Source organism: Homarus americanus, unplaced genomic scaffold (assembly GCF_018991925.1).
Source record: "Homarus americanus isolate GMGI-L3 unplaced genomic scaffold, GMGI_Hamer_2.0 scaffold27202, whole genome shotgun sequence".
NCBI lineage: Eukaryota > Metazoa > Arthropoda > Malacostraca > Decapoda > Nephropidae > Homarus > Homarus americanus.
In genome coordinates, this window is record NW_024716512.1 from 4,207 (window position 1) to 127,987 (window position 123,781).

The following is a 123,781-nucleotide window of genomic DNA, read 5'->3' on the forward strand; positions in this document are numbered from 1 at the left end:
CAAACACACACACACACACACACACTCATATCCTACTTACACATATGCATCAGTTGGTACACAGAGAGTCACGCCATCACACGTCCTGTAGCGCCACTGATACTGACTGGACGCTATAAATCCCCAACAATCCCTGGCCAAGCGTGTAACACCATCATCGTTGTTATCTCCACCCAGAGGTGATGGACCGTGGAGTATTGGCTGTATGTATGTATATCTGCGTTGAATCTCCACACCAGACCAGAGGAGATAGGCACCGAGAGTATTTTGTGTATGTTTCCTAGCTTATCTCTCTGTTTTTGTCTCTGTCTCTCTTGTTCTCTTTCTTTCAACGTGGAGATAATGGGCTTTTTTTATCTCCATATATGAGTGATAGGGTGTGGAATATTCTCTCTCTCTTTCTCTCTCTCTCTCCCTAAGTCCACGCCAGGGTGATGGGGCGTGAAATATTTGTCTGGTGTGTATCATCTTAAACGTGAAATAGTCAGTGTGTGTGTGTGTGTGTGTGTGTGTGTGTGTGTGTGTGTGTGTGTGTGTGTGTGTGTGTGTGTGTGTGTGTGTGTGTGTGTGTGTGTGTGTGTGTGTGTGTGTGTGTGTGTGTGTGTGCGTGGAGTATCTGTACATTAGCGGTGTATCTAACCAGGGTAATGGACCTTGACATATTTGGTTTGTTTGTATACATCAACATTCTATCTCCACGCTAGGGTATTGAGCTGCTGTTGTCTACACGCAAGGGTAATGGGGTCGTGTTATATACGGCGTAGGTTCAGTCCCTTTACTAGTGCTTTTACAGGGGCTCGTCATATAAACATTCGATAAATAATTACATTGAGATATTTGTTCTAATAGTGTTTTATTTTGATTCCATAGTATTTAATATACTATAGGACTAGGCGTGTCTCTGTCTGTCTGTCTGTCTGTATGGCTGTTCTGGGCAGCCGAAATGGCACAATCGTTTTTCATCAAACTTGGTGGAAAAATCGCAAAAAATTCGTAGAGTGGAACAAACCTGGTCCCATGTCGATGGTTTCTTTAGGAAAGCATTAATTAACCATTTTATTTACGCTGGAAAACGATGTCACTGTACGCTGTCAACCGTCCAGCGGCTGCGCGCTAGTCAAGCACGAGCGTTCGAACTTTCACGCTTTGGTAAATTGTACCACCGGACTCGCCACCGGGCATGAAGGGCCCACGATCACTTGTTAGGTTCTATAAGAACTTGGCTTATGAGGACTGAAACTTATAGGATTGAAGCTAATGATTATTAAGATCTATTACTGTAGGACTAGGACTTATAGGGACCAAGGTCTGATCTTATTAGAACTGAAGTGAGGTGCACTATACATCTGTGTCCTAGATAGAAAAACTTCTCTATCATACTGTTAATCACTGTCTTGAGTGGAGGGTGCACGTGCCGGGGTAAATTAATATAATATATCAACGATTATACTAAAAACATTGATATAATACGTTACTGTATAGAGTTTAATTCGTCTAATAAGGATTGAGGGCATTAAAAAGTACGTGTGTATGTTTGGGGGAGGGGGGGTGGGGCATTGAAATTCCCTGCCAGGGCTTCATGAAGGCTTAATCTGGCCCGGACTGGGGTCTATTAGGACTGAAGAGTTCATTTTAGCCTTAAAATATGTGTATGTGTGTGTGTGTGTGTGTGTGTGTGTGTGTGTGTGTGTGTGTGTGTGTGTGTTAGATTTTATTTATTTTTGTTAGATCGGTTATTTTGCAAAATGACCGGCCAAGCCTAATACCCGGTCGTTTTGCAAAATGACCTTACATGTTCGGTTGTGTAAGTTTATATGTCATGGAGGAATGGTCGGAGACGTGCGAGACCAATAAGGAAATATGTCAACACAGCCCCGGTGACTCCTGCTCCTCGTATACAGGTCAATATATATAAAGGAAACATAAATACAACAATTTATTCATTACTCGTGGCCCTCGTGTGGCTAGATGGGACTGCTATCCTGTCTCCCTCAGAGGTGCCCAGTTCAGGTCTGTATGTTTCTATGTACGTTTCTGTGTATAATAATAATCTGTTTCAGGAACCTTAACTGTGGCACCTCTGAAGGATAGCAGTCCCGCATGTTTCTCTGTGTATGTTAATGTCTGATATGTTTCAGGAAGAAGGGGACGACGACGAGGAGACGACGAAGACGAGACGACAACGACGACGAGGAGGAGGAGGAGACGACTACGAGACGACGACGAGAGGAAGAAGGTAAGGTTTCTCTGTGTATGTTAATGTCTGATATGTTTCAGGAAGAAGAGGACGACGACGAGGAGGAGGAGGAGACGACGACGAGACGACGACGAGAGGAAGAAGGTAAGGTTTCTCTGTGTATGTTAATGTCTGATATGTTTCAGGAAGAAGAGGTCGACGACGAGGAGGAGGAGGAGACGACGACGACAACGGCGACGAGAGGAAGAAGGTAAGGTTTCTCTGTGTATGTTAATGTCTAATATGTTTCAGGAAGAAGAGGACGACGACGAGACGACGAGGAGAAGACGACGAGGAAGAAGAAGGTAAGGTTTCTTTGTGCATGTTTTTGTGTATTACAATTTCAATTACATTTACTCAACTAAAATTTCAATTTCAATTTTAATAATTTTCGCTAACTCATTATAAAGAGTTATTACGAATTGACAAATGTTCGTGAAACACACAAATTCATAGCTTATCTAAAACAGGAGTCACAACAATACAAGATTTAGTATTATTTTTACGTAAGCATTAATCCTTTTAGGGGCGTAGATACTAGATTTCCGTAAGCTAAATAAAATTGTGTGGTGTTAGCCACAGCAAAACACTAACTTACTACATCACTTCTGAATGGGTTACACAGCTAAGGCAAATAATAAAAACAAGTAAGATGGCAGACCAAAACTTACTTTGTTTCCAATTAGCTCAACCTTTGCCAGTAGTCCCAGTACACCAGTCATCCTCGACGTGGCTAAGTCGATACTGAGCGCCGAGCGTCATAGAGGGACTCCAAGCTGGGCCTCCGCTGGGCGTACGAGACTACGAGTATTGGACGAGTATTTGACGTGACTAACTCTAGTCCAGACTCCCGAACGTGTGTATTGTCAAGTATAAGGACGGTATATTTGTACCTATTATACTTTTATCAATATTTAAGTTATCCTTCATATTTCATAATGTCCCAGTTTCATGGCGTAATTGTAATGGGATTAAACTTGAACAGCAAATTGCAATTATACTTACAATTACTTTTTATTCGCAAAGTTAAATTACAAATACAATTACAATTACTCAAAATTGTGTAATTACAACCAGTTTCAATTACAATTATTAACTGATCCAAGCTTGGGAGCTCCCTACTCAATGGCCGACCGCGGAACTCAGAGGACGATTGACGGATTAGGAGACGAGCAGTGACCTTACCCAGTATGATGCCTGTCTAATATACTATAGGACTAGCTGTCTGTCTGTCTGTCTGTCTGTCTGTTCTGGGCAGCCGAAACGGCACAATCGTTTTTCATCAAACTTGGTGGAAAAATCGCAAAAAATTCGTAGAGTGGAACAAACCTGTCCCATGTCGATGGTTTCTTTAGGAAGGCATTAATTAACCATTTTATTTACGCTGTCAAAAGATGTCGCTGTACAGTGTACACTGTTTGCTGGCCAGAGATTGCAGTTATCGTTCGGCTCCCTCCTCCTCCCACCACTTTTTCTCTTCGCCTACTTTTTTTTAATGTTTGGATTAGTAAAGGAAGGAAGATGAGTAAATAGAAGAAAAAAGAAGGGGGAACAGAAAATAGTTAGAGATAACGGGTGGGGGGGAGCTGAGTTTCATTATGCGTCTGGATGCGCAGTTTCAACGTTACCAGACGACCTTACAGCTTCAGTGTATACTTATTCCTGTGGCTGAGTTGTACATGAAAAAGGAGAAGTGATAAAAGGATAATAACAGGAATGCATGGAGAAGATAGAAAGGGAGAAGAGAAGGAGAAAAAACATTATTATCCTTAAGAGGCGAGCGAGGAAAGAAGATGGGAGAGAGGGATAGTGAGAGGTGGAGGTATGAATGGAGGGATGAGTTTTTTTAAGTTCCCAGAATTCCATATTAAAATCATCTATTTAATAAGGAAGAAAAGTGTTAAATATGATGGGTAGTGTAATGGAGAGAGAGATATATAAATAAAGATAGAGAGAGTATGGATAAAAATGGAGAGAGAGAGAAGTGGACAAAAAAAAAAGACATAATATAGACAGATTTAAGGACACACAGAAAGACAGACAGATAGACAGACTTATGAAAGACAAAGATATCAGACACATACATACAGACAGACAGACATGACTACACAGGGTGAAACTAGACAGTGAAACAGACAGGAGGTTGACAAAAATTGACAGATTCATACATGCACATTGCACAAATAGACAATATGGCAACTAACATGACAGACAGACATACAGACAGCTGACTGACTGGTTCACATTAGACAAACAGGCAGACACACGCCAACAACGGATAAGACAGACAGATTTGACGACACAAAGAGTACAGACGGGCTTACAGTCAAACACCACGCAGACGAACAGACAGTTGGGATGGCAATAGACAGGACGGATAGACTTGAGACAGATTAGAAGGCATTTATAAACAAGAATAACACCAAATTGACCATAGCTGCGTCAGTGAGGGTAGCTGGTCTTACACCCACCAGCGTAAATAATAAGACGAATTGAAAACTAACACCCTCGCACGGAAAGAACATCGATGGTCGGTCAGTCATGTGAGATGGGCCTAAAACTGACTAACGTAGATGATGACTATGATGACTTAACACAGGTGATGACTTAAGCAGATGGTGACTAATCTAACCAGAATCAAGGTCACTTTCTCTTCATAATATAATTTATCTTGGAATGATCATCGGTGATTCATAATAATTTTTTTCTATGATTTTAACCTCTCTCCTTATGGCGAATATTTCTTTAACTAATTATTCTAACCTTTATTCTATTCCTTCCTATAGTATACTAGATACTTACAGTATCCGTAAGACATTGGCTATTGAAAATGTGATTAAATGTTTTGTTATTAATCCAGTGTGAAACGTATCGGTATTGATGGTACAATCCTAATGGTCTCTAATCCTGTTGATTAGGTGAGGTTAATCTGGGTTTATTGAGAGTAAGGATTAGGTGTGGGGTTTATTCTACCTGTGTTAGTCTCAGGTACGACCCTTATTGTAACAATCACACGACCATGATTATAACAACCACACGACCATGATTATAACAACCACAACCATGATTATAACAACGACCATGATTATATCACCCACGACTATGATTATAACAAACACGACCATGATTATAACATGATTATAACAACCACGACCATGATTATAACAACCACGACCCATGATTATACGACTATGATTATATCACCCACGACCATGATTATAACAACCAGGAATATGATTATAACAACCACGACCATGATTATACCACGACCATGATCTACCACGACCATGATCATAATAACCACGACCATGATTATAACAACCACGACTATGATTATAACAACCACGACCATGATTATAACAACCACGACCATGATTATAACAACCACGACCATGATTATAACAACCACGACCATGATTATAACCCAGGCCATGATTATAACAACCACGACCATGATTATAACAACCACGACCATGATTATAACAACCACGACCATGATTATAACAAACCACGACCATGATTATAACAACCACGACCATGATTATAACCCACGACCATGATTATAACAACCAACCATGATTATAACACGACCATCTGGAAAACGATGTCGCTGTACGCTCAGCCGGACAACGGTTGTGCTCTAGCCAAGCACGAGCGTTGGAATTTTCACGTCTCGGTAAACTGTACCACAGGACTCGCCACCGGGCACGAAGGGCCCACGATCACTTGTGTTTACTATTGCGAGTTGACTTCTGTCGATTGTAAACAAACACAATAGTGCCACGCTGCACAAAACCTAACGAGACCCTGTAAACGCGCTAGTGAAGGGGACTGTATATCAACGCTATATCCCCGACAGCAACGGGTGAAGAGGCGTTACAATGTTTTGTTTATGTAGATCACGACAAACTGGGCATGTTCGCTCGCTACTCCTACTACCGACAGTGTAGCTACAGACAATACAAGAGGGAGACTTTGTTGCTATAGCTCTTGTCCTTTTCTGCCGTGACGCTGATAACTTGTTAAATATCTTGCCTTTTCTGTTGCGTTTTGGAGAACAAAGGGATTTTTTTTTATTCTTTGTCCTGTAGTGAGAATGAGTTTGTGTTATATTTTATTTTGTTCTTTTGCGACTTGGAGAACAGGAAGACTATTTAAGTTGTCATTTGTTTTGTTCTATAGTGACCCTGAGAACTTGTTATACCTCCTGTATTTTTCTGGTGCTCGATTTTATTACGCAATGAAGAACAAGAGGATGACACGTTATATACATACTATATTCACTCTCTACTGAGACGATGAGAAATTGTTGTGTTTTACTCAAAATCAAAGGAAAACGCAATACCCACTCTATCCTCAACATTGGAGTGAGTTCATTATACCTTGTCATGTTCTCTGTGGCATGGAAAACAAGCGTCAAACGTTATACAGGCGTTGTTGTTAATTTCCAAAGTTAATTGAACAAGAAAAAAATATGTAAAGAGATCCCTTGGTGGAGAACAAATGTAGAACGTTATTCAAGTGTCAGTATTCATTTCTGCAACTCAGTGAACAGGAATAAGCGAAGGCATTTTGATGACATCTGCTTGGTGAAGGATTCATTAACGAGTGATGAAAACACTTGGAAAAAAAGTCCAGTGGAAGAATTAAAGAAAGTAATTTTTTTTTTCATTGTCGTTTACTTCTACACTTAGCTGAACAAAAGGGGGGTTACATAAACCTTTTTCTTTGTCATTAATCACTAGACTTTCTTTTTATTTTGGCTAATTGAATGTATATTGGACGAAGGCGTTACAACTGCAGTATGTTTTTTTAGATTATCATACAGATCCGAGGCGCTGTTACTTATACTTCAAGCTCTGTAGGTGCATGTGACATCATAATCTGCCAATTGTTTCTTTCCAATGGTGGACAAAAATAAAAACAACTCTCACCATAACCTAACCCAGGACACGAGCAGAGAGACCAGACTTAGTTACATGAGACACTTAGTATAATTTCGATGTCCTTCATGGCTTTTCTCTGTTACGATGACAACTTAAGCGAGTCAGTTAAATTTATTCTCGCATCTACAGTTAGAGAAAAAAATGTAAGGCACGAAACTTTGAGAATTCATAACTCTGTCCCTTAAGTTACGTAAGGTAGTAAGGAGCTCTCTAGCCTCTCCATTTAAGGGGAAAAGTTTACGTACGAACCTTTCAGAATTGAGTATAACGTAGCTTATTCAGTCCACTTCGGCGCGTTCTTACATCACTAACTAAGGAAAGAAATTAACGTAGGAAAACTTTAAGTACCCACCATTGTATCGTCGCTTATGGTAGCCAGTCTTTGAAGGTTCTATCTTTGTGTAGTCGCTTTAGGTGGGCATTTAACTGCGTCTCCACATCACTATTTAAGTGTCTCAGAGGATATCCGGCCACAGTATGGTAGAGACTACAGTAGAGGCGCCGTGAAGCAAGCGGTGGGAATATGGCACTAGTCGCAGCAGTAAATCAGACGACTGTCGATAAAAGCAATTGTTTGATTATGTCCTCGCTTGGCGTAGAGGTCCAGCTGTTTGTACGCGCCCAAACTGTTTGTCGTGTCTCCGTATTCTAAAACGATTTTGCTTTTTATTTTCCTGAGTTGTAAGAGATGAGGAATCGAAATAATAATATTGTTGGTAATATTTTTTGAACACCTGATAGACACTGCATATATTCGTTCTACACTTTGTTTTTGCACCTACTCTCGATGTTTATAAACGATTGACACATCCAGGGAACGAAAATAATATCGACTATAAGCGTCCCTAACAGTGGAGGGTCATTAAGCTAGTAATCTATGGCGTTTATAACCGGGGAATAATGTACCCCGCGCGGCAGTGGTGTCTTGGCCGCGGTGGTGAGCGGACGCACGCACCTCTGGCTCTGGGATCCCTCCCTGGCCTCTCCCTACCTCCCTCACCTCCGAGCCTCTCACAACACTACGACAATACCGACTGCTGTTGCTTCTTGTGGACTCAGGATGGCATTCACGGGTATCGTGCACGCGTCGTATGACCATATGTCCCAGTGGCGTCATGTATTTACTGTGTGAATTCGAATAGAGCTCGGTGGATTATGATGAGTGCATGACACGAGAGTGTGGCAGTGACGCGGATAAACAGTTCTCGACTTTACAACATGTAGAAAATATCGAAAGGAACTTTAAATCCCGTGAATGGTTATGACTTTTATGGATATTCTGACCTTCACGTTGACTTGCAGTGAGGGGAAAAATAAGTGAACAGAAACTAAAAGTTTAAAACATATTTGAAAAACTGTGGATGGAAATTGCACTTACTCAGCCGCATATTTATAGTAATATGAATTACAGTAAAGTGTATATGTTTGAAGTTAACATTTTGTCGATCAAATCGTTTCGCTAGTTAAAGAAAGGACATAAATAAAACATCAAGTTTGGCGATAAGTTCATTGATGCTCTGTTGAAGTTATTCCTTTCTCTCTCTTCTCGTCTTTTTCTTTTCTTATCTCTATCTCTCCCTCACTCTTTCTCTCTTCGGTCTTCGAGTCGAGTGTTTGTATTTTTTTCTCCCAGGAAGGATCCTGGAAGGAATCATTCCGTCAGACAATCGTCTTGGGAACTCATTCCCTCACAGAATGAGCGCTTGTGTGAAGTTTAAATTGCAGCTCCAGCTCGACCTTAAGCTCTTAAAGAGCCTTTAATGACTGCTACAAGCGACGCAGTATGGCTAAGGAAACGGACAATGCAGTTCTTGACACAAACGAAAACAAAATCATTCTGTTTGTAGTTTAGTGGATACGTTGTGCATGCCTGTGTTTGGTTCTTTAATATTGTTCTTTAAGTATCGAATGGGAGGAAGAGTTACGGAATAATATCAGTCTTATCTTACCACAGATGGGAGGGAGTGCTTTCTATTTTGCTTTCCAAATATTGAATTGTTCTGGAAAGTTTATATATTTTATCACACTGGAAAAAAGATAGTAAATTATGTCTCTCTGCTCTCCTCCAGTACTGAAAGTCATAACAAAATCAATATTCATTTGACCTCAGAGTGAAAGGTTATTCATGTTTACATCTTTTACTCACCAAGACTTGAATAGTATAAGAAAGTCTGTCTAAAAACCACAGACGTAAAGAAAGTAACTCTGGTATATAATTATTTCTTATTTCGCTTTCCAAGTTTTATCGAATCACTACATAAACCCCGTGGGGATTAACCTCAGGGGGAAACTCAAGTCTGGTGTGGTGAATTTCGTAAGACTTTGGTTGTGTGAGTCTCAAATAACACCTTTGTATTTGAGAGAGAGAGATATAGAGAGAGACAGAGAGAGAGAGGCTAATGACGGATAAACTCGTTCTGTTGTTTTACCTGTGTGTTCGATGTTTTGAATTTTAATTAGCGTCCATTGCAAAATTGGGTTGAACTTATATTCACCAGCATTACATACGGAGTTAGTCACTAGTACAAAGTTTCCATTGCAAAAACCCCCCAAAAAACAAGGCATGGAAAAAAAAAGAGAACAAAAATATTATGTGAATCTCATTTGTTTATCGAAGTGTTTGGTTAGTTGTTAGTGATCAGATAATGTAAACTAGAGATGTGTAATTTTGTTTGGTTATATTTTGTTTAGCGTGTTGGGAAGTTGTTTTCGTGGTTTGTGTGAGTAATGGGTTAATTTACGGTGATAATTTTGTTATTCTTATATTTATTCATTTTTTTTCCTTTCGTTATCTGACTAACAATAGTCTCATTAACCTTCCTCACCTGATATGTTTGTTTCTAAAATTACCTGAATTAGTAATACTGTTAATGACATTCAATTAACGCTAATGATTACCCTGATGTGTATTGTTACTAGCTGAATTGGCCAGTTATGTGAATGGCAATCCTGACTCACACTCATTCACTCACTCACTTACCGAGCAATAGAATTTATCCACTCACTCACTCACTCACTCACTCACCGAGCAAAAGAACTTATCCTAATCCATCGACGGCGCAACTTGGTTCACCTAGTTGTGTCTGCAGCTCTATGAATGTTAATCCTAATTGATTGAATGACTAGAAATGCTTGACCGACTGACTGACTGACTGACTGATCGATCAAGATAACTAATCCTGACCAACCCGTAATGATGTAGTTTTGGTTTCTCTCTGTATATGAGTGATTGCATGGGTTCGAATCCTGTTCAGCCTTGACTCCCCTTGTGGGTAGTTTTATTACAAGTTTGGAATCATTTAATAATAAAGATTAAACTAAGATTCTTTTAATAATTTTTCTTAGGATTCTGAATCTTGTTATGGAATTCTGTTTGGTGTTTGTCATTTTTTATTACATCTGTTTGTCCTTTGAAGGTAATTTGAGTTTTCATTATATTGTTTCACTCTTTGGAATTGATCGACTTTTTTTTTTCTTTATTCGAGGTGAAATGGATTATTTTTCAATTAGCCTTGGAGTTTAATCAGTTTATTATTGGACTAGAAATAAAATCGAATTTCAATTACCTGTTTTTTTTAAATAATATAATCGCATATTTGCATTATTTTTATATTTGTAAGTATTTCGAATCTGGATTTGTTTTGGGGCATGTAATCACTTCTTTAATGGTGTTATTGGCTTGTAATCGATAACCAGTATTTTTCACATAAATGTAATCGATTCTCTCCCCCCAAAAAATTAGAATGTAATTGATTTTCTTGATAGTAACAATTTTTTCTTTGAATTGACTCGATTCATCATTCATTCGCTCTTGGAAAAAACCCGGAAGAAGGTCGATATTGCATGTTACGTTCCGGGAATGTAATGAGAATTGTATTAGTCCTTGAAAGGTGTTCGATCTTCTTAACTGTTTACACTTGTATTATGAACTCCCTATTGTCAAGATGTGTTTCTGTGTCTGGGAATGTAATCGATTATATAAACAACTTGAATATCTTTCAGCCAAATCAATAGACATTAGATCAAGAAGTCTTCAGTGTGGGCGGCGCAGGGAAACTTGTGCTACTCCGATAGTATAATTAATTCTGTTGAAATTGAGCCGTGACTGAAACTATCCCGAGGAGAACTTTTTTGGGGAGGGGGTTACTCCTACCTCCTACCTACTTCTGGCTCCTCTATCTTTTACTACTACAACGACACGACTTCAAGAAAAAATATTCCAAGTGGAGGAATATCCGGCGGTATACAGTATTTCTAAAAGGTAGTGTGATAGTTCTGTTCGGTGATCGTCCTCCTGGTAAGAAATGGAGAGACGCTCACAGTGATTGAAAATTAAAACCTGGTAAAGAGTGAGAGAGCTAAGAAAGAAAGAAAAAAGAGAAAAGAAAATAAGGAAAGAATAAAAGTGGGAGGAAAAATTTACTTCACATGCTCGATAAAGGACATAGTGTGGCCTCCGGGAACTCGAGTGGTCCAGTAAATGCAGAAGAAAATACGACTTGACGGGCACAAGCCAAAGACACACATTTCAGTGACTTAAAGATACGTTTAAAGAATTTCCCAAAGAAAGGTGGAGTTAATCTCGAGGACGATAACGCTGGGGAAAATCCGCGGCGAGTGTACGAGAGCCGGGATTGACAACAACAAAAACTAAACAAGCGAAAAGAAAATATTACCCAAATCTTCAGCTTGTAATTAAGATAGAGAAGGAAAGAAAGGTTATAATCTGTGGACGATATCACAGTCGGGAAAACCAAGCGGAGGAAGAAGCTGTTGAGAATAAAAGGAACTAAGTAAAGTAAGCGAAATTTGGAATTAAAGAAATAAAAAAACGCTTACGCCTCTGTACTCTCGACTAAGAGTAATAAAAGACACGTTTCTGTGATAGAGAAGAAGAAAAAAAGAGTTTAATCTGTGGACGATTTTACTGTAGAAAAATCCCAGCGAGCGGAAGGAAAGAGTGTAGCTTATCGTTGGCCTCAAGATGTGGGTCTCCGGCGAGAGTTCATGGAGCGTCCGTTTCTTCCTCCTGCTGGTTCTTCTGCATCTGAGCGGCACCCTCGCCTACTCCTACTGGGGTCAGCACAGAGGTGAGTGTTACCTTACAACGCCTTCCTATTTTACGATTTTTTCTTTTTTTCTCAACTTCTAATGCTCGCGTCCTGTTCCTAGGATCAGTGGCCGGGCACTCTCAGTTCACCTAGGTTTATAATTTGGGGAAATGAATGCGATCGAGTGTAGTACCGTCCATGCTGCCTCCTTATGTATCGAAGGTTTAGTTACAGTGTGCTGCATCCACACTGTCCCTAACGGGCAGTCGTGCAATAGCCTCTATCTTCCAGTAATGTTATTTTCTTAATAATGATTACGCTGTGTGTGTGTGTGTGTGTGTGTGTGTGTGTGTGTGTGTGTGTCTGTGTGTCTGTGTGTGTGTGTGTGTGTCTGTCGGTGGGTTTAGGTTAGCTTCAGGTGAGAAGAGTTTAGTTTCAGGCCAGGTTAACCTTTCGATGTCTCAAATAACATATCATTTGGAACAAGTAACGTCAAGAATGGAGGAGTTTGGTTGTGGAACCTCACACACATCAAACATTTCGACTCTTGAAGTTTGATCAATTAATTTCTTAGCCTGGAAAGTTTTACCTCAATTTGTTTCCATCTATTTTGATTGGAGTAATATTCGCCTTTGGAAATTCACTCTTGGGATAATTTCAATTTTATCTATTCACCCTCCGTCGTTTCTAGCGTTCAGTTCTCTAAAGTTTCGAGCCGTCCATCGACACACCTCTTGGTATTTAAACCAAAGAGCGTTTCTATCGCAAATATCTTAGCTAATTACTCTAAGGCCATAAACGTTTTAGTTTAAATATAATTTCAACTTGGAACGTTTTCATGAAGATGTTTCAGATACAAGCGTTTCCGTCTCTTACCACCTTAATGGAGGGCGTCTCCCAGCCCAGGCGTTCATCTCTCTGTGGACTTCGGCTTCGGACAATATAGCCTAAAAGGTTTCGATCCCTTCTATGTAAGCTTAACATTATTTTGCCCCGGATACTTTAAAGAGCTATTTTGTTTTTTTCTAAATAATTTGATATTTTCACCTTTTTTTCTATAATTAGTTCAGTTAAAATTAGAGAAGGATTTTGTCTTCCTTACAAACGTACGATAACACTTTCTTGAATACTGTAAAAGGAAACTTGAACACAGTCTTCCACTTTACGATCTGCCAAACCACTGTGTGTGTGTGTGTGTGTGTGTGTGTGTGTGTGTGTAAATTCACATCCTTATTCATCTATCCGTCTTTTTTTCAATTAATCATTCCCTGTTTACACAATTAATTTTCCATTTTAATTTCAAAAACAGATTTATTTATTTTTCATCTCAAACAACATTGATGAGAAACATAGAGTATTTTCTTTATATAAAAATACCAAAGTGCATTAATAAACAACTTAAATATTTCCTTTACTCTTAACTCAATATTATATTCGATATTTGTACTGGAAATATTTTGTTTTTAACTGTAATGGTAGACTTCAAAGGTTTATTTTTTATTTTTTTTTTTACATATATTCAAATAGGTTGCATTACTTCTTTATTGAGATTATAATATAACAATAATAACAATAACAACAATAATAATAATAATAATAATACAAATAATAATATTAAAATCCTTCTTTCACTGCAAAACCATAATACCAATTTATACTATACATATAAAATTTAAAATGCAGAAACATACAAGACGGCTCGTAGTATAGAGCAACACAACACCTGGTAAATTTACATACAGACACACACACACACACACACACACAGACTCACACATACACACACACACAGACTCACACACACACACACACACACACACACACACACACACACACACACACACATACAGACTCACACACACACACACACACACACACATACAGACTCACACACACCCACACATACAGACTCACACACACACACACACACACACACCACACATACAGACTCACACACACCCCACACATACAGACTCACACACACATACACACACACACACACACACACACACACACACACACATACAGACTCACACACACACACACACACACACACACACACACACACGTTGCAATTAATGAGAAAAACACTGACAATGTATCTCTAGGGAAGCATAAAATAATCTCTCTTATGTTATTACCTGAAGAAATGGAGCAATTACCTTTATTACTGTACATATTATCACATCTGTTATCTCTGATGCTTCGAGAGATAGACGAGAGAAGAGACTGTCTCGTGTTGTCTCCTGTCAAGGGGAAGATAATATATACTTTCCGTAAATGTTAAGTAAATGGATGTACTGTATATCGAGATTATTATTCACTATTTTTGTTCATTTATTGGGCACCCTCCTACATCCTTGTGTATGGTGAAGCGCAGAAGCGTTTACAGCGCCCAACAGGGAAACATGCTAAGTTCATGCTTGCCTATGTCTCATGAGTTAAGGGCGTAGAAGCCTGAAGAGTCAATGGTTTATGTCTAAGCAAGTTATTAGAAGCTCCAACAACTTGTCCCTGAATACGAATTCGCAACTTTCGACTTACAGCAGCTATGGCGGAGTGTTTGTAGGTGGAGGTTAAGTGGTGGTGTGAGGTTAAGTGGTGGTGGTGTGAGGATAAGTTGTAGTTGTGGAGGTTGAAGGGGAATAGAATGAGGGGAGGGGCAGTAGATGGGGAGGAACAGTAGATGGAGAGAGGGGCAGTAGATGGAGAGAGGGGCAGTAGATGGGGAGGAACAGTAGATGGAGAGAGGGGCAGTAGATGGAGAGGGGCAGTAGATGGGGAGGAACAGTAGATGGAGAGAGGGGCAGTAGATGGGGGAGAGGGCAGTAAATGGGGCTGGGCAGTAGATGAGTTAAGGGGCAGTAGATGAGAGAGGGGCGATGATGGAGAGGAACAGTAGATGAGAGAGAGGGGCAGTAGATGGGGGAGAGGGCAGTAAATGGGGATGGGCAGTAGATGAGTTAAGGGGCAGTAGATGAGAGGGGAGATGATGGGGAGGGGCAGTAGATGGGGAGGAACAGTAGATGGAGAGAGGGGCAGTAGATGGAGAGAGGGGCATGAAGAAATAGAGAAGTATGTCAAGATTATAGGATAGGTTGGGTTAGGTTAGGTTAGGTTTATGTTGTGATTATGTTGTGATTCTTCATGTTTCAGTAATGTTCACCCGTATTAAGATGTATATTTACAGTTGGTTTGTGTTGGTGTTCGTGGGTTTGTGTTTGTTTATCTGTGAGTGTGTGTGTGGGTGTGGGTGTGTGTGGGTGTGGGTGTGTGGGTGGGTGTGGGTGTGAGTGTGTGTGGGTGGGTGTGTGTGTGTGTGTGGTGTGTGTGGGTGTGTGTGGGTGTGGGTGTCGGTGTGTGTGTGTGGGTGTGTTGTGTGTGTGTGGGTGTGGGTGTGTGTGTGTGTGAGTGTGTGTGTGTGTGTGAGTGTGTGTGGGTGTGGGTGTGGGTGTCAGTGTGTTGCCATAAAATCGTGAGCATGACTCCATTCTTTATCCACAAACCAGAAAAAAAAACGACAACTATGACTCCATTAGCCAACCCAAAACTTCCGCTGTAGAAAATAGAAATGTGGTCATGATGGATTCCACGCTGCACGCCACCACCTTGCCTTACCTGTCTCTGTTGAATTATTTGCCTAAATTATACACCTGAATTATTAAACTGCTAACCTATATTCTATTTTAAACGAGATGCTTATTTTAAGAATCACAAACTGATTGGATGTTACTTTGAAAGTTATAAAACGTCAATCACACACACGCACACACGCATATATGGTTGAGTTTTGATTTGATAGCCCACGTAGTTTTAGAGGTAAGATTTATTTTCACAGCAACAGGCCGATTGTGTGTGGGTGTAATCCCCCCTCACCCCCCTCCCTTGCATGGTTGAACGTATATGTTGTAAAGTTTTAACTTCTGGCAAAGGTTAGACACAGAGATACAAGTACTGTAGACATGTTGAGAGATGTACCGTGTATAAAATTTGGTAGGGGCCAGAACGTAAATATTTTAGCCAGTGAGAGATATGAGAAGGGGGCTTGGGTTACCTACATCATGTTTTAAGACCTCCGCTACTTCATACTAGAGAGAGAGAGAGAGAGAGAGAGAGAGAGAGAGAGAGAGAGATTATTATTTTTTATTTAGTTGTGTGTCTATTGAAGAAAGTAAGAGTTAGTGAATGGTGTAAATGAAAGACTTTACCTGATGAAAAGTACCACAGTATATTATCAACAGTAGCATGCCTGTGTTTACCTTGTCTTTGCACTGAGAAAACACGTAGATAAAAAGTCAAATTATAAAGCATTTCTGAGCTTAATCACGATTTTTTTTTACCATTCTGATCTACACTATCATGCGCTAACTTGAAACTTATTCTAATCTAACTTCAAACTACCTTAAGCTAAGCTCAAACTAACTTAATCTTATCTCAAAATATCTTAATCTAACCTCAAACTAACCTAATCCAACTGTATTAACTATATAATGACGCTGTTTGTTTTTTACTACAATCACCTACAATTAACCTGGTGACTGGATTCTCACAATTTTATCAACAAGAGAATTTCCAAAGTTTGAAGCCTGTGTCGAATTATATATTTTCTATAAACTTTCATTTCGACAGGCTTACATGCAGTCGACTATCCAAGGATTTTTTTTTCCTGTGTAAAACCTATTCGCGGAAATTGATAAATGACTGAGATTAGATATTTTATTTTGACTGCTATGTAATGAATGTTTGTTTGTGGATTTATACTCGCAGCTATCATAGTTTCCAATTCTTCCTACGCAGTACATTAGCTATCTGTGGTTTTGCTAAATACCAATATGACAGGGATTACTTTCTTGCCAACCAGCAATACCACAGTACAACACTCTACCACACTAGCCACTACCACTGTCAGCACAACTACTACCCACTACACCACCACACACCACTACCCCACCACCACCACAACCCACCACCACCACCACAACAACCCACTGCCCCACCACTAACCCACTACCACCCACCACCCATTTACCACAACTACCACCCAGTAAACCACTACCAACACAAACATGGTAGATCCAGACTCATTCCAAAAACAAGCTTCCACGTTATCATGATACACTTAACATCGCCAATGACCTGAACACAATACCCATTAAGTGAAGCTTACTCTCATTATAGCAAGTCATTATACACTACGAATCAGGACCAGAATTAGAGAGTTTATTTAGCAACATCAATACAACAACAACTACAGGTTCAGGTATAAATTACAGGTATATATTAATTTACACCTGGCGACTGTATCATAAAAGGTAGTGATTTAATTTAGATATGATAAATAAGGTATCTGTATAGTATGTCATTAAGGTATATACACTTGAACATTTATTAGGTATATACACATTATATACACATTAACATTGATAAGACAAAATATTCTCCCCTCCCCTTGGTGTAGTCTTTATGGGAAGACTCAATTACCAAATCGTGTAGTCTTGAGACAGTCCAGAAGGCAAGACGAAAATATAAAACGACTTCTTTTAAAATTCTGGGTTGAAACTTCCTCGAGTTGTCTTATATATAATGTATTAAAGTCGAAAAGTCGGGAGTTCAGACGAAACAGAGAGATTTAACCAATGACAGACAGATTAATTGACAGATGGAATTATTGAGACAGTAACAAGCAGAGAAGATGAGAAAGAGATAGTGACAGCCAGAGGAGAAGAAAGAGAAAAAGTACAGTTAGACAGACTGACTGATTGGGAGATAATGAGACAATGAGACACACAGACACAAGAGAGAAGGAAGTGAAAAGAGTAAGGAAAATAAACAAAATATTGAGAAAGAAGCTTCCAGTCGCATCAGGGAGAAATTTTATGGGTTTCGTCGGAAGTAAAAATAAGAGGCTCATTTAAAAAGATTATAGGAGGAGGTTAGAGGAGGGCTCGTGTGATGGAGGAGGAGATGCAGGAGTTATTGTTCCGGTAATTCACGCCCACTTATAAATTTACTACCACTTGGCTGTTCTTCATTTCGGTTAGTTTCCCTTAAAAGCGTTAATGGCGTGGTTTGTAGTAAAGGGGGTGAGGGACAAAGGGAAGGAGGGAGGGAGGGAGGGGAAACTTTGCCAGTGTGACTTAGACAATGAGTTATGGTGAATTGGACAATGTGTTGGTGATTAATTTGAGTTATGTATACTTTTGTTGGCCTTAAGTGGTTGAATTACTCTCTCTTTCTCTCTCTCTCTCTCTCTCTCTCTCTCTCTCTCTCTCTCTCTCTCTCTCTCTCTCTCTCTCTCTCTCTCTCTCTCTCTCTCTCTCTCTCTCTCTCTCAGTATACATACACAACAGTTCCAAACCCTCAGGTCTCATTACATCGCTACTCACAGTAAATAAAGGTGAATAAAGATCAAAGGTGTCAAAATACTCACTCATTTACCTCCTCTTAAGAAAATAAATTAAACTTGACTTTTGATATTTTTAAACTAGGAAATAGAAGTTCTAGTCGTTGCATTGGTGAATATATAAATAGGAGGTTAAAGATGTTTATTAAATGAAAAGAAGTAGACTGCATGTGAGTAAGGTGCTAATTGTTAAAGTACCTGTCGCCTTTTTTTCATTGTTTATCCTTTCGACCTTAAAAATCACAACAGTGAACATCGTATCTCTTGTCATTCATTAGTTACGCTGAGGATTTACATAATTTAATAGAGACAGCGCTACCACTCACTAATCCCAGAGACACACACTGACTCAGGACCGGATCTTCAACGCTAAAACCCAGACTATGAGTTGTCGAAAAATGATAAATCCCCTTTGTTTGCCAACTTCGGAACTGGATAATTCGAATCCCAATCCTTTTGAATCCTGGTTTAAGTTTGAGTTTAGTTTTGAAATCCGGGTCTGCTTCCGGGATTAACTAGCTCCGAGACTGACCGATCACCTCACATGGCAACATCAAGGTGGCTTAGTCTCTCCCCAACAAAAAAAAATGACACTTGAATTGATTATATACGATACAATTTAATTACTACTTCCAGGTTTTATTATAAAGACGTAAGATTTTTCACACGATAACCGGACTTACTTCCACGATAACCAGCCTTACTTACACGATAACCTGGCTTAAGTACACGATAACTGGACTTACTTTCACGATAACCTGGCTTAAGTACACGATAACTGGACTTACTTTCACGATAGCTAGACATACACGATAACCAGATCAACTTACATGTTAGATTTAATCAGACTTAAATGTACCAGTTTAGTAAGAATTATACGAGGTAAATAGTGAAAATAAAACTGATGAGGAATATGGATTTAAGACTTTGTATTTAACATTGCCTACATTCCAGGGTCAGGAGTAAATGTTTTTCATGCATGGCTTAAACAATAACTGATACCTTATTTTTAGCTGAGTTTGGCCCAGTCTAGTCCATCACATTCCCGGGTGATTTATAGATAATTGTTATTTATTTATTTATATATTATTATTTTTTTATATACCTCATTATATACTGTACACATCTTGGGGCAAACGATTCATTAATGATTCTTTTATATATAAATTCTTTGTTATATTATTTTCTTATTATCTTATTTAGGTAAACTTTCTCCTGTCACCTTTTAACCATCATTGTCAGCAAGGTTGTATATATTTTTCCAAATTACCGATGATAATAATATCTCACTAATATAAACCTATTTTTCTGTATTTGGTTATAATTTCCAAATACCAGAGTTAATTTTACGACGAAGCACTTTTCTTTTTCGACGAATAATGGAAATATCATTGAATATTGAATACCTCTGAGGTCCTGTGAACACTCCCACAGAATGCATGAACCGCAGTAATATAAGTCGAGTTTAGAGCTTTTTTTTTCATACGTGCACATGAATTTTATGGAGAATTCAGTGAATGTTTGGTAGGAAAAGGTGTGAAGGTGTGTGTGTGTGTGTGTGTGTGATCTAACATAGGAAACATTGAGGTGTTGTCTTGCGCCAAACTCTTAGATTACTTTCTTATGGATTCATCATTGGAATGGCTATTGTCTTAGGTCAGGATGAGGTCAAATGTTCAAGTCACGGGGAATCATCAGGTCACGGGGATTCAATAGGTCACTGGGTATCATCAGGTCACAGGGGTTTATCAGGTCACGGGGATTCATCGGGTCACAGGGGTTCATCAGGTCACTGGGGTTCATCAGGTCACGGGGATTCACCAGGTCATGGGTGTATGTAAATAGATATGCAACTGAATAGGTGTCTCTATATGTTACTGAATATGTGACTTTGTGTGACTGTATATGTGAACAACAATCGACTTGTGGAAATCCTAGCAATCTATTGTTTGTTTTGCTGGCTGAGATATAAATTGAAGGTCACTTGTCACCGTAAAGGTCATATAACTGAATAACATTCTCTAACCTTTAAATTTTGTTTGTCTATTGTTCAGCGTTTGTAGTATCGAAAGTTACATTAGTGATGTCTTCGGTTCTTAGCTCTGGGTGATAAAGGTTTCTGGATTTCGTCGTTGGAAAGCATATTGAATTTGGGTCTAGCTTAGAAATCCTGTGTTCGTGTCTATACTAATGGGACCAGTGTAACACCTTGGAGAATTACCCCCCACCCCCACTACCTGCTGAATGCGTTGACGTATTATCTTCAAACTTCCAGAATATATCTATCTAAGTATTAACCAGGAAGAATTTTAGTCCTAAATTGAAGTAAGACGAAGATTAAGGTCACGAGTGATGGTTCAGGGTAAATGGTCTTTGAATATATGAACTAATACCATTTTTCTTTTACATTCAAGTATTCATGTACAAGTTATATGCTTGGAGAAATACATAATTAAGTCAATGTTAAATGTAGATGTTAATCCTCCATCAATAAACATGAATTAGTATAAAACACAATAAAATGTAAATTCCAACTAATTTGCATACTTTATTACACACACCTCCTCCTCCTCCTCGTTCCTTTTTCTCCTTCTTCCCTCCTTCTCTTCATTCTCCTCATCCTCCTCATCCTCCTCCTTGTCCTTAGTTATATCAACAACACTCAGTTATTTCCATTCATATTCATTACAAGTCTTTCAGCGCCTCAGTAAACTATCACTTACCTGTGTATATATTTAAGGTCTTGGTTAATGAGGTCTAATTAACCTTGTACTGCGATAACTAAAGAATATTCTTGATTGTGTCAGGTGTATACGTTCTGTCTGTCTGTCTCTCTGTTTTTCATCTTCTTTCCTCTCTCTATCCTCCTTTAAACCACAATACGTAAAATCTATCTCGGAATAAGCATCTCAGTAACGACCTTACATTACACAATAACATCGTAATTGGGAGGCTCTAACAAACGACAATACTGCGTTGCTGTACGAAAGTTTGTAAACAAAACAAGTGACTTGATTTAAGGATAGTGCCACGCTTTGAGAGGATCCCTGCTGTGGTCTGTTTCCATCGTGTGTAGGATGTTGTAGAGATTCAAGTCGTATGTGGGAGGTAGCTCGTGTTGCTTTGATCCAAGTTTTATATCCTTCTTACATAGCACTTAATCCAGATCAGTTAGAGTGTGTGAGAGAGAGAGAAGCAGATAGAAAGAAAGATCGATGGACAGATAATTTGAGAGAGAGAGAGAAAGAACATAGGATAAAAGAAAAATTAAGTGCAAAAGAAAGGAAGAAAGAGAAAGAAAACTAGAAATAATGCAGAAGCGCTAGGAGAACGACATCTACAATATCATTATCGAGTCTCAGGACTGAAGCTAGGAGGACAGTGAGTGAATCAAACACCGCCTCACTCCAGTCAGTTGGATAACCAGGCGGGAGGACCTTTAGGGAGTAGGGTGAAAGGTAATTAGACTTCACGTACAAGCAAGCAATATAATGGCAAGAAGACCCCAGTCATTTCCGTCCTCCCGAACATCTGCTCATTAGGAGAAATCGTTAAGGGCTTTAGAAGGATACTCCCCGGCAGCCTTTGGGATCTTGAATTGCAGGAAGGATAACAGTAGGATAATAAGACCTCTCCAGCATTGTCTTTATCCCAGGCCCAGGCTCTCCTATCCTGGGGTCCTTTGGGGGAACTTGTAGGATAGGTTTCGACGCAGTGGTATTCATCGTATTGAGCAGCACACTGTCTTGGATTGCTGATTCCAACTGGGTACGTTTCTGTTCTACCGAGAATGAGGAATGTTGAAATTGATATTCCTGTATCCTTTTGTTACTGAAAGATATATTTGGTAGGTAGGAATATTTCATTATATATCAGGTTTGAGGACGAAACGTGTATCAGTATTAATCTGTGCTATTAATCAGTGATATTTACACTAATTGGTGATTAATATATATATCTGTGATTTATACTTAAAATTATATTTGTTTAATAAGTTAGAGGGACATTTTTTGGGGGGTATTTAAATAACGATATGACATTTGTGATATTGTTTTAAGGCTTTTTTTTTCTATATATATACTATATGATGATCTTTCTGAGTAGGATGTCATAATCTAAACTAAGATTTATTATTATCTAAATACCGAAATTGTTATAGAGAAATTTATACTCCAGTTTAAAGAACACGAAGCCATTCAAACTAACGAGACTTACAGAGAATTAGTTTTAGCTGTGTTATTGTGTGTGTGTGTGTGGGGGCTGATCGTACAGTTGACAATATACATTTATAAGCCTCTCTCATGTGGGAAAACAATGTCGGTCAGTTAGATGAGAAAGACGAGTATTAGGTTGATTACCACAACTGAAACGAAGAAGAGAATGGAAAAAAAATTAACTTGGTTGCGTGGGAATGGCTCAGGAGATGACTGCTAGAATTATATACGTATTTATTTATTTATTCATTTATCTACCTTTATGTATTATTTGTCTATACATTGTGCTATACTAATTAACTTATTTGCATATATTTGCATACTGGGAACGGTTGGGGTAAGGTAAATACGAATTAATTTGATGTTTTTTTTCATTATTTCGTTGTTAGAGTTCATGGTTTGTGGACTGGTTCTGCAGACGATATCGTAATACATAAAGGAAGTAATCTATTAGTGTTTTTGTTAGTGTTAAAAACGTTAGCTCTTGTTTCTTAGTGCTAAAAACGTTAGCTCTTGATATTTGAGTTTACAGAGTCCCTTGAAGTCCGTGTTTATCGAGTCCCTTGATGTTTGAGTTTACAGAGTGCCTTGATGTTTGTGTTTACAGAGTGGCTTGATGTTTGTGTTTATAGAGTCCTTTAAAGTTTGTGTTTACAGAGTCCCTTGATGTTTGAATTTACAGAGTCCCTTGATGTCTTTGTTATAGAGTCCCTTGATGTTTGAGTTTACAGAGTCCCTTCGTGTTTATGTTTACAGAATCCCTTGAGTAAATTACACTCTCAGAATATCAGTATAAACTCCATTCTATTATTTTCTCCACATATCTGTATTCTTCACCATGTCCATCGTGAATACTTAGACTCACTGGAAAAATCACCAAGAACGTAAAATATCACGATCAAAAAACACATAAAAATCACAATGAATACCACAGCCAAATGTTGATAATTTAAATATTTCGAATGTGTGACTCGTATGGAACCTTATAAACACAAATAATCATTCTTGTGTCGCTTTATTTCTTCCTGGATTAAAATAAGACAAATTTATGTCATGTCAAGTCAGTGGATATCTTATTAATGGTAAATAAATCCAGTTGTAATTAGATTTTTGTTTGTTTTTAAGTTACATCAAAAATTTATATCTGATATAGTATTCAATTTCTGGTTAAGTTGAATTTTGATTTTGTTTTTCTCTAATATTTACTTGTCTTTATTTCATCTATATTTCATTTCGGTCTTTTATACAGTGTAAATGACTGTGTTAATAGCTAATTTTCCGGTGTAATTTTGGTGTACCGGTGTTGAAGTCGACCGGCGTATGATTAAGTTACCGGCAATAAAGTATATTCGAATTCTGACATGTATTTAATTTGTTTGTGTATGTGTGAATAAAGTAAATGAATGGAATGAGATGAGTTAGATAAGAGAGAAGCAGGTAAATGTAAAATAATAAAATGAATAAGATATATATGTAAAAGATCGAATGTTATATGTAAATGAGCTGGTTTTATCGTCATCATCATCATCATCATCATCATCATCATCATCATCATCATCATCATCATCATCATCATCATCATCATCATCATCATCATCATTACTTTACCAGATACGATAATTATCTCTCAAACTACACCTGTCACTATAGTAACCAAAGCCATCAACCACCACTACCATCATCACTAACCACAACTACCACTTAGCCATCCTTACCAACCACAACCACCATTACAACCATCACCACGCACCACCATTACTACCATCACTCACCATCTACCACCACTACCATCATTACCAAACACAACTACCATCATCAACTATCACCACCAGCAACCACTGTCAACCAACAGCCACCATCATCACTAACCACCATTACCATTCTTCACTATGTATACGTCTTTATTATTCATTTACACATTACAAAGGCTTTTACGTCAACTAATGTGAATAATATACAGATCTATGTTGGGTTATCGAGACTCGAGACAGCTAGGTAAGGCCTGGTGGGTGGGGGAGTGTTACGGTGGGGGAGTGCTGAGGTGGGGGAGTGTTGGTGGTGTTGAGGTGAGTGTTGCAGGAGTGTTGAGGTGGGGGAGTTGGGGAGGTAAAGATGGGTGAATTATAACTGTATTGCACGAACTTGTCTCCCCCTCTCACACACACACACACACACAAACAAACAGGAACTTTATTCACACGATCAATAAGCATGAACCCTATTCACTCCTCTTCAATAGGCTGCCGACCCTTGTATCATATTCAATGTCATCAACAGAGAGCCTGTGTGTTTTTACCGGACAAGACTGATGCCTCTCTCAATATCGAAACACAATAGCCAAAAATTAACGCCACTCCCACGGCTAATGAGCATCGCGATTACAATGCCAATAAATTACAGGCTGGCGCTATCAGAGGTGTGTATACTCGCTCTGTAATTGGTCAAATTCCACTCTTGCTCTGTTTTAGGTTGAGTAGTTATTACCTGCGCCAATCACCTCAAAATATGTGGATCATTTTCCGACTCACTCTCTCACTGACGGAAAAAAAAATATTGGTGTTTAACTTACTGACAGAAAAAAAGTTTATATATTTTTTGTGAATATGTCACTTCACGTCTACGGCCTCTTTATTAACAGAATAACTGAACAAGGAGTAAAGTAAATCTGTAAAGAAATGTACATATAGTTATGGTGAATCTATTTCAAGCTGTACCTCTTTCAATGCAAAAACTGAAAAAAGCATTGTTTATCTTTTTATTTTCTCTGCCACTGTATCTGTATCACACACTGTACTGATTGGTGTCCTTAGCTAAAGTTATATGCAATAATAGACACTCGACTAGTATTATTTTCTATATGAGATACTGAGATAACACAGTATAATATGAGGAACAATAAATTTCTGTCTGTAATGTGTGAGAGAGAGTGCAAAGCTCAGGAGTCCGCAATATGACATCACCGGAGCATCACCCACCTGCGCCTTGTGGCCTCTTCTATAGACCTTTGCTCCTGAGAATCACAAGTGCATATTAGACAACTTGAGGTGTTTAAAACATAAAACACCCACAGCGCCGAGAGTCTCACAATCAATACAGCCACTGAATGACGCATCCTCTCCCTGTCACGTCGCGTCGTATGTAAATGGGTTTTTAAGCGAGCTTTTGGGCAACTTGCGTGATAGTGTTTGTACTCAAGGACTGTCTTCTCAGCTTCTTTTAAAGACTCAAGGCCAACACCAACACCACGACCATCACCTGCTCCTGGCCACCACGCGAGGAGTCTCTCTCTCTCTCTCTCTCTCTCTCTCTCTCTCTCTGTTGCGAAGTCACGCGATGTCTTGCTTTTAAAATAGGCGTCTGCATTAGCTCACGTGAGGGGGAAGGTTTATGTTTAAAGTAGATGGGTGACTGAAATGGTTCCTCGGTGATGCAGTTTGCATGTGACCGCTGGAAGATTTATCAGTCTTCCTCTTTATCCTATTCCTCTTACTCCTTCTCCTTCTCCTCCTCCTCCTCCTCCTCCTCTTCCTTCTGCTCCTCCTTCTTCTTTTTCTCCTCTTGCCCATCCTTCTCTCGTTCTTCTTCTTTTCCTCCTCTTCGTCCTCCTCCTCCTTCTCCTCCTCCTCCCCTCCTCCTCCTCCTCCTCCTTCTCCTCCTCCTCCTACCCATCCTCTTGGCCTTTGACTTTGTTCGTAGGGTCTAGCTTCGTCCAAATATTTACGGAAATAAGCCTTTGATGTTCAGTTCAGCATTATGTGGATATAATATAAACTTAAGGCACAGGACCTTCACATTCGACATGGAGGAAAACGTTCAAGCAGGTCGATGTTGTGATGTTATGATCGATGTTTATAACGTTTGTCAGTAAAGATAAACGTTTAACTATACTATACGAGAAATTATAAGGAAGATTATTTAATATTTATATAGAAAGTACTAACCTTATATGTACAAAAGACGATGTTTAAGTAATAATGTACATAGACTTTGAATAGTGTTCTTGTGTTAAACATTATGAAGAAATCTACTTACCTGAACATGTACCTGGACTTTTTACCTGTATTTTTAATTCCAAATTAATTAGATGAAGCGTTCAAACACAAAAAGAAGATCTAAAAGTCAGATATTTCACCTTGACTTATTAAGACTGAAATGATTCCGTGGTGAAATGCTTTGTATAATGTCAGGAGACGAATTGTGCATTCTGCGCTAGTGTTCTGTCTGAGAGGTGAATGCTGACGTGACCTACCGTGGAACATTACTGATGAATAATATCTATATAGTGTTAATGGGTTGAAGGTGTGTGTGTGTGTACCTGTATTCTTACCTGTACTTTACCTGTATTACTATTAATTGTTTCTTCTTTATGTACAAAAATAAGGTGATTCCTTCAAAATGTGTGAATGTAATGCTTCCATGTTGAAATTTATGTACCTGTACCTGCACCTGTACCTGTCATATTGCACCTGTACTTTTCTTATAATAACTGTATCTATCTCTTAAAATAACTGTATCTATCTATATATATACCTGTCAAATTATTTCCTCACCTGTATCTTTCTCACCTGCTTCTGTACCTATACTATTTTACCTGTACCTACCTCAGTGTTTCTAAAATGACATACTGAAATGAAGTAATTATTGTATCTACATGGCTTAAAAATACTCCACTCGTTATCGAATCTATATCAATAACAATAAAAAAATCTACCAACCAAACTAGACCAACTGATCCTTGTATGATAAAGTGAATTCAATTGCATCAAAATAAAACCTGACGTAATAAAGATAAGATTTAAGAACCGACATTAAGCATCGACTTGATATCATGAAATCAACTGCATCAAATTACAACTTAACACAAACAAAACCTACTCACCCACATCATACTTCGAGCTGACATTAACAAAAGAACATTAACTAGACTAGATTCCTGCTTCGTTTCACTGCATCACTACAACTTTCGAATCTACTAAAACAATAACAATATGTAGTGTCCATAATTGCCACAGGCTAGAGGTTATTTAACGTGATTGCTAACAGCTGTGGTAAAAGTTTTGATTGCTTTTGTAATTGACTATTAAACCAAGTTAATGGCTTCATAGTTAATATCTCTTTTTTTCACCCCTGTGGTAAGGTATTGTGTTATAATATCCGCTATTGTATCTTCTGTAATCAGTTTCAGGTAGAATATAATTAAGTCATTCTTACCTGTTGATGATCGTGCGTATATATTTCAGTTTGTCTTGTACAGGTATATTGATAAGTCATATAGAGGAAGGAATTAATTAAAAGTTCCTACAAAAGTCTTCATTATTAGATTAATTTATGTGGAATTTGTGTAGAATTTTCGTATTAATCAATTACGTGTTAGAAATATGAATTAATTGTTTATTGAGCTAAAATGCCGATGAAAAATAAAATCTATAATGATTTACTATTTTTTGGTGTGTGTGTGTGTGTGTGTGTGTGTGTGTGTGTGTGTGTGTGTGTGTGTGTGTGTGTATGAATAATGTGGTCGTATTCATGTATAATATTTGAAAACACCATCTATGATTGCATTTACACACATATTAATGCTAATACGATTATGCATGTAAAGTTATGTGCATCAGGGGAATATGTATTTTGCACTTAACCTAGAGTGTTGTGTGAATTTGCAATTACCTTTATGTAAATACGTATTAATGGCTCTTATTGTTGCATTAATTTCAATTGTTCGTATTAATTCAGAAATGTATACCGTAAATAGGCACAGATACAAGTACAGATACAAGCATAAGTACAGAAGTATAGATAGATAAATATATACCGTATATGCCGTATGTGTTATGTTATATAGGTATATTTATTCTTTATATTTCATAGTTATTTCTTCTTGTTCACTTATTATTGTTAATCATTTATTTTTATTTAAATTTCATAAATGTTATATATTGTATAGTATTAAAGGAAGGATAACGCTGTATTGCTTTTAACATTGGAATTATTTTAGTTTAATTTTCGTAATATTTTCCTCTGTGTTTCATAATTTTTATCTTTCTATTCAATTTAACTTTTTTTTTGTATAATTCAACTCCATCTCTTAATCCTCTTTTCATCTGTGTTCCTTAATTCCATATTTTCTGTTCTATTTTGGCTATATTTTTTAATTTGGTTCGTTTTAATTGAGGAATTTGGATCTGTGATCAGTAATTTGTAGCTTTTTACTTTAATTTATTTCATTTCCTTTCTTTTTTTTAAATCCGACTTCTTATGTTCTATTATCTTTGAGTTTTCTACTATTCTTCGTTTTTTTCGCTTTATTTTACTTTAGATTTTTTTTTATACTTCAGTTGCTTTTTTTATAAATACAATAAATTTTTTTCCACATTTCTTAAAGCATTCTTCCTTGTCCCATATTTCTATCTTGTTTTATTTGTTATTTCCGTTAATTAATTTTGTCTCAGTCTCTCCTCCAATTATATATAGGTTGGTCAATAACAATTCTTCTCCTCATATGTTCTGTTTTACTTCGTTCACTCATTCTCAAAGCATATTTTCCCTCTTGTATATTGTAAGTCAAACACTATTATCTTCCTCCCTGTGCATCCCACCAGGCCTTCCACCTCACTATTGGAAGCCAATTTCCGCGTTCGTGAGCTTTTGTACGTCAGTTTTTAACCTCTCGTCTCGTGATATTCCTTTGATGCTGTGAAAATTGAATGGAAGGAGTCTTTGGGGGGTGAAGAGTTCTTGATGTTATGTGTTTCCGAGATGTTAAGAGAGACATAGATACTGACAGGTAGACAGAAAGATTGAGATATGTGGAGAAATAGAGAGAGAACATAGACTAACATACTAGCAGAGAGAGAGAGAGAGAGAGAGAGAGAGAAAGAGAGCGAGCTATTGAATATAAATAGCGGAACTGCACTGACATCTGAAATGAATGGGACGACGAAGGCAAAATGAGATAATAAATTACAAGGGAATATAAAACCGAGCAAATAGTAATCTTCAGAACCGAGATAAAGAGAATATAATGGTTGAAGACGAGACACGACACACAGGTGGCAACAGTTAAGGACATGAGAAGTCCTGCTCAGACGGAGGTGCATCTGGTCGGGTAATTAACAATTGAAATTTTACTTTTATTCACTCGCAAGACACAGACAGTGGTGACCAACATTGGGGTAAATGTCAAAAGCTTTTTCGTGGGCTTCAGGTGGGAGAGAGGAGGCAGCAGGTAGTAAAGGTTAAAACGTTATCACAAGAGAAAAAAACCTTCTCTCTTGTTGTTTTAGGATTGTTGTCAGTTGAAACAATGCCTGCAGGTCAACATTAGCGTCATTGTTACTTCACTCAGTCCTGTCGCCTCTTGTGTCAGTGTAGGTCCAAGAAAAACAAGGTTTCGGATTTCGAAAATTTGTGGGTAGGATTTGGTCTGTTGTTAACCAGAGAAAATAGGAAGACATATCCAGTTACAGGAAGCTCAGAGTGTTGTTTTGATGGCGTTATAGCACCCAGGTTAGTTGGGCTGTTTATGTGAGATAAATACGTCTTTGTTTCTATAATCAAGGTAATCTTTCATCGTATGAATTTTTGTATAAAATTCTGGCCTGGAGAGCTGATCACTGCTAGGAAATCCTCGGAAATATATTACAGTCAAGCTCGACATACTGCAAAGAACATAAATATTCTCATGTCGGCAGTGCCAACCGAATGGTGTGTTCAAATGTTTAAATAAATAAATAGATAAATACACCTGCTTCTTGGACCCAATATTGCATATAGATGATGTATCTCCTAAGCATTGTTTTGTTGCTATCAGTTACTATATGTATATATATATATATATATATATATATATATATATATATATATATATATATATATATATATATATATATATATATATATATATATATATATATATATATATATATATATATATATATATATATATATATATATATATATATATATATATATATATATATATATATATATATATATATATATATATATATATATATATATATATATATATATATATATATATATATATATATATATATATATGTCACCTTTCGTAACTCTGATAGCAACAAGACAATGCTCAGGTGGCCTGGCCTAAATCTTTCCGGATTAGATTGAAGCGTAAATTCATGAAGACTTGCAGTATGTGAAGCCCACGACGCTAATGCATGGGATCAATAGCACGAGGGCTCGACTGTTGCACGAGCGTCTCTTTATGCAACACAAACAGGGAGTTTTTAGCGTGATTGGTGAAGTGAGGGAGGGAGGGGGGGAGTCTGGTGCTGGTGTCGCTTCGATCATCCCAACCTTTTGGGCAGGAGGGCTGTGGGACGACCTCCTCCTCCAAGCCGGGCGTCAGGTCTGTCCGTCACCAGTGTTGTAAATGGCCTCTCGCTCGTGTGAAGCCTTTTGTTGTCTGTCCTACCCCCCTTACCTCCTCCCCTCCCCCATTTTCCCCGCTCTCCTCATTTCCCCTCTCCCGCTTCTCTCTTCCTTCCACCCTCCTACCTAGCCTCCCTCCCTTCCACCCTCCTCCCCTGCCTCCCCCCTTCGTAGTCGTGTGTTACTCTATACAGGCCTTTGGTGCTCATATCTGCGGCTGAGTTAATGTATTCCCTCAGCCCCGTTCAAGGCCGTCTGTTTGGTAGGGAGGTTTCACGCTTGTCCATCCATATATGCACAACCACAGAGCGGGAGCATGTTAGGCCATGGGAGTTATCCGTCACTCTGTCTATCCTACGGTTTATCGACGCCATTGCTTTTAACTCTCCCTCCTATACACCATCAGGCCATTCTTGATATTATTTTGATGGATTTTAATTTAGAAGGTTCGTGTATTAGTACTGATGGTCGGAAAATGCTTTAGTTCTTTTGGACGAGACATTGAGATGATGCTTGTGTTTTATGTGTTAATAATTTAGTGGTGCAGTGTACAGTTGTCTCTCTCGCTATTACGACACCCGGGACAGTCTCTTTGGTTCATAGTGGTGTTTGCTATGGCTGGCTCTCTGGTTGACGGGTTTTCAGTTATAGTAGAGAGAGAGAGAGAGAGAAATAATATATAACAAAACAGAGAGAGAGAGACAAGAAAGATATATTAAGAATTCATTCAAACAAAAGACCAAATTATTTTTCTTCTTAAGAGTTTGAAGATTTTAATCCTGACCACTTCTTAACCTAAAGTTATCTCGTACACACACACACACACACACACACACACACACACACACACACACACACACACACACAAAGTTCCCTTCATTATTTATTTACGCTCTAAATTCCTCCGTTGAACTCAATTAATCTTCACAGCTTAAGGGATCATCTTCCTTCTTGACAGAATATCAACATTTATCATACTTATGTGATGCAGTTTTACACTCTAAGAATTTTTCTAAGATTAAGGGAACGTATATATTCTAAAGCTCTTGGTCTTAAAGTAGCAGAAGTTATCGGATTTGCCTGTGAGAGCCTGGGGTCGCTTGCCTGCTTTCTTATATTTATTTGTATTATTTTTTGTGTTTTTTTCGATTTTTTTTCTCTCTATTTTTGGAGTTTCCTGTACTGACTCTTCTTTGTCGTGGTGTTATTTAATGTAAGATTTTAGTGTTGATATGATAAGGCTACTACTACTACTACTACTAAAATGGCCTCCAACCTCCCCCAATAGCCACACCTTCGTCACCATTTAATTACCTTAATATTAAATATCCTAATACATAAGTAGCTATCTACTACTACTACTACTACTACTACTACAAATAATAATAATAATAAATGCAACGTGTCTAAACCAAACAATAATAAAAGCAACACCAATAATAATAATAACAACAAGAATAACATCACCAATCACATCAATAACAATACAAACTAACAACGAATTGCCAACGAATATAAGAAAAACAGACCAATAATTACCCCACAATCCCACCTACCACAGCATAACAGTACAGTAATAACACCGGCCCTTCATAAAATATTCTCACTAGTAAACATTCACTCGTCACAGTATCAACAAACGAAGACAATTACTAGAAATATCTCAATAATACTCCCACTCGTTCGTGACCACGTTAATAAAGGTGTGAATAATTAAACCACTGGATATCTGGTTCAGTAATATCTTAGTGAGCTATTGGATATTGATAGATTGTGGATAGTGGCTAGTTATAGGTATATTTGTTTAGGATTGGTTGTTATTTTGGACTGTGGATAGTTGTGGATGCTATATGTGGATAGTGGGTGGTTAGAGATAGATAGTTGTAGATAAATATTTGGATATAGGGTTTATTTACTCCCTTGCAGTGGATAATTATAGATATTTATTGCGTAGTACTAGTTATCTACTTCTGGATAGTGGATGTTCGTGGATATCTGTTTGGGAAGAGAAAGATATTTGTTTAAACTAATGATGGATTAGATAATTGATGATATGTTTATGAGTATTGTTTTTTACGGATATTTTTGTTAAACATAGATACAGCAAATAGTAAAAATTAATGAGTGGTTGTGAAGAATGGATATTTTTGGATAGTAATCTCCATATCACTGACACATGTGGATAACTTAATGAATAGTGAATGTCCATAGGTATTTGCGTGTTTGTGGATATTTGTGTACAGTTTAATAGTGAATGCTCCAGGTTTATTGTGTGCATGAGGTGGTCAAGCGTCAGCAGTCCTCACCGCTATACTGTACAACAAACTATTTATTTAAAGCATATCGCCTACGGTAATATTTTCGCGTTTCTCTCTCTCTCTCCCTGTACTTCTTACACTGTTAAAATGTATTTGCTCCTGTCTCATGGCAATACCAATTATATAAATTTGGGTTAATACATTTAGTTTATATAATACAATCACCCTACTGTAATTTTCCATAAGCTGTGAGATGCCATGTGCTGTTCACGTTAGGGGAAATTCCTCTATCAGTAAGCCGACCTTGAGAATGTAGGGTTAGCCCAGCCTCTCCTTCAGAGCTCCCCTCACAGGCACCAGTCCTCCCAAAGTCCAGTCCTCACTTGAAGCTCACGAGAATCGGACGGGTGACCTAACTCAGCCCCCGTCCTTAACTAACACTCACAGAGTAGTGTTAATTACGGTGCATCTGCTAATAGATTGTGACCAATATAGTTTTATCAATAAATGGAGAAAAGACCATTTGGGTTTGTAACTTAACCCCACAACTTATTTATATATAAGCCGAATTAAGGGAACTTTACCCAAAGCTTTTATATAAAATGATTCAGAGGAATATCTATCCTTGCTTTTTGCCAATTCTGTCTCTTTTTATCTATTTGTCTATTTATCGCTTTCTCTCTCTTATCTATCTCTCCATATAGAAAAGGGTAATTATATCTTCTAATACCGATATCTTTTGTGATTCTATTGTGCGATGTGAGTCTAGAAGTTGCTGTTTTTATGGTTTTCAATAATAAACAGTTCTTAAAACTTAACCTCGTGATTCTGTTCAACCTATTCCACATAAATGTTTATTCAAAGGTACAAAATGCGTACTGCATATGTTGTTTACCTACACACACTTTGCGCATGCATACATATGCAAACATTCCTTCGTACAAGCATGAATATATATATATATATATATATATATATATATATATATATATATATATATATATACTGTAGATATATTTACGCTTAATAGTGGTGCGGGTGGGTGTGCATGATCGCGTGTGAGCGTATCAGTCAGAGTGTCCGAGGTGCGTGACGCGCCGGCCAGTTTTAACTAGCGATTATTCTTACCACCGTAGTTGGCCACCGTTAGCCACCTGCGCTTATATTTATTCCTTCATGATTGTTACTCTTGTCCACAGTATTGAGCGTCAGTCCGTCAACTTCCCTCTGTTAGTGGAACCATTGTTGGAGATACAATATTCACACTGTATGTATCTGTATAATGCAGAAGACGTCAGGGAGTCCTTCCAGGCGACAACGAAGAAATGTTTGGCTTTTGTTTAGCGTTCCAGGAAGTGACGCTCAATGAGTCAATAAGCAAACGCTAGAGCAAGAATTGAGTAAACCCACTAAAAGCTAACCGTCCAGAACGCCGGGATATCACGTGTGGATTGCAGATAATCCATCAGCTCCTATGATTTTCTACATAGCTGAGAGTTGTATTCCGTAAAGGCTCCTCGATGTTCTTTACCTAAGAGTTATGTATGCATGACACGATCTGTCAATACAAAAAAAGAGAGGCCAGCTGCTGACGTTGTTCGTGATTTTACATATTGTCAGTACAGATCTGGAGGAGATATTTGTCAGTGGTCGAGGTATTGGAGACCATCAATAACAAGAGTGGGAAGCAGTGAAAAGTGCCCCGCCCTCCACACAACTGAAAGTCGACTAGAATAAAAATCAGCGTCATATTGTTTCTTCAGGGATAAAAACGAAAAGAAAAATACTTTACATAATCAAAGATGAAATAAGTTGCTGATTGGAGTATCACCTGGGTCTTAGTACCAATATATGTAAAAGACACTTAACTTCTAACTATATCTAAAATTAGTCTTTACATCTCGACACGATACTAATATATTTTCAGTGAGAGGAATAACAAACTGCAAGCGAAGAAATTTGACTCCTGTGGCCAAGTCAAACGACAGACTATTCCCCAACTCCGAAATTTCTTTGGCATTGTGACTTGGATCGAAAACTTCCCTTAAAAAAGTTTGCGTGTTAGATTTTAACTCCCGTAGAGCGTGAAACTCAGCCGAGTACTTGACACTCACAGTTCCACAATGATCCTCAGCCTGCGACATGAGAGCCATATGTATATTGAAGGTCTGAATAACATGCTCTGAGGGGGCGAGTTTGATGTATGCACCCCAGAGGTCCTTCTTGGTGTGGTATATGCACCAATGTGGAAATCTCGTCACGTTCACAATTCTTGGTAAATATTTTCTCCCTTGACTTGTGGAACTACTTGTAATATTTGTTTTTCTCTCAGATGTTGTACGAACCGAATTCTCTACCTCCTTCACCCCCACCCCGTACCCTCACCACTAACCCCACCCCTAGCAACCCCGTACCCTCACCACTAACCCCACCCCGTACCCTCACCACTAACCCCACCCCGTACCCTCACCACTAACCCCACCCCACGTAAAAAAAAAAACTTACGATGATTTTTTTTTCTTCTCGTATTCGGGGATGTGAAAAGGGTATTAAGTTACGGGAGAGTGTCAGTGTAATTTCGATCTCAATTGGTCCTGCTCATCTTTTTATCGTCAGAGTGTCAGTGACCCGTTAGATACTTTTCACACTTTTCCCTTAAGTGAATGATTTAATGGAGGAGTTTTTGAAAGCTATATTATTTTCACGTTAAGGAAACCATTTAATATACATTTATTAGAGATTTCATTCCTAGTATAAGAATAAATTAGATATTTTTCTATATTATAAAATTTACGACGAGTATTCATTAACTCACTTTATACCACACTTACACAACTCTTTGTTCACCGAAGGACATTTCATAATGAGGATCAGGATTAGAAAACATCGTACTTGAACCTGATTTTCATCTTCACAGAGTAGTAGGTCACACCGGATCAGGTACTATTGATCACAGGTGGATGACAGGTAGAGACGAAGCGGACACTCACTGCTTCACAAACACGAACAGATGCGGTGAAGCGAGAGAGAGATAGAGAGAAGCCTCAGAGGGTAGGGTTACTTTATATGCAGATTAATTCTACGTGTTTGGTAGGGGAGGTGAGGTGAGCAATTTATTCAGCACCTATGGAAAGGGTTGTGACGAATTTATTCAGTATGTATGGAGAGTGAGAGAGAGACGTGAGGATTTATTTTCTATTTCACATACTGTGTGTGTGTGGGGGATGGGAGAGGAATTTATTCAATCTCCGGATATTGAAATATTATTTATGATATGATGTATACAATGTATCAGCTGACCTGGATGTTATCATCATCATCATCATCATCATCATCATCATCATCATCATCATCATCATTATTATTACATACTACGGGAAGAGTTAAGTTACCATCATCTCCTTAGTATATGTCAAAGTTAAGTACCTGAACGCCGTCTCTATCAAAGTATGTCATTCTGTTCTCGGATAAATGTGTTTTTAAGCGTTGTTTTATCATGCTCTGAGTAGAGGACCACTTTTATGAGGCAATCACGATGTACTTGTAGTTTAGGTGTTTGATTACTATGTACCTTTAGCTGTACCTAGCGCTAAATACGGTGTACCTGTAAGTGTACCTGTAATTGTGGTATTTGATCTATTTTGTGTTTAGCTCTGTGTAAAATAGACACCTGGAGGTCATTATAATTTAGTGGTCTAATCAACAGCCTAATTAAGGTAAAATTAACTTCTACGGACTCGTGATTAAAGGTAATATGATCCCGTGAGTTATTTGTGACAAACTCTATAAATAAAATTCAGTGGAATTTAAAACCGGTGATTCTATTCCGTATGTGAACTGTATGGTAAAAATGTAGCATTGTACGCACACACACACGCACACACACACACACACACACACACACACACACACACACACACACACACACACACACACACACACACACACACACACACACACACACACACACACACACACACACACACACACACACACACACACACACACACACACACACACACACACACACACACACACACACACACACACACACCACAAAAAACATAAACTTTGTTTGTTCGTTGTGGAAAAAAAATTACTCTGAAACGTTCGACGGGAGGAGAGAGAGAGACGATAATTGTAGAAATAAATATATAGGCATTCATAAACACACATATGTGGATGATTATTATGGCGTAGGAAGAGTAGGAGGAGGAGGAGGAGGAGGAGGAGGAGGAGGAGGAGGAGGAGGAGGAGGAGGAGGAGGAGAGTGAGGTTCTGGTGAGTGGATGGAAGCAGGGAGCAAGGAGAGGTAGATAAAAGGCTAGTGGAGAGACGGGAAATAGATGGAGAGGCTGATACGGATTGAGTGGAGGGAGAAGGGAGGGAGAGAGGGAGGAAGGAGGGAGAGAGGGAGGGAGAAACTTAGAGAGAGAGTAGGAACTAGATGGAGGGAAGGAAGAATTACTAAACATCGTAAAGAATATTTATTTTTTCCATTTATTATTTATCACTCCAATTCTTTCTCTTTCTTTATCTATTTTCTCTTTCTTTTCTTTATCTTTTCTTTCTCTCATTTTTTTTTACATACAATTAGCTATTGTTGATAAGATTGCAAATAACTGGGAGGATTTTTCATCTCTCTCTCTCTCTCTCTCTCTCTCTCTCTCTCTCTCTCTCTCTCTCTCTCTCTTTCTCTAAGCTACGATATATTTCAAAAGCAAAAGGCATTCACTGTTGAGGGTGATGGATGACCTGAGAGATGGATGGATGGATGTCCTACCTTCACACTCTAACTTTTACCGCCAGCCAGTCGAGAGACCATCAGGAAACTCTCTATCTGTCTCTTTTTTTTCCCTGTATGTCTGTCTGTCTGTCTCTATCTCTCTTTTTCTTCTCTCTGCCTCTGTCTTTTTCCCTTTGTATCTGTCTGTCTCTTTCTCTCTTTTTTCCCATCTCTGTCTTTGTCTCTCTTTCTTTTTCTTTTCCTCAGTATCTCTCTGTCTGTCTTTCTCTGTCTGTCTCTCTCTGCCACTCTCTTTTTATCATCCGTATCTCCCATTTTACCTGTCTGTTGCTCACTCTCTATTTCTTTATCTTTTTTATATAGTTTCATCTGTCTTTTTTCCTTCAATCTTTCATTTTCTGTCTATCAATGTGTATATTTACCTGTCGTTTGTATATCCGTCTATTTTTTTATTAATTTTCTGTCTCTTTCCCTTACCGTCTGTCTCTCTCTCTCTCTGTCTATCTGTACTTTTGTGTCACTCCCTTTCTCTATTCTTTTACTTTCTATCTCTCTCTTTCTCTCTCTCTCTCTCTCTCTCTCTCTCACGTTTCACTTACAATTTTCGTTGAATCAAAAAAAAATAAAATAACTGTCTCGCTGATGTATGGAAGGAGGAGGTACCTCCTAGAATATATTGTATTTGTTCAGCAAGAAAAATGTTAAAAAACATTTAATTCTCCCAATCTTATATCTGACGACGTATGGTCCCGGTAAAGAAAAGAAAGAAAGAGAAGAAAAGCCGAGATAACAATAGAGATAGAAAAGTACAGAGATACAGAAGAAAGTGTGTGTTTGTGAGAGAGAGAGAGAGAGAGAGAGAGAGAGAGAGAGAGAGAGAGAGCCAGGCAGCAGTATCGGGCCAGGTAACGGGAGTGGAGTGGGGGAACCGAGGAAGATTTACGTAGTCTCTGATCCAACACGGGCTGATAAAAATATATATATAGAGAGGGTGTGGACGATAACACCCTGAGTTAAGAGAAGACTTCATTGACCTGAGGAGGTAATCACTGTAAAGGGATGAGATATAGCTGGTTGGTGAGAACTGAGACTGTGTGTTATAAAAATAATAATAATAATAATAATAATAATAATAATAATAATAATAATAATAATAATAATAATAATAATAATAATACCCGGTAATAAGAATAAGAAAAATAATCAAAACTATATAACAGCTTCACTCCACCCCAAGCTGAGAGAATGTACCCTGTATCTCCCCCTTACCAACCCAAGCTGAGAGAATGTACCCTGTATCTCCCCCTCACCAACCCAAGCTGAGAGAATGTACCCTGTATCTCCCCCTCACCAACCCAAGCTGAGAGAATGTACCCTGTATCTCCCCCTCACCAACCCAAGCTGAGAGAATGTACCCCGTATCTCCCCCTCACCACCCCAAGCTGAGAGAATGAACCCTGTATCTCCCCCACACCACCCACCCCAGATGAGATAATTTACTCTCATGTGTTACCCCTGCCCCCTATCCCCTACCCCCCTCCCCCCTACCCTCCATCCAGAGCTAAGAGAATTTTACCACCTTTAAGAGTTCCTCCTACTAATGGTTTTTACCTTCTTTGGCCGCCACCAGAGAACCTGTCTCATTGGGTTAGGTATCCGGTACATAGTTTTCCTTGGGTCGGTGTTGATTGCGTGGATGGCTTGTGTGGTATTCTCTCTCTCTCTCTCTCTCTCTCTCTCTCGATTTTTACTTTTATTTTGTGGTGGTTGTGTTCTGCTTTTTACTGTTTTTTCTGTGTTTTTTTATATTCTGTTTTTTTTTTTTTTTGGTCTGTCTATTTATGTTTTTGTTTACGAGTAGTTTCTATGTATATTTGTTTTTTTACCTTTCGCTGTCTTTGCTATTTTATCTGTCTGTCTGTCTGTTTCTCTCTCTCTCTCCGTCTCTGTCTAGCTTTGTCTCTCCCTTCCTCTCCCTCTCCCCCTTCTCTCTCTCTCTCTCTCTCTCTCTTCCTTCTCTCTCATCTACTTACCCATTATTTTATCCCAGTTATCTTGTTATCTTTCACTTCTCTTTTTTTTTTAATTTACGTCATTCTGTTATCGACTTCGGGACACAAGGATAAAAAAAAATAAAAAATTACAAACACAATCACAAAACTCTCACAAAATATCAAATAAATCGGACGATGACACTTGCTTGAAAGACGAAGAAAGACGAAGGGTGGAAAAGAAGAATAAAAGGGAGAAGTAATCCAAGGCGAGGAAAGGTAGAAGAACTAAGGGGGAAATATGCGAGTAAAAGAGAATGTATAGGAGAAGAGGAGGGAAGATGGATGGAATGAGAAATAACACCCAGAAAAAAAAATAAAATGTCTGAAAGCAAGAAAGAATATATGCGAATGGTGGAGGGTGTACAGGGAAGAATGATAAAGAAAGAGGTAATATGAGAAGAGGAGAGAAGATGAATGGAACGAGAAATACGTCTGTGGAATAAAAAGAAAGTCAGAAGACATGAGAGTGAGAGAAAGTGTAATAACGAAAGTGATATATGAAGAACACACAAAACATACATACATACACACACACACATATACACTGATACACACACACACACACACACACACACAGGAAGGAAGGAAAAAAAAGGTGTTTTAATGTGGGACAAGAAAAATGCGTTAAGAAAAATATAGGAGGAAAGGAAAAGGAAATATGTTAAGGGAAAAAGAATTCAGGAGGAGAGAAAAAATGTGATAGTAAATGGAGGTGAATAAAAGGAAGAAGGAAGAATGATGTTGTCTGAGAGGAAGTAACAATGAGCATTAGTCAGGTTTACCCCAGACCTTTCTAGTGATAATTCAGTCTTATCCAGCCTTCCCCAGTCTTACTCCTAGTGTTTGCCTATTCTTTCCCTAGTCTTACCCTCTCTTACCCTAGTTTTACGATAGTTTTCCCCTGGTCTTTCCCTAGTCTTACCCTAGTCTTTCCATAGCATTACCCCCCCCCCCAGTTTTTCCCTAGTTTTTCCCTAGATGCCCCTATTCTTTCCCTCAGTGCAGAAACAATATCTTAGGAATACCGACTCGTCACCTCAGCAGTAGGGGATAACACCGTGACAGGGTCCAAACACTGAGGCAAATTATGAAACTCATAACCTCAGCTATGGAGACCTTTATGACCCGCTGTCTTGACCCAGGGGAGGCTAGGTCACGGGTGAGATGGTGCAGAGAAAAAGGAAGAAAATAGCTGTCTTTTTCTCTCTTTCTATCTCTTTTTTTCCTTTCTATGTATTTTTTTTTGGGGGGGTGTATATGTGTGTGTGCCTTTATGTTTCTTTCTCTCTTTATTGATTGTCTCTCTCTCTCTCTTTCTTTCTTTGTGTCTCATGCCTTTGCTCCTCTCTCTCTTTCTCTCTCTCTAGATCCCTTATGCGGAGTCACGTCGGAATTGCCGGGAGAGAATGTCAACAGAGATTCTTATGGTTTCTTCTTCCCTGTCTCAACTGTCTTCTCAGTATATTTGCTTTTATCTCTCTTTCTCCTTCCCTGTCTCAAAGCTGTCTCTTCGCAGTGTACACCTGTCTCTTTATTTCCCTGTCAAGATATTTTACGTCTCTTTGTTATTTTTGTTACTTTCTCTCTGTCTTTCTCTTCCTCCATTTTTATATCCTTTTTATATCTCACATTCTCTCTATCTCTCTCTCTCTCTCTCTCTCTCGTTTTATTTGTTTATCCATTTATATCTTTCTTATTCCATCTATATCTGTTTCTCTGTTTATTTGTAAAGTTCTCTCCGTTTTCTCATTTTATCTCCCTCTTTCTCTCCCTCCCTCCATCCAAGTTTCTCCTTGTACATTATCTCATTCTCTTTCTCCCCGTACCATTCTTGTCTCTCTCTCTTTCTCTTCATTGTATTCCTCTTTCCATTTCTATAGCGAGGACGATCGGGGACGAGATATGAATGACTTCTAGCATAGAGATCGAGACATAAAAAGACTCTGCTTGTAGCGAGAACGAGATCGAACGATTTTAGAGGACACAGTTCGAGCGAGACATATTAACTATTCTGACGAGGACGAGACGAAAGGTTTACATTTCATCGAGGACACAGATCGAGAACAAATAACTAAAACAAGACAGTGGTTTTTTTTTTTTTGGTATTTGTCCTTAATGTCTGGACGAGTTAGAACGAGACAGTGATAGAACGAGTATTTTTTTTTCCTTTTTAACGAGGACAGAGAGTGAACGATACTACTTCCTGGCAGAATCTTCACTTTGATATATGGAAGAGTAACTGTATGATTGTATTTCTGTATCATTGTATTATATGACTGCATTACTATATCACTGTAGTATTGTATCACTGTATTCCGTCTCTCAACATCACTCACCATAACGCTTCTACATGTGAGGGGTAAAATAGATATTATATATATATAGGTAAAGTTTCCACAGATCACTGGGGGGAAAAGTGTAAGTGTATGTGTGAGAGGGGGCTGTACTTTTTCTCCCGCTCTCTTTCCCTCTCTCTCTCTCTCACCCTCTCCTTCCCAGCCTGTCGTATGTAACCAACCTCAGGGAGTGTAGTTGGATTAAAAACGACAGAGGGGAAACTATCAAGCTTTTTTTTAACCAGACACACACACACACACACACACACACACACACACACACACACACACACACACACACACACACACACACACACACACACACACACACACACACACACACACACACACACACACACACACCTATCATAATAATATGATTTTCCCTCAAGTGAACCAAAACCTGACTTGTGAGAACCCTGATCACTGTTTGTTGTATTACCGATGTATAACATTATTGTAGTTGTGTTATGGGAGATACTGGTGGTGAAGATGACGGTGTTGCCTCAAGGTTGTAATTAATAACATTTCCTGCACAAGAGTCGCCACAGTTCGTTGTAATGGCTGATTCTTTTTATTTTCCGGAGAATTAAGTTTAACTGTCTATATTGTGTTATCCCTTCTCTCTATATCACCTATAATCTCGTCTATACTTGTATATACATAATTGATGTCCATTATACACACAGGACTAAACAACAGGTGAATTAACCATAAATATGTTACATGGAACATAAATACAACTTCCAAAATTACCCTCATGTGCTGACTCACCGCGGCCTGACGAGCTCCAACTACTGTATAGTTGTGTGGGGGCACACCAGAGCTGCCTGGCCTCGGAGTGGTCCACCTTGCTTGGCCACTCGCTCATGCCTGGTTCACAGCGGGGCCCACTTGCTTCCTAGCCAGTCTTGGCGGACCCGTACTTGGGAGGCCTCAGGATGGCCCACTCCTTGGCCAGCCGCTTCTTGTGATACCTAATGGCAAACTTAGGAATTTGTCATTAGTCATCCCAAGAACTTGTCCTAATAACAATAATGATAATAATTGTTTTAACTAACCTACCTCTCTGTCACCTACCTCGTTATCTCTCTGTCCGCCTGCCAATCCATCTCTCTATCTCTGTTGTCTCTCCTAAACACAGCTTATCTGACCATCTTAATGATTCAACTACATATGAAAGACGAGGACCTCGACTTGTATGCCATAGGTAAATCTTAATTCACTGGCCTTTTAAGCTTGGGCGATTCATCTCCCCCTGAACAAACTCTTCTTCACGTCAACGTTTCGATTTCCTAAATGAGATGGCTGGAAGGCAGAGTCAATAACCAGTCTTTTGATGTAAGATTAGCTCTCAGGGCTAATATTTGTGAGTAAAAAGATCTTATCTAATATGCATATCATATCTACCAGTTCTATACCGTCTTCACAGAGGTTTGTCTATTATCAATTAAACCAGACCGTGTACAAATACGTAATGAAAGATAAACGTTTAGTGTAGTCAAGTGTGTGTGGCGTCACTGGCTTTAATCTGTGTGTAAGGATGTGTCTGTGAAAGTGGAATAAATATTTACACATGCGACTCCGAATTATATATATATATATATATATATATATTATATATTATATATATATAATTTGTAAATTTGTGTGTGTATGTGTGTGTGTGATATGAGTACTAGTGAACCTATTAATGACGATAAACCAAGTTCTTTAAAAAATAATTTGACATCTACATATTAGAAATTCAACCAACAAAATAAATTATAATTTTACCAATCAAAAAATCTTGACAATCCCCCTAGACACTGAAAAAAAAATTATTTAGCCATTTAATTCAGACGAGGGACTGAGTATTGTGCAGCGTCAGGCTCCGGAGCCCGGCTGACACTACTTAGCTTCAGAAGCCGTAGGAGGAAAGCCATCAACACCTTGAACTCAGACGGATCAGTTAGTGACACGCTGCCTCAAGACTTAAGTTACAAGTCTGCCGTTATTGTTCTATGGTAATCCGTGTTGAAATAATTACCGGAGGATCTACTCTCTATATATATATATATATATATATATATATATATATATATATATATATAGTGTGTGTGTGTGTGTGTCACAAAAGAGCTGGGCGATAAAGAAGAATAGAATATTACCGGGCGGTCTGCCAATAGATCAAAGAAAAAGGTTAATGACTTAATAAGCCTTATAATGCTGAGGGAGAGTGGAGCTGGCAGTCACACAGCTCTCTCTCTCTCTCTTTCTTTCTCTCTTTTCTCTTTGACACTTAGAGTAAACTAGTTTTTGTGGACTTTCTCTCCTCTCTTTCCCTCGTTCCTTTCTAGCAAATAGTTGTCGGTAAACTTCGCTTTCTTTGTCTCTCTATCAATTACCCTCTCGTTGAAATAACTTTTAGTCGACATTTCTACCTCTCGCTTTGTCTCTCTCTCTCTCTACTTCTATCTATCTGTCTCTGTTCGTCTGTGTCCCTCCGTATGCCTGCCTCTTTCTTTCTCTCTCTCTTTCCTTCGAAGGAATAAAATTTGGGAGGCAGCTCTCTCTCTCACTTCTTCCAGGAAATAGTTTTTGGTGAACGTTTCCAGGTGAACCTTTGATGTCTTAATTGCTTTAATTGGAAGGTTGTGTGAGGGATATTGCTCAGAGTAAAAAATAAGTGTCTTTCATCTCTCTGATTTCCTATTTGTAGACCTATCTTTCTATCTATATTTATATCTATATCTATCTATATCTATAAGGAAATTGAAGTCAGATATTTAATAAATCCACGTCATAAGCGTCTTTATTATTCACCTTTAAAGTTTTCCAAAATGTTACATTCTTTAAGGGTTCATATAAATTAAGTCTTATATTCAGTACCGCGTTATGGGTGTGTTTATCACATTCTTTTCTTCAGCCTACCATTTCTACAGTACTTCCTGTGTCTTCATTTACATATTTCTATTGAGGTTACTGAAGGGAAAAAAATAAATAGAGAATACTATAGACCTCAGTGAACAATTAAATACCCAACTTTGATCTCAGTTTTTTTTGTTACACATCAATCGTGTTTCTGAAGCCCTGCTGTTCACGTTGACGTTTTTATTTAATACTTATGTTATATTGTCGGGGAAAAATAAGGAAATAGGATTAAAAGGAAAAGGGAAATATATTGTTGGGATGTGAAGATGATTTTTGTTTTGTTTATTTTCATGTTTTATTAAATTGCTGTTGTTTTATTTAATATATTTACTGTAGGTATTTTGTGAACACGTAATCACACCACCACCGTCACCACAACTACCACCGTCATCATCATCATCATCATCATTATCACTACCATTACCACAACCACCACTATCACAACTACCCCTCTCACCAAAATAACTACCACTGTCACAACCACCACTACCACCACCACAGCTACCACTGTCATCATTACCACCACCACCACTGGCACCACCAAGACCATCATCACAACTACCACTACCACCACCACAACTACCACTGTCACAACCACCACTACCACCACCACAACTACCACTGTCACAACCACCACTACCACCACCACAACTACCACTGTTCATCATTACCACCACCACCACCACTGCCACAGCCACCACTATCACAGCCACCACCACCACAACCACAACCACTTCTCTCATCATTATGACCACTACCATTACCTTTCATCAAATCCATTATCAGTACCACCACGACTACCACTGTCACAACCACCACTACCACCACCACAACTACCACTGTCACAACCACCACTACCACCACCACGACTACCACTGTCACAACCACCACTAACACCTTTTGCACCATTACACCCTCATTCCAGGTTCCTGTCAGTGTCTCAATAATTTCTGTCTGGCTTCAACCTCTTACTTCTGCGCCACTAAACACATACACACTACTAATGGATATCATTAATTTTCCACAGATAGATCATTAGTGTTTGATTTGTGTATGAGATTGACGTCTGTATTGTTACTTACTTTCGTTCTTTCTTTCGCGATGGAGTGAAATTTATATAGCCTATATATATATTTTTTTTAATCCCAGACACTTCAAAACAAAAATATACATAGATGTTTATTGAGGGCAGAAATAGGTTAGTAAATACCAAGGTGCTATGTTAACAGGTATCAAGTTTCGAATACCACTAAACACCATCTCCTTAACCTTACATACCAAGATTTCTATTACCAATGCCCTCAGCTGCCTGTTGTCTGGTACCATTAAACTACCTTGTCTCTTAACCTGAACTTATCTCTAATAAACAGAATATTTGTGTGGATAAGTTTTTTTATTTTTACGTTTATTTACCCGACTCAGCTGTGTGGCCTTGTTCAGAAGGAAATATTTACATTAGTGTTGACAGGTGTGTTGAGTGGACTTATCCTACCGCATTCACACCCTAAAAAAATATAATAAAAAAAATAAATAAAAAACGGAATGGTGAACAGATAAAAAAGAATAAATTTATAAATGAATAAATATATTAGGAAAATAGACTCGGTTTGGTAACTTTTTTTTAACTTTCGAATTCCTGTCACTTTATTTTAATTTTTTTTCCATTCCTTCTCTTCTACATTCGTGTGGGGATAGATAGAAGGGTGCAAATACCTCAATGGATGATGGGGAAGAAGAGGGCAGGGGAGATAATAATTCATAAGACAGTGATACAAATAAACAACTTGTATAGAACGCGACAAGGACCACAAACTACCCACACATGCTTGTTCATATCCTCAATTTACATGGGCAATATGTAAAGTGAATCTGAGCATATACAGGGATTCAGAGAGTCTCGTAACCTCTCTCTCTCTCTGTAAATTCTTAAAATATACAGAGAAAAATCATGGTTGTTTGGTCTTCAAATTCTTAGGGTTCGTTTGTACGTATCTCAATATTCGTTCGTAGTTTAGGACGAGAAATCTGGTGTGTGTGTGTGTATGTGTGTGTGTGTGTGTGTGTGTGTGTGTGTGTGTGTGTGATTGAGTGTATGTTACTAGGAATTGGGTATAAGTTGAGTTTGATTTCATTCATTATTCTCATTTGATATTAGTAGTATTCCCTTAAACACACACACACACACACACACACACACACACACACACACACACACACACACACACACACACACACACACACACACACACACACACAACACACACACACACACACACACACACACACACACACACACACACACACACACACACACACACACAAGTTGACGCATTTCCACTGTAATTTCCTTTGGGCAATAAAATTTTCCGTAAGTGTTAATAAAAACGGTTTCCAATATTTATTGATATCCTAAAGAGCACAAAGACGACCTATAGAGCTTAGAGCGAGTATAAAAAACGAGAAATAAAATACGAACATTAAAAAAATACATAAAATACAGAATAAGTGAAATTATCGTTGGAACAAAAAACAGACAGACAGACAGAAAGACAAACAGAAAGACAAACAGACACATATAAGACAAAAAAAAATCACAGCCTTAGGAAGTCGTACAAATACAACCCTCACCTTTTCTCTACCTCCCTCACCCCCCTCCCTTCCTTCCTCTCCCCCTACCAACCCTCCCACCAACCCACCCACCCACCCTCCCACCCACTCAGGCTCATACTCAGTGTTTCTCGTTCTCATATCCAAAAGGAATCAGTGTGTCAGGCTGTCTTATGGTTTCTTTCTTTACACAGTGCCTTATGTGTGTGTGTGTGTGTGTGTGTGTGTGTGTGTGTGTGTGTGTGTGTGTGTGTGTATGTGTGTGTGTGTGTGTGTGTGTGTGTGTGTGTGTAATAATAATAAATAATAATAATAATTAGCGGTTTATTGAAAAAGTTCGGCAGCCCGAAGGCTGAAAATATACATTGGGCAAAAATGATTTATTATATACAAAGACATGGGGTGGGTGGGTCGTTTAACAAAAGCTTTCATTACTGAAAAAAGAAGGAACATGAATTGAACATACAAATTATTATAGTTTACAGTTGATGGTCCGGGCCTGGACTGGTCATGGAGACACCATGTGGTGTGGTGTTCACGTGGTGTAGTAACTCGTCCTCGGGTGTTGATATGAAGGACCTCACGTAGTCATGGGGTCACCGGGTGGTGTGGGGTTGTGTCACATTACCTCACCCTGTTGGGTGGTGTTGTGTTATTTCGTAGTCAGGTGTGAAGCCGACCCACTGCTGTTCCCAGGGTGGACTAATTAGCACCTCCTTGTCAGAAGATGGCGGTCAGTTCCCAGGTGGATCACGGCTCTCACTGGTACTGTCTAGTGCTGAATTCACTGGCTTAAACACTGTTCATCACTGTTCAACACTGGTCCCACTTCTTTCCGAAACGAAATTGTCACTTTTGATTATGTTGATATCCCGGTGGTGAGGATGGGTCGGGTAGAGGGACTTGGGGAATGGGCCGACCATTGGCCAAAGGAGGCAATTGCTCAGCAGAAGCAGCGCCTGAATAGGTCTTGACCCTAACGGTGGTCAGGGATGTATGTGTGTGTGTGTGTGTGTGTGTGTGTGTGTGTGTGTGTGTGTGTGTGTTACAGGAGTCGTCACATAAAGATTCTCCTTCTTGTATCGTGATATGTATTTCCACGCATGTTTGTTTCTCTGTCTCTCTGTAATTCTATTTCCCCGTTTATCCCCCTTTCCTTCTCTCTATCGTCTATTTGTCTGTCTGTCTGTCTGTCTGTCTATCTCCTGCTGTCACCTAATAACACAAACTCTGCAACTGAGAGAGAGAGAGAGAGAGAGAGAGAGAGAGAGAGAGAGAGAGAGAGAGAGATTTATTGTCGAGAAATTGAAGTCCTTTCTGTGGCTAGTTGAGTTACAACCTATTGACCAAAATTACTCGGAAAAAAGGGAGAAAATATATACCTGTATATATTTCCCAGAAAGAAAGACAAAATGGTGGTTGGAGTGTACGAATTTGTCAAGTAGGAATCCTGAGAATTTAGTTCAAAGAAGAGTACGTGATTTATTTTTTTGGAGGGGGTGGGTGGGTGTGATTTCTTCGACAACTTGAGAGCCGATAAAGAATGATTGGTATTAATGTCGAAATTTGACGAATGTTGAGAATTTTGTCAATAATATGATTGATCGTACACTTAAAATACCCATGCGTGTGTTCTCTCTCTCACTCATGTGTACATATATTAACACACACACATAGACTCACCTACACGTACACGAACTGACATATAAATGAATATACATAAAGATGAACACATAAAAAAGGTCACACAAAAATATGTACATTAGACAAACACACACACACACACACACACACACACACACACACACACACACACACACACACACACACACACACACACACACACACACAGCACATCATTTTAAGCAGACAAATGTTCTCTGCGTGACACCTTCACACGTATCAGTCTCTCGCTCCATATTAACTTAGATTTAAAAAAACAAATTTATATAAATGGAAATATCGTATTATGGATTTATAGATCAGGACAGAGACTTAAGAGTGAAATATAAATAAGTTCAATATCAGATTGCTCAATTATTGTCTATAACTTTGCTTCCTATAATTATTACACAACTTGATATAATTACATTGTTGTTTACACGTATTTTGTATTATAATATTAGTTGGTGTTTCGTTAATTTTTAATTTTTTGATGTTGAAAGGAAATTATATAGATTATTTTATATTATATATCTATAATATATATCAATGTATTTTATTATATTCGTGATCATTGTTATTTACTGTGTTGCAACTCGGGTTTTTTTTTGCGTTAAACTTTTGGTCATTATTACAACAATTCTCTATTTGTTTTGTGTTGTCAGCCAATTAAAACTCTCATGCCGGATTATTTATTCAAAAACAACATAGATAATATTACAGAAATTTATACTAGTTTCTATATATGTAATACAGATACATTTATATGATAACAGTACATTTTTAATCTTCTGTAATATGAAATATGTCGTATGTCTTCTATACTTTCAAATAGAGAATACATCATTGAATATCGAAACTTTATTGTTATATTGTAAATTTTAGTCGTTTTTTACGGATTCGATTTCTAGAATTTACAATAGATTTTTTTTTTTTTAATGTAGCTGTAATTTGTGAAGTTAACAATGAGAATTTATATACCAGGTTGGGATCTTTTAGTAAATTGTTGATATGTGTGTGCAAGTCTTCTGCCGATTCTGATTTCTGGAATTGACAGTCAAATTATTGTAAATTATCTCAATTTTTTTTTTCAAGAGAGTATAGATCTTTAGGTTTACTCCTCTTGTATACAGAGAAAATAAAGGTTTATATTTTGTTAAACTGACTTAGAAATGTTACTGCCACCATATTAGAGTTACTTATTGTACCTGTTCTTTATAATGAAATGTGTGTCTTTATGCTGATATTCTTAACAACTTTTCTGATCTTAATTCTGAAAATCACACGTGGTTTAAAGATCACACGTGCCTTAAAAATCACACGTGGTTTAAAAATCACACTTCACACTCTCTATATCAAACAAAAGAGAGTTGCTCATTTTATGCTTTATATTTACACTAGTTTCCTCCGTTTATATTTAGTGGGTCATATTGTGTCGGTCCATCAGTACGTCTGTCCGTATTACAATAGGTTTCCGTGTCTCATGTGATTTATATTAAACGTCAATTAGATAATCAGTTTTATACTCAAACATTTATCACAATTATGTCTCCTCTGTTGAACTTGGAAACATGATAAATGAAGACGCCAATTTCAGGCAATCTTTTTTTTCTTCCGGCCTTATCACGTAACGCGTTTTATATTTTCCCACACCGTAACTGTCAAACAAAGTCTCTTATTACCCTGAACAAGAGTGTTACAGCGACTAATAACCTACGTAATAATTCACTCTAAAAATGACACAGAGGTGAGGAAATAAAATAAAGCTTATTACACAGACACATGCTTGGGGGAGGGGGGGAGTCAATTATCTCCTAGGTACACGATAAAGACATTGTGGCATATTTATGAAGGTATAACACGTAATTAACCTGCGAAGCTCATTAGTGTTAAAAATACCTTGACATGACTCGGGTAAAGTCTTTGGTCTCAACCCCCTCAGTAAAAATTAATTGGCGTCACGAGACATGTCATTGAGGTCAATTATTATTACAGGTAATGATTGATGGTAATGTGTGGCGAGGCTCTGATGTGTTTACTGTTTACTTACGTGTGTGTGAATATCTTTATCCCTCTATCAGCCGATCTATTTCTTCTATACGTTTGACTATATTAAACTATCATATATAAACACTATAGTAATTTGAGAAGTTCTACGTACGGGTAAACAAAGGGTGTTAAATTTTTCAATGTAACTGAGAACACTGAAGCTGTTTTGGCAATACGATTTTATGTAATAATGAAAATAATACAAGAGTCATAAATATATATAGATCGTGACAAACATTATTTTGTCTTTAAGTCTTACAATGCTTTTTAAGTCTTATATTTCGGAAATTCAACACCTACCCTCTATGAACTTCTCGGAATGGTAAGTCTCAAGTAAGCTTCTTCATTCGACTCTTCTTGAAAATTGACTCGAGATCTTTTAACCTCGAGGGGAGCTTCCAATGGCTTCATGAGAGAGAGAGAGAGAGAGAGAGAGAGAGAGAGAGAGAGAGAGAGAGAGAGAGAGAGAGAGAGAGAGAGAGAGGATCATATGTCCTCCAAGCTACAAGATAAGGAGGATTAGCACATATAATGATGACTGAAGATCTTCTTTCACTAGGGTGGGCGTCAACCTACGTGTTCAGGTAACTTTATAATCTCTCCTGGAGGATCTTATGTTCCGTATAGAAAACCAATTAAGGCACGAGGCAGGCGATCGTCCGTCTGGCGTAATGACTATAAGGCTTAAGAGAATAGAAATGGAAGACAATATCTATTCATAAATAAAAAGCCAGAATTAGAAATCGTTCTTATTGATATAATCGTGATGTTAAAAGCGAGAATTACATTTTTGATATCGGCATATTCGGTCATATTAAATGCTGTTCCTCACTCCCCAGAATTTACTAATACACGATATAATACTGTAATATACTGGCATAAATTCCCAATTAACCTGTCATAATTTTGGCTTAGTTAATCAGTCTAATACCGGTGTTTTCTGACCTGGCTGAAATTGATTTCTGAACGTGAGTAACTCGTTTGTTTATCAAGTGCAGCTTACCCGAGCGAATGAGCACTTCTGGGTCATTATTTATCATAACTATATCCAAGGGAGATAATTTTTTGGGGGGTACTTTAGTTATTTTTTTTTGTTATTCTAAAAAACACAAATACTCAGCGTATAACATTCTTTCTAAACCTTATTTTCTATTTTGACTAGATTCAATTTTTACCCATATGAATTATCAAAATATACAAAGTCTTATAAGTAATCATTCTCCACTATAGAACCCTGATATATACAAAAATGATATAAGTAAAAATTCTCCACTATATAACCCTGATATATATACAAAACCCCGTTATTATCACAGTACTGGTTAAGGACTTAATGGGAATACAGTGAATAATCTAGTATGTACAAACACTGAATTAATAGATTTATCGTCGCCATAACTTATTCAGATATTTAGGTTAAACAAACAGATGAATAAGTTACATAAATTAAAATGTCTCTTTAGTGTTTTGAAACGCCAGTAAGTGATTTTATATTATTAGTTGTTTGTTTCATTGTTTGTTTGTTTGTTTGTTTGTTTGTGTTTATCTCATTAACATTTTATGCATATTGTGATTATTGTTATTTTCTTTCCATGGTCTTATAATTACACTGAGACTCAAAGGTATCCTGATGTGTTCTTTGACCTACGATTTAGGGAAGAAATTTAATACGTGAAATTTTGACAATACACTGCAGTTAGGGTGACGAAAATAACTTACAGAACCAATGGTAAAAGGTAATTTGGTCTTCTAAGAGAGCGCTCAGTTCAGGTAAAGACTTTCTCAACCGTGATGCTCCTCTTAGGTTTCATCTTTGTGCTTCTAAGTTAATCCGTCTTGTGCATTTTTACGTCTTTACTTACGAGGAATATTAATCACACGAGCCAGACCTTTGAGAATCCAAGCCTTCATTAAAATCTTTCTTATTTATTTACGACACAAATTCATAACACAAACCAAATATCTGAAATTTCAATCTTTCCTTAAATTCCTTCTTCTTTAAATACGAGATAAAAAGATCAATGTAAATAACTGAGAATCCAGGTATTAAATAGATTATTACCTCTTCATTCACGGGAATTATCCATCGAACGAATTATCCCTTGAGAATATCGGGTGTTGGTATAAATAGAGAGAGAACTGACTGGATGTATCGGGTGTTGGTTTAAATAGAGAGAGAACTGACTAGAGGTATCGGATCTTGGTTTAAATAGAGAAAGAACTGACTGGATGTATCGGATCTTGGTTTTAATACAGATAATTGACTGGAGGTAGAGAACCCAGGCTGGCAACACTGAGAATCATAACATCATCATGTGGTGTGGTAAAGATACCTTATGGGTGACACGCTGTTTATTGTTCCTATCGCCACAAGTGACACCTGTGGCAAGTTAGGTTTTCCCTCACTTCTCCTCATGACGTTTAGGAACAAATGTATTGAGTTGACGTATTTGGTGTTTATTATTATTATTATTATTATTATTATTATTATTATTATTATTATTATTATTATTATTATTATTATTATTATTATTATTATTATTATTATTATTGTTGTTGTTGTTGTTGTTGATGTTTGTCGGGTTTTGTCCAGTGGGATATTGTCCGAACGTATTTTGTCCTTATTCCCTACTTCTGTCCAGCCGTAAGAAGAAGAGGAGAAGCAGGGAGAAGGGGGGGAGAGAGGGGGAATGGGAAAGATGAGGAGAAAATGAAAGAAATTGGAGGGAGAGAGAGAGAAAAAAAGGGGAGAAATTAGAAGAAAAAAAATGGACAGTGAGAAAAGAGCAAGGTAGAAGACGGAAAGAGAAGGAGAGGTGTGAGAAGTGAAAGAGGGAGGCAGAGAAAGAGAGAGAGAGAGGGAGAGAGAAAGAGAGAGAGAGAGAGAGAGAGAGAGAGAGAGAGAGAGAGAGAGAGAGAGAGAGAGAGAGAGAGAGAGAGATTGACAGCCGGGAGGAACGTTCTACACAGTAATGGCATCTGTCAGCCACAGAGACCCCGCTGTCAGCTACGTTGGGCCTCAACCGTGACAGGTTTGACAGGGTATATGCATAATACAAGGGAGAGAAGGAGGGAGAGAGATTGAATGATATAGAGAGATGGAGATAGAGACAGAACAGAGAGAGGGAGGGAGAGAGAGAGAGAGAGAGAGAGAGAGAGAGAGAGAGAGAGAGAGAGAGAGAGAGAGATAGTTCACTCTCTCCTCTCACACATTCTATTTCCTTTCTATGTCTATTGTTCAAGTTTACTGGCTATTATTCTTGACCTGATCTCTCTCTCTCTCTCTCTTCTTCCTTATACCAGCCACTTACTCTCTCTTCTCTTTCTTTCTCTTAATAATTTTTTTGTGTTCTCCTTCTCAGACTTTTCGTACCCTCTTTTCTCTTCCCTCTCCTCCTCTTTTTTTACTCTTCCCTTCTCCTATTCCTCTTCTTTACTCTTCTTTCCTCCTCCTCTTCTGTACTCTCCCTCTGTCCTCATCGCCCCCCTTTTTTCTGTTCTCCCTCTCACACATTTCGTACCCTCCTTTCTCTCTCTCATTTACTCTCCCCTCCTCTTTCTCCTCTTTACGGTTGCTCCTCTTGTCACCACGGACACTTACCCCTGTCCAGGTGTCTCCCTCTCACGCCATTAATTACCACACCTGGGCACTAACACCTGCTGGACACACAACACACACACACACGCACACACACACACACACACACACACATACACACACACACACACACACACACGACACGAAAAGGCAGTCATCGAATACACTCACAGCGACCATGAATATTTCAGGTAGTATTGACTCAGTCGTTCAGTATATGAATATTTTATCTCTATTAACCGGATCTTATTCCCTCGTCAGGTGTAACCATTCAGAGGTATAAGTGCTTCGAAGTGACTTATTGCCCATTTACTTAAGAGTGCAATAAGTAGAGTCCAAGCTTTACTTAAGAGGGCAATAAGTAGAGTCCATGCTTTACCTAAGAGAGCAATAAGTAGAGTCCAAGCTTTACCTAAGAAGGCAATAAGTAGAGTCCAAGCTTTACTTAAGAGGGCAATAAGCAGAGTACAACCTTCACTTAATTAGGTTTGTGAATTAATTAACCTGGGCATAATTATCATGGCAGTTACTATAGTTTGTTTATTTTAACTGACGGTATAAGCCCCTCCCCCCTAACAGCTCATTGGCTTATACATAATGTTCGATTAATATTTATATATCATAAGCAATTTCATATATAACTGTTAAGGGTCATTAGTTCTGGCTCATATAATGCCCAATTTAATGTATATAAGAATATAACTGCTAAGAGATATTAGCTTTAAAGAAATAAGTGGGAAAAATAGTTGAAATTAAGGATATTTATCGTCGAAGTCACAGGCAAATTCATGCTTTCGGACAATACATTCGCCATTACAGAATATTCAGACACGTAAAGACACACGGACACAAACACACACAGACACGCACACAAATAGGTACACACAGACACAGATACAAACAGACACACAGAAACAGACATACACACTGACACGCACACAGACACAGACAGAACACAAAACAGGGGGGGGGATGGTAGGCAGGTGTTAGACAGGTGGTAGACAGATGTTAGGAACTCAATCCTACGCAGTTATCAATATAATCCATTATTAATCTATCATCCTGACCAGCGATCGTGAAATGAAGTGAAGATTTTTGCTTGGATATGAGATCCTAATCCTGTTATATGGCTTCACCTCTTAATAGGGACAAGGGATTACTCGTTTAGATTACGTCTCCCTCCGAATAAAAAATAATAGAACCAGCTAATTAAATTTATTATAAAATGTATTATTAACCGGACTTATTATAAAATGTATTATTAACCGGACTTATTATAAAATGTATTATTAACCGGACTTATTATAAAATGTATTATTAACCGGACTTATTATAAAATGTATTATTAACCGGACTTATTATAAAATGTATTATTAACCGGACTTATTATAACAACTAAATATATATTGGAGTTTGGTTTGATAAATTGGACTTGATACAGATTGGACTTGGTGTGAATTTCATATAGTATTATTAATTGGTCTTATTATAGGTTTTGGTTCTTAATACGGAATGAATTTGTTATAAAATATATTAATCCTGAATCAGACTTAATATTAGGCTGGACTTGCTAAGTATATGTAAGACTTATCTATAATACATAGGACTTATTTTTCTTATTTTTTCGCAAAGAAGATAGAACGATTCTCTCTCTCTCTCTCCCTCCCCAATTGAACTTATTAGAGTTTGGTCTCATTATAACCTGTATTTATTATGCATTGGCCTTATTGTAAACGGGATTTATTATAAATTGGATCTAGTATACTATATATTACTTATTTGCATATATAGAACTTGTTATAAATGGACTTTCGTATAAATTGGACTTGCTTATACACAGGACTTACTTCCCTCTTACTTCCCTTCTCCTCTCCTTCTCTCTCTCTCTCTGCTCCCTCCTTCTTCAGTTTCTTTTTTTCTCTTCTTTCCTCAATTCTTCCCACTTTTTCCCTATTCTTGGCCTAATTCCTTCCATCTTACCGTACCTCTCCCTTCCTTCCTACCTTTTACCTCTCCCCCACCCCTACTCTCTCCTCTCTCCCATGTTCCCCTGTCTCCTTCCCACGCCCCCTTCTTCAATCTGTCTTCTTAACAATGGCACAGGGTATAAGAGGGAGGGGGAGAGGTGGAAGGGGAGGGAGGGAGGGGTCGGGTAGGGGTAGGAGGGATGAGGGGGAGGAGTGGACCTACTACTCAAGGGAATAAACAACGAGTACTACTTAGCTGAGTACCTTCCCATCAAGACATACCTACAGTAGACCCTCGAACTCTTAGAGATACGGAGTTTTTCTTTTTTTTTCCTTTTTTTTCATCTTTTTTTCTTGACGGGGGAACTATAGAAAACACTCATTGATGTAGAGTCTCAGTGGCTGTTTAGATGCCATTTTAGTCGCCATTGTCGTGTCGTGTCTAAAAATCATCTCACCACAAACAATTCCAGTCTACTCCCAATCTCTCTAGTCTCTTTTCATATCCCTCTATCATTATCTCTCTACCTCCTCTCTACCCATCTTCTTTCCTTCCTCTATTCCTTCCTCACTCCGTATCTATGTCTCACTCTTTCTAATTTTCTCACTCCTTCCCTTCCTACCTCCCTCTTTATCCCCTTACCTCCTGTAATAACCTCCTTCCCTCCCCTTCCTACTTCCTTCCCATCCTATTTTCTATTATATTTTCCTCCCCTCCTCTCTCTCCTTCCCTCCCTCATCCTCTTCCTACTTCCTATCCTTTCCTCCTTCCCCCTACATCCCTCCTTCCCTCCCTCTTCCCCTTCCTATCCCTTCCACCTTCCCTCCCTCCTTCCCTCCCCTTCACTTAATAAATATATATTCACAGGATCCCAATTTGGTCGGTGTTCCCGCCTCCCACGGGATCAACACTAATAACCAAACACAACTCCCCAAAAAATGAGAAAAAAAGGCGAACAGTTTAATTAAATTCGACCGAGAGGGAAATTTATGGAATAATTTCTCAATTCGAAAATTTTCTCTGAGTTTCGTGAGATACGGAGGTTTATTAACGCTGGGTCGCTGGATGTAGGTTGTTCACAGTATATGCGTGTATACCTGCTAAACAGACAGACAGACAGACAGACAGGTACATAAAAATACTTTAATTCTGTATGGTAGCAGAGGTAAAAGTGTTATTGTAAGTAAAAATACAAAGAATATTGGATAAATTCTCAAAAATAAACAGTATACCTAAAAACAAAACAAATAAATTTATACAATAAAATAAATCTTGAAAATAAATCTAGTGTGTACCTAACAGTAAGTATTTATTTATAGTATATACAACACCATCCTGTACGTGTGGAAAATAGAATCGTTCATTCATTTATCTTCAAGGTATACTATTTATTATGCAGGGGCAGTGTGTATTATCAAATCATCATAATACACACACACACACACACACACACACACACACACACACACACACACACACACACACACTAAAGGAGTCAATCAATATTCAAGACACGACTGAATAAACATTGAGCAGGTCAAGATGCCATTTACGATAACAAACTCTCAACTGCATTTAAGTAATATATATAAGTAAGAATAAATGATGGTTAAGTATTTTCTCTTAAGTATTTGTTAAGTTACTACATTCCTTATCTCATCCCAGATTATATTTTCTACGTCACTTATCTTACTACAGATGATTCCTGCCTTGTAATATATTAAGTGAAGTGTCTTATCTCTGCAGGTAAGAGTGTGGAGCAGCAGTCAGGACTGGAGGTATATAGCAAGTAATGTTGAGTTGTATAGATTTATTATTAGTATCTTTTCTTCATTCTATTATTATTATTATTATTATTATTATTATTATTATTATTAGTAGTAGTAGTAGTAGTAGTAGTAGTAGTAGTAGTAGAAGTAGTAGTAGTATTCCTGGTGATAGTTGTAGGAGAAAAAACAACAATTTCATTATTATCGTGTACATTTAATTGTCGTTTCCGTCAGAACTTCAAATAATTGGTAAAATAGGAGTTTTTTTGTGTAGAGTTAAATTGAGCGTTATAGTGCAGCCCTTGACTCGAACACCAGACACGTTCAGAACGGTTCAGTGGGGGTTTTTGTGACGAAGGAAAAATAACGTGTTTTTAACGTTTGTGTCTTGGTGTGACCTGTATTTTTATTTATTTGAGGTCGTGTGTGTGTGTGTGTGTGTGTGTGTGTGTGTGTGTGGTCGTTTACATCAAAGTATTTCTCATTAGACTAAAATGTATATCATATGTTATATGGAATCGGTGCTTAAATTATTCTGCTTGCCCTGTTACACAATATTTACACAACACACCTTAGGTCACCTACACATACGACTCACTCTCCTGAACTCTCTATCCTTCTCTTGATGTTTCAGTTACTTCAGAGGATAAACACCCTTACAGCCACTCATTATAAGCATCACATTCCTCTCATATGAATATTACATCACCATCACGCGAAACTGACCCTCACGATCACCCAGCATAAAGGTGTCCATACCACCTACATTCTAACACTCGACCTGAGGCTATAATCACGTTCAAGTTAACAGGAATTTTCTCTTGATCCTCTGGTAAATGAGTTGCTGGGTTAGCTAATGCATCATTATATAACCTAACTAACTAACGGGATGCCCGACAGTGCTTGCAACAAATTCTATGCGTCGAATTTTCTGGGTAAAGCCTTTTTTTTCTGGGGGAGGAGGAGTAATTACCGCGTAAATATTACCTGTTTACAACATGTTGCGTGGGTAAATTTAAATGTATTAGCATAGTAAAGTCGAGGGAATCAGTTTACAGGGACCCAGTGATGTAAACTGATGTATACCGTGCCTAAGGTTTACTTAAAGGGCCAATAACTTTCGTTTCAGCGAGAGAAAATTCATTGAAGAACTTGACTGAATTCCTAGATTACAAAAAATAAAAAATACACCACTGAATACATGGATATTTTTTGTAATGTGAGATAAGACCTTTAGTACAGGATCTTTATATAATAACCTTAACCCTTTGAGGAGGATAAAGTTAATCCATCATCCTTAAAGAATTAAATTGTAGTCCTTAAAGGGTTAAATCTTCTTCCTCAAGCAGAGATTATTTAAAAAAGAAACAATATCGTGTGTGTGTGTGTGTGTGTGTGTGTGTGTGTGTGTGTGTGTGTGTGTGTGTGTGTGTGTGTGTGTGTGTGTGTGTGTGTGTGTGTGTGTGCGCGCGCGTGTATAACTGTATATACATAGTGAAAATATCCCTTTGTCTATGCCTGCAACTTTACATACATATGAGTATATATGTAGAAATTTTCATATAAAGTACTGTATGAATTTTTTTTTTACTATTTGCACAGGTGTGTAGAGGCATGTATATAAATAATGCGCCACATAACACATTAGAGGCGGTAATGGTAGGTGCTATGACAGGTGTGTTGGCTAGGCAGGTGTGACAGTCTCTGGTAGGTGCTATGACAGGTGTGTTGGCTAGGCAGGTGTGTTGGCTGGGCAGGTGTGTTGGCTGGGCAGGTGTGACAGTCTCTGTATGACAGGTGTGTGTTGGCTGGGCAGGTGTGACAGTCCTGGTAGGTGCTATGACAGGTTGGCTGGGCAGGTGACAGTCTCTGGTAGGTGCTATGACAGGTGTGTTGGCTGGGCAGGTGTGACAGTCTCTGGTAGGTGCTATGACAGGTGTGTTGGCTGGGCAGGTGTGACAGTCTCTGGTAGGTGCTATGACAGGTGTGTTGGCTGGGCAGGTGTGACAGTCTCTGGTAGGTGCTATGACAGGTGTGTTGGCTGGGCAGGTGTGACCCAGTCTCTGGTAGGTGCTATGACAGGTGTGTTGGCTGGGCAGGTGTGACAGTCTCAGGTGCTGACAGGTGTTGTTGGCTGGGCAGGTGTGACAGTCTCCTCAATTTATAGTGAACGACGAAAAACATTGAGTCATCTCTTCTATTTTTCTGTATTATTTTTTTATTGGTTTTATTTTATTTTATGTTCATCACCTCTCTCTCTCTCTCTCTCTCTCTCTCTCTCTCTCTCTCTCTCTCTCTCTCTCTCTCTCTCTCTCTCTCTCTCTCTCTCTCTCTCTCTCTCTCTCTCTCTCTCTCTCTCTTCCAGTCTTCCTTACCCCTCCTCCCGTCTCTACTACCCCTTATTCTTTCTGCCCTCTCTCCTCCTCTTGTTTGGTATGGGAAATTGGACGGTATGTTGACTATGGCTGGGTATCACTTAATTAATGGTGTGTCTTGAATACAGCTGTCTTGTTCCCCCTACTGGTCACCCCATCATGTGTGTGTGTGTGTGTGTGTGTGTGTGTGTGTGTGTGTGTGTGTGCGAATCCCCTTTCTTTCCTCCTCTTCACTTCCTCACTTCTCAAAATCCTATTCTTCTTCTACTGAAAAAAATAAATAAATAAAAAATCACCAGCAGCAAGAAATGTATAAAGCTTTGCCAGAGCGATATTGAGGTTTTAAAATTGCAGTGAAAAATTGTTGACAATAACACCTGTAAAAGTCGCTTTTCACTGCTCGCAAACGTGTGGGTTGTGAGCGGTTGTTAAGATATACTGAATGAGAGACAGAGAGAGAGAGAGAGAGAGAGAGAGAGAGAGAGGATGAAAATAATATACAATTATCCTCACACTCTATTAAAGTGTTCTGTTTGTTTTGTCTGTCAGGAAACTAATTATATTTAGCTTCAAAAAATCCTTCTCTCCCTCTTGCTTCCCTGACAAAAAACAGCGCACTTACTAGCCACAGATGCGATAGTAATATTGAAATCTGAATCAAAAACTAATTATTGCAGTTAAAAGTCGCAAATAAACGCTTTATAAACAAGAAAGTGTATATTTGGCTGCGTTAGTTACCATTAATACTCGTATTTCCTGAAGGACTTTTCACATACGCCTGATTTTATAGGCGTTAACGCAGGCATGATCAACTTCGTTTATTGATCGTCTCCACGAGTACACGAAGAGGGAGAGTAAAATATTGTATTGATAAGAGAGAAAATTCTAAAACATGGTTGCTTAATGACCCTCACCATTATGGCAAGCAGGTTACGGTGGGAGGCGCAGTTTTTTGAGAAGTCGAACTTTAGTTTACCGTCTTATTAGCTGTCATGAGAAAAGAGCTGGGGTTATTTTCTTATTTTTGTTTTTCTTTTTGTAATTTTATCGAAGAACAAGTCTTTGAGCCGCCCATCTGATCCTTGAGCTATGACGTCACTATCTGGGACGCTGGTGAGTAGTGGACAGCTCCCTCGTGACGTCTTCAACACCAGTGGAGGCCACTGAATGGAGGAAAACATCTCCATGATGTCATCAAAACGCAATAATAACACAGTTGCGTCATGGTGACATATGGAAGGCTCTGATTGGTTGAAAGTGGCAGAAAACATCATATACTGTATAGTTCATACTAACTCTCACTGATATTTGAGTGGTGGAAAAACCTCCCAGTGACGACACCAACATGAAGTGAAGATCTCTGAGTGGTGGAAGACATCCCATTTATGTCACTGTGACATTATGAAGCATCCGATTGGTGGAGAGCTTCTAGTGACGACACCCTGGGAGGCTCTGAGTGGTAGACACTATCGGTGTAACTAATGCATTCGTACGGGATATTGGGGAGCGAGGGACCGGGTGTCACGGGAGATTTAGAACGGCTCCGTACCTCGCCCAACACATTTTTACCAAACGACCCCATGTGTGTGTGTGTATACACCAGGTAGACATTTATACATGGACCGGCGTGTTTACATTCACACACACACACAGACACACACATACACACGTACTCAAACACAGCAGCATATGCAAACAACATGAATATACCCGCACATATACAGTACACAAACACAAATATTATATAGTACTGTATGTATATTATGTTTACTCTTCTAAAGCTTTTCTTACATTAGTTGAAGCGATGCTAACCACTCAGTGAGATTAAGTACTGCTGGGTGTGGCTCTCAACTCATGTGGGTGGCAGATGCATATGTAGGGTGTTCCAGAAAAATACCCTTGCCTCCTTTCCTCCTTGCCTCCCTGGCTGCTCCCTGCTTCCCTCCCTGCCTGCTCCCTGCCTCCTTCCCTCCCTGCCTGCTCACTGCTTCCCTCCCTGCCTGCTCCCTGCCTCCTTCCCTCCCTGCCTGCTCCCTGCTTCCCTCCCTGCCTGCTCCCTGCCTCCTTCCCTCCCTGCCTGCTCTCTGCTTCCCTCCCTGCCTGCTCCCTGCCCCCCTCCCTACCTCCAACTTATAGTGTCCAGGGAGGGAAGGGAGGCAGGGACATTCTTCTAAGACACCCAAGAGTGCTCAGCAACTTGAACCATTCCTACTCAGTATATAATGAACCAAGACATCCTCCTCCTCCTCCTCCTCCATATTTTTTTTGTAATGTTGTTGGTCTAGTGAATTACTAACCTAGTTACGCGTTTAAAGACCTTAGTTGTTGAGGCGCAGTAATAACATTATAACAACAACTCCATCCCAGCCACCCCGAGCACTGAGGGAAGCTTCATAATAAACAGACGGTATATTAATTAATCAATGAAATTACATCTATGTTTACTTATTAAAACCATGGACTCAAACCAAGTGAATAAAACAAATAAAAAAACTAAAAAAAAATAAAATAAAAGAGTCAGTGGTTAAAAAAACAAACAGAAAAAACAAGAAATAGGAAAATGTGACAGTCATATACTAGGAAAAAAAAACACCGGCTCACTGGTCACCGCTTCTCCCGGATTCAGATGTGTGAGTCCATTGGTATACAAGAGACGGACAACGAGTAGATCCTGAGAGGGTAAAAAAACCTCTTTGGGAGCGTCGGAACAATTGTGACTGTGAGGGGCAAAAAAAAAGAGAGAAAATGAGGAGCGTGGAGGATATAGATGGTGTGGAGGAGGGGGGATGTGGGAGGGGTAGGAGGTGGGGGAGGAGAAGAATAGGGTGGGGGTAAGGGATGGTAGTGGGGTGTGGGATGAGATGGATGGGTGGTGGAAGGGTAGTAAGGGGTTGTGGGTGGGTGGTGGAGAAGTAGTAAGTGGGTGTGTATAGGGAAGGGGGAATGTGGGAGAGGGTATGGAAGGTAAGGAGAACGTAGGAGGACACAAGAGAACGTAGGAGAACACAAGAGAACGTGGGAGGAAACAAGAGAACGTACAAGAACACAAGAGAACGTGGGAGAACAGGTGAATGCTTTTAAAGGCATAGGTGGGTGTGCGTGGGAGGAAGTATTGATAGCGAGAGGGTGTGTGTGTGAACGTCCCTAACACACACACACACACACACACACACACTCACTCACTTCCCTTACACACGCACAAACTCACTCACACACACTTATAAGTCGAATAGAGGCAGGGGAGAGAAAGTGTGTGTGTGTGTGTGTGTGTGTGTGTGTGTGTGTGTGTGTGTGTAAGGGAAGTGGAGTGAGTGTGTGTGTGAAAGTGGAGAGAGTGTGTGCGTGTATGTATGGGTGGATGTGGAGGGTTATTAAAGACTGTATTCGGCGTCTCAAGGAATGTAACGAGAGAGAGAGAGAGAGAGAGAGAGAGAGAGAGAGAGAGAGAGCGTCACTTTGATACAGTTCCATAAACACAAGTCCTTCCTATCTATCTATCTATCTATCTATCTATTGCTTTTACCCTTCTCCCTTCCTTTCTCCCTACTTTCCCCTTCCCCTCCCTTCACACCCAAACACGCCACAAGTGTTATTTTTCCTCACCGCACCTGCTCTCATCTTCTCCCCTCACTCTTTCTCCCTCTTTCGTTCTCTCTCTCCCCCTCACTCCTCACCCCTCCCTACCTGTACTTAGCCTCCACCCCAGTATAATCTCATTACAACTTCACTAAGGGCGGTGTATTCTCCTGCTCTCTCTCTCCTTTTCTCTCTCCTCTCTCCTTCCTCCCTCCTTCCTATTCCTCCCTCTCTCCTTCCTGTCCCTCCCTCTACTTCTGTTTCCCCTCCCTGGCTTCCCTGTTTCATGATTACAAGTGTCTGATCAGCTAATCTGGAGAGCAAACACAAGCAAAACCCCATGTACAAACACACAGGGACTCGGGAACAAACATACGTGGGCAAATATTCACACAGGCGTGTTAGATGTACTGGTTCGTCAACACACACACACACACACACACACACACACACACACACACACACACACACACACACACACACACACACACACACACACACACACACACACACACACACACACACACACACACACACACACACACACACACTTACATACATAAAGGTTCTATTTACTCACATTAACATGAAGATCGTAAAAGTACACTCAAGGTTCTTCAGACTGGCAGCATTAGACTTTCCCACATTAAATCGGAACAGGGAGGAGACGGTAGTAATTATGAGGCCATATTTTATAACTTCTTCACCCACTCAATGCTCACGCTTCTGATTCCCGATTTTTATTAGATTGAGTTCCACCTCTTGTACACTACCCTTGTACACTCCCCTTGTATGCCCCCTTGTATGCTCCCCTTGTACACCCCCCTGTACACTCCCCTTGTATGCTCCCCTTGTATGCCCTTGTACACTCCCCCTTGTACACTCCCCCTTGTACACCACCCCCTTGTACACTCCCCCTTGTACACTACCCCTTGTACACTACCCCTTGTATGCTCCCCTTGTATGCTCCCCTTGTACACTCCCCCTTGTACATTACCCCTTGAACACTTAGTAATAATTGAGTATACTATTGGATGAACTTACCAATGGCGAAATAAACCTTGGAGTGAATTATAACTTACCTAAAGGGCGGAATAACTGGTGTATGCTAAAGAATCAGAGACACGGACATACCGAAGGACAAACTGACAGACATAAATAGTCAGACGAACAATAAATGATTAAAAAGATAGACAGGGAGAAAGAGAGACAAAAAAATTCGATTACTGATACCAATAAAACCATGATTGTATAATATGTACAAAAAACACCCACGTACCCTTTGAGCGTGTATCCTATAACTAGTGACATCTCGGTATATACACAAAAAAAATAGTTTAATACCTGGAGAAATATACTTATCATGGTTATTACGTTTATTAATAAGTATATATCAAGCTTCTTAATATTTTATATGAGAGAAGGGATTATGAAAACTGTCAAGTGTAATGTCAGTTAATGAATAAATTGATTACGAGTGTTAATTGACTCTTCCAGCTAGCATTCGACGTCACTCAGTTCAGTATTGAATCGACATGGGAATTACAGTCGGATTTTGTTGCAAGGTTGATTCACACTGGTAATGATATCGAGTGTTCCTTTGGGATCCTCTATTGACAAGTGATAAAATATTATCTGGATTAAAAGAACGAGGCTCCCATCTAGACACTTCTAAACAAGCATTCACCTCTCTCTCTCTCTACACACACACACGTTCGAACACACATACACACACACCTACATACTCATACATAAATACCCGTAGCCTAAGGAACATCGCTCTACACACACACACACATTCATATATCAACACACCTTCCCACACACATACATACATACATTCATACATCAACATACCCTCCCACACATACACTCGCATACCTCTCCTCTTCCACCCTCCTCCAATGTACACACCTCACACCACACATACACTCAAATGCACTCATCCTCCCCACTCCTTCCCTAAACACACACTTACCCTCTTCCCTCCTCTCTGTACATACACCTGCCACACACATACACACTTATCTCCCCTTCATCATTCCAACAGCACACACACACACACACACACACACACACACACACACACACACACACACACACACACACACACACACACACAAATAACACACACACACACACACACACACACACACACACACACACACACACAATCCATGTAAACAAATGCGTTGTCTCACATCAACCAGATAAATAACAATAAAATAAAATACCTTTTTATTTCCGTTTTCTTCCTTCCGCTATGACCATAAAGATGCCACTCGGGGAAGAGAGAATTGGACCTGATGTTGTTACTGGCAAATGAAAACATCCACTTCATCTCCTGCTTCTGGGGAGGGGGCTTCCTCTTCCCTTATCCTCCTCCTCCCCGAATTTTAGCCATGACATGAAAAGATATTCTTCTTTTATTCTTCTTCTTCTCTCGTCCGTCGAAGGTATAAATCCGGTCTGTGGAAACGAGAAGAGAAAATTTAGAGATTTCTATTATTATTTTTTGTTTGTTTTTTATCGTATCGTCAGTCCTTCTCTTCTCCAGCGGGTGGGTGGGAAGAGGTGGCTTTGCTATACTCCTCTTTCTTCTTCCTTTCCCCCCTTCCTTCCTCCTCCTCCCCTCCCCCTCCTCCCCTACCCCCTCCTCTTTCTTCCTTTCCCCTTCCTTCCTCCCTCCTCCCTCCCTCCTGTCCACTCCCTCCTCCTCCCTCCCCTTCCTTCCTCCCTCCTCCTCCCTCCTCCTGTCCACTCCTCCTCCTCCCTCCCTTCCTTTCCCCTTCCTTCCTCCTCCTCCCCCTCCTCCTGTCCAGTCCTCCTCCTCCCCCCACCCTCCTCCTTCTCTTCAAACAGCGATTGAGATTGAGAGTTTAGGGAGGCGAGACAATAGGGTTCATCTCCTCGGGAAAAGACTACGGGATTTACGACGTTCTGCTCCCGTGCGCTAAATGCTCATTAGTAGCGATCACTCTCTCTCAGCGCGACCTATGACACTGTCTTCGTCCCAAACGAGATTGTGTCTCGAGTTCCTTTCGCTTTGTCTTCTGATTTTCCTATCGCATCAAAAGGTAACATCTTTTATGCTATTGTCATAATATGGAAATTCTTTTAACTTGACTCGTTTGGGTAGAATTTTTAAGTCCGTTTCTAAATATACCTGAGTAAAGGGATTGAATTTATGTACAAAGTCTAGTCTACCTGTACTTTAAACCTAAGCTTTTCAATAGATATTAGCTACTCTACCTAAATATTACAGGTATACATACATATACTAATTAGGTATATTAAGTTTATTTCAAGTCTTAGCTATGTTAATTAAGACACTAACATTATAGCACCATCAACATGTGAGAATTACTAAAATTTTACTCTATACGTATACCTGTACCTGTGTTATTGTTACTATACCTGATATATATATATATATATATATATATATATATATATATATATATATATATATATATATATATATATATATATATATATATATATATATATATATTATATCACATTAATACCATCACCATTATAATACCTTCACTAGATTATAAATTTCTTTACCTGTATTTTATGTTCACTTGTGTTCACCTTGTGTTTACCTGAGGCACCTGGAGAAACAGTTTATTCCAGGTGAGGTTTCGAGGTTTCTTGAGTGTAAAATAATATTAGAATAAACGTAAATCTCCTGACAATGTTATTTCTCTGCTGTCTCGCCTGTCACAAACTCGGAGGAATATATATATCGCCTGAGAGTGAAGATTTGTAGAATTGAGATGGATATATTTCACACCAATGTAAAGGCGACATAGTAGTGTTGAATATAATCCACGCGAAAATCAGTGTGAGGAAGAGAGTTGTATATGTTGTAAGCGTTGATGATGATGATGATAAAAGAGAATTCTATTTCAAGCGACAAAGATGATGACGAGACCGAGTTCAATATATTCCACATAACCATAAGACTTCATAGCGTGTAAAGGTGTTTACAGTGTTTAGTTTCTGACTGTATACATCACGTAAGACTGGGGACGGGCAGTATGTGCGGGATATACTTCACGTGTGCACGATGGCTGTGGAACGGTGCTGAATATTTTTCACGTAAAAGTGAGAAAAAATTTCGATTTGATGTCCTTATTAACTTGAAAATGAGATCCGCTCATCAAAACGCATTAACCGTGACTCTAACACAAAAAGTTATGATAAAAATAACGTAAAATAAATAAAAATTTAATCCACTAATGTTTTTTTTTTATGGAAAGCTAAAATACATTTAACGTTGTTATGGCTTTTAATTTAGCGTTCCCAGAAAGATTAATTCATAAAGCGAGGCGCTTTTATCAACCCACAATATATATATATATATATATATATATATATATATATATATATATATATATATATATATATATATATATATATATATATATATATATATATATATAATGTATGTGTGTGTGTGTATGTGTGTTTGCTACCTGTCTACTGATTAATTTGTCATTTTACTTGCTAACTTAAATACATTTGGAGAACCATACCAAGACTATAATCCCATAGAATTCAGTAAGGTGATCGTGCCAACACCTCTGTGACAGAATTAACGTCACCACAGTATGTACAGTACAAGACGAGGTTATACAAGAGGAAAAACACTTGTGTTCCTACTGTATTCAGACTCTGCCTGTTATATAAACTAATAATTTGTTTATGCTCTATGCTTCTCCACCAGAGAACTGTGTATGTCCTCGGTGACTTGGCAAGAGTTGCAGCTCTCAAAAGGCTCAGTCGTGTGTATCTTACTTGCTGGTGTACAATTTCAATTTTTAATTATCAAGCTAAATAAACGCTTTCAATTTCAAGGTCTTAAATGTTTGGGTGTGTCCCACTAGCACTGACCTTCCCAGGACGACGTGTCGCTAAAATACGTGTCGCTGAGATACATTTATTTCGATAAACAAAGTACAAGTGTTACGTAAAACAAGTGTTGCGTCACACTACACCTGCTGGGCCATTAACCGGAGGCCACTAGTTCACACTTCAGTACAGATCTCTGGAATAACACTAATATTAACAGAAGCTCACGACACCATTATTACCTCACCACACAATAATGACGCAGCACTATGGTGTTAACACCACTAATCTATAAAACCAAGCCTATAAAACCGGCAATTTAAAATTACTTTACTCCATCGATAAAATATCTTCATGGCGCCACTATTACCAAACAGCAGCCATCACTTCATGACATCAAAGCCCTGAAGATGCCACTTAAAATCACTCCATTAGCAAAACTTCCCCATGACAACGCCATTGCCTCACACCATTACCAACCGGGGACCATTAATTTAAAACTAAAAAAAAAAGCCAAGGTATGACACACGACATTACCCCAGGCCATTAAGGACGCCCCCGCCACATTGTTTATTTCACAAAGGCATCACGACAAGACGACACCCGTGGAGGTATCCCTGTTAGTGCGAATATTAATACCATAGTCACCCTTAGTCCTTCACATAACACCGTGCTAAGTAATAATAATAATAATAATAATAATAATAATAATAATAATAATAATAATAATAATAATACATGGTTGGTTAGGTTAGGTTTGGTTAGATTCAGAGCTGTGGAAAAAAGTATGAATTACCTTCGTCTGGTCGTAAGTAAACAAAGAACGCATGTTATAGTTATTACACCTTACTCAATTAGGGTCAGTCGACTGGTCAAAACTAAAGCTTAAAAGCCTAATGACATCCGTACAAGGCAGTCTTTTACTCTCTCTCTCTCTCTCTCTCTCTCTCTCTCTCTCTCTCTCTCTCTCTCTCTCTCTCCTTATTTCTAAATTTCTATCTTTCTCTTCCCCTTCTGTGCCTTTCTTATCTCATTTAATCTATCTCTACATCTGTTTCTCTCTCAGTCTCTTTCTTCCCCAACACAGGTGTGCGGGGAGACAGACCCCACATTAATAATACACAGGTAACGTCTTTTGCTTTCACCCGTGTGTCCTAGCCCCACCTGGGTTCTATTGACCAAAGTAGAGAGAGAGAGAGAGAGACAGAGAGAGAGTGTGTGTGCGTGTGAGAAAGATAAAAAATAAACGAATGGAAAGAGAGATTGTGTGAGAGAGTGAGAGAATAGAAGAGAGTATGAAAGAGATAAAGAATTAAACAGGTGGAAAGAGAAAGTTAAAAATTGTCTTGTTCTCTTTCCTTTCTTTCTGGCTGTTGTTTATATCTCTACTTAATTTTACCTGCTTTCTTTCTTTTTCTTTACCTCCCTTTGTTCTTTGTTTCTATCTCCATCTCTCTCTCTCTCTCTCTGGTTCTTTGTACAGGGAAAGGTTAACGTATACATTATTCCTAGCGTGTGTGTGTGTGTGTGTGTGTGTGTGTGTGTGTGTGTGTGTGTGTGTGTGTGTGTGTGTGTGTGTGTGTGTGTGTGTGCGCATAAAAAACTTTGTTACAAGTTACTCAAGATATAAGTGAAGATATAAGAGAAGTGAAGGGGCATTATACAGCAGAGAGGGAGAGAGAGGGGAGGGGGGGCACTGTGCAGGAGAGAAGTGAAGGGGCACTGTGCAACAGAGAGGGGTGAAGGAGCATTGCACAATAGAGAGAGAGAGAGAGAGAGAGAGAGAGAGAGAGAGAGAGAGAGAGAGAGAGAGAGATAGGGTCTAAAAACAACATATAAATCTTTCACAGCAGAGACCCCCAAAGCCCCACCTGTAGTCTACTGCGTCGCCTCGCTGACCACCTCCTATATATTACATCACGTGTTGGGTAATGGAAGGACGGGCGGAGGTGGGACGGAACGAGGGAAAGGGAAGGGAAGGAAAGGAGGGAGGGAGGGAAAGGTGAATGGCCGGACGAGATGGAGGGAAGAAAGTGAAAGATGAAGATGGAAAGGGGAGCTAGAGAGAAGGGTAGAGGGTGGGATGAGTGAGGAAGAAGGAAGGAAAGGAAGGGGGAATGTGGAATGGATGGAATAGATGGATGAAGGAACGAAAGGGAAAGAGGGAAAATGGATGAAGAGTAGAAAGAGGAATAGATGCAAAAGAAGGAAAGAAAAAAAAGAAGGAAGAAATTGGGATAGCAGGATGAAAATGAGTAAGGAGTGAGAGAGAAAGAAGGAGGAGAAGGAGGAGTAGAAGGAAGGAGTACAGAGGGTGGGGGGGAGGAGTACTAGACACACAGAGAGGAGAGAAAAGACGATTAGTCGAAGCCTCTCAACAAAGCAGCTTCACTCAGCTTAACACAACTGTTTCTGCCTGATCGTCCCATCTTCTCTCTACGGAAGGTTGCCAGAAGATTCACCGCTTCACCTCCACTGATGAATAGCGACTCAAAAGGTTTCTGCTTACGTTTGTGTCTCTTTGTTACTATTAGGTATTGTGTGCTGGTTAATGCTGGTTGGTGGTAGTGGTGGTAGTGGTGGGTGGTGGTGGTAGTGGTGGTAGTGGTGGGTGGTGGTGGTAGTGGTGGTAGTGGTGGGTGGTGGTGGTAGTGGTGGTTGAGTCGTGATAATTGTTAGTTTGTAGTGGTAGTGGTGGTGGTTGGTGGTTGGTGGTAGTGGTGGTGGTTTTGAGTCGTGATAATTGTTAGTTTGTGGTATATAACTCGTATATAAAATAAACCAATTCACTAGAATATACTCTGTTATGACGAGACTTGAGCGATATATAATGTCTAGTTATAAAAGGTCACTCTGATATATAATCCATTATTAAAAAGCTTGTGATATCTTCCCCGTGTAGAGGCACAGCGACAAGACTCTCCCTGAAGTAAATTTTAATTCACTTAACTCCAAAACACCATCAAGAATAATGATTTAAGTGCATCGGTAATGACTCCAAATTATTCTATAAATTACTTAAAATAAAATTGAAATTGAATGACACTCGGCAAAAGTGTACTATGATGTATGTTGAATAATTAATATAAGCTTCATTTGCATACATTTCCTAATCTTCATATTCGTTTTCACTGGATGTAAAATGATCTCGCTCATAATAATTTTCTTTTTACAGGCATTAACTCAATTCATGACAAATATAAATTATAATCCGCCTTGGGAAAGGATTTGGGTGTAATTTTAGGTTAGGTTAGGTTAGGTTAGGTTAGGTTAGGTTAGGTTAGGTTAGGTTAGGTTAGGTTAGGTTAGGTTAGGTTAGGTTAGGTTAGGTTTTTCTTTCCCTGCACTATGGAAGTATAACATCATTTCTATTATAAACTTTATAGAAAAAAATGTCGCTAAATAATAAGTAAACATCGACCGTCATAATGTCTTCGATAATTACCATTTTCTTTTACCATTCTCAGTCTTATTCATCAAATTTCTAATCAAAACTCAAAGAAAAAATCATCAGATATCATATTCAAAGTCAAGAAACATGACACATATTTTTATTTCCTATTTTCTATCTTTATACACGTATCTATAGTGTTAATAATAGAGTGTGTCTGTTTGTTTTGTCTTTCTGTCTGTTTTACCCATAGCTCCAGAACGGAAGGAGTTAAGTGACCTCAAACAACAGGGGCGTCATTAATGCTCATATCTACGACACACAGACAGGCAAACAGACAGACAGACAGACAGACAGAATCACGACTAAATGGCCAATTACGAGTTAAATGAGAGCTGTCTTTACCTGGGTGGAAAATTCATTACCAGAGTATGTCTCATGAGATAATTGAATTTAGGAGACCACTATCCCCTCACCTCACCACCATCCCTTCCTTCCCCTCATCACCATTTCCTTCCTCCCCTCACCACCACCCTCTCCCCTCACCACCATCCCCTCCCCTCACCACCATCCCTCCCTCACCACCATCCCTCCCTCCCCTCACCACCATCCCTTCCCCTCACCACCACCCTCTCCCCTCACCACCACCCTCTCCCCTCACCACCATCCCCTCCCCTCACCACCATCTGTAGGTTGCTTCAAGAGATGTGTGGCCACGACCTGAAGAAGACGACATATAATTAGTTATCATTGTAAGGTGAGGTTCCCCAAGGCACTTCTTGTCACCTACATTAAGTCGTCATGGGGCTTCTATCCCTATCATCTTTATCTTTTACTCCTTTATAATTCTCTGTCTATTTTATTATTCTTCCTTTATATTTATTTTCTAATTTCTTTATCCTTTTACTGTTCATCTTGTATATCTTACTTGATCTCATTTTCTATCTATCATTCTATCTAATTCTCTCTCATTCTCATTTCGTCACTATTTCTCATTTTGCCTTTCCACAGTTGCTCTCTCTCTCTCTCTCTCTCTCTCCTTCAAGATTTACGTTCACTCACAGCAGATCCCTCACAACGCCCCCATTCATAAAGGAGATTTACTTGTCAATTACCCTAGACTAGATAATAGTATCTCCCCCTTAACAGCATGTAAGGCAGAGCTAGTTATTACCTCCTGTATAATTGCTGTATCCTTTGGCCTAGAATAAGGGACCTGGTAATTAGTGTGTGTGTGTGTGTGTGTGTGTGTGTGTGTGTGTGTGTGTGTGTGTGTGTGTGTGTGTGTGTGTGTGTGTCTCAAGCACCTGAGCCGTACCTGTTATATAATCCGCAGGAGGGCGACTTACCTGGTGCCCGTCTTTCCTATACCTCGCGTTATCGTCTGCTTGGGGAATGAATTTCGTGGGTTATCGGGTGATGGAAGAGGGTGTGGGAGGGGCGGGAGGAGGGGTGGGAGGGGAGGGGACGGAAGGGAGGGGTGTAAGGGGAGGTGGGGGTGTGAGGGTGAGGAGGGGAGGGGAGAGAAGGGGGATTTGTAGGTAAGGGAGGGAGGGTTTGAAGGTGATAGAGGATATGGAGGAGGGGTGTGAGGGTAGTGGAGGGGAGGAAGGAGGGGGTAAGGAAAGGAGAGGAGAAATTACTAAAAATAAATTTTTCCGAAACTTCTACAAAATAATCCTTTTTTTTTCTCGTGTAAAAAATAAAATGGCGATAATTAGATTTTTTATTAACCAATAGTTCAATATAGATCCTAGATTTTTTTTTTAAGTCCCAAAATATTTCCAAATACTTTTTTCTTTTAGGATTTTTAGTGACTGAAAGAAAAAAATACATCAATCTCAAAATTTTATTACCCAGTTTTATAATAAATACAAACTATTAATGAACAGAAAAATGACAAATTACTGAATATAGTTTTATATAATTTTTCTCCAAGGATTTTTTTTTTAGTTTCTTTGTTTCGTAGTCAAAATGCGCATAAAAAAACCAACACTAAAACGAAAAAAAAAATATGCGCAATTTGGAATGGGAGTCAACAAAGCGGTTAGGGTGGAATTTACATGAGGTGGCAGTAAATGGAGCGTGCCGGGGGGAGGGGGGGGGAGCACATCGCCGTTTGTTCCACAGTTTAACATAATGTCTCCCTGGGCCTAGCAAAAAAATAGGAGATGTATGTATGTATGTATGTATGTATGTATGTATGTACAGTATGTATTTATGTATGTATGTATGTATGTATGTATGTATGTATTACACACACACATACGTACACGTACAAAAAATGTCATGACAGCAGCAAGTATACAGACACTGCGTACTTAAGCGACAAGAGAGAGAGAGAGAGAGAGAGAGAGAGAGAGAGAGAGAGAGAGAGAGAGAGAGAGAGAGCACAAATAAAGCCAGGTCAAGATAAATATTTTAGCGTTATGACAACCATTACATGAGTCAGGCCAATTAACGAGTCAGGCACGGGAACCGACTGCTAAACTCCACTCCAGGAAATGTCGTGCCAATAAAAGTTCCAATTAAAAACACATTCACTGACTTGTGTTCTCTACCCACATTCCCCCATCCCCCTCCCAACCCTCTCCACCCTCCCATCCCCCTCCCAACCCTCTCCACCCTCTCCTAACCCCTCTCAACCCTCCCCTCCCCTCGCTTTGAGCCTCTAGTCATTTATTCAATAAGGTAAATATGCCTTGTTCTCATAGCACACTCAGGCTTCACAGCACAAAGCCAGACAAGGTAGCAACTCTTAGAAGGAAATAAATAATATTATATCATAAGTTCAGATAAATATTCGGTGATAAATTTGAAAACAACTGAAATATATATGTCATAAAATGGATGTATATATCTTAGGTATCTTGAGAAACAATGATACTATCTTGGATATATTTCTCACAATGCACCTAATACCTTGAAATATATTCTCCCCCACCCCCCCACTGAAAAAAAAGTTTGTTTATCTCATATCATATTTAGTCACAACTTAACAGGTTGTGTGAGAGATTATATGACTCGTGGTAAGGGAGTAATGCGGTAAGGTAAAGCACGATACGCTAAGAGTTAAAGCCAGTGTCTTACTAATGGACCAGGACGTTAGTGGGCCTTTAAACGGTGTGGGCACAGGTACTAGCCCTAATGGACAACACTCCTGCCAGAATGGATAATAGCACACCGTGAACCACACTTTATGAATGCATAACTTTAAAGCGATTTCAACTCTTGGTTTTTTTTTACGTGGAGTTTTCTTTACTGTGTGTGTGTGTGTGTGTGTGTGTGTGTGTGTGTGTGTGTACATAGTCTACATTAATACATACTGCACATATAAAGGTATGTATATGTATGTATGTATTCTCTATGAGGGTTTGAAAGATGACCTGAATATCACATACCAAACATGATCAATAAATGACGTTAGGCCGCTCCTGTAAATAAAACAAAAACCCTCATCCCTCACGCGAGAAAATAATCCATCAGTCAAAACAGCAAAACTCAGTTCTCGTCTGACTAACCTCGGGCCAAAAAAATATAATAAATTACTCAATTAGTTATTTTGATAGGCAAGGGATAGATAGATAGATTAAAGTGTAAGAGATGAATTGTGAATTATTAATTATCTGACACCATTTCATAATTGTTCGCCAGTTTACTTCATTTAATATAATAATGAGCTGTGAGCGTTAGTTGTGGTCGAGAGAGGGAGAAATTGTGGGTCTCGTGTTTATGACAATACTGGCACCAACAGTTTATGTGTGTGTGTGTGTGTGTGTGTGTGTGTGTGTGTGTGTGTGTGTGTGTGTGTGTGTGTGTGTGTGTGTGTGTGTGTGCATGGACCTTATGAGTGTTGACGAGATAGATGATTAATATAGCAGCACATAGAATGAATAATAGACTAATTGATGGGGAACATAGAGAGAGAGAGAGAGAGAGAGAGAGAGAGAGAGAGAGAGAGAGAGAGAGAGAGAGAGAGAGAGAGAGAGAGAGAGAGAGAGAGATTCATCCATGCTCCTTTGATGCCCGTCTATTCAGCTTCCCTTCCTCATCCCTCCTAGTCTCACACCTTGATATCTCTCTCTCTCTCTCTCTCTCTGTATCTCCCTTCAGAGAGCTTGTTAGCAAGTTGTTGGCCGGGAGCATCGGGTGTTGCAACTAGCGTGTAAACTAACGTGATTATCAAGGCGTAGTTTGAGTGTGTAGTTGCAGGTGATAGTGACCCTTCGTTGGCATGTGTTTCCCTGCGACCTTCCTCACCTGTGTAATGAATTGGTTTATTTGACTGAGATACTGACTGGTTGATTGAATGGTCGACTGAGTGATTGACTGACTGACTGACTGACTGACTGACTAATTGACTGAGAAACTGACTGGTTGATTGAGTGGTAAACTGACGGAGTGATTGACTGACTGGTTGAATGATTGACTTATTAACTGGTTGATTGACTGAGTGACTAACTTGCTGATTGACTGACCTTACAAACTGTCTGCTTTATCCCCTCACCTAACGCGCACCAAATACATGTACGGCATTTATATCTTTAGGAATACAACATAGAAAGCGTGTGTGTACCCAACCGGTTCAACACAAAGCAGTAAGTTTCTTCTTCTTCTTACTATGTTTCTCATGCCGGTTTGTTATTTCTCTCCGTGTCTCTTTCGTTCTTTCGTTTTTATCAATCTACATATTTTTTTTTTACTTTTTTCTTCTATCTATCAATCTGTCTGTCATTCTGTCTATCTATCGGCGTGTCTATCTTTCTTTCTATCTATCTATCTCTCCATTTGTCTTTCACACCAAACATATTTAAAGTTCTATAAAACTACGACATTTGTACACATTTTCCAACACTGCGTCACTTAAAGCCATCCAGCCCATTAACCTGTTGAAGAAATCGTCTAAATAATACTTTAAGTGTCTCATAAAATTCTATTACATTATAGTGTGGACGCCAGAGGGAGCAATTAATACTGTGAGATGAGAATTAGAGAGAGAGAGAGAGGGGGGGAGAGAGAGGGAGAGAGAGAGAGAGAGAGGGGGGGAGAGAGGGGGAGAGAGAGAGAGAGAGAGAGGGAGAGAGAGGTAGGAGAGGAGAGAGAGAGAGAGAGAGAGAGAGAGAGAGAGAGAGAGAGAGAGAGAGAGAGAGAGAGAGAGTAAAGTAGAAATTAGTTAAAGGAAGGAGAAAATTTAATAAGAGGAGAGTAGTAATTAGCGAGAGGAGGAAGAAGAAGAGAATTAATAAATTATTTCATTGGGAGGAAAATTAAATAACGAGAGAAGGAAGAGAAATGAAAAGTGAGAGGAAGGAAATAATTGATAAATGGTGGACGAGAGAGTTTAGTGAAAGAAAGGAAAGGAAAATATAGGAGAGGAAGGAGGGAATTGATGAAGTAGGAGGAGGGAAATAATAAAAGAGTGGGTGGAAGTAATTAGTGAGAGAAAGAGAGAGAGAAGAGAGAGAGAGAGAGAGAGAGAGAGAGAGAGAGAGAGAGAGAGAGAGAGAGAGAGAGAGAGAGAGAGAGATAAGCTGAAAGGTGAAAGGGGAAATTTAGTGAAAGCAGGGATGAAATTAAGATGTGGGGAGAGAGAGAGAGAATTAGTGAGATGAGGGAGAGAATGGCTGAGGAAAGTGAGACAATTACCAAATAAAGGAAGACAATTAGTGAGAGGAAAGAGTGAGAATGGAGAGAAATAGAGAGGGAGGAAGGGAGGGGGGGAAAAGGGAGGGATGGGAGAGGGAGGGATTTAGTAAGAGAAGGATAGGAAGTAATGAACGCGGAGAGAAAGTGGGACCTGATAAGAGAAAGGAATGACTAAGTGAGAGTAGGTAAGGGAATGAGTGAGAGTTGAGAGAGAGATAAAATCTGATATGTTGAGAGAGAGAGAGAGAGAGAGAGAGAGAGAGAGAGAGAGAGAGAGAGAGAGAGAGAGAGAGAGAGAGAGAGAGAGAGAGAGAGAGAGAGGAAATAGCAGAGAAAGAGTGGCCGAATCACTAACTCACGGGATGATGGTATAACTTGCCTGACATTGTATATTTCACAAGTTGCTTCAAGAATGAGTATTTTTGTCCTCAAAGGCTTTTAGAGGTGTTGAATGTTGGAGGTACCGGAAAGAATGTGGGAGAAGGGAGGTTGGAGTGAGGGAGGAAGGGAGGGAGGGAGAGTGAGAGAGGAAGGGAGGGAGAGAGGGTTAGTGAATAATAGGGAGGGTAGAGAGAGGATGGGACGAAGGGAAGGAGAGAGAATAAAAGAGGGGAAGGTGAGGAGAGAATGAAAGGAGGGAGAATGGGAAGGAGAGAGGGAGAGTGAAGAAGAGAGAAGAGGGGGAGAAAGAAAGGTGGTAATGACCAGCAGGAAGAAGGAAGGAAAACGAGAAAGGACAGAAAGAGGAAAAGAGGAGAAAGGGAGAAAAGGAGGAAGAAATATAGAAAAAACAAGAGTAAAGAGGGTGACTTGGAGGGAAGGGGAGTGGGAGCCCCCAAAAAAGATAAAGGAGTAGAATAGTGGAGAGAAAAAAGACGAATGAGAGGAAAGGGAAAGAAAAGGATTAAGAAGGATGAATTGGGAAGGGAGGCGATGAGAGTGAAGACTAAATCAAAGGACACAGAGAGAGAGAGAGAGAGAGAGAGAGAGAGAGAGAGAGAGAGAGAGAGAGAGAGAGAGAGAGAGAGAGACTAGGCTCCTGCAGCCGTCGTGTGGAGATGTGTGTAAATGATAATGGATAGGTCACACGGGAACCACCCAAGGCAGGTTCCACTACCCTCAATGGGGACTTAATGCACCATATCCATTATCCCTTAAAGACCGTCACTCGCTTCTCTTACTTCATTTTAGACACACGGGAGTCTTTTAAATTATCAAAACACTGCTAATTGGGAAGAGTTCTTATGTAATTTATTGTAATTCTCCTTCTATATATACTGTACGTTTGTTATTTTTGACTGGAGGAGTTTTTTCTTTCGGGTGAATTTCTGGTGAGTGAGATAATTGGAGACAGGCGGGTAATTGTGTGTGTGTGTGTGTGTGTGTATCCTCTCTCTCTCTCTCTCTCTCTCTCTCTCTGGTCGGTGTCAACATGTGTGGCGGGAGTTTATAAGCAAATTTTTTTTCCCGTATTATCTGTGAAGAGGATCAGTCACAGTCACGCTCATGTGGTCGTCTTTCCTCCCTTAGTGCCCTTCCTGCTTACCCTCCTTCCGTTTCCTCCTTCCTTATCTTTCCTTCTCCGTCCTTCAATTCTCGTCTCTCCTTCCCACACCCTTTATACCCTCTGATTCTTTCTCCTTCTCTCGTCGTTACTCCTTCTCTCATCCCCTCCTTCTTCCTTCACTCCTCCTCCCTCTCTTGACCCTCCTTATATCCTCCTTCCCTCCATCTCTCTCCCTCATCCAACTTCTCATCCACTTCCTCTCCTTCCCTCCCTCACCCCTTCTCATCCTCCTTAATCCATCCCCTGCCTTCGTCTATTTCATTGACGACCCTGACACTCTCCACCACACACATGCTGCTGGGGAGGGAATTTAATGTCAATTTGTTTTTATTACTCTGTGGGTGTCTTCCTTACGTGCTTATTTTCTATGTCTTCTTCTTCTTCTCTGATGCTTTCTACTTTCTTTTTCTGTCTCTGTCTGTCTGTCTTTTTATCTGTCTCTCTCTCCCCCTCTCTCGTAGTCTCTGTATCTATCTCTCTCTCTCTCTCTCTCTCTCTCTCTCTCTCTCTCTCTCTCTCTCTCTCTTTCCTGGGTCTAACACCAGATGTCTTATGTTGTGGTCTTGCTCGGATAGCATCATAATAATCCCAGCAGCGGCGACCAGCTTATAGCTCAGTGGCAGGGGAGGGTAGGCAGAGTGGCAGGGGAGGGTAGGCAGGGTGGCAGGGGAGGGTAGGCAGGGTGGCAGGGGAGGGTAGGCAGGGTGAAAGGGTCAAGGTGAGGGGAGGTAGGGGTTGGGAGGAGTGGCAGGGTGGGGATGGGTGGCAGGGTGTAGGTGAGAAGAGGTAGGTGGAGGGGGAGAGGTGACAGAGGTGACTAAAATAAAACTTTCAGAGGAAAGTTATAGTCGACAGCTGCTGAGGCGGTCGGCGTGTGTGACTGTGTGACTGTGGGGAAGGAGCCTCCCTCATCCGCCTTCATCCACATTCATCCACCTAGAGACAACTTCATCAACTCATCTTCACCCTTCACCAAACATCGCTCACTTCCCCCACTCACTTCCACTCTCACCTCCACTCACCCCCCTCACCCACCCTCACCCACCCTCACCCACCCGACCCACCCTCACCCACCTCAAATCACCCCATAAACTCGATGTTATGAGGCTCGTGTATATATGTTTGTCCAAGTTTTAAGTGGAGTTGATGGGCAGAGAGGCGGTAATGGTCGTGTTTCTTATTTTAATGTAAATATTTTCCTTTCCTTTACTAGGGACGAAGAACTTGTTTTTTATCAAAGGGAAAAGAACCTTAAATGGATGGGGCCTTAAAGGTGTTAATGGCGTCCGTTATTTAATGGTGTGGATATTTTTAATGGTAGTTGTTGGTTGTGTTAAGGGTTAATTAATTTTCTATTGAGGTAAATAAATAGGTAATGGTGCCTATTTTTGGTTAGTATTTGAGTGATTCGAATTATATTAGGTAAAATTATATTGCTATAACCTATTTTATTGCTATTTGAAATTTATTAACGTATATTGTTTATTATCATACCTAAGGACCATTAAGTTATCTTATATGATGATAATATCTAAAAGTGTTATCTATGTTATCGAGTACTGAGGAGTTACTGAGTACATATGCTACTGTTACTTACTGTTGGTGTTTCTCGTTGTGTTACAGGTGTTACTGTTCCTTCTATTGATTTTTTTATACTGTTACTTGATTCTATTGGTGTTACTGGTTCTGGTGTTAATGGCGCTACTTTTTCTCTTACATGCACCGTGTTTGTGTTCCTGTTACTTGATCTTTGGGAATGTTACGTATTATGAGAAAGTAATACTGTGATGAATTTTATCAATTACAAACACACACACACACATACACACACACACACACACACACACACACACACACACACACACACACACACACACACACACACACACACACACACACACACACACACACACATTCAAAACATAAAATAAAGTAAGTTTCAACTATGTACACATCTTCCTGTGCAGTAGATGGAGGCTTTAGGAGGAGGGAGTTTCATGGTGCCATAAACTGTGAATATAAATTGTTTCTCTTATTTAAACCCTTTAAGAGAGAGGGGTAAACTATATCGCCTCGTCTCTTTGGTGTTGTGTTTACTAAAGAGACGAAGAAGAAGAGAGATACAGGAGAATGTTTAGTGTTTGAGGTGTTATTTTATTGTTGCTGTTTGTTTTTGTTTTTTGTTTTTGTTTCCTTGTTTATTCTATTTTTTGTGTGTGTTTATATGTTGTATTTTAGTTGTTTTTTTTTCCTTTGTTTTCTTCTATATTCTTTTTTTTTATCTTCATCTTCGTCTCTTTTATGTTATTGTTGTTGTTACTGTTGCTTTTTTATTATTATTATTATTATTATTATTATTATTATTATTATTATTGTTATTATTATTATTATTATTATTATTATTATTATTATTATTATTATTATTCATCTTCCATACCTTCTCTTTCCCTTCTTCTTCATCACCTTGTATAATCCACATACTTTTATTTTTTACATAATTATTTTACTTACTCCTATGTCCTAATTATAGATAAGGTACAGTACTATAAGAGACTGATAGATCATACTTACCTAAATTATATACTCACTGGTTTTTGTTACCAATGACATCCCTATAACTGATACAATTACACGTAGTTATAGGGGTGTGGGAGACATTATGAGAAATCAAGGGAGGTCAAAATTGCCTGTAGTTTTTATTGATATGAGGTATAATTACATATAATCAGGGTTAATTCTGTGGGAGTTATATATCTTGTGTGTTCTTTCTCGTGTCTATGTAAGATAATCCGCGAATGCTATAATCTGAGAATCCATAATTACTTTCGATAATTTGGGGGAATTTCTTCAAGTTGTTGTGGTCGTCTGAAGTTTTTGATGATACGTGTTCGTTGATGGTATAATATTTAGGCTCCGTGTAATGTTATAGTGTGTTTGTGTGTGTGTGTGTGTGTGTGTGTGTGTGTGTGTGTGTGTTTGTGTGTGTTTAGAGGGTATGTTTAGTGTGTATTTGCAGTGATATATAGTGTATGTTTCAGGTTTACAGTATGTGTGAGGAGTGAATGTGAGTGTATGTGTGCGTATAAGCAGTCAAACCCACGTATAAACAAGTATAGAAGATAGATAGATTATACAAATATACAGATAGACAGAACAGATAGGTAGATATTGAGCCAGACTCCCTAAACTCCTATGCAGTAAAAGGTTTTAGTGGAGGAGGAAGAGGGTGAGTATATACCTTGTCTTTGTTAGCTTTTAGGTTATTGTGTTAAGCCAAGGGACAAGACAACATTGGAGGTGGCTGTTAGCATTCTACCAGGTTAGGAAATTATCCGCTTGTGTGTGTGTGTGTGTGTGTGTGATGAGGTAATATTGTGCATGTGTGGTGTCGCGTATGGTGTGTGTGTGTATGTTTAGAGGGGATTTATAGTGTGAATTTGCAAGGTATTTAGTGTGTGTTTTAGGTTTACAGTATGTGTGTGGTGTGCAAAGTGTGTGTGTTTGTATCCTGAATTGCAGACACTATAAACACACACACACACACACACACACACACACACACACACACACACACACACACGCTACACTGCTGGACTTTACTCTACTTACTTTATACAGGATTTGAATGCAATCAAATATTTACATACCTGTATACACACCTGCTTCCCACAAGAACTCAAGCCTACACACCTGTCTCGCGTACAGAATTCGCTCGCACTTACATATCTTCCTCTCTCACAATAATTACACCTGCTTTCCTCACACTCACACATACACACCCGCCTCTCTAAAACACCTGTCTCACATACCCACACCTACATATCTGCCTTCCTCACAAACTAACATCTTTTCCCTCACACTCACAGATACACAGCTGCCTCCTGACACACCTGTCTCTCTCAAAACTGGCCTATTTCGCTACAGAAAACACGTCACAAAAATCGCACACCTGTCCTTCCCGGAGACATATTTGTCGTGCATAAGTAAACATGTTCAGGTTGTGACACCTGTCCGGACGCTATGAATATATTTAAGCGTTCACGAGTCTTGCCGCTCTGTCAAGGTAAACACTTCTCACTTCACACGTTGCTCATATCTGGTAGAAGGCTGACGTACGTCCGTCTGGCGTTCACGAGTCTTGCCGCTCTGTCAAGGTAAACACTTCTCACCTCACACGTTGCTCATATCTGGTAGAAGGCTGACGTACGTTCGTCTGGCGTTCACGAGTCTTGCAGCTCTGTCAAGGTAAACACTTCTCACCTCACACGTTGCTCATATCTGGTAGAAGACTGCCGTTACGATCGTCTGGCGCTGAGATGTATTACAGCTCTGTCTGGCGGTAACAAGCATAACGTTCACTTTCATGTAGGTGAGGGAGGAGTCATTACCTGGCTGGTCCTGATGTGTGTCTTGTCTACATATATACACGGGGCTTTCATGTCACTGTCAGCTGAGTACTATTAAGCATAATCTTCCGGTCGTTAATCCCCAGGTAGACAAGAATTAGCGGCATAGTTTATATCATATACTCGATATGTGGGATTATATATGCAAATAGGTGACATTTGAGTGATATATACGAATAGATACATGTACGGTATATAACTTTACAGAATGATTTACTCTCTCGATTTCTATTTTTCTTCCGTTCTCTCCTCTTGCCTTCTGTCTGTCTGTCTCTCTCTCTCTCTCCCCATCCCTCACTACCCTCCCTCCCACCTTCCACTCCCTCTCTCCCTCATCCCCAACAGTCTACAGTAGTTTAGTCTCTAACACTCACTGTCACTTCTACGTCACCAAAGATAACTAGTACATTGGATGAAGCATTTAACTCCTTTAATAAAATACCACTACTCGGGGCTTAACCTAGTGCAGGTGACCTATCCACCATTATAATGTCAGGGAAAAGGGATTAGTGTTTTGTAAGGAAAGGGCACTTTATTGAGCTCAATATTGTGTCTCTAAAAGGAAAAATGTCAAGTTGGAATTTTTTTAACTGATTATACACGGTAAAGCTATACTCTGTCATAGAGTATAGCTTTACCGGTCTCATAGAGTCTATGAGACCGGTATGAGAGCTGAGGTTCTATATAATTGTCTAGTGAGGTGAATGTTTCTCTTAAGGTGGAAATATTAAGTTAGGTGTGTTTATAATGTTGAGTGAAATTGTGTACAGAGCTTTGATAATTATCGACTTGCATACCAGAGATTCAGTTAGCATGTCTTGTCTGTTAGTTGTGTTGAGGAAAAGTGTGTGTGTGTGTGTGTTTTTTTAAACGGTTTATTAATAGAGTTGCAGCCGGTGGCTGAAAATATACAGACTTACATTTGATTTAGACATAATGATGTAATATGCATTGAATACATTTACAGGGCTGTACAGTACATAAATCAGGAGTTGTTTATTATTTTAACAATAGATGGGATGGTGCTGTTCTTATATCTATCGGTGCGGGCTCTTATGGGCTGAATTTTGTTGTAGTGGCGGACTGCGCGAGTTGGGTGGGGGCTGCAGGTGGCAGGAGGTGGCGATGGCGAGGGTGGTGCAGTAGTCCACGGCCAAACCTTTCCAGTGCTTGGTGGTGGAGGTCACTGAGGGATGGCATTTCCAGGGTGGAGAGAGCGTTGGTGTAGCCGGAGTATTCTGCGCCGAGCATGATTCTGCAGGCCCTTTTCTGTACCTTCTCTAGCTGACGTTGTTGGGTGGAGTTGAGAGAAGACGACCAGGCTGGTGTGTGTGTGTGTGTGTGTGTGTGTGTATAATCTCTTTCCTGTCATTTACCTTATTTTTGAGGTTTTTCGTAAAGAGAGAGAGAGATAGAGAGAGAGAGAGAGAGAGAGAGAGAGAGAGATGGTAGGATGGGAGAGATTTCACTATTTTCACAGCTCTCAAGAAACGATCATCTGCTTTAACCTCGATGTTTTGGGAGTCTATTTCACTGTGTCACTGTATCACTGTAAAAACTCTAACAGAATAAAACTATATCACTGTATCACTGCACCTCACATCAGTCCGGGATATTTGCAGTGTCGAATACCCTTCACTGGCTCCATCACCCAACCTCTTCATAGATTCAAAACCAGAAAAGATTACACAAATAAACCACTTCAAATACCCACTTATGTGTAAAGTGACAGCAACAGCAAGAGCAGAGGAGATGCTCGAAGAGTTAAGGTCGCTCGTCTTATGCTACAGTTGCTGGGATGTCGCCCATAATTGTCTCATAAAGAGGGAAATTCACAAGCGTGCAGAAAGTGCTAAGTGACACTACATCGTGGTTATTGCTTGAGTTGTGGCGGGGTTCACAGAGGGTGTCTCATATGGCCCGTGGGAGGTGATGTGGTATCGTGTATGGATGAATGTAAGTCTCTGGTGCAAACATTATTATTATTATTATTATTATTGGACCTAACAGTAGTAGTAGTAGTAGTAGTGGTAGTAGTAGTAATGGTTAGTAGTGGTATTTAATTATTATTATTATTACTAGAGGTATTTTATTATTATTATTATTATTATTATTATTATTATTATTATTATTATTATTATTATTATTATACACACACACACACACACACACACACACACACACACACACACACACACACACACACACACACACACACACACACACACACGAACATAAAGATACTCGTACTTCTTACTAATTCATCTCATTCTTGGAGATCTTCCAAGATATTTACACTCGACCGAAGATGTTATGTTTTGTTCCTCACCTCGGTCATTTCCTGCCCCAAACACGAGACTAAATTAATCTTCAGGTGAATCCGAACACGAAACATATTAGTGAATCATCTATAACTTTCAACCCTAGTTTATCTACTGACCACTATTCCGTGCCCTAAACTTATGGCAGGGAGTGGTAGAGGAAGTGGTGGGTTGGGTGGCAGGGGTGTGGCAGGGGTGGCGAGGGTTGAGGGGGAGGGGGGTGAAGGCCATCAGGTCGGCCTCCCTGCCATTGGGAAAATTCCCTATCGGATAATTAGCTAAACTGGCAACTGTCCAAAAGAGAGATGCCAATGGGTCAATTTCGTACCTGACGGCCAATTTTCCCTATTCCCCTGATTTCCCCAGCGAACAATTTTGCCATTTACATATTTTCTCTTTTTCTCTCTCTCTCTTTCTCTATTTTTCTCTTTCTTTTATCTGAAAAAAAATCCCAACCGATCATTTTCTATGGCTTAAAAATTCTCGTTTGTCTCTGTTTTCTATTTTTTTTAAATTTTCAACGTTTAAAATTGTCCAATCTCTCTCTCTCTCTCTCTCTCTCTCTCTCTCTCTCTCTCTCTCTCTCTCTCTCTCTCTCTCTCTCTCTCTCTCTCTCTCTCTCTCTAAAAATTCCCAGCCAAATCACTCGTCAATTCTACACTTGAAAATTCTACTTAAGCAGAATTAATACAGTTTGATCAATTTCCCTTTGGAATAAATTCTCTAAATGGTTCCTGGCTGATTAATTCTTACATGTAATTCTCATATCGATTAAATTAGAATTATTGAAGAGGTGTAGACTAGATAGATCAGTAAAAAGATAGATAGATGTAATGAATGAGAGAGATGGATAAAGATAAACAGATAGATACAAAGTCAAGAGAAGAATAAAACATAGAGAGAACGAGAGAAATAATGACGGAGAAATTGAACAGAAGAAAAGATATAAATAAGGAGAGAGAGAGAAAACAAATAAGAGAAACGTGAGAAAGAGAGAAACAAATAGAAAACGAGTAGGTGGGAGGGTAGGTGGGAGGGGAGACACAAACAAATCACTCGTCACGCCCTTCCACTCACACCTACATCCTCACTCCCCTCACCCTCCCCCTGTCTTCATCCTCCCTGATTTACTACCTCCATTTATCACACTACTTCTCTTCCGTAAACATCTGTGTCTGTCCGTGCGTGTGTCTGGGTACCTCGTGATAACACTTGAAGGCTTTATCTTGAGTAAATGTTACTGTTAGATGTATATGTATTTATGTAAGGCTTAGGAATTGATGTTTGTGTACATGTCGGCATTACTGTCGCTTGGTGCCTGATGTTGGGACTTTAGGATAATAATATAAAGATATGCGCCATTGTGCGTTGGTTCATAGGACAATATCATAACATAAAATAATGACAGTGCGAGCAGTTAGCAGTGCCTGGCGTTGGTTCATGGGATAATACCTTAGAAAATTACATAAGCTTTGCCATTTAGAAGTGCAAGGTGTTGGCTGTAAGAAACCTAAGCTAAGTGGAAAACATTGCTAATATAAGTATTCCGCTGCACCTGTAAGGAAGCTAAACCAGACGAACGTTCGCTTGCCAACCCTCTGCCTCGTTTCTCATTTCTCCTTTCTTTTGTTTCTCCCTTCTCCTTTACTTTTTTCGTTCCTTCCTCCGACCCTCCACTCCTCGTTCACCATTTCCTCCCTCCCCCCCCTTCCCCCCAGGCGGCGTCGTCAGCCACTAAACAGGTATCATCTGTCAGCTGGGTCACAGGTGGCTCCTCGTACCAGATGGGGCACTTATTACCTGTGTGTTTACATCGCGAGTTTGTTGAACCGAAAGCCATCTGTCAGGTGTCTACAAGCCGTACCTGCCCACCATCTGTCCTACCTGCCTGCGTGAAGCCTCTTAATACCATCTGCCGTACCTGCCCCCGTACGCCTTCACCATTTCTCTCTCTCCACCATATGCCGCACACGGGTCTCTCTCTCTCTCTCTCTCTCTCTCTCTCTCTCTCTCTCTCTCTCTCTCTCTCTCTCTCTCTCTCTCTCTCTCTCTCTCTCTCTCTCTCTCTCTCTCCTCTCATTCTATCGTACAAGTGGTCTATATCTGACAGCCAGAAGACGTCATACTCTCTACATATGTTATACCCGTCACAGGTGTCACCCTTTCAAGGTGTGACGCGTGACGCTGGTGAATGTCTCTTTAATGACCGCCCCTGTCTCCCTGGACCTTAATTTATCTCCCTTCTGACCTGAATCATTAATTGTAAATGTGGGTTATGAACTTGGGTTTTTGAAATTAAAGTAAGGACCCCTGATTCTAAGATAAGGACCTCTCACCCTAAAATAAGGACCCTTGAACCTTAAAATAAGGACCCTGATTATATTTTTATATTTTTCCCCGAGGGGACTAGTTTATTGGGCACCTCCTTGTCATCCTGTGCAAGGTGAAGCACAAAAGCGTTTACAGCGCCCATCTGGGAAGCATGCGTAGTTCATGCTTGCCTTCATGACTCATTCATTAAGGGTGTAAGAGCCTGAAGGCTAAAATAAGGACCCTGATTCTAATATAATAACCCCCTGACCCCTCAACTATGACCTCTGACCGTAATATAATGACCCCTTAACTCTCACCCCTTAACTATAACCCACGACCTCTCAACTGTGACCCTTGACTTCTAACTATTTTACCCATGGCCTCATAACCAAGCATTTACAATCCTTTTACTCCCACACTTGACCCCCTCCCCTCCCCCCCCTGCAAATATGCCCCAGCTGCCCGAACAAGAATGTAATCACACATCTCTCACGCCTGATGAAGCACACCAAAGTTTTGAGCGTGACCCATTTCTTGGTTGAGAGGCTATTGCAATGAAAACTCTTTTGAGTTCCATTCAACCTATGAATTATTGGCTGGTAGAGACAAAAAAAAATAGGAATTGGTTGTCTGCGGTTGTATCTTTTACTCGAAGTTGCGGTTCTTGGTAAAAAAGACTCGATTGTTGTATTTTTCACTTGAGGTTAGGGTTGTTGATGAAAAAGATTCGATTGTGGTTGTATGTAGTGAAGACGATTCAATTATTGGTGTATGTGCTGGAGAGAAAGATCCGATTTTCGTTGTATCTTTCACATGAGGTTAGGTTTGTTGGTGAAAAAAATATAATTTGACTGTACCATTCACTCAAATACGTAATGAGAGAAAAAATAATAATTTATCATTGAATTTTCACTCGGTGTATAAAAAAAATAAAAAAAAATGAATTTGTTTACAGTGTATTTTTCAATGGCACATACGGATGCGGCAGTGACAATGACTCCAGCAGCTAAAACAAATAAAACAAAAAACAACAACAACAACAACGTGGTGACATGGAAAAAAAAATAGTCAAATGAGATTCAATGTAAATATGAATCCTATTTTGAATGGGATTAGAAAAAAAAATCTTGAATGTACTTGTGATGTAAAATTCTTCCTATAGTATTTTATCTGCTTATTCCGGCATTATAATTGACTCTATTTCATGAAGCTAATTTTCTATATTATTTTTTGTCAATTATTATTATTATTATTATTATTATTATTATTATTATTACTTTCCTCTAATTGAAAATAAAACGTGAAAAATCCCCCAAAAACATCACGAAAAAAATACAAAATCTACCTTAGAGTTCGTGTCCATAAATCTACAGCCCATGTCACCTACTCTGGCTTGCTTACTATTGACCCTTGACCTTTGAACTTTCGTACCAGGGTGAATAGAATGCATCTTTGTCCTCATTATTGATCAAATAAACACGTTAATGAAAACCCTCTTGTCAGTATAATTATGTTGACGTTAATGATGTCCTGCTTCTCCTTGACAATGTAACAACAGCAGCCTAATATATTCTCTATATCTTAAAAAAAAAATACATAAATAAAGTACAGACTAAAAGTTGTCATTTGATATAAGTTGTGAAAGTAAAATAATTAATATCGTTATCTAGTTCAGTATTCTTTTTTATAGGAGTTTTTTTTAATTCGTTGTCTGCTATAGAAACTAAAGGTATTGAACTAACCATTTTGAAATCCTGGTCATTTAAACTCGTAAATTTCTCGTTAAATATCAACAAAGAACGTAAACAGAGTAATTAATACCTTTTTTTTCCAGGATAATCCATATCAGTCTCTAATTATGCGCTAATATCCTCATTTCTCTCCCCTACAGGTAAGCCCCTTCACCTGGTGGGTCAGATACAGAACTTCCGTAAGTAAAAAGAGACTCCCCTCCTCCATGACCCCCGCCCCGCCCCATGACCCCCGCCCCGCCCCATAAACCCAGCCCCGCCCCATAAACCCAGCCCCGTCCCATGACCCCCGCCCCGCTTTATTACCCCCGCCCCGCCCTATGACACCCATCCCGCCCCATGTAGCCCCTTGCACCGCCCCACGCCCTCTGTAACCCCACTTCCCCGTCCCCAAAGTTCTCGAGGGAGTCGGTGATGCAGGTGTAATAACTAGCAACGGGCGGCGTGTTCATATTAGGGTTGTATCACCTGTGTGGCTGAGGGGAAAAGTTTAGTGTGTGTGTGTGTGTGTGTGTGTGTGTGTGTGTGTGTGTGTGTGTGTGTGTGTGTGTGTGTGTGTGTGTGTGTGTGTGTGTGTGTTGGACAGGCTTTACAATGGGAAAGCAATAAACCTACGTAAAAATACTTGACATTAAGAATAACAATAATTAGTAAACACATTAAAGTTTCAATAAATAAAAATATTCATATCATAAACGACAATAAAACAGGTTAATAATATAATGGAATCAGAGAATAAACAAATTAATGAAGAATTTGAAGAACCACAATGAAATGCTTCCAATCTTATGCAAATATTTACACCTGGTCATTCACTGAAACAGGTATATAATTAGTGATTTAATTCAACGTTATATCCTATTTTATGATTTATTCGCTTATCTTTTATCTATTGGTATTTTCTTACTTGTTAATTAATCTTTTACTGACCTGGAGTGGGTCTGAATTAATGATAAAAATAAACAATTTAACTTAACTTTTTCTAAATCTTCAATTGAGGATAAAACTAATCGGGAATTTTCTTATCGTGGACATTTATAAGCTATTAAGTTTACTGAAAGAATCAGATTTTTAGTCAGATTTTTTTACATGTAATTTTTTCCTTTTTAATGAAAAAACAAATATCAAGAACTCTGCAGATTTTTTAAGTATACTTATAAAAGATCTTTTTTACAGTTTAGGAATATATATCAGGGTATGTCAGATATGCGAGAGTATATCACGGTATATCATGTTATATAAAGTAATACTTGTTTTAAAGATATGATGATATATGCAAATAAATATGTCTGTAATGACTGACATAAATTCGGCCATTTCTCCAAACTTCCAAATTCTCTCGTAATTATAATCCCACCTGTAATATGTAGTGATGATATAAAGTGAAGAAAAATAATAACTGTGTATAACTCGTATTATTTCTCACTGAAAATTTGAAGAAAAAATGTCTCTCAGGTCACACACACACACACACACACACACACACACACACACACACACACACACACACACACACACACACACACACACACACACACACACACACACACACACACACACGGGGAGGCGACAACATAACAGCACACACATGTGGAGTGACAGGGATATAGAGTGAGCAGTTAGCGGGTGAGTTGTGAGGTGGCACCTCAACTGGTCGTCTGGTGCCCATAGTGTGTGTGTGTGTGTGTGTGTGTGTGTGTGTGTGTGTGTGTGTGTGTGTGTGTGTGTGTGTGTGTGTGTGTGTGTGTGTGTGTGTGTGTGTGTGTGTGTGTGTGTGTGTGTGTGTGTGTGTGTGTGTGTGTGTGTGTGTGTACCCTCCCTAATAGATGTAGCCGTCTACATACCAGTACGTACCATATACAGTATCTCTGTGTATACATGTGTGTGTGTGTGTGAGTGTGTGTGTGTGTGTGTGTGTGTGTGTGTGTGTGTGTGTGTGTGTGTGTGTGTGATACCAAGCATACCAGAGCGTCGTTCCTCGTGGACCATCAGTGTGTCATCGTTCCACATGACGCACAACAACCAGACCGTGACTGGCAGGCGGATGTCATCATCTCAAGAACGCGTTTGTACAAGGAAGGACACACGGAAAAAAGTCGCTCACCAAAGCTCAAAACGGAAAAAGACTCAGGAACTATTCGTGAGGGCCAGCGTAGTAACATTCCTCTCGCATTTTTTGTTTTATTTAGTGGATTCGGGCAGTAAAGGGGAAACACGACTTTCTGTTGACATTCTCGAGATCTGGAGATTCGTGGCTACAAAACGAGGACCTCAAGAAATAAATGACTAGGGGTCTCGACAAACAAACAGAAGACGGTAGGGGACCTCAACAAACAGATGTTGAACTTAATATCTCTGTGCTGGGATCTTTCACCAAGACGTAGGACAACCAAGGCACTGAAATACTTCCTATGTATTGCAATGATATTCAAGATGTTTCCGTCAATCTTAAACAAAGTCAAAATTATATAAACACCAAAAATAGATTAAAAAAAACTGACCTCTGTCTTTCACACCTCATCCAGATGCATCAGCTTAAGGAAAACAGTAATAAAGGTGCAATTTCAGAAGAACAAAGTAATTGTTGTTCGTATACTTTAGGATGTAGAGTAATTTTTTCCCTCGTACACCAGGTGGAAAAGTAACAAGTGAAAACAACTAGAAATTAAATATAAAAAGCTTCTTTAGTTCCTTAAAAAGAAAAAGAAGTGTACAACTCTTCACCATTTTTTTCTGGAAATTTGTTATTCATAGAGTAACATGGGACACATAACATAGTATTAGATAACTGTACACACTTGTGGTGTTATAGTGAGCATGCTCGCCTCGCAAGCGAGCGGGCTCGGGTTCGATCCTCGGGTAGGGTGAAACTATGGGCAATTTTCTTTGCGCCATTTGCCTCTGTCTTCCCAGCAGTAATTGGGAACCTGGATGTTAATCGATTCGCGGATCGCCCTCCGGGGTCATGCAGCTCGTTAACTCAGGGTGTGGTTGTTGTGTTGGCGACAGCTTCTACACCTTAAACAAATTCACGCCAAGGTGGCTCTTGGGCCGACCATCCTCGTTACACGAGGGGCAACTATTATTATTATTATGAATTTAAAGTTGTTACGATACTAATAATGGACGTGTGTGTGTGTGTGTGTGTGTGTGTGTGTGTGTGTGTGTGTGTGTGTGGCAGATTGTGGTGTGTGTTGTGTGTGTGTGTGTGCGTGTGTGTGTGTGTGTGTGGTGTGTGGTGTGTGGTGTGTGTTATTAATTAATTAATAATAATAATAATATGTAATAATTAACGGTTTATTGAAAGAGCGTAGAAGGCTGAAAATATACAGTTACATATTTGGGGAATGGGTTACGAATTACAAATAATATACAAGTGACATAAGTGACACAAATAAGACATATAATAACTAGATGGGGAAAAGCTCAAACTACAGTTCATTTCAACATAGTGACAGTGCAAGGAGTAGTGTTTACTGGGAGTGAATACACTGGTTTATTACATGTTATTGATAATTTTTTCAATGGTTGGGACTGGGCTGTTCTTATAGCGTGTGTGTGTGTGTGTGTGTGACTCCCTAAATTTTGGTATTAATTTTCCCAACCTTCTTATATAAGATGTAATATATAGTCAAGAGTATACGTTTCAAAATCTTATATCATTTTATATCATGAAGCAGCGTATACCCGTAATGAGGTTGGCGGTATATTCTCTAATGTAAAGTCAATCTAATTTAACTCGGTAGAAACTTATTCATTATTCTATTATAAAATCTTTAAGGTTTAATATATACCAGATTATGACCCGCCCTATAATATATCATGAGGGTGTATATAATATTCTATTTTCTTGGTGTTTTTTGTGTTTTTCCATCTAAATTATTCTTCTTTGTTCTTGGTATTATTACTCGTGGATTTAAATTGTTATTTTCTTTATTTTCTGTTTTTGTGTCTTTATTATTCTCTTATTTTCTTATTCTTTCTTTTAGTTTTTCTCTTTCTTTTTTCTCTTTATTTTCATTCCGTCTCTTTCTTTATCACTTTTTATTTTTGTCATATTCCCCCCCCTCTCTCTCTCTCTCTCTCTCTCTCTCTCTCTCTCTCTCTCTCTCTCTCTCTCTCTCTCTCTCTCTCTTTCCTTCCTTTTCTCTCAGTCGCGTCTCTGCCTGGGACAGGGGAGGCAGGGCAGCCCGGGTGTGGAGGTTTTAGTGTGAGGATTTTGGTCTCTGCCAGGCCTGACACGTTAAGGTGGTAGGGTGAAAGTGAGATAAAACTGCAGTCTGTCAGTGCCAGCTCTCGGCACCCCGCCTGATGGTTTATGGTCGTGGTAGGAGGGTAGTGGTGATAGTTGTGGTGGTGGTGGTGGTGGTGGTGATGGGAGGGAGGTGGTGGTGCTGATAGTGGTATGATGGTGGTTAAGGTGTGATGGAGGTGGTGATGGTGGTGGTAAAGGAGTGGTTAAGGTGTGGTCGAGGTGGTGATAGTGGTAGGAGGGTGGTGGTGGTGGTAGTAAAATAGTTGTTAAGTTGTGGTAGGAGGTGGTGTGTGGTAACGGTGCTGGGATGATGGTGGTGGTAGTAAAATAGTGGTTGACTCGTGGTAGGTGGTGGTGGTGGTGGTGGTAAAAATGATAATGGTGGTAAGATGGTGGTTAAGTCGTGGTAGGTGGTGGTGGTAAGATGGTGGTTAAGGTGTGATGGAGGTGGTGGTAATAGTGGTAGGTGGGTTGTGAGGGTAGCGCAGGTCGAGGCTGGGAGACGGTCTATTGGTAACACTTTATGATTTATCTCAGGATGTTGTGGTGATGGTGGTGGTGATTGTAGTGGTGGTGATGGTGGTGGTGATTGTAGTGGTGGTGGTGGTGATGGTGTTGGTGGTGATTGTGATGGTGGTGGTATTCGTGATGGTGGTGGGTGTTGGTTGGGTGAGGGTGATGGTGGTTGGGTGATGGTGGTGGTGATAGTGGTGGTAGTGGTGTTGATACTACTAATAACAACAATAACAACTACTACCACAATCACTACTATCACAACTATTGGTAACCACTTCTAACAACGATGTTCTTCATGTAAAATCCAACCTTTAAATATCTTATAAAAATGCATAAAAAACCCTCTTGTTTCCTTAGCAAGTTGTTCAATCTTTGTTCCGATAAGATACACACACATTGGTACAACCATTTGCATAATACCTTCGTCAAATCGCCTTATTTTCAAACCTAACATCGTATGCGGATTATTTCTTCTTCTTCTTCTTCTTCTTCTTCTTCTTCTTCTTCTTTCTTCTTTTTCTTTCTTCCTTCGCCACTTCTTTAGGAGGGGAGTGGTAGGTCGCGTGTGTCCTGAGCATCTGAGCTCCGTGTGACCATTAGGACAATGATGTTCTATAATTACTTCGAGATAACCAAATCTGGACCCTCACGCCAGAGTAGTAATGTAAGAGGGGCCAGTTTGGGGGTCTCTTGTACCCCCCTTAGTGATTTTACAGTCTATGTATGCAGAGTGTAGCGTGCTAAGCTTCCCCTGCGACGTGTTTTTACAACGAGTGATCAATATTCATTGTTTTAGGGAAGGAGGAGAAAGATTTAATCCCAGTATAATGACATCAAATTCTTTATTGATGTCTTTGAAGAGATTTTGATGCTGGGTATATTATAAATCAATTTGATCTGATCTGATTGTTTTACTGTTGGTCATTATAGATTAATCCAAGAGAGTAAAGAATTGAAAATATATACAGTTACTCAAAAAACTATCTTTACTTGGGTGGGTCGATGAATTTCAGAATGAACATTGCGATTCCTGTTGTTTCAGTAGGCTTGTCAAAATCATTCGTCCGCTGCGTCACTTTTTCTCAACACAACTTTGTATAGATATTTTTGGGGGGGAGTGACTTACATCGCTTGTATATTGAGATACTAAATTCCTTGATAAGGTTTTGGGTTTTTGCAATGAAGGGTGTAGCTCAGTGTCATTCCCAGTATTGTATAAACCGATTTGATGCTGGTCTAACAAGGGAATTTGTTGATGAAGAATTTTTACCTGCAATGATAAGTATACCTGTTCTCGTGGGGGCAAAATTTTCATTGGGAAATATTGTAGCGTCAGATCTTTTTGAAGGGAGACCTGTCTTGGAGTTTGTAATATTATTTGTAGTATAATATTAGACAGGTTGGTTAGAATTTTGGCGGGGGGGGATTGTTACTTGTTTTCAATTAATTATACAAAACTTCCATTAAGGATGCTATGATAATTATGTCACATGAGATCATTTCTGAGGACGACAGCATCGCCATCAGCACAGTGGTGAGAAACAACTCACTAAGACATATGTCACTGTTAGTCACTTGAGAAATAAACAAAAAAGGAGTTGAACCTTATTTAATGAACTAATTATTCAAAGCTATTATAAACCACCATAAGGTCATTACTCGGGGTATGGGTTTAGGTTTAATTAAATATAACAGGTTTATCTTTGTGTCTAAGTTACAACACCACTTCTCATGACACTTACAATATAAAAGGCACCATGATTCTATGTATCTCTCAACCTCGTAAACAAAAACAAAATATACACCACCGATTTCTATTCTTGTTCCACTCGACCCTGACATTCATATAGCATTGAGCTTTATTATTAGCCTCTTGATGGGGAGTATTAATAAGAAGGTATGTCTTTATAGGTATTTATGGCTTTGAAATATTTAATACTAATGTTATGGTTGGTAGAGAGAGTGTTTGTGGACAGGAGTTAAGTCTTACACGCTCTACCACCACCACTACGTAGGGTCATTCGCTAGCCATTCACAGCTGAGTCAATATGTGTCCTCAGTTGCTCTGTTTACATGAGAGTGGTCGTGTGACATAATCATTTTCATTGATCCAGAGTTGTGTTTATGGTTGGTTCTCATTCTGAAAACATTGTACGTGTGTGTGTGTGTGTGTGTGTGTGTGTGTGTGTGTGTGTGTGTGTGTGTGTGTGTGTACCTTTGTTTATATCTACACCTGTGCTTGTATCTTCATCTGAACTCTCACCTGTACTCATAGTTGTACAGTACTGTACCTGTGAATGTACTGTACCTCGACTTGTAATGGACAGGACTCACAACACTGTCAAGGGGAGGCAGCGAAAATGGATCACCTTGGCGATTAATTGAAGGGGAATTTGATTAAGAAAAATTAATTAAAGATGTCAGTACCTTAATTGATTGAGATGATAATTAGACGGGCTAGTTGGTAGGGCGTCAGGTGTGTATGTGTGTTTCTGTATATTTATAATTGTAAGAAAATTATATATGAATTAATTATGATTCGCTGGGAAATAAATCATTAATTTATCTTTTTGGAATAATTAAGACTGTCTACGATTTGTTTGCACACACACACACACACACACACACACACACACACACACACACACACACACACACACACACACACACACACACACCTTCCTCCCTGACCAACACTCAAGTTCTCGCACGCCTTCCCTCCCCCTCCCCCCCATCTCTCTCTCTCTCTCCATTCACGGTTCATTTACAACAAATACACATTTTTCATGTTTTTTTCCGTCCCTTTCCCACTTAGAAACTAGCAGAGAATAAACACGCACACACACGCACACACTTGCAGACACACGCGTATACACAAACGTTCTCTTACATATGCACACAATTTTGCCAGCTACTAAGAGTCACATGCAGGCTTTTTTATTACTAAGAAACTGGCTATCAATATAGACACACAAACGTACACAAAACTCCACGTAGACACAGACACACACACACACACACACACACACACACACACACACACACACACACACACACACACACACACACACACACACATCCCTTTACGTTTCCAACGCACCAACATTCTTAATTAACAAACCTTCTAATACACACATAGTTCATACACATATATATTCTTGTATACACAAACACATACCGACACACACACATACACAACATACTATACACATACACCTCTACTCTCATACACATACACACACACACACACACACACACACACCTCTCTTCACCTACATACCTGAGAGTCACCTTTGCCTCGTAGATAAATATTTTACTACATTGACAGAATTTATGTTTGTCAAGATGCAGTTGTCCACCCTGATAACACGAGTGTGTTTGAACTTATTTATAGTACGCGTTCCCGACTGATTCCAGGAACCTAACCTAACCTAACTTAACCTAAGCACCCTAACACTATTTGGGGGGGAATGAGGCTAGGTTAGGTTAGATTAGGTTAGGTTAGGCTAGGTTAGTTAATCTTTAGGTGAAATAAACTTTGGGTGGAAGTTCTTCAAGTGATCCGCCATTAGGTTCAATATGAAAATATGAATTCGACCCAAAGTCAGTATGCAGAGATTAATTTTGCGCCTCACATCTCGATATATTCAAGGGTCCCAATACGAATTTCATCCACTCGGTTTGGAATTTGTCTGGACACGGTTATTCAATTCCCTGAGCACGAAATGGTTTATGAGATTACTGTATAGGATATAAACACACATGACATTTGGACACGATACATCTGATACATGAACAGTCGATCTCACCTGTGTTTTCTGTTTGACATAATACAGGTGGATAGAATTTGTTGTAATACTGCCATCACCTGTGAATTGTTGTACCTGTATTTTGTGTAAAAATTGTCTTCACCTGTATTACTGTCTCTGAATACGTAACGTTTGGTAATCTATATCGTATTTGTTATTTAAAACTGTACTTGTATTTATGAATATTGAAATACTGTCCCTTTAAAGTCTGAATGTTAAGCTACATTTTCACTCTGGGTAATAAAATAAATTATACATTCATCCTATTACATTTAAAAGCCCCTCGTTTGGGTATTTTTCTAAACCTTTTTTTTTTCACTTCCTAGAAATTCATATTTACTAATTTACCACAGACGTTCATTACATATTCTTACTCGGTAAAAGTCTCTCCCCCCCACACACACACACACACACACACACACACACACACACACACACACACACACACACACACACACACACACACACACACACACATATTCAAGTTAATAGAACGGAATACATTCATCAAACTTACATTGTTGCTTCATATACGTGGATATTGTTTTCCGGACGCTGTGGACAAATTATTCATTAAAAAATAAACAGCACTTTCCAACTACCTGATTCAGTTCCAAGTAATTCATCGGAAAATTGCATGTTAACGACAAGTGTTCATGATGGAATGTGAAGTAACGCGGAGTACCATGTGAGGTGTGGGAGGTGGCGCCTACTGTGTTTTACCTGTTGATTTAAAAATATACAGGTACTTAAATATGCAGTAAAAAGTTCTTTCACCATCTACATATACACACAAAAAAATCCCTGTAGAAACGTAAGACATCACTGGCCGTTGCCCTTGTTGACTTCAGGAAGGTTTTTGACTTTGTTGATCACTGCACTGTTATCAACAAGGCCATTGCACTAGGGCTGCCCACCAAACTGGTCTTATGGCTCACTGATTTCCTGAGTGAGCGTCGTCAGGCAGTGAGGTACTAGGGCTCTGTCTCCACATTCCAACACCTCACCTGCGGTGTTCCCCAGGGGACCAAGATGGGACCACTGTGCTTCCTAATCCAGATCAACGACGCTCTGTCTGACACTCCTCACAGGTGGAAGTACTTGGATGACTGTACTGTGGGGGTTACGGTGGACAGCACCTCACCTGACTACTCATCGCTACAAGGCACCCTGGACAGGCTACAGGCATGGACTACGGAGAACAAGGTCACCATCAATCACACCAAAACCGTAGTCATGCACATCAATACCGCCACCACTCCAGTGCAAGCTCCAGCAGTTACAGTGGGTGCCCATCCTCTCCATTTAGAACAGTCTGCCAAATTCCTGGTGTAACTATAGACTACAAACTGGACTGGAAGGCCCATGTAGACAACACTATCAAGGCAGCCTTGTACCGACTCTACATGCTACGACGACTCAGGTCACTTGGTGCACCCACGCCAGAGCTGAGGACTATCTACAACGGATTTATTCTCCCTAAATTAACGTATGCATCACCAGCCTGGTCGTCTTTTCTCAACTCTACCCAACAACGTCAGCTAGAGAAGGTACAGAAGAGGGCCTGCAGAATCATGCTCGGCGCAGACTACTCCAGCTACAACAACTACTGCACCATCCTCGCCATCGCCACCTTCTGCCACCGGCACTCCCCCGCCCACCTCGTGCAGTCCGCCACTACAACGAAATTCAGCCCATAAGAGGCCCGCACTGATAGATATAAGAATAGCACCATCCCATCTATTGTTAAAATAATAAACAGCTCCTGAGTTATGTACTGTACAGCCCTGTAAATGTATTAAATGTATATTATTATGTGTAAATCACATGCAAGTTTGTATATTTTCAGCCACCGGCTGCAACTCTATTAATAAACCGTTTATTATTATTATTATTTTATTATTATTACACACACACACACACACACACACACACACACACACTACATCCTTGACCATCGGAGGGTCAAGACCTGTCAAGCACTGCTGTGCAGCGGCCCCCCTTGCCTATGTTCGGCCGTTCTTAAAGTCCCTCTCCCCGACCCATCCTTACCACCGGGATATCAACATAATCAAAAGTGACAATTTCGTTTCGGAAAGAAGTGGGACCAGTGTTGAACAGTGATGAGCAGTGTTTAAGCCAGTGAATTCAGCACCAGACAGTACCAGCGAGACCCGCGACCCACCAGTGAGGTCCACCAGAGATAGCACCCCTGGGAACCACCGACCACATCTCCTGACCAGACGGTGCTAATCCGTCCACCCCCGCCCCCTGACTCCAAGAGGTACTGTGACACCACCCCACACCACCCGATGTCTCCATGAACACGTGAGGTCCTTCATATTAACACCCAAGGACGCGTCACTACACCACGTGAACATCACACCACCCAGGTCCTTCATATCAACATCTACGTACGAGTTACTGAACCACGTATCCTATGTGACCTCACACAGTATGGCAAGAGACCACCCCGGGCCATCAACTGTAAAATATAATAATTTGTTTGTTCAATTCATGTTCCTTCTTCTTTTAGTAATGAAAGCTTTTGTTAAACGACCCACCTACCCCATGTCTTTGTATGTAATAAGTCATTTTTGTCTAAAGCATATTTTCAGCTTTCGAACTGCAGAACTTTCTCAATAAACCGTTATTATTATTATTATTACACACATACACTATACTCGTATATATTCACATATCACAATAAGAAACTCGTCTATATGACTATTGCTTGACCTTGATCAAATAATGTTATAAATAATAATAACACAACTGCTACGGTTTATTGACAAGTAATTCACAATAACGACAGTATGAGTTACCAGGAAGTTATTGCCTTTCGATAACAAATCACCAAATGACTACCGCCCAGCAAACAAAGGTTATGTATGTGTTGTTTATGTGTGTGTGTTTGTGTGTACATGTGTTTGCGTGTGTTATGTTTACTGTTATTGCGTGTACACATGAATATTACTCCTTTTAATATGATTGTGTGTTTTAGTTGTTGTTGTTGTTGTTGTTGTTGTTGGTAATGGTTAGTGTTGTGTACTGAAATATTGTGATGTAAATTTTTTGCCTCACTCGTTCTGTTTTTACTTCATGTTGTGTGTGTGTGTGTGTGTGTGTGTGTGTGTGTGTGTGTGTGTGTGTGTTTAGTGGTGAGCGGAGGAGTGACGCTGATTCCCACCCCTAGGTAGTCCCCTCCTCCACTGCCCTCCTCCCCTCCTCTCACCCCTCCCCTTCTGTCTCTCCACCGCCCTTCCTCCGCTCCTAAAAAGTGCTTTACCCTTTTCTCCCCACCCTCCCTGATGCCCCAGTACCAGCCCTCCCCTCCTCGCCCCCCAGATAGCTTGCCCCTCTTCACATTTTCTGAATGGTGCATCCCCCTTATTTCCTTTCTCGTCTCCCACTTCCTCCTCATCTGTAGTCCCACATGAGTGCCCATTCCTTACGAAGTGGCTCATCTCGCCTCTTCTTGAGTGGCCATCTTCTCCACTGTCCTTTCTGATTGATTTGCTCACCATCCCCCCCCTCAACCCTACCTTGCCTCCTTTAAGTTGCCTTCCACGGTTTCTTTTAAGTGGCACAGTCCGGACCTCCCGAGTGCCCTTGCGCCCCTCATAAGTGGCTTTCTCTACGTCACTATGGTCAGGAGTCTTTTATCTTCGTTCTGGAAACAGCTTTTACCTAATGATGATGAAGATTATTATTATTATTATTATTATTATTATTATTATTATTATTATTATTATTATTATTATTATTATTATTATATTTACAAGTCAAGTTTCTAACGCTATCAGTCATTGTCAGAAGAACGAAGCTAACTGTCAAGAAGATTCAACATTAAACCATTGGCTATGGGCCAGAGGAACACAAACACACATACACACAGACACACACTCCCAGTCTTTCTGTCTGTCTGTTTGTCTGTCTGTCTGTCTGTCAAACGCCTGTATCTACATTTCCAAAAGTATTATAATACCTGAAGCGTATTAAAGCCCTGTTGTAACTTCATAACTGTCATTATTATATAATTTAATATACCGTATAGTGATATGGCACTTCATGTTACACACACACACACACACACACACACACACACACACACACACACACACATGGAGGTGCCGCAAAACAGTGACGAATGTCGTTATCTTCACCACCAAGGTCGTTCTTATGACTCATTCCCGACGGAGTTAGAGTGACGACACCACACGGCGACAATTTCTTCCCCACGCGACGACAGAAGACGGCGGGGGACACGACAGCGGTGCGACTTGACACGTCTATGTTGATACGATATTAGGAGCTTACACGACGCGACATGACGCAACGGGGAAAACAATTAGAAAAGCGAATGACATATAGCTAAAAATAGGTTACATCTACACAATCTATCCGGCTTACAGTGTATTTTTTTGCCATATCGTGATTATGTCTTATCCGGCTCGCTAAAATAAATAAATTGGGAGGTTCGATTCAGAGTTACGTTATCAGTTGCGCTCCGGTGCTGAGGCGACCGAGTGATGATACAACTTAGCGATGAACCGACTGAATGGTAAGGTGATGAGGCGGTGGGATAGTGACACGACAAGAAAACGGTACGACGACATGACGGAGCGACGAGACTGTAAAATGAAACACTGACACGACGGAACGACATAAGACATTATAAACGACAATCCTCTAGCCAGTCTTAATATGAGAGACTGGTTGCAGGTCAGACAGACAGACAGACAGACAGAAATATATACAAGAGCAACACAACGACACGCTATATGTTACTTTCAATAAAACTACACATATACAAAAACTAAACAAAATATTCGATGCGTCATATGAAGACTGACACGGCAACTTTATTCCTCGCCCGGCCTTAACGAAGCAAATTACGAACCAGGGCTCACAAACAAGCGAACCATCAAACTATCAACGCTCGAAAGGCAAAATTTCCTGATTGGGAGAGTCGATAAAAATTAATGCAGCAGGATGAAGGTAAAGATGATTGAGGAGGGATGGAGGAAGATTTTAAAGAAGGGGAGAGAAAGAAGAGAGGGGAGGGAATAAAAAGAGTAAAGGAAAAAGGTAATATATGAATTGGTTCTAAGTATCTGCCATCAACCTAACCTAACCTAACCTTACCTAACCTAACCAATACCGCGGTTTGATTATGAATATTCCCTAACACTTCCTCGGCCAGGCTCGGAAAGTTTGACACTACCCCTATGTGAAGGATGAAACTTAATAATGAACCGACCACTAGTGAAGAGAGGGGGTATAGGCCTAGTGAAGAAGGGGAGTGGGTATAGGCCTATTGAAGAAGGGGAAGGGGTATAGGCCTATTGAAGGCCTAGTGAAGGGGAGGGGGTATAGGCCTATTGAAGAAGGGGAGGGGGTATAGGCCTATTGAAGAAGGGGAGGGGGTATAGGCCTATTGAAGAAGGGGAGGAGGTATAGGCCTATTGAAGAAGGGGAATGGTTATAGGCCTATTGAAGAATGGGAGGGAGTATGGGCCTAGTGAAGAAGGGGAGGGGGTATAGGTCTATTGAAGAAGGGGAGGGGTATAGGTCTATTGAAAAAGGGGTAGAGGGGTATAGGCCTAATACTGATAACTTGCTGTGATTGGTCGAATAAGTCGTAGGTAAAGTAAGAATAAATGGTCATTCCTAGTAAGACTTAATTCGTATTGTATAAGTGTGTACATACATACATACATACATACATACATACATACATACATACATACATACATACATACATAGGCAGGTAAACAATGCAGAAACAAATATTGGGAGGCCTGCGGCAATGTTCTCTTGGCTTAGTCCTGAATCCCACCATAAAACATTAACTAAGAGTAATATCCCCAGCAGCAGGTGTCACAGGTGAGCACGACAGGCCCTGACACCTGGCCTCACCGTCCCTCATATTGTGTTATTCATCACCTGTCTCTCTCATAGTGCGGTCCTCTGTGTGTGTGTGTGTGTGTGTGTGTGTGTGTGTGTGTGTGTGTGTATGTGTGTGTGTGTGTGTGTCTTTCTGCCTCTCTTTTTCATCACTAGCTTCTCTGAGTCTGTGTCTGTCTGTCTGTATACCTTTCATCGCCTGCTCCTCTGAAAATACTATGCTGATTCTGTGTTTCTTTGTGTCTGTACCTGTGTACGTATTACTATCTGTTCGTCTGTCAGACTGTCTCTCTTCATTTTTCATCCGATCTGTCTCTTTGTTTTCTCTCTCTTTCTCTCTTTCTACTTTCTTTCCTCTTCCTTCCATAATATTTTCCTTCTTTCTCTTCCCCCATTCCCTACCTTCTTACAATAATACCCTCCTTCTCTCTTTTAACCCTCTTCCTCTTCCCCTCCCTTCATCACCCATTCTGTCACCATCCGCCCTCCCATCTTTTTCCCAATATTCCGTTTCCTCCTTGCTTATTCCTATCTTTTCCTCATCTATTTCCTCCTCCTACTTATACCCCTTTTACTTCCTTACCAATCACTTTTATTCCTTCCCTCCTTTCCACCAATCTCCTTCATCCTGATTTCAATGTTTTAATTTGCTCTTTTCATTAACATCTCTTTCTCTTTTCCTTCTCCTCTCCCATCCTCCTCTTTCTTCCTTCCTTCCCTCCCCGCTCGCCCTCTTTTCAACTCCCTTATTTTCTCCTTCGTTCCTTCCCTATACCTTCCTTCCTTCCTTCCTTCCTTCCTCCAGCTCCCAGTACTGTATTGAACTTTACAAAACTCAACAGGAAAAATGTAATGGTTCCTCGTTTTTTACTTGGTATTTTTCTCCCATACTCAACCACACTAAAAGTCAACTCCGTAATGTTGCGCTGTGTTAATTTGTGTTAATGTGAATAACCTTTTATTTTTTCTATACGTAATTGATGGGATTTTATCTATAACGTCTATTGAAGGGTGAAGGGAGGTGAGGGGGAGAGAGGGGAATGGGATGAAAGAGGTGAAAAGGGTAATTAGCTTCCACATTTTGTTGTGTATGTGGGGAAGAGGAAAGGGTTTTTTTTTTGTGTGTGTGTGTGTGTGTGTGTGTTACAGCCAGACAGACAAACAAATAGACACGCATGCAGACTGAGAGAGTGAGTAGGCAGTTGTGTGTTTAGATATGAGTGTGTGTGGTTACCTGTGTGCGTGCGTGAAGGTGTATGCACGTAACAAAGCAATATTTCTCATAAAAGGGTTAATATACGTTTTATTTACCTTACCAGGTGGGTTGGGGATTGACCATAAGGACTTGTTGACTCTTGGAGGCTAAAGATCAAGGTCCACGCCCAGTGTTCTATACATCGGCAGGTGTAAATGGTCTGATGAGTTACCTGTGTAGTATGTAATATTACTACTACTACTACTACTACTACTACTACTACTAATAATAATAATAATAATAATAATAATAACAATAATAATAATGTATAAAAGGAACAAAAGTGACAAATTAGTTACTTGTTGTGACTTTGTTAACGAGTAAAAAAAAAACCACACATTAAATAGAATCCCTGAAACACATATCTATATAATTGTGGTAAAAAAAAATATTCTCTCTTAGTGTGAAAGATCTGAGACGGTATTATTGTTACAAAGACAAGGCCGAGATATTATTAAGCCTGTACCGCAAGAGCTTTACTTACCTCTGTTTGTCCTGTGTGTGAGTAATGACTGTGTGACGGTGTGATTCAGCTGAGTAGTCTGTGTATTTAACTATTTTTAGTGGGATTCAAGTATCTAGTGATGACAAGGTGGTCTTACCTGTATCTATTTAATGGGTAAATCTCTCATTCTCTGGTAGGTTTAGGATAATATTTCTGTTCTTAAGTATGTTTTTTTTTTGTATTTTATGATGCTGTCAACATATGGTAGTTACTGTACCTAGACTACATAGTTATATATATTCTTCTTATGGCGGGTTGTAAGGTGTTATGGTACTGTCACTTTATGGAAAAATTTGTACTCCTGCTAATTTTTCTTTATACATTTTCTGACTGTAAATCTTCATACCGTAATTATCTTTTCGATTCACGTAAATTTTCGTCTACTAATTAGTGTTAAAAGAAGGTATTTGTTCAGACAGGAACACCAATTTATTCATTATGCCGTTTTGGACTTTAGTGCTCTAGGTAGAGGTGAGACAACTAGAAGTGTTCTTACATATTCAAATACCAGAAAATATTGATGTATGAACTTTAGAAAATCCGGGTATTGACGCAGAACAACTTTGTAGCCAGAGCCAGGAATTCTTTCCTTCTTTCATAGGTGGTGCTGAACTCTCCGAGGGCGTGTCGGTATACGACGACACCAGACAAAGTGGCCTAGATATCACAGATTGTGTAATGAGGCGTTTGGCTGATATTTCTATATTTTCAAATGAAATTCTTGTTTAAGTTTCTATGAATCGATGATGTTGGGGCAGCAACAGAATACATTTGTTGGCGCCGCCAGCAAAAAGAAAATGTTTTTAAATTTTTTCCACGAAGTTCTCTTGCGCAATGATTCTGACCTGAATACCGACTGCTGCGGTGCTTATGAAGATTAGTAGGGTTACTGCCTAGTGACCTGACCATTGTGGACACTCACTGTCCCCTAGGGACTTGATCTCACTCTCCTCTACTGTATATATTTGCCTTGTTATGTATGTCTCCTTAGTCTGTACTCACCCCTGAAGATGTGAATTACACGAAAGCGCTTGGGAACTACGTGTTTTCTTGTTTCCTTGTGGTTATCAGCATATACCTGGATCACGCGCACCTACAATGATATATATATATATATATATATATATATATATATATATATATATATATATATATATATATATATATATATATATATATATATCGTCAAAAAATTATATAACTTTATTTCACTAAGATATTAAGAATAATATTTGCATGTGATGGATTACGTTGAGGTATTCCTACTGCTTCATGTTACACTGTATAAAACGGTTCATCTCCGTGTTGCAGGGTCAGGAGGCTTCAAGCACTCCAACCGGAGGAACCTTGGCAGACACCGGCGGAAGGATGCGCTACTGGCGGCTGAGGTGCCCTACTTCGACCCTACCTCCCCTACCCACGTCAAGGCTCAGCTTGGCTCCAGTGCTTACCTTCCTTGTAAGATTAAAAACCTCGGCAATAAATCGGTAAGTTTCTCTCTTCTCTTCATTCTGTGATGCAGATAGATATTATGTTCCCTCCGTAATAGATATTGAGATGTTAAGTGATGTATTTGTGCTCTATTTTCTCCTCTATTATGTAAATAGGGATAAAATAAGTGCGTTATCGGCTAAGGCATTTAAATACCGCCATTTGTGTACATTGTTATTATTGTTATTCGGAAATGAGGAAAGTTTTAAAAAAATTCCCGCAATTATCTTTTTTCTTTACATAGGACGATGTGTGTGTGCGTGTGCGTGTGTGCATGTGTGCGTGTGTGTGTGTGTGTGTGTGTGTGTTTGTGCGTGCGTGTGCCTGTGTGTGTGTACACGTTGTGTTAGCCCACACAGCTATTGAGAAAATTCTGTGTTTACAAAATATTGGGAACTAAGTAAGGATGAGCCAAAATAATGGGGTGTCGGCCGGGTCTATAATATTGGGAGGAAGGTTATTATTATAGTTATGTTGGAGGTACAGTGAGAGAGTAACAAAAATGAACTAGGCGAGAAGGGATCTATATTTGAAAACGTGTATATTTCTGTAATTGCGAAGATGTGATTTTCCTGCCGGTGTGGCCAAAGTAGGTGTAGTACATAGAGTGGGTGGATATACTTTTTATTAGGATTCTACTTTACAACTATAAACCTGAACAAGATCTTTTATTATCCTGGTAAGAACTTGGTATAGAAATTATACATTATACTCTGATATGAAATTCTCATACACGAACTTTGTATTAGTCCTATATTAAGATTTGTAAACCCATTTCACCCACACACATTACTCGCTTAGTCTCTGCTGATTACTCTAACACAGGTACACATATTGCCACTCTCCCTCCCTTTATTATTTTACTTTGTGATAAGAAACTCAAGCGTCTATTTTTTGTTTTTCCTACATTTTGTTCTTCCGTTCATCTACACATTACAGCTCATACTTACACAAATTATACAGTACCTTACACTCTACTACAGGGGGGGTGTAGATGGTTATACAAAAATCTCATAGCACTTGTATTAATACTTAGAAACTTAGCTGTTGTAATTGAAGGCAATCCCGCCCATAAGGTATTTTTCCATTTTCTCTTCTACCCACACTGTTATTATCCTCCGTTTTCTCTCTTCCATTCGTTTATTCTCGAGCGTACGTACAATCACCTGGTCATTCCTCTCTCACTCGTCTGTCATTACGAGGTGTGTAGCTCAGAGGAACACAATCCCACCCTCAGTATAAATGTCTCCCTCAGATTCAATTTGGGTCTCCTTGTTACGTCGTTCTTACCCTGATAACACACGTCTCCCCTGAGTTATTATTTGATATGTTTTTTTTTATGCAATTTTTGTCCTTATTTTCTTTTGTCTTTGTGTGGGATTATATATTTATTCTACATAATTTTTACCTTTATTAAGTGAACTGAATTTTGTAGTTTACATTATTTATTTTATTTTTTCAATATCAAGTAGAATAATTTTTATATCCACTAAGTTAATGTTTTACTCTAATGGCCAATGTGCAGGTCGTTCAATTAACGTTATAATAAGCAGCTTTATCCAGTCATTTAGTCGAGAGATCCAATCTCAGCGTAACCATTAAAAGTTAAATGGGACAGTACTATCATAGACCATTTCAATTCACTGTGTTTCTATTACCAAACTTGGAGATAACAATTATGCCCTCAATCACCGTCAATCACCGAGAGAAGCCTATGTTTGTTTATTTGGTTTACTATTTCCGAAACCTGTGGCAACATGTATAAATCACTGAGAAATACTTTATATGTTTGACTATTTCCGGAAGCCTATTATAACCTGTGCATCGCTGAGAGAAGCCTTTGTTTATTTGGTTTACTATTTCCGGAAACTTTTAAGTAGAACAAATTGGTACTGAAACCTTATGTAACCGCAATACTACAGATACAAATAATTAAATAACAAAGATGTAATTATAAGAGTGAATCATTTAAAAGTGTGTGACTCCTTTAGTAGACCTCTTGAGAAAACACATTCACCTTTATAAGTTAAGAAAACTGTACACTATAATCCTATTGAGTCAGGTTTTAAGTCTTATTTCAAGAAAACCCCATTGGATATTATCATAATTACTGTCCATCATCAATATCATCATCATCATCATCATCATCAGCGAAAAAGACCATGAAAATAAAAGAGGAGAAGAGAGGAGAAAGAGTATAACTCAATTTGTTATGACAAAATTCCAGTGATAAAACAACGTCACTGACCTGAACCAAAAGAGAACTTCATTGATATTTAACGTTTGGATGTGTGTGTGTGTGTGTGTGTGTGTGTGTGTGTGTGTGTGTGTGTGTGTGTGTGTGTGTGTGTGTGTGTGTGTGTGTGTGTGTGTGTGTGTGTGCGTGTGTGTGTGTGTTTAAATTAAGGTTTATGGTTTATAATGTATGAAGGTGCGAGAATTTGGGTGAGGTGTGAGTGAGGCATGAGGGATGGGTTAAATGTGAGGGGTGGGTGAGATGTGAGGGTGTTGGGTGAGGTATGAGGGATTGGTGAGGTGTGCGGTGGTGGGTGGGGTGTGAGGGGCTGGGTGAGGTGTGAGGGGGGTGAGTGGGGTGTGAGGGGTTAGTGAGGGATGGATAAGTATGAGGGATGAGTGGGGTGTAAGGGGCTAGGTGAGGTATGAGAGATGGGTGAGGTGTAAGGGGATGGGTGAGGTGTAAGGGGATGGGTGAGGTGTGAGTGTGAGTGAGGTGTGAGGGGTGAGTGAGGCATAAGAGCTGAGGTACTCGGCTGAGATAAATGAGTCTGGACCACAATTTGCGTTAAGCCATGACTCTCCATAAAAAGGAAATTGGGTCTGACTTGATGCGTCTCAGTAAATTTGCTTCGCTGTATATATTTTTTCTCGCTGTGGTAGGTTACGTTATGTTTAGTTAGCTTAGTATTAACACAAGTCATTTGTAGTTTGTATTATGCATAAATTTATATGAATGTTCCAATGTACATTTTACACACCTGTCTAAGTACACCCATCTAACTATACCTGCATCTATTCACTTACAGGTGTCATGGGTGAGGAATCGGGACGCCCACATCCTGTCAGTGGACCGGTACACCTTCATTACAGACGCCCGGTTCGCTGCCTGGCATGAAGCTCTCACCAACACATGGACGTTGCAGGTGAAGTTCGTGGAGGAGAAAGACGCTGGCCGCTACGAGTGCCAGGTGTCCACTGAACCTAAGATGAGCCACTTCGTCCAGCTCACCGTTATCAGTGAGTACCTGTGTGTGTGTGCGTGCGTGCGTGCGTGTGTGTGTGTGTGCACGCGCGCAAGTATGTGTCCGTTTGCAGTGAATACCTAAAGTGAAGAATATGTACATTTGTCACAAAGAGTTCCCTTGCCCCCTGTGGTAACGTTTGCATACATGAGACTGCCAAGCGAAATTGTATCTAGGAGTCATTTCCACCATTCAGCTGCAGTGTTACAAGACTACTACGGATTCATTCATAAGTTTACTCTATTAATGTGACGCTGCCTATGTACATAAACGTCACGACAGGGGGTAAAGGAACTGTTTGAAGCAACATGTGTATTTATGTGCAGGTGTGTGTGAATGCCTGTATGTACTTATTTTATGTATACGTGTGTTTATTTGCTCATCATTGTTTGTGTGAAAGATACCAACCAAACAATAAAACACAAATCAACAGAGAAGCGAGTCACAGGTAAACTGAGGTTGGGTGAAACGCACAGACTCTAGGTAATACCAGAAACTCTCCTGTTCGACATTATTTGCTTTACATAACTTTGTGAATTTTCCAGTGGCTGTCAGGTAAAGCATGAACAATGGTAAGAGAGAGGGAGAGAGCGGTAAAGACAGCTAGAGAAACAGACAGACAGGAAAACAGTGGTATAGACAGCCAGGAAGACAACAGACAGGCAGGACAGAGGTATAGACAGCAAGTTATAGAGGGAGACACACACACACATACACATACAGAACACTTCCCCCTTCCCCAACCCTGCGCTACACCGACTTCTGACCTCTCGAAAGCTCAAAGGGATAAAGGAGAGTCTGGCGAGAAAGGTGTAAATATTTCAAGTGGCAGCAGCGGCAACAACAGTCGGTCATAGTCTCAGCCGCCCTGCCGCTGCCATCTGCCCAGGTTACCACGTAAACCTCCTCTCCCAATTAGTCAGCCAGAGTCATTCCCCTTGACGTTGGCTAATGGTACAGCATCTTCACAATATTTATCGTCTGAGTTGTTCCGTCTGAAGGCAAGAAGTAAAGTTAATGGCCTGCAAGAGATGAAATTGATGTATGTGTGTGTGTGTGTGTGTTTTTTTTATTTTCCATTTTGTTTATTTTTAGTGGAAGAGACATTTTGTGTGAGTTATAGCCCTAAAACATGCTTGATAAATATGAACAAGAGGTTAGGGCCCTCAGTCTGCAGGCATCAGGATGTATGTAAACTTACTGCTTTGTAAGAGGTGAGATTATTATATTCTTTCTTCATTTTGGCGACAGTAAAATGGTCATCTAGTGAGCTTAATCTCCATAAGTATGCCCATGGAATTTCTTAAAGAGGAATGTTAAGTGCAGGGAAATGGTTTAAACATCCAATTTTGCCTTAAAAATCGTATTAACATTTCCAACTTGAATTAACTTGGAGATTGTCGGTGTTGGTAGACCACAAGTATATCCACTGAGACAATGACAGACACTTTGTTGATGAGCAATTAATCTTCACATCACGAACAGGGACTGGAAGCCCTCACTACTGACAGCACGCTTCACCCACCAGACCAACTCTAAAGGGCCACTTGGACAACTATAATCCCTACCAGAATCACAATTGGAATTAGATAGTTTGTAAAAAAAATAATATATATATATATATATATATATATATATATATATATATATATATATATATATATATATATATATATATATATATATATATATATATATATATATATTTCAGGTGAACGTAAGTTACATTAATTACCGTAGCTAAACAAAACTGTATCAGAAAGGTGATAAATTAATCTCGATGTGATCAATGTTAGATTTAAAGTATAGTTATAGTAAATCCCATCTGGTTATAGTATAATAAATTTGTACCTTAACTTACGCATAAAAATAATCGTATCTAAGACTACTCATTCCCATTATCAAACAGCTACTCTAAAGTTATTAAAGACTATTTCTCAAAAGCCAATCGTTGAGGAATGAAAAGATGATAAGACTGGCGTTGTATTTTGGTGTTTGTAAAGGTTTCTGTTTGATCTTCAAAATTGTTGTATTATTAACTGCAGCTATACGCTTTTCAAGGTTCATAATTATCGGCGTGTCACTCAGGTAAGATAAAAATTCACAAAATAATTATGGAACATCCTCAACTAAATTCAATTAAAAACTTCTTCAAATTATCATCTAAAAGGATTTAAGACATCAAATTATTTCGCTAAATTTTGAATTTTCCTTCCAATATCCATCCAACAATAACATCAATAATTCTCCTCCGGCCATTCACGTTAAACTTATACCCTGGAGTAACTCACAAACTTAAGCGGCTGTCAGACCTCTCCTGAACACACACATCAGATAAGAAATACACAACGAAGATCAGGCTCAGAGACCTTCGAGTTGTTCTTAAGAATCCGAGAACTATAATATCCTTTTTTTAGATGGGAAAAAAGTGGGAAAGTTGAAATAGAGCTTTGGTGGGTTTCCTGGGAAATGGAGGAGCATCGGGTCCTTTTGAGAGAACTCGAGCCCATTAATCCTAGGCGAGACAGTCAGTATTGGCAAAGCCCAAAATCGCATAGAGTTAAGAACCGCCAAGTCTCTTACGTCAGAAGAAAAAATAATCTGATCTGGCCCCTTGATGAGTTACTTCGTGCGTCGTAATGAATGCACTGATACGCGTACATAAACCAACATTCATATCTTGTAAATATATAATCAAACAAACACATACATGAATATATAAAATGACATGTTTACGCTCTTATACCTACTAAGGAACCGTTTTATTTACTGTGGTGGCGGTGTGATGAAGGCGGTACCTCACCCTTCATATTAATAATAATGAACCCAACTCTCCTTTAACCGAATCATGTAAACTTTGTAATGGAATCAGTGAGCTTTATAATCATCTCAAACACAAGTTAATATAACTAGTTTTACTGTTTTCAGAATCCGGTAACTCAATATTCATCGAAAATATATTTCTACTCGTGTTTCAGTGAAATAGTTGTTTGGTTCAGCGAAATAGTTTCGCTATTGTTAAGTCTTCCGTTGTTTATACTCAATTTCAGAAACCACCATTATGGCGTACATTAAATTTATTCAGTCTGTTAACACGTGTGTATGACTACATTGAGATAATTAAGCCATGTTTCTATCTTAAGTTACCCTGAACACATAAGAATTATAACCGTGCAATCACTATCTTAATCCATTCTTAAACACATTCAAATAGTTTTATTTTTAATCGTATCTAGATGAATAATTTCGCCATTGTCAGTTTCCCCTCGTCATCTAAATTATTCCTCAAAGTGAGATTGAACTCAGGGTCTGCCAGAGGAAAAATCATTCATCATCAAGTTTCGTCCCATAAAGATCTCAAATACAAAAATTTGCCAGCTAAATTGGAATACAGGTTTTGTTGACAGAGGAGAAAGTGGTGGTGCTGATGAGAGAGAGCTAGAGGAAGGAGGGATAGATTAATGGGGAGGAGAGAAAGACAGAAAAGAGGAAAGAGAGAAAACCGAAGGAAGAGGGATGAGAGGAAAGTGGAGGGAGGTTTATGAAGAGCAAAAGATAGACAGGGGGAGAGGGAGGTGAAGAGAGAGATAGACAGAGATGGGGAGGGGTAAGGAGAAGGAAGAGAGGAAGGAGGAGATAGGAGACAGGAGATAGTAGCGAGAGTGGCAGAGAGAGAGAGAGACGGTGGGGGGGGGGGGTGATAAACAGAAACGTATAATAAGAGCAAAGTTAGAAAGACACAGATTGACAAATACTTAAACATATATTATAAAGTCTGTCTCTAAATACAATAACAGTTTACAAAGCTCGACTGTAAATACACAAACACATTACAAAGCCAGAATATAGACACAAACACATTACAAAGCCTGACTGTTGATACACAAACACATTTATAAATCTAGACTGTACACACACAAACACTTTTCAAAGCCAGACTGACAGAAAAAAAACACACAAATACAAGCCACATCATTTCCGGCAGCCAGAAGTGAACATAACACACAACTCCATCATCATAAACAGACAGATGGATCGCACTTAACTTTTCATTGTTGACTATCGTGTGGTGTAACCTGGAGTACGCCGTTCATGACCTTTGTTATTGACGAAGAGTAATACGGTTTAACATCAACACACTATCATTAGTAATATTTCCACCTTCTTCCCCAGTGACCCTGAGTAATCTATGGTAAACACGCGTCCATATTTTAAGTATTGAAAGGCTGTGATACTTTATAATATCAACAATAGTAGTATCATCATCGTCTGTTTCTCTTCTTCAGCACCCCGAGTGACCATCCCTGCGGGTTCAGAGCTCCATGTCCGCAGCGGCAGCACAGTGACCATCAAGTGTGTGGTCAGTCATGCCCTACATCCCCCCAGCTACGTCTTCTGGTACCACGTAAGTTAACTACGACCGATTGAGTCTCGTATATTTGGCATTTTTTTTAGCCTTTTCCTCCTGTAAATAGAGGTATTTGATCGTATCTAAGTACAGTGGTATGTCAGTTGCACTCCATCCCATCACTTACGTGTTCTCATACCACGCGGGTTAACTACGAACTCTGATTCTCAAAGATTAGTCTCTTTGGTGTTTGTTTTTTCTCTCGCCGTAATTAGAGATACGAGATCGTATTTAGGTAGAATGGGCCAGTTGTCCACCGATTTAAGACTACTGATATCCTGGGCTTGGGCTCAAACATATCTTTTTTGTTGATTTTGGCCCTTAGGTGATATCAAGTGAATAACTCCCACATCACCATCCACCACCACCCATACCTTACGATCCACCTTCACCACTCACACCTCACCATCCACCTCCACCCCTCACACCCCACCATCCACCTCCACCCATCAAACCACACCATCCACCTCCACCCCTCACACCCCACTATCCACCCCACACCCCACCATCCACCCTCACCCCACCATCCACCTCACACCCCACCATCCACCCACACCCAACCAATTACCTCCACCCTCAAACCCACCATCCACCCTCCCACACCCCACCATCCACCTCCACCCATCACACCCCACCATCCACCTCCACACCCCACCATCCACCCCAACCACACCCCACCATCCACCTCCACCTCCACCATCCACCCCTCACACCCCACCATCCACCCCACACCCCACCATCCCTCACCCACACCATCCACCCTCACACCCCCACCATCCGCCCACCCTCCATCCACCTCCAATCACACCCCACATCCACCACCCCTCACACCCCCCCACCATCCACCTCCACCCCACACCCCACCATCCACCTCCACACCCCACCATCCACCTCCACCACTCACACCCCACCATCCACCCCCCACACCCACCATCCCACCTCCACCCTCACACGCCACCATCCACCTCCACCCCTCCCCATCCACCTCCACCCCTCACACCCACCATTCACCTCCACCACCACACCCCACCCACCATCCACCTCCACCCCTCACACCCCACCATCCACCCATCCCTCCACACCCCACCATCCACCCCTCCATCCTCCTCACACCCCACCCATCCACCTCCACCTCACCCCACCATCCACCTCCACCCATCACACCCACCATCCACCTCCACCCTTCACACCCCACCATCCGCCTCCACCCTTCACACCCCATCATCCGCCTCCACCCTTCACACCCCACTTTCCACCTCCACCCACCACACCCCACCATTCACCTCCACCACTCACTCACCACCATCCACCTCCACCACTCACACCCCACCATCCACCTCCACCACCTACAACATCCATTCATCCACTAGCACCCATGCCTCACCATCCATTTTGCCACCCTTAGGAGGACGCGCGGGTGACAGATAACTCATGGGCGGGGGTGGAACAAGTGCCTCTGAGGCGGGTGTCCTCCGAGGCTTCCGTAGCTTCCCTCACCATTAACTCCGTCAGTCACACCCATGCCGGCAACTACACCTGCGCTCCCGCCGCCCTCACGCCCGTTTCTGTCATCCTCCATGTTCTCAACGGTAAGAGATTTCCGTTTTCCGTTGTTTCTGTTTGTGAGAGACGTCTTTTGTTTAACATGGGTAGGTAGGGAGCGGGAATGGCAAAATAAAAGGTTCTGAGGTTTTTTTTTATCTGATGATGCTTTTGTTCAGCGATGATATCTCTTACATTTTCTCTTGAATGGTAAGGTTTCCTTTTGTTGGTAATACAGTCTTTGTATGGTTGGCCTTTGGTTACCTGGTGGGTCTTTGTTCACGTGTCTTAATTACCCAAGAGAGTACACACACACACACACACACACACACACACACACACACACACACACACACACACACACACACACACACACAGAGTGAAGGGTAAGTCATATTTAGATTGACTCATCAACTTTGGATATTATAAATTATATTACTGTTTTATAGTGGCTATGTACAGGTCTGTATGGAATATAAACGAATATAAACACATTGTTAATTTCGCATCTGTAGGGTAGTTGTGAACATAAGAAAGAAATACAATGTGTCAGTATTTTCCAGTTTAGTAAAATATAGACATTTTAGTGTACAAGTAGTGGCAGCAGATGGCTGCTTATTGGTAGACAGAAAAATAGATGTGTTTTTTTTTCATTCAGAGATGTGATTGTCTTTTTCTTTATCAGCGTCACTAGATACTTCATTTTTTGACTGTTCAGATCTTGGTTCTTTAGAATAACTGGATGTGCCGAGATATGGGTTTTAGTCTAAGTTATGCACTGGTATCTCCCCACAGGCGAGCGCCCGGCAGCCATGCAGCACGGCACCAGCCCAGCTGTACGCCCACACGTCTACAATGTCATCACGCCCGTCGCCGCCCACTTCTCCTCCCTCCTACTGTCTATCTTCTATAATGTCCTGCACCGGTGATGGCAACACTTGGGGTTTCCTACTTTGTAAAGCCTGATTCGCTTCGTCTTTTGTATTAAATGGTGCAACGATGTTTTGTATTATACACTGTATGGACATACTAATCTTCCTCTTCCTCTTTTGCTGTATAAATAATGTGGCTCTGGTGACGGCTTTGAAACAGCCCCTCTCCCCAGATGATATATTTTGTGTGTATGACGTGATCTCCTTTTACGATGTTTGTATAAAACTTGTGTCTCGAATACTTCCAATACCGACTCAGACCGGCGACTTTCTACGGTACAGCCACCATCAAGGTAGACAATATCCCAGACTCGTTATATTTTGTCCAGCATGCGCGCTCTATATTGTACAGTGATCATATTCTAGTGACCGTGTGTGTGCTTGACGATGCGTGGTAAACATGCCAGAATACTCCGTTGGTTCTGTTAGAGAGCATGCGAGCATATTTTGACTATTCTATCTCCATCTCCAGCATATGCAGGAACCGCGGAAGCATATTAGCATACACCAACTATTCTGGCTCAATCTCCAGTGCTGTACGGCGCCATGGGAGCATATTAGCATACCACAATTTCTGTCTCTGTCTCCATCATGTCAAAATCAGTGTAATAATGCCTGGAGATCACACTAGCATACCCCAGACTGTTCTATCTCCTCCATCATGTGTGATTCGCTGTGATCAAGAAATTAAGTGTTGATATTAACCAGTGAGATATACCGGTATATACAGTCTATATAGATCATACTCATGTTGTTATCGAATGAACATAATGAAAATACCACTGAAAACTGACTCATTGTGTGTTGACCTAAACTAGAGTGTGGTGGACGAAAAATGCTCACCAAGGATATGTAGCAGACAGCAGAGGGTCAGATGACTGAACGAATGTTTGATTTAACCTGAAGAAACAGTAGAAAACTAGCAGTTCATTAGAGAACCTGAACAGATAATGAGTATTAAGTGGAAGGTAGTGTTCAGTTAAGAGAATATAAGACATGCGGTGTTCCCCAGTACCTGAAGTGGGTTATGTGAGAAAACGGGTTCAGTAGCAGATATCCACCGCTGATACGTGTAAGAAACAAGACGTTCGGTTGGTGTACGGCAAAACACGTTAAACTCAGTTTCTTGCTTAAAACAGAGGCTTAATTATATCCAGTGGTACAGTAGGAACAAATGTTTACTCGAAACATATGTCTAGACGCAAATGTTTAACTGAGGTATGTATGAGAGCAGATATTTGGGGGATGCAATTTCATCAGGATTATGTGTTAGAAGCAGATGTTGAGATGATAGGTTCTGAAGAAGCAGGTGTTCAGCTAGTAGGTTAAGAAGCAGGTGTTCAGCTAGTAGGTTTGGCAAATACAGGAGCTCAGGTTATATATCTGTCGAGAGACATTCATCTGACTGAAGACTGTGGCAGAAACAGATGTTAAGCTAAGAAATGTAGTGAAAACAGGTGTTCGTGCGTCAGACAGGTGCTTGCCTGGAGTACCTGACAGAGACAAATGGTCAGTTTGAACATGAGTATAAAATCAAGTTCACTCTGGTTATGTGATACAAACCAATAACCACGTGGAATAGGTGAGGCAACAGGTGCTAAAATGGTTAATTGGCAAAAAACAAGAGTCAGAAAGATTGCAGATAAGTACGATTGTCACTTGTTAAAGAATGGAATACGGTGAGAAAGTGTACAGAAGCACAATATGTACATAGAGCAAAATATATATATATATACTGTAGACATGTGATGTTTACACTGATGTCGATAGAGCCACAAAGTGTTGGTCACAAAGACAGAGGTCGTCGGCTGTAGATAAAGAGAAAATGTCGACCTGGAGGGCAGTAAGTGACGGCCAGCTATGGTAAAAAGAGTCAGCCTCAAAGTTGAAAAATATCGGCACCAAAAAAGGGAAAGTTTCAGCCCTAAAGATAGAATGTATCACCTGCAGAGAACAGGCAGGAAGAGAAAGTGTCGACAGCTGACGTAAGGCACAAACAAAAACGTTGGCTGCAGAGGGTGATGGATAGAACAGCATCGGCCAAAGAAGGATGTGATAAAAACGTCCTAAAAAACAAAATCAAACAAAAAATAAAAGGTCTCTAGTCGATCTCCGTAGAGTAAAAAACTTCGCTTCTCAGTATGTCGATAATATTTGAGGACACTCTTATGACCGCTCTGTCAACTGTTATATATATTAGGCTAAGATGTATGTTCTAACCGAGTACCTTTTTAACTGGATTTCAGGAGTTTTCTGAAGTTCATGGAAAACGCTACATTACATTGTGTACATAGACAAGATGTAACAATAAATGGATACTTTTGTGTACAGAGAATTGTTTTATTATCACTGTCTTTACGAAGTGTGTAACAGGTGATGTCAGATGGATCTCTAACAAAGTGTGAGCTAAATTACCTTGATGTTTGACACTCCAGAAAGCAACAATAGATTATATATGACAAGTAAGAAGGATGTAACTCTTTCTATCCAGGTATCATGCTATTTACCGTACATACCTGGTAACACTATCTGCACCTTCTCAAGTAACTCATCAACACAGAACTAAAGAAGAAGGTTGTTGGTTTGCAATTAATGCTTTTAAATACAAATCCACAACTCGGCCCATCCTTATCTTTGTTAGGAAATATGTATTTTGAATATATACACTTTTCACAGGTAAAAAAAATCTATACAGCTTAGATAACAACTAGAAAAACAGTCTCCATTAATAAAAAAAGAACGTAAGAGGAGAATAATTAAAGAGAAACAGATGAAACTCGAAGTAAATAAGAAAAACATAAAGTGGGAAGGAAAGTGGCCACAGAAGGAGGAAGGGTGGCGAGCGTCCTTGTGTTGACAGCTCCCCACAACAAGGAGGTGCCCAAGAAAAACACAATAAGACCCCCGTCAATCCCACCAGGGCTCCACCGAGATAAAGTTCCTAGTGGACTCGTGAACATTTTTACTCACCTGCCAGAGAGTATTCCTCCCATTGTTCGTTGTTTGGGTAAAATTCCACGCGTAGTCGGGTTTGACGTGTTCTGGTTGGTTGGTTGAAACTTGCCCTCATTTTCGTCTACTATTGTGAATTTTACTCCTACTACTAATTTACTACTACTGCTCCTACTACTTCTACTACTACTACTACTACTACGAAAAACGAAACGTGGCCTCCATCCTACCCTAATAGCCACACCTTCGCCGCCATTTTATTACCTTAAAATTAAATATCCTAATACATTAGTAGCTATCCTATCTGTGTTGAGTTAGTTGAGCCGCAGATCTATGCGGCATTCAGTAACTGTTGCCTCATAGTCAATATCTGCAGCTGTTGTTGGCTTTGGGGCCGAAGCTCTCGTTCCCCTGAGGCAGAGCAAAGCCGGCCGAAGGAGAGAGAAAGACAGTCGACATCTCATCCAGGCTGTAACATAACTTCTGGGCTGCTGCTTCTGTTTGGAGATCACCTCCGTGAGTCTGGCGTAGAAACATCTTGCACTTGGTCCCATCCCACCAAAGGTTGTTAACACCAGAGGAGTGAAGCTGCCTTTATCAACGTTCTGAATTCTCTCCCCTATGTCCTTATCTTGTAGTTCTCGTTCCACCTGTGTGAAGTATCGAGAGCTAAGTTACGGTGGCATGCGGCCGTGGGATAAAAAATCCTGATGTCGAAGAAGGCTTGCTGTCCCCGCGTCCAGAATCCTCGAGCACTGATGTCAACACGGGTTTCGTTGGGTGTGTTTGAAGTCCTATGTGGGAAGATCTCACCGTCCAATGAAAGGAGGGTCGGTTCTACCCTGGTATCATGGCAGGTTTCCTCCAACATATTTGCTGTATGATCCCATACTTCGTCATGCCCCATGCATAAGAAGCCCCCTTTCTTACACCATGACTTACCGTACCGTAGAGCAATTGCATCTGTGAATTATTGTTTATTAAGATTGAAACCTTTTGCCCTTATCGGTAACGTTGTTAGCCAGTTCGAGGCGCCCACCTCCTGCACTATTGCTACGTTTTTTCAAGTTCTCTGGCACTTGCAGCATCAGTTGCTACTACTACTACTACTACTGGAAGAAGGGTCGGTGGCAAATAGGCTTACACACGTCCTGTACACAACAGACTCAAGACAAATGTGCAGTTTTTCTCTTCGACTCTTGTATATATATAAATATATATATATATATAACACTATCCATTGTTTTGGGGCGCCGCCTCGCCTAGGAGGACCTATTGTGAGCCACAGGCCTTCGCAGGGTCCCTGAGATCAGTGGCACCCCATAAAGAGGCCTGGGGGGAGCCACCGCCTCTAGAAGGGCCCCTAAAGGCGCCACCGCAGCTGGCAGGGCCTCTGGGAGCACCAAGGTCACTAGGAACGTACCTGGAGACGCCCCCATACCTGGAAAAAACCCTGGGGTCACCGCTGTCCCTGTGAGGATCCCTCGGGTCGCCAGAGCCCCTTGCAGGGCCCATGGGGCACCACC

General features: G+C 39.8%; 1 protein-coding gene across 1 annotated transcript; it reads left to right on the forward strand.

Moving 5' to 3' along the window:
• Positions 1–8,086: 8,086 nt before the first annotated feature.
• On the forward strand, positions 8,087–121,631 carry LOC121858161 (zwei Ig domain protein zig-8-like). The gene is made up of 7 exons (XM_042354376.1): positions 8,087–8,255; positions 11,185–12,272; positions 108,982–109,157; positions 112,206–112,416; positions 116,708–116,826; positions 118,235–118,418; positions 119,167–121,631. The coding sequence occupies exons 2-7, from the start codon at positions 12,167–12,169 to the stop codon at positions 119,298–119,300; spliced, it is 930 nt and encodes a 309-aa protein (XP_042210310.1). The 5' UTR covers positions 8,087–8,255; positions 11,185–12,166; the 3' UTR covers positions 119,301–121,631.
• Positions 121,632–123,781: the final 2,150 nt, after the last annotated feature.

Coding starts and splice junctions, on each gene's coding strand:
- LOC121858161 (XM_042354376.1), top strand. CDS start 12,167: ATGTGGGTCTCCGGCGAGAGTTCATGGAGCGTCCGTTTCTTCCTCCTG. Junction 112,417..116,707: donor CGTCCAGCTCACCGTTATCA/GTGAGTACCTGT, acceptor TCTCTTCTTCAG/CACCCCGAGTGACCATCCCT. Junction 118,419..119,166: donor CATCCTCCATGTTCTCAACG/GTAAGAGATTTC, acceptor ATCTCCCCACAG/GCGAGCGCCCGGCAGCCATG.